This window comes from Equus asinus, chromosome 18, assembly GCF_041296235.1.
Source record: "Equus asinus isolate D_3611 breed Donkey chromosome 18, EquAss-T2T_v2, whole genome shotgun sequence".
NCBI classification, from domain to species: domain Eukaryota; kingdom Metazoa; phylum Chordata; class Mammalia; order Perissodactyla; family Equidae; genus Equus; species Equus asinus.
Window position 1 is genome coordinate 15,836,542 of NC_091807.1, and position 144,179 is coordinate 15,980,720.

The 144,179-nt window shown below is 39.9% G+C and overlaps 2 protein-coding genes across 7 annotated transcripts; one reads left to right on the plus strand and one right to left on the minus strand.

The window, feature by feature from the left end:
• Nucleotides 1-5,044: 5,044 nt before the first annotated feature.
• CXADR (CXADR Ig-like cell adhesion molecule) lies at nt 5,045-100,777 on the plus strand. Of its 6 annotated transcripts, XM_070488724.1 has the most exons (9): nt 5,045-5,191; nt 16,541-16,643; nt 66,969-67,135; nt 68,899-69,103; nt 75,737-75,892; nt 76,840-76,962; nt 77,771-77,909; nt 79,013-79,196; nt 100,410-100,777. In XM_070488724.1, the coding sequence occupies exons 1-9, from the start codon at nt 5,150-5,152 to the stop codon at nt 100,449-100,451; spliced, it is 1,161 nt and encodes a 386-aa protein (XP_070344825.1). In that variant the 5' UTR covers nt 5,045-5,149; the 3' UTR covers nt 100,452-100,777. The 6 variants fall into 6 exon arrangements, with proteins under 6 accessions (XP_070344825.1, XP_070344824.1, XP_070344827.1 ...); XM_070488723.1 differs by lacking the exon at nt 100,410-100,777 and having other exon boundaries at nt 5,046-5,191; nt 79,013-83,300; XM_070488726.1 differs by lacking the exons at nt 16,541-16,643; nt 100,410-100,777 and adding an exon at nt 11,204-11,292 and having other exon boundaries at nt 5,047-5,191; nt 79,013-83,300.
• Nucleotides 100,778-100,913: 136 nt separating this feature from the next.
• Nucleotides 100,914-119,916, minus strand: BTG3 (BTG anti-proliferation factor 3). Its single transcript, XM_044750746.2, has 5 exons — nt 119,745-119,916; nt 115,562-115,740; nt 111,236-111,373; nt 106,606-106,813; nt 100,914-101,603 (listed from the first exon to the last, which is right to left on the minus strand). The coding sequence occupies exons 2-5, from the start codon at nt 115,732-115,734 to the stop codon at nt 101,364-101,366; spliced, it is 759 nt and encodes a 252-aa protein (XP_044606681.1). The 5' UTR covers nt 115,735-115,740; nt 119,745-119,916; the 3' UTR covers nt 100,914-101,363.
• Nucleotides 119,917-144,179: the final 24,263 nt, after the last annotated feature.

Consider the following 144,179-nt stretch of genomic DNA (forward strand, 5'->3'; position numbering starts at 1 on the left):
AGCCTCTGTTGACTGGGGTGGAAACACCACACCAGAGGAAAATTAGAGCCTTGTGTGACAAAGGAAGGTCAATTAGTAAGCGGGTCTCAAAGTCCATTACTCAAATCTTCATTTAATTTCAGAAACATTTGGGAGCTCCTGAGGCTTTTGAGAAGGGCAGTAACGCGATCAGAATACTACTAGAAGAGAGCAGCTTTGTTGCTTGGAAGAGAACAGATGACAGAGAAGGTAAAAGATAAAATTGTGGTCACTTGAACTACTGCTAAAGGTGCTCACTGGTAGCTATTGTTTATTTCAAATTGTTGTAGAAAGAACAGCTTCTGGTAGGAAATAGAAAACGAATTGTTACATAGGTAAGTCAACTAAAGAAATAAAAAAGAATTTGCAGAGACATAACACCAAACTCAGTACACACCAATCATTTGTTCACACAAACACACCGTCTCCTAAATGCACAATTTTTTAGAGGTAAAATACTTAAATTTCATTGTATTTTGAGCATTTCAGACCCTGCCCTGGGATTTGAGACTGTGTCACTGACTTCTTGAATGACCTTTGGCAAACCACACAACGTTTTTTATTCTAAATCTTCCAGGGTATTTCAAAAACAAGCTTTGAAATCACTGGCACACACAGTCTATCTCTCATCTTCAGGATTTCTGCTGTGCTCTAAAAAGCTTTCTCTGGATTCATTCTGATTCATAGCACAAAGAAACGTTGTCTCACCAGATCTTTGGGGGAATTGGGGTTTTTTTCCTGGAATTTAGTGCTCCAGATTCTTGTGTGAGCACCTCTTTAAGAAACATCCATTTTAGAAAGAATTTGTACCTATTTTACATAAAAATATAAATTTCATTAAATGCTTCCCTGTCCTCTTAAGCAGGGTGTGCTGAATATGACGCAATGCCTTATTGATGACTCGGCACCATGATAAATACCTCTCATTATCACGATGAGCTGTGACTCAACCACCGAGGAAGTGAAGGCAATGAAGGGCCACATGCAAATACAAAACTCAGAAAAGACACAGAGTACGAGGCTGCTTGCTTTCTGACTACTCATCTCATTCCCGAACTCTGATGTACCACTGCACGCCCCACTTTAGGAAGAATATTGGCGAAGCAGAGCATTCCAGGACAGCTAGGACGGTAAATGGTCTTGAAATAAGGTCCAGTCAGGGAAGTGACTGAGTGAATTAGAGAGGCTCTACTTACAAAGAGAAAACTTAGAGAAGATAAATAGTTAAATGTTGGTAGTGTTCTCTTGGTAAGACGCCTTAGATATAAATTATGAATACCTAGAGCAGAGAACCAGGACCAGTGGGTAAAAATTGTTATAGGGAAGCAGATTTTGGTTCAATACAAAAGGAACTCGTCTCTATAATTCACTTTGGTTCACAATTTACGTGCAAGATCCTCTTTAGTTTCACAGGTAATAGAAAGATGAGCAAACCGAGGCACAGGCCTCCCAAAAGAGATATTAACTGACTGCAGCTGGAATGTAGAGTGTGTGAGGTGGGAAGCAAAGAGAGGTGGAACAGCAAATGGAACCTGACCATGGCGGACGTGGAGAGCTATGCTCAGGATATTAGGTTGTTTTAAACAGGCAATTGGGGGGACTGGCCCAGTGGAATAGCTGTTAAGTTTGTGTACTCTGCTTTGGTGGCCTGGTTTAAATAATGCTATATAAAAAATGCATTTTCTATCGAGAATTTTTGAGCCATCCCTGCTGGCCTAGTGGTTAAAGTTCAGTGTGCTCCACTTCAGCAGACGGGGTTCAGCTCCCAGGAGCAGAACCACACGACTCCTCTGTCAGTAGCCACATTGCTGTGGAGGCTCAAATAGAAGAACTTACACCTAGAACATACAACTATGCCCTGGGCTTTGGGGAGGAAAAAGAGAGAGAGAGAAAGCAAGACTGGCAAGATGTTAGCTCAGAGCAAATTTTCCCCACCCCCCCCAAAAATAGCCTTTTTTTTCCTAAAAAAAGAAGTTTTAACAAAGTAATGACACAATCAGAGCTACGCAATGTATAGTGTCCTAATTTTAAAAGAGATTTGTCTTCAGGAGTCTCTAAATAAACAGAACCAAGAGAAGATAGATAGATAGATAGATAGATAGAAACAGATTTACTGTAACAAATTGGTTCACGTGATTATGGAGGCTGGCAACTCCAAAATCTGCAGCGGGCCAGCAGGCTAGAGACTCAGAGAAGAGCCAGTGTTGCAGTTCAAGTGTGAACGCCATTGGCTGTGGAATCCCTTTTTGCTCAAGGGAGGTGAGTCTTTTGTTCAATTCAGGCCTTCAACTGATTAGATGAGGCCCACCCACATTGTGGAGGGCAATCTGCTTTCCTCAAAGTCCACCAATTTACATGTTAATACATCCATAAAAACCCTGACAGAAACATCCAGAATAATGTTTGACCACATATCTGTGTACCATGACCCAGCCAAGCTGACACATAAAATTAATCAACAACAGATTCCTTGTTAACTGGAGTGAATCTCATCACTGGCAACACATAAGCAGAGGCCATCTGACTACGTAAGAGGAAAACGACGGGGGTGAGCCGTGTGCTGACTGGGAGGCTGGGCTGGATGACCTCTGTATTCGGTTGGTGCTCCGAGTCTGGACTATGGCAATTCCTCCTGGGAAGTGTGATGCCTGCCTTTCTCTCTCTCTCTAATCACGGCTGCAGACTAGTGTATTCTTGTGGTTTACGTGCCTGCCATTTAGAATTCCTCTGTCGGCTTGGAGCTGTCAGGCAGTCAACTGCCACTTCTTGATGTTATTGCTGTTTCTCCCTCGAGTGGCTAATAATGGATATGAAAGCCCTTTGTATACTTGTTCATGCCAAAGAAATGTGCAGCAGTGTGCCACGCTGGTCTCCTGTGGGCTAGATAAACCCATAAAGCCGAGCTTATTATAATTATGTCTAAAACTAACATAAATAAATAATGAGGGAGGGCCTGAGTGGCTTTTTGAAAGTGCTGACTTAACGCATGAATCTTGTAACATCTATTTACATGCTGAGAAACCTGGGGTTTTTTCTAGCTTCCTATCTGGGTTCTAGATGTGTGAGATGGCTGAGGGGGTGCGTTTGCATCAGGTTGGTGTTGTTCTAAGTTACCTACCATTTCTGCCTAAATTATCAGTGGAACAAGGCACCAAATATACAAATAAATTCCCAGAACTAAGCACAGAAATAATAGTTATCCAGTCTCCATAGGCACTTCTCTACTCACACACTGAAGGATTAATATAGTCTCACGGCTTTGCTTCTTAGCACAAAGTTTCATTACTTTTTTTTTCAAGTAATTTTATTGAGGTCATAGTGGTTTATAACACTGTGTAATTTCGGATGTACATTATTATTTATCAGTTTCTGAATACACTTCATTGTGCTTACCCTCAGTAGTCTAGTTTTTAATCCATCACCATACGTATGTGCCCCTTTACCCCTTTTGCCCACTACTCAACCCCTTTCCCTTCTGGTAACCGCTAATCTCTTCTCTTTATCCGTGTATTTTTTTATCTTCTGCATATGAGTGAAATTGTGCAGTATTTGTCTTTTTCTGTTTGGCTTATTTCGCTAAACATCATACCCTCAAGGTCCACCCACGTTGTTGCAAATAGGATGATTCTGTCTTTTTTTATGGCTGAGTAGTATTCCACTGTGTGTATATATATATATATATATATAATACCACATCTTCTTTATCAAATCATCTGTAGCAGGGCACTTGGGTTGCTTCCACATCTTGGTTATTGTGAATAACGCTGCAACGAACATGGGGTACATAAATCTCTTTGGATCATTGATTTCATGTTCTTTGGATAAATACTCAGTAGTGGGATAGCTGGATTGTATGGTATTTCTATTTTGAATTTTTTGAGAAATACCCATACTGTTTTCCCTGTGTTGCCCACAGCAGCAAAGGGCAAGGAATGACAGGTACCGCCAAGGCTACTTGGTTGTTTAAGCAATCAAAGTTTATTGATGAAGGGAAACACAACAAGGAGCAGGGATAAAAGGGAAACAACAAATCGGTACTTACAACATCCACCCCACAATCAGCCGGGGAAGTCCCAATAGTTTGTACAGTGGGCGGGAGGTCTGAGGCAAAGCGTCCTTTCCTTAGCGAGACTTCCAATTATTCTATGCCTGTGACTCCCTTTTATCCCAAGGTTTCTCTGGGTTCTGACTCAGGGTTTTAGACATTTGGATATTTCGAGTTATTTCTTCTTGTTCCCATGCATGGGGTGTTTTTATCTTTTTTGTTCACATGGATGGGATGTTTTTAAAGTCCTGTCAGGTGCCCGTTGGGGTGGCCAGCCCAGACAAGGAACATGACACAGGACATATTCTTTGTAACTTGTGCCTTAGAGTCAAGGCTGAAGTGGCCATCTTTGGACCCAAGTCCAGACACATTCCTTTGTGTGGGGCCCAGGCCCAGTGTCCTTGGAAGATGTGGGGGTAGTCAATGAACTCTGTACACCATAGCGGCTGCACCAGTTTGAATTCCCATTACCAGTGTATGAGGGTTCCCTTTTCTCCACATCCTCTCCAAAATAAACTTTCTTTACTTTTAAAATTAGGTTCATAAGGCTGGCCTGGTGGCCCAGCAGTTAAGTTCATGCGCTCCACTTCAGCAGCCCTGGATTCACTGGTTCCGATCCTAAGTGTGGACCTACCCACCACTTATCAAGCTGTTCTAATCTTCCTCACAAAAAAAAAAAAAGAGGCCCATGATTAATCTTTTCATTAATTCTCTATCTTTTGGATCTTCCTAAATCAACATGTACTCTAAATTACTACTCAAATTAAACCCTAGTTTTATATCTGCATTCTCTCTGTTCTAGTCTGAAAAGCCTACAAGCTTTTCTTTCTAGTCCCCATTTCTGCCTCACTCCAGAATCTGGCTCAAAGCCTGGACTTTCTTGAATCCAAAGGCTGGCAAGTAAATCTTCTATCAGATAGCTCTGTCACATGTCTGTGTATTAAAAATAGCTAATATGACTCACTAACACTCCTTACTTACTCAGACTGAAGGGCAGCTCTTGTGCCCCAAGGATGGGAGTGTGAAGGAGGGCAGTGTGTGAAGAGAGCACCGATATTCAGAAAGAATTCTCTAAACTTCGCATTGATGTCGAATTTGTCCCCGGTATTTCCAGCAGGAAGCACATCTGTAAGTGATTTTATGTGGAATTATTCTTTTTTTAACTGATTTTCCTGGAGAGGCACATTTTCTTAAGTGTCTGGTATGGCTAATATGGCACTGTCATATTTATTCAGGTGTCACTGTTTAGACTAATCTAATAACAGCCCTGGTTTCAAAAATGGCTTTTGTCAAACTGTCTTCTGCCTTAGCATTCTGAATGAAACTTTTGATTTGTTCATTCCTTCATTCAAGTGTCATTATTGACTACCTTCTATGGTGGTCAGTTCTGCCATGATGCCCAACATCAGAGGGCACTATTCTCTTTATACTCTCTGGAGTTGAGCTCTAGCAGGGCATTCCACGTGGGTGTATATTTGCCTAAGGGGATAAAAAAATATCTATGACATAGTCATCTAGCCCAGGGCCTCTGGGAATGATTAATAAACATTTTTCAAAACAAGTAGATTATTGTGCATTCATTGTATTATTCATTATAGCTGCTGGTTTTTTGTTAATGAATAGCCCGGGTTTCTGTTTTTCTTGGCCTCTGTCTGGTGGCTTTCTCAACATCCAATGATTCTCTCTATCCCTGACATGAAAGTACACTTAGTAATCAGCGTAAACACAAAACAGGCAGAGATTCAAAACCAACTATGAATGAGGCAATAAAAATGCTGGCTTTCAGATAAAGTTTCTATCTTGTAAAATGTTGATAACGCTTATCAACCAGTGGAATAAAGTCCAGCCCTGTTCCTAACACAGCTGACAGCCCAACCTTCATAAATGACAAAAAGTCAAGTTCAATTATCATGACCATATCTTTGATTTTTTTATTTTGAGGAAGAGTAGCCCTGAGCTAACATCTGCCAATCCTCCTCTTTTTTCTGAGGAAGACTGGCCCTGAGCTAACATCCGTGCCCATCTTCCTCTACTTTCTATGTGGGATGCCTACCACAGCATGGCTTTTGCCAAGCGGTGCCATGTCTGCACCCGGGATCCGAACCGGCGAACCCCGGGCCACCAAGAAGCGGAACTTGAGAACTTAACCGCTGTGCCACCAGGCCAGCCCCTCTTCTAATGTTTTTATCGAGCTATAACAACAGAAAAATTGCTTCTCTTTAATACAACCAAGTCAGGGAGATCATAAAATCCAATCATGAGAGGTTTATTTACTTAACATTTGTGAAAACGTTCTTTCAGTAAGAAAACTTTGTTCCTAATAGTAACTGACCTGTGTCTTCATTCTTTTTCACCTCTGGCAAACATTCATGAGACTTGACATAACTACTTATGTTAGTTGGTTCAAAAAGACCTTGTGATTCAGGTAGAAATAATACTTCCAGTAGAGGAATTTATATCACGGTGCCTCTTACCATCCATTAAGCAGCTTTTTATGTTGGGCTTCCTTGTAATGTGTACTAATGTCAGCTTGTAAGAGGAAACGACATTTAGAATTTTCACTAGTCAATAATAAGAGATCACTATTTCAAATAACCTTCCTTCAGTCCTAGTCTGTACTGAGTGCCAGAGGGAGGCAGATCCGAAGATGAACAATGCGTTATCTGTGCTCCTTTGTGTATGCATACAGTCGTGTTCCTGAGACCACATTGACTCAAATGGCAAACTAGCAACAGCTCTAACCATGGATTACATGGAGAGCTTTGAGACTATGGGAAGATTAATTCCAAGTGGTGGATTTGCAAGCATGTATAGTGACCACGGGAATGTCAGAGGAATGGGAAAACATGGAGAATAAGGAAGGAAGAGACACTTGAGCATTTAAGAATGGAAGAATGGAAGTCTGGTTGAGGAATTCAGACTTAACCCATGTAAGTCTTGGGACGTGGAAGTTACTCATGCTCAGATTTGTGTTCCCTTCACAAGGTCTCATGCACCCTCCCTGTTTCATACAGGGGAAAACCTAAGATGTATTATTTGAGGTCTACAAAGTCTCCCTCAACCTACCTTCTGTTGCCGATCCTCTCGCCCATTCTGTTCCAGTAAAATTGCTCCACTCCCACCAAATACTTTCTCTCTGACCTCCCAGCATGTCTTGAACTCTGTCACCTCTGCAGTTTCCCTCAAACCCTAGCACTGGCCTGGGAGCCTTCCCCATTCTTCTCCAGCTACCCAATCTATACACTCAGCACATATTTAAATTATATACATGTGTGGGTGTATCACTCTTCTTTTAACTGAGGGCCTAGTATATATTAAGCAATGTGTGAGATACGAAGTTATACCAGATCCGTCTCTACTAATCAGAGAGTTTATAGCCCTAATCCTATCCATCCTTTGAGAGACGTTCTCTAGACCAGCCAGGCCTGTTAAATTCTTTGGTACATTCAGAAATGTCAGTACCAATTACATAAATGATCTAAACTGTTTCCTACAGATCTCTATTTTTCCTTTTAAATGTTATTTGAAATATTTATGATTGTTTAGTTATTCATCAGTTAAATAATTTTAAGCTCCTCGAGAATAGGGATCCCATTTCATCTATCTTTGTTTCTCTAGGGGGTCTTCTACTCGCGGCAAGACAAGCCAACAGTCAGGAGGCAAGGTGGTAGGAGAGAAAGGGGCTTTTTATTACAGCCTGCCAGCAAGGGGGAAGATGGTGGACTGGTGTCTTAAAGAACCATCTTAAAACTACAAAATTGTGAAGCAGTTGTATAGGGCAAATGGCCTGAAAAGGGGGTCTCGGGATGTTGAGCATCTGGAGCTGCAGTCCTTGAGACTACAGAGCATCCCTTTCTCTCTTCACCGGTGACAGATGTCAGCAGAGGTTTTTCCCGAAGGTCGTTACATCCCTAGAAAGGCTGAAAGAACACAGTTATTGCCTTATGGGAATAAGGAGGTCTATGTATAAGCCAAGGCTACAAAAATAGCAGAGCAAGTAGACGTGTACTTCTCTAAGCTACATGCAAACTACAGCTTTGCTAACAAGGAAAGGGGGGTGTCTTGTTATAGTCCCAGCATAGTTCCCCTCTATAAGATGGCTTCCCTTATGCTAACCTATGTTAACCACTGGCTGTATTTATCTAAGCTATTTAAGCGGCGCTAAGAGTAACACTGATTAAAATGTTTTCTAGGGGCCGGCCCAGTGGTGCAGAGGTTAAGTGAGCACATTCCACTTCGGCAGCCTGGGGTTTGCTGGCTCAAATCCCAGGTGTGGATATGGCACTGCTCGTCAAGCCATGCTGTGGCAGGTGTCCCACATATAAAATAGAGGAAGATGAGCATGGATGTTAGCTCAGGGCCAGTCTTCCTCAGCAAAAAGAGGAGCATTGGCAGATGTTAGCTCCAGGCTAGTCTTCCTCAAAAAAAAAAAAATGTTTTCTATATTATAGGTGCCCAAGAAATAACTGATCTTTATGAAAGAAGTTAATGAAGATACATATTATATTAGCATATATATTATGCTATTATTAATAGCATATATTATTAATAACATATATATTATATATGCTAATATACATAAGAATATATATTAGCATAAGGGGCCAGTGTTAAGATGCAGTGCACATTTTTTAATTTCATGAACCGATAATTTTTAAAAAGTTAATAATATATATATGTATATATATATGACAAAAGCTTATTTTCCTAATTAAAATTACTTCAAAATCTATTTTTACATAAATTATACCACTGATGCGGGGTCGGTGAGCCGAGGAGTCGAAAGAAAGATTTCTTGGACTCTCAAGATCTGGCAGTAGTGCTCTTTTATTTAGAGAATAGTATGGAATAGCATGGGGACAGGACCCATGGGCAGGCAGAGCTGGTGCATGGGGACAAGACCCACGGGCAGTCAGAGCTCCTGCTGCTGCCTCGAGTTGACGGTTAGGGCTAATTTTATAAGGCATGGGTATGTGAGTCATCTCTTTACAAGACAAAGGAAAGAACATGAAAAAAAAGTTAAAATGGTATCAGTGCAGGTGGGGTCTGGTCATTGGGTGATCCCATGACTTTTAGACAAGAATCAAATTGGATTAAGTAAAGGTTAAAAGGTTAGAAGCCACCCCCTAAATCAGTTTCATGAGATTGCCAGACAGCAACCAACTTAAGTTCTTGCCTTCCCCATTAAGAGTTTCTAAGGACAAGGTCATCTCTCTTCTTCCTGGTACAGAGAGGGAGGCACCTTTTACAGATAGAGATTTACCTTACACATGTAAATGTGTCCCAACAAGGGCAAGTTCCATTCCCAAGAGCCTCCTTCCCTGTCCCAGTTTATCAAAAGCAATCAGCCCAAACAATCCCGATGCCAAAGAGACATATCCTGGGGTGGCCAATTTCAGGTCCCTACAAGGTCATCCCCCCTTCCTTCACAAACACAAATGTCTCTCAAAAGGGCAAGCAAAATTCCAGTCCTCAGAGCCCGCTTCTCATGTGCAGTTTTAAAAGTAACCAGCCTAAAATCCTCATCACCACCACGAATTTGTTATACAAAAAATCTGTTAATCTGTTATCAGATTTTCATAAAGCTGAAAAAAAATCAATTTTTTATAAAAGTAGAAAATATTACCTCAGAATAAAGCCTAGGATTTTTAACTGAATAAACTTATATGAAAAATCACCACAGCATCCTAATTATTTTTATTTTGCCATTTAAATCATTGAAGTAAAGTACAGAAATTTCGAGATGAGAAAGTAAAAGCTACAAAGAAAATGTCAAAATATCATTGGTTGAGTGATTATTTCAACTAATCATTATAAGAATCCTGTAGAGTAGGTCTTAATAGCTCCAGTCAGAGAGGTTAAATAATACACCCGGGCAAGGTCCCTAAAACCCAGTATTCAAACTCAGGTGTCTGTGACACCACAGGCCTTGCTCTCCCCACTGTGTCTCCTGGTGCTACTCCTAGCAGGAGAGTATAGAGAAACTTCTAGGAGCTGGTGATATTTTGTGTTGGGCCTCCAGGGAATGATATGTTTCTTTTTGTTGCTGTTTTTGTAGTAACATTGGTTTTATAGCATTATATAAATTTCAGGTGTACATCATTATATTTTGATTTTGTGTAGATTACATCATGGTCACCACCCAAAGACTAATTACCATCCATCACCTCACACACATGCCTGATGACCCCTTTCACCCTTCCCCCTCCCTCCCTTCCCCTCTGGTAACCACCAATCCAATCTCTGTCTCCATGTGTTTGCCTGCTGTTGTCTTCTACTTATGATTGAGATCATATTGATGAGGATTTTAGGCTGGTTACTTTTAAAACTGCAGATGAGAAGCAGGCTCCGACGAGCAGAATTTGCTTGCCCTTTGAGAGACATTTGCATTTGTGAAGGAAATCTCCATGCCTCCCCCTCTGCACCAGGAGGAAGGGGGGATGGCCTTATCTCTGGAAACTCTTAATGGGGAAGGCAAGGACTTAAGCTGGTTACTGTCTGGCAATCTCATGTAACTGATTTAGGGTGGTGGCTTCTGGGCTTTACTTAATCCGATTTGATTCTTATCTAAAAGTTGTGGGGCCACCCAATGGCCAGACCCCACCTGCATTGATACCATTTTAACTTTTTTACATGTTCTTTCCTTTGTCTTGTAAAGAGATGGCTCACATGCCTATGCCTTAAATTTAGCCTTACTCTCCACCTATGTTTGCAGCAGAAGCGGCAGCAGCAGCAGCTCCTCCTGCCCGTGCGTGGGTCCTGTCCCCACACACCAGCTCTGCCTGCCCATGGGTCCTGTCCCCATGCTATTCCACACTATTCCCTAAATAAAAGAGCACTACTGCCAGATCTTGAGAGTCCAAGAAATCTTTCTTTCGACTCCTTGGCTCACTGACCCCGCGTCATTTCTGTCCTTAATTTTCTGAGGAATCTCCATACTGTTTTCCATAGCGGCTGCACCAGTTTGCACTCCCACCAGCAGTGTATGAGGGTTCCCTTCTCTCCATATCCTCTCCAACATTTGTTGTTTCCTGTCTTGTTAGTCATAGCCATTCTGATGGGAGTGAGGTGATATCTCATTGTAGTTTTGATTTGCATTTCCCTGATAGCTAATGATGTTGAGCATCCTTGGAATGACAGGTTTCTGAGGGCAGAGACTGCGGTGAAATACTCCAGTGTGAGGAACAACTGTGCTAAGTCGTGATGCAGGGAATGGAGCGGATGCCGAGGTAAGCATCCCAGACCCCGTCTCGGGACTGAGGCATTCATTCCCCCAACACATGGCAGCATTACTGGTTCACTCTCTGGGATTAGCTCTCAAAATGAACCACCTTACCCAGTGGCAGCCCACACAGATAAACGCTTAATGCTGGACAGAGGATGGAAATGTGAGATGAGACCTAACCCCTTTGCCTCAAGGTGGGGCAACTCTGAAGGGTCAACCCAGTTCCAAAACTCTTTGTTGCAACTGCATCTCCTCCATCTTCTGCCCAATCCAACTTTCTTCACCCTTTGATAAACTTTCAACATGCAAGTCTCCTTCTCAGAATCTATTTCCCAGGAAAGTGGACTGAAGACAGTAGGGAATTAACAATCAATCAATCAATCAATTAACTCCTGAGAGAGTATGGTATATAACAATGATAAGAGAGATAAAACTCTGTTTGGAGAAAACCTTGAATGCCATGCTAGGGAATGTGGACTTTATCCTGTGAAACAATAGTTTCCAAAGGTGGAGTGGCTGAAAGGATGCTCAGGGGTGCGGGAAGAAAATATTGATTATTATTCATAGTTCTATAAATGTCTCCTTTTCTCCATTTCATAATATAGATAATATATTAGTAAAATAACACATACACACATACACAGATACTTTGGCATGCGCTGCAATTTTTTTTAACTAATAGACGTGCAGTCAAAAATTGAGACCACAGCTACAGACACTGGGAAAGTTAAGGAAGTCTTTTTTGCAGAGAAGAAAGACACGCTCAGGATAGAAATTAGAACAGTGGTTCTCAAACTACAACCCAGGAGAACCACCTGGGAACTAGTAAAAAATATTGATGACCCGGCCCCACCCCAAATCCATATCAACTCTCTGGGGTGGGAATCAGCAACAGTATTTTTCTTTTCCCTTGGTGATTCTAATGTGCCAGGTTAGGAACCACTGAATTAGAGTTACAATCAAGTTTGATCTGAACTGACCAATGAAACACTATAATTATTCATTCAAACTGTTAAATCCTGAAAAGTAACCATCCAGTTACAGGGAAATGAAAACTGAAGATTTAAAAAGTGCTTTTACCTTAAGTGTGACGTCTATATTGGAAATAAATACAGTCCTCTCCACAGTTCGTTGTTGCTTCCTTTTAAAGCCTGGCAGTCATGTGACCCTCCCGGCTGTCTCTGCTGGAAGAAATGAGAAACTCACCCATTAAGAGACCTTCTACAGAAGCTCCTTTCTTATCAGCTGGAATTTGAGTGAGCTCTCTCAGCCTCTCAGCTTGTTTTCCCAAGTTTACACAATAATAAAATACACACAATGACCCTCTTACTCTTCTCTTACCAGCCGATTATTTAATACTGATTAGCTTTGAAATGCAAATAGCCCTATCAAATAGCAGGGTCCTTGCCTTCGCCTGGATGGAGGCTCTATTAGCCTGAAAGTCAAAACCATTTTATGCAAGGACAACGTAGTCCCTCCAGAGGCCCCTAGGAGATCTCCAATATTTTCAGGATTATATTCAGGATATGAAATGCTTTGTACTGACTAACAGATTATCCTTTCTCTTAAATTCATTGACCCCTTGCTGACCATTGGCCTAACTTTCAAAGGAAACATAATGCTTTCAAGATTTGTGTTTATATCAAAATAAAGCAGACACCAAAAGGCGAGGGAATTTCTATGGGAGAAATTTATCTAGCCTATTAGTCAGGACTACTTTTTGTTTGTCTTAAACAGAGAGTAACAACTTTAGAGTGGCGAAATACCTTTGAGATTACCTAATTCACCCTGTTCAATTTACAGATAAGCACCCGAGGGAGGCCTAGCGTGCCTTTACTAGGTCAGGTATTGGGGCTGGAGGAAACAGGGTTGGGTTGCTGAATGGCAAATTCCTGGTGGGGTGGAAACTGAGCTGGTGTTGGCAGGCAGGTGTCAAACCAGCTGGAGTCTCTGGCCTGAAATTCAAGGCTTGGAAGGAAGAGTCAGAGGCTGAGCAGGGCCTAAGACAGGATATCGAGACTAGGACTCATCTTTCTAAAGCAGTAGGAGAGGATGGGGCTGCTGTCAGACGCCAGGACTTGGGGCTCCATAGAGCCAGGTGCTCGGGTCAAACCGGGCGTTCCTCTTCGACGTCCATGGGGAGCAGCTGGTTTCAAATCTCAGTGGGATAGTTTAGAAATGACACAAACCTGCAGCAGAAATTCAATGCCTGCCACAGGTGATGGAAGCACCACCCTGCTTCCTTTCTCCCTAAAAATATCTGCCTTCCGGGCCAGCTTGGTGGCGTAGTAATTGAGTTCACACGCTCTGCTTCGGCAACCCAGGGTTCACGGGTTCAGATCCTGGCACAGATCTAGCATCGCTTGTCAAACCATGCTGTGGCAGCATCCCACGTAAAACAGAGGAAGATTGGCACAGATGTTAGTTCAGTGACAATCTTCCTCACAAAAGGATAAAAAAAAAATCTCCCATTACAAAATAGAATGGTGGTTGCCAGGAGCTGGGGGAGGGGAGAATGGAAATTATAGTTTAACCAGTACAGTTTTAGTTGGGGAAGATGAAAAAGTTCTAGAGATGGATGATGGTGATGGTTGCATGACACTGTGAATGTACTTACTGTCCCTGCACTGTACACTTAAAAATGGTTAAAAATGGTGAACTTCATGTTATGTATATTTTACCACAATACAAAAGAAAAATCTGCCATTAGTTCTTAATTCACTAACATCTTCTCCCTTTTGAATAGATTTCTCATTCTCATTGTTAAAAAAAAATCTCCAAAAAAATTCAAGAATTCTAGTTTGAGAAAATCATTACCAGACTGAAGATCACTTGACAGACCGTGAAATCTCTGAGCAAATTTAATTGTTTTTAACTTTGTCAGAAGCAGTTGGTAAACACAGAACAAAAAGAACTTTAAATTTCAGAGAAGCTAAAGTTTTCTCACAATCCCAAATAAAAATGTTAGTTCCCAACACTACTTTCTCAAAATATAAAAGATCTTTAAGATTTATGCACTCGTTGTTCACTGCAGCATTATTCACAACAGCCAAGATGTGGAAGCAACCCAAGTGCCCATCAACAGATGAATGGATAAAAAAGATGTGGTATATATATATACATATATACATATATATATATATATATATATATATATACACACACAATGGAATACTACTCAGCCATAAAAAAGGCAAAATCATGCCATTAGCAGCAACAAAGATGGCCCTTGAGGGTATTATGCTAAGCAAAATAAGTGAGACAAAGACAGACAAATATCGAATGATTTCACTCATATGTGGATGACAAACACATGGATAAGGAGAACAGATTGGCAGTTACCAGAGGAAAAGAGAGTAGGGGGAGGGTGAAAGGTGTAAAGGGGCACATATGTATGGTGACGGATGAAAACTAGACTATTGGTGGTGAACACAATGCAGTCTATACAGAAACTGATATGTAATAATGTACACCTGAAATTTACACAATATTATAAGCCAACATGGCCCCAATAATATAATTTTTTTAAAAGATCTTTAAAAATAAATAACAGAAAGAGAACTACCTCTTTGTAAGTGTTTAAAACATGCAAAAGAAAGGGCAGGGGGAGCTTTTGAATTATTGCTAGATGTCATTTAATTGCCATTTTACAGCCAAGGAAATTGAGGATTAGAGAGGTTAAGTATCTTGCCCAAGGTCCAGTTTGGAAGAACAAAGTCCAGACCAGCCTCTAAAGCAATCAGACTCCAAACCCTCCCTGTTAACAATTTGCTCTTCCTATGCAAATGTATTTCTTGCTTCAGGCTGTGTAATAACCATAAATAAGGGGGTAGGGATGGGAGTAAGGCAATGGCATTGAGTAATGCCCCAAATAACCAAAGTAAATTGCCTGTAAATAGTGGGAGAGTCCTCATAAAGCGCTCCACCTGGAACTTCCCTCCAAAAGCAGCCCATCAATCAAACCCTCCCACCACAGCACTGGAAGCAAAAAGAAAGCCATTTTGTGGAGTGTAAAAGGAGAATCATACCACATACCCAGAGCTGACTGTAGCAAACAGAAACAGAAATATCTAGAAAAATTAGCATGATGTAGATGAAAAGTCTGAGCATTTCAGTGTGAACTTTGAACAACTGTAGACAGAGACTGAGAATTCCAGACAGCTCCACATGTAGCCCCATACCAGGAAGTTCCCAGCTGGCGTGAATCTGTATGGGACAACCTAGGATAAAGACTGGTATGAAGTTTCGAAAGGATCAGCAGGTGAATCAGAGCCAGAACAAGCAGGAGAACAAGTACAGAGCTGTTTAGCTTACTTCCAGTTACAGGTTTTTCCAACACTCTACTGAGAAAGTGTTGAGAGTCAACATCCTTGTTGTCATATCTGGTCTAAACACCTTGGTTCTCACGTGTATCAGGAACTGTGCATGTATATGTATTTACATTTAGGTAAGCTGGGCCTAGGGTAAAAGGATGCACAGAGTCAGCCACAAATTTGTGTCTCCCGAGATTTGCTCCTTCTTTCCTTTGGGAACTCCAGTTTTCTCATGTTCCTCCAGAACATGAGCAACTTGGTCTAGTGCTTGGAACCATTTTTCTTTCTCCTACTCCAACTCACTGCAGTTATTAGAGAAGACTCTGGTCGCTCCCAATCTGCTGAGTAGCAACTGGGATGCCAACGTTTGCTGAAGTTGCTGCTACCACCGTTGAACATGCAGAGGTGTGCCACTTGGGGGTCCATGTATGATGTAGAAGGCGACATCTCTTTTGTCTAATCTATGAAGTCAGATGGCCTGAGTTCAAGTTCCAACTTTACCATTAACTAGGTATGTCAACACTGACATACAGTTGTGCATTTATCAAATGGGACTTTTAATAGCCCTTCCTTGATACGATTGTGGTAATGATTCATACCACACGACATAATGCATATAAAGCACTTAGTTGGGTTAGCCTGCTGGCATAGTGGTAAAGTTTGCACACTCTGCTTTGGTGGTCCAGGATTCACTGGTTTGGACCCTGGGCATGGACCTACATACCACTCGTCAAGCCATGCTGTGGCTGTGTCCCACATACAAAATAGAGGAAGATTGGCAACGGATGTTAGCTCAGGTCCAATCTTCCCCACCAAAATGAAAAGAAAAAAAGCACTTAGTTAATATGTATCGAGGGCTTATTATGACCTGTCTTATTCAGGCTGCTATAACAGAATACCACAGACTGAGAGGCAACAACGTGAATTTATTTCTCACAGTTCTCAAGGCTGAGAAGACCAAGATCAAGATGCTGGCAGATTCAGTGTTGGGTGAGAGCCTGCTTCCTGGTTCATAGCCATCTTCTCTCTGTGTTCTCATGGGGTAAGAGAGGTGTGGGGGCTCTCTGGGGTCTCTTCTATAAGGGCATTAGTCCCATTCGTGAGGGCTCCACCCTCATGATCTAATCTCTGCTCAGAGGGCCAGCCTCCTAAAACCATCACATTGGAGGTTAAGGTTTCACCATAGGAATTTTGAGAGGACACAAGCACTCAGTCCACAGCATGAGCTAAGCAATGTCCTAACGTTACTATTATTGGTAAGAAGCAAGAGGAAGATGCCACTCTCCATATTCCACGCGATAAATAGCTCTGCCCATTTTAACCTAGTATTTCATTACAGCCCCTCACTTTAGAAACTAGGCTGGCCTGGAACACCACGAATGGCAGACACGGAGCTACACTCAGAAACAGCCTCAGCACAGGCCCAGATGTGACTCTCTCTCGGGGGACCCAAGTATCCAGGAGCTTTCATAAATTGTACCTAGTTCATTAATTTCATAATTCCAATACAATGATAATTTTTGTTTCTGTTTAAAGTATCAATTAAAAATTATCAGATAAAAAGGCGAAAAAACCCACAATTTTCAGGGAGTTTCAGACTTTGTTAAGGAGGACCTCAAATATGATAAACTCCTCTAAAATTTGAGTTGCTCAGGCTCAAAAGATACAGGTAAAGAGAAGTATCTCTTACAGAATGGGGCCTAGTAGGTCATATCTAACCTACATTAGGAATTTCATTAATTCTTCCTGGGAATTTTTGCCATGAACATACTTTCATATATACGCACATAGGTACATGAACAAAGATGCTTATTGCAGCAGTGTTTATAAATGCATAAAAGGAAATAAATATTTATCTGCAGAAAAGAGGGTAACTAAATCATGGCACTTTTCAAAAAAATTGAATTAAATCTCTATATTCTGTTATGAAAAAATTTCCAATATCAATAAGTAAAAAAAGTAGGTGCCAAAAATTTGGGGGGGGCCAGTCCTGTGGCCTAGTGGTTAAGTTTGGCATGCTTTGTTTTGGTGGCCTGGGTTCAGTTCCACACACGGACCTACACCACTTTCAGCAGCTATGCTTTTGTGGCAACCCACATACAAGATAGAGGAAGACTGGCAGAGATGTTAGCTCAGGACAAATCTTCCTCAGCAAAAAAAAAAAAAAAATTCTTTAGCATGTCTTCATTTATGTGCAAGTGAGTTTTAAAAGATATATACATATTTGGGTTATATACACAAAACAATTCTGGAAATACATATTATAAATTACTGATGGGGGGTGGATGGCAACAGCTGTTTCAAGTGTTTTGACTAAACACACTGCTAACTTCGATTTTCATAAAATTGTGAATGGACATAAAATGGACAAAGGACAAATTAATTACATCTATAATGCTTAGGAGTCAAAATGATACCCCAAACCCCTCCCTTCCGATGCTTTCCTTATTTTAAACAAGATTTACTACGGCAGAATTCCAGTGAAAGAGTTTGGACGAGCTTTAGGAGTTTGTTGTAAGAAGGATCAATGATCATATAATTTTAGGGAGAAAAAAGTGGTGTACACACCCGGCAATTTTCTTTTACTAAACCTGCACTCAGGTTGAATTTTCTGGATCCTTACTGACATCTCAGAACTGGTAGGGCCACATAGTTATTTCAGCATCTTCCATTCGCTCTTCATGTTCACCTGAGCAGAGAAAAAAATCACTCATGCGTGATGCCTCCAACCTGAGAGAACTAAAAGCTGCAATGAGGTATTTCATATTATTTCTATATTCTCTCACTTTTGTTGGTCTGACCAAATCATACTGGGAGATATTTAGGGTCACATGTTATAAAAAAATGGAACAGAATAAAATGTCTTACAATTATTTTATACCATAAAATAGCTTAATAAAAACCTGAATGGAATAAATCAAGAACTCTCAGATAAAATGATCAAATAACACAATGATATTTTGAAAAGAGAGAAATATTGCAGTCCTAAAGGAAAAAATGAGGATCAAAACAATATTAAAACACAACTAACAAATTGATAATAAGTGGTACAGGATGTGATAATGCGGGTAGAAACTACATTACTAAAAGAGATAACCACAATGAAACACAAGGAAAAAGCCAAACATTGGAGCAATTAGAGAGGAGCTAACAGATAAGGAAGATAAAGAGAATCTAAGTATAACTGATTTTCTTGAAGAAGAGAATCCAAAAATGCAAGAAAAGTTTTATTTAAAGACATAATTCAAGAAATATCCCTGAAATAAATCAAAAACTGAATCTGCAGAACAAAATATCATCTCCAAGAAAATTTGATATAGAACATTCGATTCGCAAACGAATGAGCTTCAGAAATAAAGTTTGTTTCTTTTTCAGATGCCTAGGTTTTATAGGTAAAATACTTGCAAGGGAGAGAATTGAGGCTGGCTTCTGACTTCTCCATGGCAATACTCAGCACCAGAGAGAAAAAGAGCAACAGTAGCCAGCCTCCAAGGTGATCTTCAATGATCTTGCCTCCTAGTGTGCACACACTTGTGTGGTCTCCTGCTCATTTCAACAGGGTTGGTCTGTGTGACCAATAGACTCCTGCAGAAGTGATGCTATGAAACTTCCAAGATTTGGTTCCAAAAGGCACTGCAGCGCCTGTCCTGGTTGCATTCTCTCTTGGATCATGCATTCTGGGGTAAGCCAGCGGCTGTACAAAGGCCAGCTCTATGAGGAACCAAAGTTTTTTGCCAATGACAGTGAGGAAGAGGTTCCCAGCCAGAAACACGAGTGAGCCATTGCGGAAGTAAATCCTCCAGGCTGTGTCAACCCCTGAGATGACTACAACCCTAGCCCACAGCTTGAGGCAATAGCATGAGAGAGCTTGAGCCAGAAGCACACAGCTGAGCCGCTCCCAGATTCCTGACCCTCAGAAGCTGTGTATGATAACAAAGCTTTGTTGTAAGTGGCTAAAATTTCGAGTAGTTTGTTACCCAGCAATAGATAATTAAAACAATCTTCAAAAAGGGAAATAGAATGTGACCCAAGAATAATACACAGTGTAACCCAAGAATAATAGATTCACACAAGATGTTATCCAAGAATAAAAGTAACAAGTAGCTACTTTCATAAAGGAAAAATGTTAGGCAATGCAAGATCCACTAAAAGCACTACTTGTTAAGAAAAATCAGCCAATTAAAAGATTAAAGAATTCAAAAACAGAAATTGTGGTGAAAAAACTGACAGTGAGTATTGACTCTGTTAAAATGGAGAAATGACACCAAGTTACTATGAAAATTTTGCTCTGGACTGGAAAATAAATGTTAAAAATCATACAATAATAAACTATAATAATAATGTAAATAACAAACCACAGGGGGAGGAATTGTCTTTCATCTTTTCCTAGCAAGATGTTAATTACTACCAGCTAAGATGTAAATATTTTATTAAAAAATAAACACAACTCCAACCTCTTTGTATTTTTCATAAATTCTTTGTTAAGAGGAACCTTTTAGAAAATATTATCTGTGGTGAAGAACTATCTCCTGATTTTGAATTTCAACAATTCCTTTAGTTTCTTTAGTTTCACTTGTTTCTTTTCTTTTTTTTATTTTTATTATTTATTTATTTATTTATTTTTTTAAGATTTTATTTTTTTCCTTTTTTTCTCCCCAAAGCCCCCCGGTACACAGTTGTATATTCTTCGTTGTGGGTCTTTCTAGTTGTGGCATGTGGGATGCCGCCTCAGCGTGGTTCAATGAGCAGTGCCATGTCCGCGCCCAGGATTCGAACCAACGAAACACTGGGCTGCCTGCAGCGGAGCGCGCAAACTTAACCACTCGGCCACGGGGCCAGCCCCTCACTTGTTTCTTTTCTTATATTATATATTTGAATTAAATTGTAGTTAGAAATTGGATTTGTATTATTATCCCATTTGTAGAGAAACTTATCTTTCACTCTTCCTTTCACTGAAAATGTCTCAAGTGAGATTCACTGCTGTGTTCTTTCTTTTTTTTTTTCTGCTTTTTTTCTCCCCAGATCCCCCCAGTAAATAGTTGTATAATTTAGTTGTGGGTCCTTCTGGTTGTGGCATGTGGGATGCCGCCTCACCATGGCCTGATGAGCAGTGCCATGTCTGAGCCCAGGATCCGAACCCTCAAAACCTTGGACTGTCAAAGCGGAGCGTGTGAACTTAACCACTCGGCGACGGGGCCAGCCCCTGCATTATTTCTTAATGCTAGAATTTGATGATTTTTTCATTTTTGTTTTTGTACTTTTCTGCATCGCATAAATTCTTTGTCATCTGCAAATATTGATTTTATAATAATAATTGAGTAATTTTTAATAGTAATTAAGATAAAATACTAAAAGCAAATAGGACAATATGTTTAGTGATTTATTCTAGATGGTGGGAATATGTATGGTTGTGATTTTCTTCTTTGTACCTTTCTGTATTTCAAGATGTGAATGAATAAAAAATGATTTTTTTTTAGGGGCCAGCCCATGGCCAAGTGGTTAAAATTCCACATGCTCTGTTTCAGCTGCTGAGGTTTGTGGGTTCAGATCCCAGGCGCAAACCTACTCCACTCATCAGCCACACTGTTGAGGCATCCCACATACAAAAGATAGAGGAAGATTGGCACAGATGTTAGCTCAAGGTTAATCTTCCTCACCCAAAAAAACCAAAAAAATTTTTAAAGAGCAACAAGTTTCCAAAAGATTTTCCATAAAATACATGCAATTATTGATATATTTATTTTATTACATACATTTTATTGCTTCATTGAGTATAGAAGCAACACATGCTCATTCTTAAAAAAATATAAATGATATAAAATGTAAATATGTAAAAAAATTTTTTTAATGTAAAGAAAAGATGTAAACAATCACAATGGTCTATATTTCAGTACACAGTGGTGGGTCCTGTGAATAAGCATTTTCTTCTGGTTTCTCATTGTATATGATATCGAACCTGAAGTGAGTTTGCTCACCTGTTGTGCAGCAAGCCAATCTCTGACACTGGGTGTAGTGGAAGAAAGTAGGAATTTTATTATTGCACAGCACTGAGCAAGGAGAAAGGGCAGCTAATGCTGAAATCTCAAACTCCCAAAAAACCTTAAAGTAAGGGTTTTTATTTGGGGTTTTAGGTAGAGAAGGAGGAGCATATGGCCTTGCTGGTCAGAGCTTTTCCACCAGCCTGTGTTTGGCCTTGAGACTCCTTGCAGAAAGCAGGGAGCCCTTGACCTTGCTGGTCAGCAGCTTCCCCACCAGCCTGTAGCTGCTTTCAGAGAGGAGGAAGAGATAACGAATCCAGCTGGTTGTCCTTGGCCATTTGTCTCCATGGCTCCATGGCAGGTAGTAGATTCTGGAGCCAGGAAGCCAGGGAGTAAGCTGGGAATGAGTGCTTTGGTTTTAAATCCATATATGCTGGGTTTAATGTAGGGAAACAGATATCAGGGCCAGTATCATATATATAATCCACGAGGATGAACATCCTCCTTGAAAAGCACAGTGACTATTTGTTCCCTGCTGTATCTTCCATGCCCAGAACAGCACCTGCACAGATCTTGCACTAGCTAACACTTCTTACACTGATTAACAAATGGTTTTAAGTTGAGATAATGTAGTAGTTATGGATTTGTGTTTCCCTTTATACACTTATTTCATATAATAAACTATTCCCCACCTGACTAAATATTTTTCTCAAACATTTCAGGTCTGCTAAAAGTCCATCATATGGAGGCTTTATTTAATTATTTCCCTCTTCTTGCACAGTTAATTTTCTAAAATCTCACTTTTGTGTGTGTGTGTGAGGAAGATTGTCGCTGAGCTAACATCTGTGCCAATCTTCCTCTGTTTTATGTGGGATGCCGCCACAGTGTGGCTTGACAAGTAGTGCTAGGTCCGTGCTCTGGATCTGAACCTGCAAACCCCAGGCTGCTGAAGCAGAGAGCACCAAATTAACCAATTCACCACTGTGCCAGCCCCTTAAAATCTCACTTTTATAGAAGTTCAAGGAACTTCCTTAAATATAAATTTGTCTGTATATCCATGTCTGATTATTTCCTCAGCACAGATTCTAAAATGCAGAATTACTAGATCGACAAGCATGAATATTTTTAGAGTAGTATGATTTAGCAATTTATAATAGTGACAACATACTTACAACTAACATTTATTGAGTGCTTGCTCCGTAGCACACATTTGACTAACAACTTCAGCTATCTTGTCTCTGAGCTATGCCAGTGACCCTACAAGGTGAGTACTATTGTTGTTGCCATTTTTCAGACAAGAAAACCCAGGCCGAAAGAGTAACTTTCCTACAGTCACACAATTAGTAAGTGGTGGAGGGAGGATTGGAACTACGGCAAGACCACCCCAGGGCCTAACTCCATCCTCAAAAGTAAAAGTTTGGGAATAAGTTTGTTTGGGTTTGTAACTCACTTCGACCATTTACTAGCTGTGGGATCTGTGCAATTACTTAACCTCTTTGGCTTTTGTTTTCTGTAAAATGGAGTTAATAACAGTACCTTCTATAGTGAGAATTAAATGAGATAATGTAAATAAAACTCTTACTAGTGCTGACACATAAGAATAGATCAACATAAGTTAGCTACCCAGTTGCTATCTTGATATTTATGAAGCTCTGAATATACCTTGCATATTTTCTATAAAACCCTTACACGTTACATCCCCACCAGGAATGTTGTCGACAGATTTATGTAGCTGCAGATTATGCTGGGTTCCAAGACTGCCAAGAAAAACAGTAGACCAAAAAGATGACCTACATACAGCAGAACCCGCTTCCTGTTGCTTACACATCACATACGCATCCTACAGGTGTTTTCTGGATTTTTGACACTAAGCTTCCTTTCTAGGCTTTGCCATGATTTTCATTTTGGAAAGAGGAATGTAAATAAACAAGGTGGAGAATTTGACAGAATAATTTTGGTAAATCAAATTATTAAAATTAATTTGATATGAAACCTCTGGTTAATGAGGCAAAACTGAGGTTGTTTGAAATTATAGATAATTTCATCATTAGCCTTTATTTTTTTTTCTATGCATCCAAGAAGCTAGAGGAAAAGAAAAGAGAAATAACTGGGTACTCTTGAGACTCTGCTTGATGTTTGAATCACTAATAAAGCAGAAACATTTAATTTATGTTTTTTTATCTCTTTCAATTTTTCTCATCCTTACTGCAGTAAAACCACGTATTTTGTTGTTATAAGCAAAATAATCTCATAATTTATGATCAATTAACAACAAGGATCTCAAGAATTCAAAAAACGTAATTACATTCAAAGTGTACAAAACTTTATGGCGAAAGTGTACAAGGTATAGAAAATTGGATGAATATTTTTATCAAAATATGGAAATTAAAATAAAGGTAAAAATCAATAAAAATTTCTGTTTTTCAAAAAATGTTATTTTTCTTTTAAAATAGTCAAAGATTTATTGAAATTAAAGGCAAAATACAAACCAGAAAAGAATCACAAATTTTAAATCAAAATTATTTTTAAAGTTTAATTTTTTAAAAATTTTTTTAAAACAATTACATTGCATTACTTTTTCAAATTAAGCATAATTCTAGAATTCACTGTCCATCTAGTTGTCAACATAAAAAATCATCCCACTTCAGTATGTTCAGACACATATATATGCACATTTAAGAGTGATGGATTGTTCAACCTCGTTTGCCACTGTTCTAAAACCATGTTATTCCTGAGCACCTTCAGAGGAGCTCACAATTTGGAACACGAAGAGATGCAAGAAAATGGAAGCTCCCTGCTAACTGGAGAGTGACCCTTCCATTAAGCAAGGATCTGCTGCATTCACGCTCTCTTAGGGAAGGGCTTTGCCAACCTGTCCCTCCTCTTACCTAGGCACTCCTGCCCTGCAAATCCTCCACACGCTGTAAGGCAATGTGATTTTCTGACATTGGCAGCAGCATGGCCCCAAACCTTCACATTTGGTCATAGGTGGCCTTTAGTTTCAATGAAATGAGGCAGGAGATGTGGAGAAGCACTTCCCTGGGGCCTGAATGTGAGCCACGGGAGTGAGCATCTGGGGTCACAGGTCACTCTGTGCCAGTGTGTGCATCATAACGATAAAGGTGCTGTCTCAGGCAGTCAGGCTGCTATCACAGAATACCATAAACTGGGGGGCTTCAACAAGAAACATTTCTCACAGTTCTAGAGGCTGGCGATCAGGGTTCTAGAATGGTCAGGTTCTTGGTGACGGATTCTTCCGTGTTATATCCGCGCAATGCCTTCCTTTGTGCATGCATGCAGAGACAAAGAGAGAGAGACAGAGCGAGGGAAGGAGAGAGAGCCTGTGTAATGTATAAGGACATTAATTCCATCATGAGAGTCCCACTTTCAAGACCTAATCTAACCCTAATTACCCGACCAAGGGCCTCCCCTCCCAATACCATCACACTGGGGGTTAGGGCTGCAACATAGGAATTTGGGAGGGACACAAACATTCGGTCCACAGCAGGTATCCATGTGTTCTTTAATATATTTATTTTGTGGATGTTTCTGTGATATGTGTGGCCCTCTACAGTGTGCGGCCCAGAACAGTCCTCCCTCTTGCCCAGCTTGAGGAGCAGAAATACTGTGAGGAAGTAAGTATTGCTCCCATCTTCAGAGTCGCCGTCAAGAACACCCGAGTTGAGGTTCCTACCACTAGAGTTGCTGGCACAGAGCCCTTTAAAGTTCGCAATAGGTCCTCAAGGGCAGGCGTTCCCTCAGAGGCCAGAATCCCAAGTGAGATTTCGAAGGGGCTGGCTCTTCCATTCACAATAACAGCAACTCAAGGAGCAGAGGGCCCCTTGAGGACTGGTTCAGAACAGACTACAGGGCCAACTGCTCAAAGGCCCTACTTCCCCTTTTGATTTAGGGTCAGAGCCAGCTTCTTGTTCTCACATCTTATTTCAGGGGCCCTGTTACATTACTTGCACTTGGGCCTTGATTAGGACACCCTAGTCCAAATCTATGAATCCACCTGAAACCTTAACCTCAGGTAGAAAACTTGGGAAGCAAGGATTGAAGTATTTCTGTCTCCCTTCCCAGAAGCCCCCTGGGCTCCTGATATAAATGTTTTCCCTCAACCTCTCAGCTCAGAAGCTGGCTTTAAACTAACTGCCTCTTTTTACCTCTCTCCTGGGCAACGGCCAGGCTCTCCTAGTATACAAAAGGCATAGTAATCTGCTCAAAGGTCTACTACTCGACCAGTGCAAGAAGGACGTGGCAACATCTGCAAAAGAAGAGACAGAAAATATTCATGTTATCCCTATGACAAATTTGGCAGATAATCTCATTAGGCAAGTCAATAAAAGCCTAATATTTATGTACTGGGAAGTCAGCAGAAGTCTTCAAATAGTGTTGAGATATTATCACAGTAATTTGATACACTAGTAATTTAATACGTTTTATCTAGCTGGTGTTCCAGGAGAATATGCATCTCTGTTGCTTGTCAAGAGTATTACCTCGGTAGTTTATTAGTGATTATTCTCGATTAATTCCAGTGTTGTATGTTGAATGCTTGTCAAGATTCTAGATTTTACCATAGAGAGGCAAACATAATGTGCACATCTTTAAAGATGAGTATAAAATTTCTTAACACTTTTAGACAGAGAAGATAAGTCAGTGTTTAATGTCAGTGTTTTTATTTATGTGGAGCTAGCACATGTAAAAAGGAAATTCTCACTGCTTAGGATATGGACTTTATGCAATCACACTATAGAAAACATTAAAATTCTTTTTATTACCTATAACGTTTATTTTTTCTGATTACAAAATTAATACTACCTACAGAAAACTATAGAAAAGCACAAAGAGAAAAATAAAAATCACCCATATTCCTTCACCCAGATATAAACCTGTTCACATTTTGATGTAAGATCTACCAGTATTTTTTCGGCACAGAGGTATGTGTATCATTTAATTTAAAAATGGGGTTCTTAGCATACATTCAGTTTTATAGTTTGATGTCTTCATTTGCCACATTGTAAGTTTTCTTGACATTATTCAATATTCTTCTGTGTTTTTTTTAATGGCTAGAGAAAATCATACCATATGGCTATCCTCTAACCAAACTCCTGTTTTTAGACATTTTAAGTTATTTCTTCTGTTTTACTATTACTTACTTCAAGCACACTTCTAGAACTAGAATTTTTGGGTAAAAGTGTCTACACATGTTGCAGGCTCACGACACCTACTGCAAAGTGCAGACAGCCACCACCCCCACCTCCCACCCCACAGTCACAACATTCACACACTCACCAGAAATGCACACAGCAGCCTGTTCCTTCCGTCATAGGGCCTTATAGGTTTGCCAGTATTGCCAATTTCTTTAATTACTAGAGAAGATGTTTTCTTCATAAATTTAATTGACTGTTGTGTACTCTACCCATTTTTTAATTGAGCTATTCAAATTTCTCAATGATTTTCTTACCTTTGATAAAATAACTATTAAGATAATTATCCTTGTCATATATTTGCAAACATTTTCCCAGTTTGTGATTTTCCCCTGTAATTTTGTCTGACTTTCTTTGACACTCAGATGTTTTAAATTATTTATGCTGTCCAGCTTATCAGTCATTTTCCTTATGCTTTATGTAATTACCCAGGAGTGTTCACTCAGTGAAAATTCATCCAGCACCCACATGATCTGTGCATTTTTCCATAGGTATATCATATTTCAATAAAATTTACTAAAAATAGCAAAGATCTTTTCTAGCCTATATATACATAGTCCCTAGATTGAAAATGAATTTCATTCTCTACTAAATCAAGGACTGGTAATCTACTCCAGGAGCACAGAAAATTTGTCTGTCTTGTTCTCTAATTTATTCCTAATGTCTATAATAGTACTGATCACATATTTATGGGAAAAAAAGAGTATTTTAAAATTTATGGGGCCCGCCTGGTGGCATAGTGGTTATGTTCACGTGCTCTGCTTCAGCAGCCTGGTGTTTGCAGGTTTGGATCCCGAGCACGGACCTACACGCTGCTCATCAAGCCATGCTGTGGTGGCATGCCACATATGAAATAGAGGAAGATTGGCGCAGATGTTAGCTCAGAGCAAATCTTCCTCACAAAAACAAACTAAAAACTGCCTCAATGAGAGAGATTTTGGTTTTCTCACCTGGTCATAAGAGAACTAAGTTAAAACTGTTTTTGCCTTCCAATAAGGATTTTTTAAATTATAAATATGGTTTTTAAAAAAGATTGAGTTTTTTTTAAATTGAGTTTTTTAAAAGAAGAAGGCAATAAGAATTAATCCAGAACTTCAATGTCTTCCTGGATTAAAGTGTACCCTATATTTCAAAATTCTTCCAGGAGGCCCTAGGTTTCAGATTGATTCAAGCAGAGTCCTTTCAAAGATCCAAGAGTGTGTAACAGAGAGAAGGTCTCTGAAGTTGTGAGTGATACAAATAGAAAGCCCCATGTAGAAAGCGCCTTCCTAAAATAAAGCCAAACTGAGAAAAAGCAGAGCCAAATGGGCTACTCAAGTTCTGACATGATCATGTGAACCTCTGGATTCAGCCACACCTGAAGCAGACTTGGGATTAGGGCAAGGCAAGTGAGGCACTCATCTTGGGAGAAGAATTTAAAAGTATGTAAAAAAAGCTCAGTAATCAAGAAAATAGTATTTTAAATAATACTTTTAAAACTCAACATTAATATAAAAAAACCCATGATGAAAAAAACGTCAGTTTTTATAACAAAAATATTCTATCTTACTCTGTACTTGCATGACCTTCCTCCCTCACCTCCCTCTAATCCCAGCTCTGAGACATCCTGGTTACATGAGAAGATAAATTCTATAAATTAATTTTTTCACTCAAGTTAATTTTAGTTCTGTCATTTCCAACTAAAAGAGTCCTAAGACCTCACTTCACAGTGCTACTGTAAGCCCTGCATGATAAACACATGTGCAGTGCTTAGCAAATGCTTGGTGCATATATAAGTGTTGGTTTGGGGGCTGTTGTTATTCACTGAAATGTCACCTCCCCTCCACTCCCATCCTGAAATACTCCAAACTCTAACACAAATCTATTGCAGATGTCTTCAAAATTGTAAAAACAGTCCTGTCTACATGGGTCCTGGGGGATGACCCCAGGTACTGTGCTCTGAATCCACCACAGTGTGGGTACCAAAGTGATGCTGCTCAAGAGCTGCTCCCAGCCAATGACCAAGTACGGAAGCAAAACCAAGGTGGGCTCACTCCTCACCTGGGGACATTGCCTTGAGGACTCCCCATTGGCTTGCCGAAACTTTTAGAACTGCACTGCAGTCTAGGACTCTTCCTACCCACCTCTCTTCCTTCCCTCTCCTTCACAGGGGTCAGAAATGTATTGTGGTCTGAGGTTCTCTCAGCCGCCTCTGTTCCCTCTGTCTCCATTTTCCCTCAGAGGCATTTTCCCCAAGAAATTTCTTGCATTTCTGATCCCATCTTGACATTGGCTTCTCGAAGGACCTGAACTAACACAGGTCATAATCTGTCTTTTCATTCCTGTGGGTGCATTTCTCCCTAAATGACTCAGGCCAAGCAGAACTATCAGACTTGTTAAACACACACACACACACACACACACACTCTTTCAGAACCAAAGGCCAAAACTCCTTGGCCATCAGGTTGGCCTTAGAGACTTGGCGATATGACTTAGTGGGGGTCAGTCTGTGGCTAAAACAGCATACTACTGAAACCACAAGCACAGGCAGATGATCAAGAACCTGAATCATGGACAATTGCTCCTCCTTTTTTTGGCCATAATTTATTTATTCAAATTACTTAAGAAATAGGAATGATTCCGGTAATTTCCAGCTTAATTTTCTGGAACACCTATATTCCTGGCACCCGAAAATTGGAGCTTCTGGCCCATAAGCCACAGTTCCTGTTCCCCAACACTCATCCCCAGGTACTCAGGCATCACATGAGAACCATGTAGGTCAAACATGTTGCCACCACTTACTCTCCTTTGGATCAGCAGGTCCCCTTGGAAAACAAAAACACAGAATTCTTACATCTTTAAGAGTTGTTTTACAGTATCTACACTGACCAGCTCCCATTTAAGAGAAAGGCTCCATCTTGACAGTGAACCAGACTGTTGCCTGTTGAGTCTTCCAGGGTGTATGATAACCCAGGAACTTCATGCCACTTCTCCACCAGTGGGTCACCAGGCATTCTTCAAGACATAACCCACCCACAAGAGATATCCGGCGATTCCTGACCTGCCACAATGAGAGAAAGTTTGCACGTCACAATACGCAAAGTCTGTGCCATGCCAGAAATCTTACCAGTAAACCCAAAAGCCTCCTTCATAACCTGGAGCAGGCATGGGGGACTGTATTTACTGGTTTGATGATGTTGCCTTTGTTCCAAGGTAATGATGACATCATAGCAATTGTGGATACTGTTTCAATAATAGTTCATTTTCCTAGGTACTAGGAATGTCCCTCCCATAGCCATCCATACTACTGTGCCAGAAGCTAACAATTACTGCTTCTGGAGTAATTCTAGATGACTGACAGGGCCTAAGGAAAAATATTTTATTTTTATATCCTTTTATAGCTACTGAAGTTAAAGCCATATAATTACCTTACCCATTCAATAAACAAACAAAATGTAAAATAAGACAGATTACTATGCTGTTCCTATAGAAATTTTAGATGATCTTACCAGAATCAAATCAAGGGTCACAATTCACCCAAATTGGGAAGAGACTCATGTCAGTCTGTTTGGGCTGCTACAACAAAAATAAAGTAGACTGGGTGGCTTCATCAACAGACCTTTATTTCTCACAGTTCTGGAGTTTGGGGAGTCCAAGATGAAGCACCAGCAGATTCAGCTGTCTGGGGAGGGTTAGCTTCGTAGTTCATAGATGGCCTTCTCACTGCATCTTCACATGGTGCAAGAGGCTAAAGAGCTCTCTGTGGTTCCCTTCATAGAGGCACTAATCCCATTCATGAGGGCTCAACTCCTGTGACCTAATCACCTCCCAATGCCCCACCTCCTAATGCCATCACATTGGGGGTTAGGGTTTCAACAGATGAATTTTGGGGGAACACAAACATTCAGTCTACAGCAATACTATTCTTCGTCTCTAGGTATCTCTCCAGTATAACACTTACAATGATGTCTTAGTTATACCTGCTCCCAAAACACCTGGGTCTCCCTCCCTCCTTCATATCTCTGAGTGCTGCTAATAATGCCATCCATTCCTCCATCAAGAACATGGTGTTTCAATAAAACTATGGAGTCTATCATTCATGTCTCAGAATGCTTTCTTCCACAAGGCTGTCCAAGATTGATAATTCCCTAGCTGAACCCAATCACCCTGTATTCACCTTACAGGAAGCTGAGACAATGTAAAAATTTCCTATAGATCAACAAAAATTCCTAAGGACAGAGACTCTTCGATACTTCGGGTGAACTTTTAAATCCCCATACATTGAATGCAAAATCACATGCATATATGCATTTATTATTTTTTCTAGCGAGGGTTCATAACTTGAATCAAATTCTCCAAGTGATTGATAACCACCAAAAAAACCTTAGGAACCATGTAGCAGATGCTGTAGGTGCCTGGCCTGTATTCACTCAGCATTTACTGTTCCCATACTTCCTATGGGTGAGAACCACTGCCTGCCTGCCTGCTAGAGGCCTTTCTCCAACTGCAGGAGGTGCTAGACCCCTAAAGGACAGATGGGGAATGCTGGGGAGTTAATGTCCCCAGGAGCAGCCTTTAGCCATTGACAGATGGGACTTGGTGAATAAACACCCAAGCTCCTCACCCCTCAGATGGGACAACTCCAAGACTTACTCTACATAATCTTCTGGGATCTCCCATTGGGATTGACTCATTATCCACAGTCAGTCTGCTCATCAACACGCCTTCTATTGACTTTCTTCTGTGGTTGTCTCACTTCCCCATTTCACTACTTGTGCTTACTGAGATCGCCCTCTGAATAGAAACCTGCAGTCAAATCTGTATCTCAGAGTCAGCCCAGTCAAACCATTACCCCAGTGGTTTCCGTAGAGACAATCCGTTCTGGCTATGACTCAGGTCATCTATATTCTAACCAAGCAATAAGAAAATCAGACTGCCTGCTAAATGGGCCCAGTTCTATATCCATTTGAATATAGAAAACCTATCATTGGAAACCTACCTGTGTCTCACTGATACCTCCTGTAATGGTGACACAGGCCCTACTTTGTATTCAACCTCACTACTCTCCATACCACACTAGAGGTAGCTTATGGAGAAAATATCTTACTCTTCCTAATATTTTAGGTCTCTATGCCCAGCATCACTGCTTAAAAATTCTCAGCAGCCCTTTGGGCCCCGAGGGGAAAAATAAAAGGAATGAAAAAGGAGCTGACCTAGGATGTCAGGAGGCTAAATGTTTATTTCCTCATTCTGTTGAAGATTACAACCTACTTGGTTTATTTGTTCTTTGATTTGAAGTGAGACTCGTCTTTCTTTCTGCCTTTACTTGGCTCTCATTCTTCTTAAGAGGTTAACTGGAGCCTTAGTAACATTCTCCAAAGTCGGCCCCTGGAATCTGTAGCATGTCTTTTGGCAGATGGCTTTTTGCGATTCTGCAGACCAAATCTAATTATCCACTTTGAGTTGTCATCTGAGTTTCTATTTGAGTTGCCAGTGTTTGTCCATTTGATTCTTCTCCTGTCCATTAAGCAATTTTAGTGCATGAAAGAGCATCTACACAAAAAGAAAGTCAGGAAGCCAACTGCCATTGTTGAGAGCCATACAGGATATGCTGAGACTATTCACCAGAAGTCTATTTCTTCCCTTATCAAACAAGTGGGAGACGTATAATATTGGAATAAAGAACACATCTACAGGGCTCAGTCTGGATAGTTCCTGCCATGTTAACAGGGTCCAACATATGCACTGAATGTATTTCTACTGTGTCAAGCTGGAGTGTACTTGATCTCTATTGGAATAGCACAAAAACTAAAATGCTATAAATTGGAGCTACCTAAACACTTTTTGAATAAATATATATTAAATATGCTTAAACATTCTTTCCTCAGTTTTCTTGTTTCTACAAAGGGTCATCTGCCATCCCCACCCAGCGTCTCCGCCAAATCTGAAGTTTATTTTTATACGCAATAAGGCTTACATAGAAGTAAAATCATAATGCTCAGCGGTGACAAGAACACTTTTTAATGATAAAGGAGACTTCTTAAATCTTTCCAGTGCTTTTAAATCAGAAATACTTAACTGACTTTTAAACCTATAAAAAGAGGGACAGGTAAGATCACCGTGACAACACACCCATCTACACAATAGTGGAGTTCCTCCTTTGTCAGCAATTTACACATTTTCTAGTCCTTTAGAGCTTGAGTTGTGAATTGGGATAATATGTTCTTGCTACCAGCAATCGGAAATTAGAAATATCCAATATACCTCTGAATGGCTGCCCTAGCCAAGTTGTCACCTGGTGGTCCAAAGAATAGCCTTTCTCTGCCCACTCCCACTGCCCCTGGGCACCCCCCTACACTTCACCTTCCTTCTCTTCTTCGCTACTGATTAGCAGAATGCATGGAAGATAAAGGTTCTGCTCCCAAGTTCCAATGTGTGTGTTACGGGGGAGTCCCCATACCACCAAGAAATTCTCTGACACCAGCTGGGTGTCCTAAAATTTAACTCAATTCTGAGAATATCTACCACAGGGTCACATCAGAATCCACAGGTTGAGGGTTCAGTCCTACAAGACACCTCCCCTCCCCCACCCCTACTTAAGAGGCCAGTGGGAAGCCCAGGTTATCTGACCAACCGGCTATAGACTGGAGGTTCCAATGACCCCCCTCCTTGGGTTCCTTTAATTTGCTAGAGTGGACTTCAGACACCAATCACAAGTTCAGGTTGTTACCTGTGCTTCTGACTGACTGGCTATAAATAAGAGGTTTTCACAATCCCCTCCTTGGGTTTGATTAATTTGCTAGAGCAGTTCACAGAACTCAGGAAACCCATTTACTCACTAGATTATGGGTTTACTACAAAGGATATTAAAGGATATGAATCAACAGCCAGATGAAGAGATACATAAGGCAAGGTCCCAAACAAAGGGAGCTTCTGTTCTTGTGGAGTTTGTGGCCCAGCACAGTGGGACATGGAAGAGTTCTGGTTTACCAATGTGGAAGCTCTTCAAACCCTACCCTTTGGGATTTGTATAAAGGCTTCATTACATAGGCATGATTGACTACATCACTGGTCATTGGTGATTGATTCAACCTCCCCCTGGAGGTTTTAGTCCCACCCCTCTATTTATGGTTGGTTCCCCTGGCAACCAGTCCCCATGTTTAAGGGATTTCCAAGTCATCTCATTGACATAAAACCCGTGTAGTGGAAAGGAGCTTGTTATGAATAACAAGACACCTATTTCACATTTATGGCTCTGAAATGTTTTCAGGAAGTGGGAACAAGAGACCAAACATTACAGCAAAAGATGTTTCCATTGCTCTTATCACTCAGGAAACTCCAAGGGTTTTGGGAGCAGTGAGCCAGGAACTGAGGATGAAGACCAAATATATAGGAGAAATATATTTTAGTCATCTGAATAACCAAATTTATATATTTATTATAAATCACAATATTGCAGCTCATATCGCCCCAAACTCATTAATAAGGTCGCCAAAGGTGCCTGGGATCTGTGGTCCAGGGCTTTCTTTTGTTCTGAGTCACCATTCTTGCTACTCACTCTTTCAACTCTAAACAGAGTCCTTCACTCCCACTTTCGACCACATTCGCACCAGCATTGATCTATAATAGATCACTTATCCTTTTCTGAAAGATCTGCCAATTCTCCCTCTCATTTCTTTAAATGCAAATGTAGTCCCTTCTCCCTAAAATTGCAAACAACACTAGTCCCACATCATAATATATGCAACTTGCCCTTTACCATTCTATGCTCCATTGTTACTGGAAGAGAATAAGGTTTGGCAAAGAAGTGTCAGCTCTCCATTCTGCGTCTGCATCTGCGTAAGAGAAGTTGCTTTACTGGAGTGCTGAGTTGGCCCTGTGAATGCAAGTTCCCACGGAAACTCTTGTGAATGACATTTCATTACACTGTATCAGGAACGCTAGGCTAAACGAGTTAGTGGGCTTCCTTGGGAAATTAACCACATTAGCAGCATGGCTGCTATGAGATTTACAACCAATACAAAAAACAAACTAATTCCTCAAAGGAGTGTAATCTAGGTTCCAAAATCTGCATCTCCAGCCAGGTCGTCTCTCTTTCTGGCGTCTCCACTTGGATATCCCCAGGCACCAAAAACCTGACATTTATACTCCACTAAACCTGCTTGTCCTCTAGTCCCTGTTTAGTTAATAGCACCCTTTTGAACTGATTGCCCAAACCTAGGAACCTGAGATGGCTTTGATTGTTTCCTGTTCCCACTGCCCAAATCCAACTGGCCTCAAGTCCTGCTAGTTCTTTCTCTGAAATTTCTCCCAAACCCCTCTCACTGCCCCAAGTTAAGTTCAGACCCCACCAGCTTTTACTGTAACTATGACAATTTCTTCAATGATCTCCTTCCTACTCTCTTTACATCGATCCTTTGTACTGCCTCTAGAGTTTCCTTTCCAAAACACAGGTAGGATCATGACAGCCCTGTTTAAAACAAAAAGAAACACCACTATACACACACACACACACACACACACACACACACACACGCATGCACACTTAGATTGCTCTTTCTGCTAAATCAAAAAACCTGACTTCAGAAGAAGATTCTTGCCCACTCTATGTCACATTTAAGCAACGGGTCAGAATATCTAACGCTTTTGCTGGCAGCAACTGTCCAGAAGTCTCAGATGTGAGCCCTCAAAAGGCCAGGGAATACACAGCTCAAATGCATCCAGTATTCTCTCAGTCTTCTTCAGGTGCCCTAGAAAAATCTACAGTGAGCCCCTCCTGACCGCTCAAATTAACATGTGAAGATGACTGGAAGCCAAAGAGCCAAAGGGAAATACACAGAGAAGTCCACTTCTTGGGTTCAAATGGGGACTCCTGCTACAGAAATAATCCACTGGCTTTCCTGTCTAATCTCAGATTTCTGAAGACCAGAGATAAATTTTGAATTAAATTGTGGCAGCTCCCCTTAATCACAGTTTTTCTGAGCTCTCCTCCTTTCACTATTTTCCTAATTTGTCTCTTGTCATTTTACTAGAATTTTAACAGTTGCAGTTTGAATGAAGTTGTTAAGGTATTCTACATATTTTCCTGTTCAAATATGTTAGAATAATAATTTAGAATGCCAACCATCTCCTTCCTGATTATAATTCCAAGCTGAAGTTTCAGGATTTGGCTTCAAATTCTGAAAGAACATTTTTCATAAAATCTAAATTAATTCAGTCAGCAAATATATTTTGCATCCATATTTAGCACTAAGCACTAAACTAGATGCTGGGGCTACATCAGTAAAGAAAAACAGACATGCTTCTTGCCCTCATGGAGCCTACATTTGGGTGAGTGGGACAGGTAATCAAACAACTAACACACTCAAGTATAAAAATGCAACTGTGACGAGTGCTCTGAAAGAGAAGTGTCTTTGAGAAACTATACTGCTGGAATTTGACTTAATCAGGGATTCTCTTAGGAGGGGACACTTGACCTGAAATGGGAAGGATAACTAAGAGATATCCACCTGAGAAGGCCACGTATTCTAGGCAGAGGGAACAGCATCTGCAAGTGGCTTAGCTACAGAGGGGACAGGGAATATGAGATGAGCTTCGAGAAGTAGGTGAGAGCTTAACTCTTCATAGTCAAGAAGTATTATCTTTATCATAAACACAACTGAAGCCCTGGGAGAGCTTGCCTTTATGGGGAAGGAATGTAGGCTATTGGTTAACATCTAATCAAAGAAAGGGAGACTTAATCTGAATTCCATCTCTGAGGCCTGAAATGCCTTGTTAACACGTTAACGCCTCCATAACTCTAGTTTCTTTGCCTATAGTTTACCTCAGTGTGTGTCATGTTGAGTTTTGTAGAGATATTTTAAGGAACAATGAGTCATAATTGCCGAGTTCTTTGAACTCCTTGGATGAAAGATATTATAAGGCCTATAAATGTAAAGCATTGTTATTACCTATCAGACAGAAAGCTGTCTCCAGCCAAAAAGAAACCAGCAAGATACAAAGTATATGAGGCTCCATCCACTTCTATAATATTTAAATTTATAATGTGGTTATAAATTAAATGTGTTTAATGCTGGGTAAGCACAGTATCTTTGATCTAAAATGCCCAGAGCACTGTGCAAACATTAAGCCATCCATTCTCAAACTGCCCCAGGTGTATGTCACAAACACCAGCCACTGCAATTCTTTCTTCCCAAGGACATGATAGAGTTCAGAGTTTAATTTTCGTTCCATAAGTCACCACCAAAGTTAGTGTACAATCCCAGGAAGAGGAAATAAGCTCCTGGTTTATTCTCCTAGTCTGATGTTTTTTCACCCAAACAAGCAAACAAAAATACCTCAAAGCCAAAATCCAAACTACAGAATGGTGGAGATGAAGGAAGAGCTTAAATAAAACAATCAACAGACTTCTATTCCTAGGTAAATATCTCTTTCTTATCTTTAGCACAGGGCAAAAAAATACTTTGTGGATTGTTTTGGCCTAAGAAGAAAAGTAGAGAAAGGAGACTGGAGGTGAAGACACCATAAGGACAGGGAGTTTGGGCAAAAGAGGTGAAATAGAGACAGAGATGAGAGGGAAATTTGTAAGTTCACCGCCTTCCTTCCCTTTCAAAGGAAATCTTTAATGTTATTGGTATCAGCAGAAGAGCTTATATTAGGGGTGGAGAGAGAGAGGGAGAGACAAGCAATGCCCAGAGCCAACTTATCCAGAGGCTGTGAAAATGTTTTCATTTCTTTTAAAATCAGAAGAAGTAATGATATGATCCAGCCTGGCTTAAATTTGTCTCTATACGAACACAGTCGTAAAAGACCATTTTAAATATTTTTTATGGTGGGAGGGGTCCACAAAAGCAAAATACCTAGGGCCCCTGAAAGTCAGAATGTGGCCCTGGAAATCCCTAACTTCGATATTTTGGGGAAAACTTGCTGAGAAAATCCTTGACCAGGACCTATTTATTCTACCCAGACACTAGAGAATCTCACATAAGCAACTAAACATAATGTTTTTCAAGTGATTCAGCAAACTGAATGGAGCAAACGAAGTGAAAATCCTGGAGGGTTATCGACAGAGGAAGATGTGCTTTGATTTCTCCAGGCAGCTAATCTACAGAGCACATGGGTATTACTTTATTTAAAAGGGCTATTGAAGAGATGAGAGTGATGAACCTCATCTGAGAATTTATAAGTACAAGCCCGCCTTCATGCTGCTTTCTGATCCAAATTTGCATTAACTGTGTTCCCTGAGAAACTTAATGCCAAAAATTATTAGAAGTTTTCCTGGATCGGCAGTGCCCTAGGATCCCAGCAGAAGCTAATACAAACCCTCTTCCAAGGATAGTACTTAAAAACCTCAAATAATTCATACAGATAAAGTTCTGCAAACATGAGCTTACAAGAAAAAATAACCATAACACATGAAAAAAGAAGCCTAACATAAGCAAGAATCTGCACACACAACAAAAAACAATGACACGCAAAAATTTCATATCACATAATTACTCCACACATAAGATATAGTAAGTGTGTCTAATATGTTTAAAGAAATAAAAGAGAAATTTGGAAGTATAAGTAGGGAATAAGAAACCAAACAGATATGAAAAAAGATTAAATATCTATAAATGAAAAATATAAATAAATTAAAACTCATTCGAAGAACTGAATAGTAGATTCAACACAACTGAAGAGCAAAGCTGTTAACTGGCTGATGAAACTGAAAAATTCCCAGGAATTTAGCTTGGAATATCAAATAGATGAAAAATATAAGAGAACAAGATGTGAAGGATAGAATGAGAAAGTGTAACATACATGTAATTGATGTCTCAGAGGACGACAATAGAATGTGGGAAAACCAATATTCAACAAGAATTTAAATATTGAGATTTTTCCAGAATTGAGGGATGACAGGAATTCTCGCAGGTTCAGGAAATCCATGGCTGGATAAATAAAAAGAAATCCCAAACTAGACACATTGAAAGGAAATGGAACAACAAATCAAAGAGAAGATCTTAAGAACAGCCAGATTAATGACAAGGACTATTAGATTGATTCCAATAGAATGGCAAAGATAGCCAGAATATAGTGGAATAGTATTTGAAAGCATTGACAGAAAAGACCAGTAAGCTCCAAATTACATACCCAAAACTGGAGCTTTTAAGAATGAGGGCAAACTAAAGATAGATATTTTAAGACAAACAGAAACCAAGTTTACCTTAAAGAGATACTCAGTAAAGGAATTTGAAAAAGGACATACTTCTGGAAGAAGGAAAATTACCCTAGAAGTGGTGTGAGATGCAAGAAGAAAGAGTGAACAAAGATATGTAGACAAATCTATTTAAACACTGGGTATATAATTAAATGACAATGTATAATTTGTAAGGGGGACAGAACAAAAACACTGGATTACAATGTAAATTAGGAGGGGGATTTGATAGGAGTTAAATCAGTCTAAGACCCTTGTATTATTCATGAGAAGAGTAAAGATGTTAATTCTCTTCAGACTTGATTGGATCTTTTTTAAAAGGCCTCCAGGTACAAGAAAAATGACAACAGGACAGAAGATAACAATACCAAATCTTTGGAAACTGGAAAGCAGAGGGGTCAAAGTTTTCCGCGCTCAAGAAAATTGACTTCTAAGCCAGCAGTGGTCAAAGTGAACTTTCAAAGAGGATTTGGTGGCTTCAGGCACATTTAAGAGTAGGATGAAGGTGGGGCTAAAACGGGAATTGGTTCAAAGTGAGTTTAAAAAGAAGTTAAACACTGAGATCCCACCTTTACCCCTTTGGTGAGCCGGTGTAAGACTTGGTGCATAAAAAGAAGGCATTTGGACAGAGGATATCAAGCAGGGTTACGGTGGGGAGACTGTATTGTCTATACAGGGATTTATATACTGAAGTTGATGTCCCCAGTACTCTTCCAGCCATCCTTTCAGAAAGCTGAGGCTGGATATTAGTGGTCTTTTCTAAAAGTTTTTTTTTTTTTTGAGGACGCTTAGCCCTGAGCTAACTACTGCCAGTCCTCCTTTTTTTGCTGAGGAACCCTGGCCCTGAGCTAACATCCATGCCCACCTTCCTCCACTTTATATGTGGGACGCCTACCATGGCATGGCTTGACGGTGCCATGTCTGCACCCGGGATCCGAACCGGCGAACCCTGGGCAGCGGAAAAGCAGAATGCATGAACTTTGCTGCGCCACAGGGCTGGCCCCGTAAAAGTAATTTTCCTGGGTGTCTCCTCAAATTGACCCCATAGAAAAGTATCACCTACAAGCCAAAAACTTTCAATATGCTTCTTTTTTTCTGCCCTCCTTTAACTTTTGAGCAGAAAACCATGAATCAGTGGAAATTGAAGGAAAGCAACTAGTATGGAGTGACAGAGACCAAAACAATGAGAAGAAAGCAATTGGACAAAACACATTATTCTTGGATGAGAACACTTAAAAAGGCCATCAATAAAATCCTCAGTTTTGGTCTGCATAAACTTAGCACTTTTGTGGACTCATTTTGTAATCTGCATTATTAGGAATCTTACAAAAAATTCTGGGTCACTGGCTAAGGGTTGACGTAAATATTATATAGATGTCATAAACCTTAAAATGCATGTATTTATAATTCATTTGCTTAGCAGTAAATAGTTGATTTGGATGGTATTAAACCATAAAATCAATATTTGGGTAAGCTAAGCAGAACACACTTATGAGGAAGCTTCATTTCTTATTAAGAAGAGCATTAACAGGGCGAGCCCTGGTGGTCTAGTGGTTAAGTTTGGGCGCTCTACTTCAGTGGCCTGGGCCTTGTTTCTGGGCGCCAACCTATACCACTCCGTTAGTGGCCACGCTGTGCTGGTGGCCCACATACTAAAAATTAGAGGAAGATTGGCACGGATGTTAGATCAAGGTAAATCTTCCTCAGCAAAAACAATAAAAAGAACAGCATAATCATTTTCCAGAAAATATAAAAATCAGCAGTGTTGTATATGAAAGAAAGTTTCTTGCTTCACATGCCTTCATATTCTAGGCTGGAAAGAGGTGAAAATCCTTTACTTCTTAAGTATAAGTCAATCTCTGAACGTGGTCACAGAATTTTAACAATCTGTAGGTGGGCTGACAAACCCATTACTGCCAAGAAATCTTTGTAAGGACAGATGCTATGTTAACCACAGAGTTATTTATGTCTCTATAATTACCACCTTCTCTATGGACCAGGAACCACCTTTCTGCTTGTTTAGAGGCTATACAACGGGGAGGGCTTGGTGATTTATGAAGACAGGGCAATTCATTTAATGGCTATGCACTACTTATTAGCTAGGTTTGAGGACACCAAACAATCAATAATTTGTACGTTCCAGAATTAATGAGATCATCTCAGGATAGCTTCCAGGCGACATAATTTCCAAGCTGATAATAGCCACAAAGGCTTTTTAAGGTGTCATTAAGAAGTTTCAGGTAACTGTGTAATTTTAGCTATTGCTTATATGAAATAATGTAGTCACAAAGAAAAGTCTAAAGATGACTTCATGTAACTTTTTTCCCTTTTTTCTCATCTTTAATATAATTTTTTTTTTGAGATCAGCCCTGAGCTAACATCTGTGGCCAATCCTCCTCTTTCTGCTGAGGAAGACTGGCCCTGGGCTAACATCTGTGCTCATCTTCCTCTACTTTAAATGTGGGACACCTGCCACAGCATGGCTTGACACGCGGTGCACAGGTCCGTGCCTGGGATCCGAACATCTGAACCCTGGGTTACCAAAGCAGAGCAAAGGAACTTAACCACTACACCACTGGGCCAGCCCTTTTAATATAAATTTTTAAAGAGCAATAGTTCCCTAAATAAGATAGACTGATCCTTTCAAAGTTACTTAATCTCAGTGATAATACATTTGGAAAAATTTGTGTTCAGTAATCTAAAAAAGTATATAACATTAATTCTGTAAAATTTACATTTTTAAAAGTACATTCTAAAAAGATATATTAAGATGTAATGATTTGTGAGTTACTGCATGGATATTTAAATATTTTTTATTAATACAGTCAATATATTAATTAATACATCAATTGAGTATATTCAATTCAACAAATACCAGAGAACCTACTATGGGCTGTGCTTCCAAGAAAGACATGAATAATGTGCCTTTTTGGCTTTCCAGAAATATTCCAAGTAAAAGAAGTGATTGATAGCTATGAAAATGCCTACCACAGACAGAGGCAAAAGGTAAGGATTGTAAAAAAAAAAAAAGAGGATTGAGATGAAAATCCTTTTCATCTTAAGATTTCCTCTAAGAAGTGGCTGAGATGACTCCAGAAGGGTGATTTTCGTGTCTACTGGAGGAGACAGGGTAGCAACTTTCTAACAAATGCTTCTTTGAACTGATTAATACTAGAAACATTCTCTTAAAACAGTCTGAAATCGATATGAACAACTTCAGGGCTTAATCTTTTCTAATGTCATACAGTACAATGTGATGAGTAAAAATTTAAGTTCCAAATATTTTATATCTTCAATTCCATCCAGTAGGATTCCTGTTTCCTTAACTAATAGGAAGCCCCAGCGGTTACTCGGGATTCTCTTTAGATCAGCCAGGACTCCACGGGAGGCAAGTTACATCAGGATCGCCGGAGTCGGGGCTCAGGTGTCGGTATTGCGTAAAAGTTCTCCAGATCATTCTACTATGCAGCCAGGGCTGTAAACCACAAGGCTAAACCGCGGGCGCGCAATTTTAGTCATCCTGACAACTGATTTACTTTCTCTTTGCTGGCTTAAGAAATAATAATAATTTTCCAATATTATTTTTTGTTAGCTTTCACCTCACTGAGCACTTACTTTGTGCCAGGCACGGTGCCAAGCACTTTTTTGTGCATTATCTCATTTAATTTTCATACCTACCCCTGAAGTAGGTGCTGTTTCTAAGCTACTTGCCCAGTTCCTGCCCCATCCCGGAGCCGGAGAGCTTACCCACTGCGCTACACCGCTCTCTCTCTTTTTTTTTTAGCTCTATTTTTTTTATTAATGTTATGATAGATTACAACCTTGTGAGATTTCAGTTGTACATTTTTGTTAGTCATGTTGTGGGTACACCACTTCCCCCTTTGTGCCCTCCCCCCACCCCCCCTTTTCCCTGGTAACCACCGATCAGATCTCCTTGTCAATATACTAACTTCCACCTATGAGTGGAGTCATATAGAGTTCATCTTTCTCTGACTGGCTTATTTCGCTTAACATGATACTCTCGAGGTCCATCCACGTTGCTGTGAATGGGCCAATTTTGTCTTTTTTTATGGCTGAGTAGTATTCCATTGTGTATATATACCACATCTTCTTTATCCAGTCATCAGTTTCTGGGCATGTAGGTTGGTTCCACGTCTTGGCTATTGTAAATAATGCTGCGATGAACATAGGGGTGCAAGGGACTCTTGGGATTTCTGATTTCAGGTTCTTAGGATAGATACCTAGTAATGGGATGGCTGGGTCATAGGGTATTTCAATTTTTAACTTTTTGAGAAATCTCCATACTGTTTTCCATAGTGGCTGTACCAGTTTGCATTCCCACCAACAGTGTTTGAGGGTTCCTTTTTCTCCACAACCTCTCCAACATTTGTCGCTCTTGTACACCGCTCTCTTTTAATTCACTCTGACACGGAACTGTCGGGAACACCCGTCTCTCAGCAGTTATAAATAAACGTTATCTAGAAAGAACAACGGAGAACAAGCAGCAAAATCACACAAGAACAAGTATGGAGGGCCCCAGGAGGCAGAAGCGACTCTGCAGAGTTGACCAGGCGATTCAAGATCCCTAATGCTCCGCCCCCTAAGCTCCTCCCCCGAGGCCTTTAACCACCCCTACCTAGCCCCACTTTTCAAGCTCGCTGGTCTTATTGATCAATTTCACGGCTAGAATAACCTTAAATACAAGGGGGGAAAACCCAATCCGGGTATTTCCCAAATCCGTAGCTGCACTTTAGGGTTTCAGTCATTACTGGAGATGGGGAAAAGCCTTCTCAAGCCTTCTACATGAGGCCATCCGACTCAATGAGATGGGAGCCAATCCTGGAGGCTGCCCGGTTGCCTTCCTCCAGAGCCTTAGGTGGGAGACACCGCCCCTGCAGCAGCAAATCGCCAGGGGTGGGACGCGTGGCTGGGGGCCTGCACCCCGCTGTACCTCGAGACGAAGGTGGGGTGAGTGCAGGCAGGCGCTCTGCATGAGCGCTCTCCAGGGTCCGGGGCAGGCGGGCGCGACTGCAGTTCAGTTTCAGTCTGGGGAGAGGGGTGGCCCGCGCACAAACGTGGATTTGCCTAAAGACACGGAGGCGAGGAGCCCGGGTCACGCTTTGCGCGAGCTGCTGCCGACGGCCCCCAAGCCGAGCGCTGCGGCCGGGAGTTCCCTGCTCAGAACCCGCCGGGGAGCAGCGGGCGCTCTGCGCTCGGTTGCCACGGCAACCCCACGCGCCTGGCGGAGCGGCGCGCGCGGCGGGGGCTACCACTGCCGGAAGTGACGTGTTTCACCTGCCGAGCGAGGGCGGGGTGGACGCGGGTGCCGAGGTGCCGCCGCCGCCAGCCAGTCGGGAGCGCGCGAGCCCGAGAGTGACTGAGACCGCGGGTGAGAGCCGCCTACCTGCCATCGCCGCCCACGGCCGGGCCGCCACCATGGCGCTTCTGCTGCGCTTCGTGCTCCTGTGCGGAGTCGCGGGTGAGTGGGAGGCATTGCGGTCCCTAGGGTCCCCATTGCGGGCGGAGCCCTGGGGCGCTGGCAGCCCGCGGCCACCCGGGAACAATGAGCGTGGGGGAGGGGGCGGGCGCGCCTTGGGGGCGCTGCGGCGGGGGTGGCGGTGCGGCAGGGATTGCGCCCGGCTGGTTTTGCCCGGCGGAGCGCGCCAGCCGGGAAGGTGGAGCGCCTCCGAGAGGACCCCTGCGGGGGCGTGGGATGTCCGGGGGGCGTCGACGGAGCGGGCGGGCGAGCCCCGGGCTGCGGGCTTTGGTGGAGGCGCTCCCGGGGCGCGGGTGGGTGGGCGCGGCGTGCCCGGTGCGCCTGGCGTCCCTCCCAGGCTATTCTTTGCCGCGCGTGCGGGCTCTGCTTTATTTGCCTTGCCCTTTCCCTTGTTCGCCGCGGTGTCGAGTCTGTGCAGGGTTACCCGATTTCAAAAGCCTTGGGCGGGCAAGTTTTCAGGTGTCGAGCAGTCCAGGCGGGGAGGCTGAATTACAAACGCCATGATTAAATGGACACTGAGGTTTTCGGTGCCTCGGATCGTCCAAGCTTGATCGGGTAGGGGAGGCGAGCCCAGGCACGAGCTGTTAACTGGATGGTAACTCGATCGAGCAGACCGTGGAAAATCCAAAGTAGGTTCCTGCAAAAATGCGATATTGATTTCCGCAGTCCCGGAGCAAAGTGCAAAGGAGTAATTAGTAATCTCGGTTTTGAGTTTATAATGAGTTGGTTCATTTTGAAGATAAGACAGGCTGACTTGTACAGGGTAATTCCTAAAGGAATTGCCGAGTACATTTTTCGACTGCGCCTTTCTCGGGAGGAAAAAAAAGGCATTTGAAAAATGCGTGGACCATTAGAAGGCGTAATCGTTTGACACTTAGCAAAACTGATGTGTTTTCATGTCAGTGTTTCAACCAGCTGATCTTGTTGGTCAGAGTAAGCACTTGTCGCATTTTGGAACCATATGATTCATTAAGAAAAAAAAAGTCCATAGGTGGGACCCTAGGAGGCACACTTCTTGTAGCCTCCGGAAGGATAATTTTTTTTTAAGTGCTCCAAAGCAGGATCGGGTGGTCCTTTCTGTTGGGATGGTTCTCTGCTTCCTGTGGAAATGTTAACTCCATTGTTGGATGCCACAGCTGTGAGCATTACTCATGGGATCAACATTCTATTAACAAGTCTAATTTCGATCTCAGTCTATAGCACTGTCTCCACCTTTTTGATACATATCATTTAGATTTGGCTGAAATTTCCCAAGTAGAGCTTCTGGAAAAGATGAAGGGTTGGTAACCAGTTTACGTGACAGGTTCCCACCTTTGTTTTGTCAAGGACTAAACTGAAGTTGAAGTTGAGAAGGCATTATTTGTGTTGTCTGTGGAAAAAGATGTTTTAGCTTACATCTGAAGCAGAAAAGTGGAAGAACGTAAACTATGTAGAGGAATTTTTTTTCTGGGGATATCTGGATAATTGTCTGGATTTCACTTTTTTTGGATGCCTCACTTTGGTAGGCACCATCTCAATCAAGAATATTTTGATACATCTAGAGTCATTCTGTTCATAAAGTGTACACTAGGTTACAGTGAGCATCTCATTAAAGAACAGTTGTCTCCTGGCCGGGTAAGCAAGAAAACTATTTGTAATTCCAATATTCCAGTTTAGGACACAACTCAAAAACTATGTAACTGATGTATGGCTTGGAGTATTTTTTTAGATACTTGTTGCCATTTTCGAAACTCATTGCTGTGAACTTGAGTGGTAACTCAATTCGCAAAACGGGGCAGAGGCTTACGTATTAAAAATTGCAGTGCTGTCAGTGGTAGATCTTTCTCCATCTGTCCATATGTGTTATAAAGAGTTCTGTGGTATACTCTGGGTTGCTGGGGGAACTCCTTTTGATGCGTTTTTCTTGCCAACGTAACAAGTCATGCTACTCCGAGTAGTAGTGGGAGGAGTAGTAGAGCAGTAGGAATAGTAGTAAAATTAAAGCCTTGCTTGAGTGGTTATTAAATGCCAGACACTGCTCTGCGTGCTTTGTGTGTACTGACTCAATTTACCCAGCAACCCTAGAGGGTGTGTGTTATGATAAGCCTGTTGTACAAGTGGGGAAACTGAGGCACAGAGTGGTACTATAACTTTCCGAGGTCACCGATTTGCTCCTTCATCCTTGGTCTTACCACTGTACTATTCTACCTCTTACCGCAGCCACTTTCCTCTGATTACCTCTAATCACATCCCAAATTTCTATCACTAGTTATCTGTCATTTATAAAGAACCTGCTCTTGGTTTGACTGTATGCCAAGTACTGAAGGCTTTTATTATTAGCCCTTTCATGTCTTGATCTTAGTCGAATACTTTCAGGCACTACTGTGAGAATGCGAGGATCCAGGGCATTGTCTGGTGTTGTAAACTAATGTGGCCCATGGACCAGAAGCATCAGCATCACCTGGGGATCTTGTCAGAGTTTGTGATGCTGCTGTTTTTCACGCTGTCAACATGAGCAGAACTAAAAAAGTGCTGGCCAGTGATTCTGGTCTCCTGGCCTCTTGTTAGCCGTTTGATGGCAGCAGACCTGTCTTCTCAGTGTGCATCAGGTGTTTTATGTGTTAAGAATGGGGATCCTAGTGTCTTGGAGTTGTTGAGGAACAAAGTGAAATGTTTATCATTTTGCTTTCTTGGAGTCTTTTCCTTTACATAAAAAAATGAAGATTATTTGATGTGAACTTTATCCACTCGATATACCTCTCTCTTACTATGTACAGTCCTGCCATTATACCAACCATCAGAGCAAAGCTTGCTTCTCTTCCAAGGCATGCCACCCTCCATTGACTCCCTACCCTATGTGTCAGAGGGCAGGGGCGTTACCTGCATTGTTCATTGTTCTAGTCCCAGTGTTAGCTTGTGGCACCGGGTAGATAGCAAGTGTTAGTAAATGTTGTGTAGCTGAAAGTTTTCAACTTCTTTACCACTAGGCCTGTTTATATGATACAACTTTTATCAGTTGCATCTGTCTTTCCCTTCTCGTCCAATAAAGATGTCCCTTGCAGGGATCATTCCATTAGCTTTGTCTCATTCAGTTGTTAGTCTAGAGAAGTTAAGCTTCCGCTTTATATCTGATGTCATTGTTCTGTTCCACTCCCCTGCTTCTGTTGACAAAGGTAACAATAACCATATGGCAAATCCATTTATCTTTTTGGAGCTCAGTTTTTTTGCTGAGGAAGATTAGTCCTGAACTAACATTATGTGCCAGTCTTCCTCTACTGTGTACATGGGTTGCGGCCACAGTGTGGCTGACAAGTGGGGAAGCCCAAGAGCCTGGGCTGCGAAAGTGAAACGTGCCGAACTTAACGGCTACACCACGGGCCAGCCCCACTTGGAGCAACTTGACAACTATTTTGGTTCTTTCCCACCCTATTAACCTGCTCTTCACTGTCTTCTACAATAGCTCCTTTAAGTGTCAGGCTTCCCAGTGATTTGGCTCATAGTCCTCTTCTCAGACTCCATCTTAAACCTGGGTGACTTCATTTATCCATTTCTGTAATGTCCAAATAGTTGCTAGTGACTTAAAAATATTGCCAGCTCAGCCCACCTCTCCTTTGAATTCTGGGCCAATATTTCCAGCTGCCTAACGTTCACCTTCCACCTGAATGCACTTTAGTACCTCAGATTCTGCAAGCCCCGAGCTGAGCTCATCCTTGAATTAATTGATTAAATGATCTAGTCATTCAGATATTTATGGCCTACTATGGACTATGCCTGTGTTAGGTGCCCGTACAGTACTATAGGACTTTGCAAGGTGCAGAAGGTTTGATAGGACATTCCCAGCAGATGGTACAGCTTTTGCAAAGACCTGGAGATCTGAAAGGGTGTGATGTGGCTTGGGAGTTGAGAAATTCAGTGCATATAAAGCATTTAATCAGCACTTCTCAAACTTTTGATGTGTGCCGGAGTCATTCTTATGAGAAAGTGTGAGGTGAAGCCTGAGATTTTGCATTTTAACAAATTTCCCATGATGTCACTGCTGACCACCCTTTGGGTGGGTGAAGATCTGAAGGCTATGCCAAGAGCGTAGTAGGAGACGAGCGATGATAGACGTCTGTCGAATTATCCCGCCCCCTGCAGTGGCGCTGAGAAGCACGCCAAGGCCTGGAAGAAGTGAGCATATACGCTGAGATTATTCTCTAGAATGACGCAGAGCTCTGCAGCAGTTCTGCAGGCGGGGAGAACAGATAGATCCAAGGCAGGAATCCACCTGGGGTGACCTGGACATAAGCAGTCCCTGCTGAAACACAGCAGAGTGGTGTTGGGCTTCCTCTTTGATCTGGAAAGTTGCTTTGAGGGAGCTGCAGTGGAATCTGACATCTGGTTAGTTGAATGAATGGCAAGAAGTCGGAGAGAAGCAATAAGATTTCTGGCTTGAGTGAATGGTTATGTCACTAATCTGCAGGGATAAAGAAAAGAGGAGCAAGTTTTAGAGAGGGCGACAATGAGCTTAAGTTTGGACAGGTTGTATTTGAGGTGTCTGAGGGGAATGGAGGTGAAAAATAGCCAGTAGGAGGATTTAAATAAAGGACTGCTCTCAGGAGAGAGGCGAGGATGGGTGGTGCAGAATTGAGAACCACTGCTGAAAGGTGGCATCCGTGTAAGGTTAACCAGGAAAAGCAAGTAGGACTAGAAGAGAAGGTGAAATGTGACACGGGGGACCGTCAGCATCTAATAGTAGACAGAAGGTGAGCGGTAGGGAGTGATAGGGAATGCAGGAGACCTAGAGGACAGGGGGTCCCAGAGGTGAGGCCAGTGAGTCTCACCATTAGGAGATTATTGAGAACGTTCAGGACATTATCTGTTCCACAGGAAGGACAGTTTCTGTATGGTGAGAGTAAAGCTAGATTTTAATAGATTGAGGAGTGGGCATCAGGTAAGTGGGGAATGAGAAATGTACTTGGCACTTGCAGTTGGTTTGACAGTGAAGAGTTGCCCATAGGGCCTTAACTCTAGGGGACAGTAGCAGAGCCAGGGGAGAAGGTAGAAGCCAGCAGGTGAGGACTCCCTTACCTTCCAGCCACCCAGACCTAGAAGCTTTTCCTCATTTTCTGTTATGGGCCCAGTTTCTTCCTTGTACATAAATGTTGAGATTCCTCAGTTTATGGCTTCAGTTACCATTTATGTCCTTACAGCCTCTAGTCTATTTCTAGTCTCTCTGTCTCCCAAGCTTTGCCCATAATTTCAAACCACCCACTTAACATCTCTGCTTAGACTTCCCACAGGCGCCTCCAATTGAACCTGTCTACATACCACTATTCCCTCTCATGTTAAATGGCATTTTCAGCCACCAAAATGCCAGTGCAGAAATCTGGGTATCTTACTTGACACTTCCTATTCTCTCACCTGCTTACATCTAGTCAGTTTCTTAGTCGCTTGAATCCCTCCAGCCACTACTCATAGTCCAGGTTATACCAGCAACTCTTAAGATGGTTGAAATAGCTTCATACTTGGCATCTGATTAAGTGAGCTTTCCCCTGTGCTCCCGGCACATCCCACTCCTGGAGCATGTTCTGACACTTACCAAGTGTGCCTTTATTGTAATTGTTTTCCCTCACCAGACCGTACTTTTCATGAGGTCAGGGATTGTCTGTTTATTTTTCATTTCATTCCCAGTGTATGGCACAGTGCATGTTAATTGAGTAATAGGGAAGGGTGTGCTAGACAGGAATTCATGTTTGTCTAGACCTAGAGGGGAAAGAGCATTTGCAGATCAAAAATAGATACCTCGTGGAAGAGGTGAGCAGGCCTGAGCTTGGTATGCGGCACAGCTCAGTTTTGCCATATGTTCAGGAGTGGAGTCAATTTATATTTCCACTCCAATCTCATTTTAATCTCCTGTTTGCAGCCTCTTTTCCACCTTTCCTCTATCATACACAAATCATTATCAGGTATAATTAAATAAAGGCAGGAATTGAGACTGGTGGCTTTTTATTTGGTTCGTTTGGTGGCCAGCAAGCAATGGATATGAACTTTACAATAATTATTAACGTAACCCAAAAAATAATTAAAAATGGTCTAATTGAAATGAGGTTAAGGCCTTATCTTACTGTCTTTCATCTATCTTGTGTTTTTTAAGAAATCTAATATTCTAGAGTAATTGTTAGATTGGTGTTGGAATTAGATTGGTTTCTATTAAGAGGATAGCACTAAGTAGAAGTGAAGAGCAGTAACCTTTCTAGCTCTGGTTCCTTATTTTCCACTTGATTTCTTCCGTGGGGCTGAATTTACAAATGGTGGAGGGTGAGGGGGATGGGAGACCAGCACCTTGGCATGGTGGAGTGATCTGTTCAGCAAGCTGGTGGAGTGCTGGTAGAGTGATCTCTTGGGGCTCTATTATTGGTATTTTTTTCTTTGTAAGTTGTTCACTTTGTTGAATCTGTTACTATCTCCACATAAAAGAAGAAGGGAAGGAAGCTCAAAATGTTTCTGCATTCAGTGGCAAGATGGTGACTTAGACATTTTGTCTCTTTTGTGCTTTCCCACTAGTCTTTTCTGTAGCCTTTCTTCCTTCATCTCATTGACTCACCCATTGTGGTTTCTAATAAAGAGTTAGCCAATTAGAGTTCAAGCCTTAAAGGCCATAACTTGACTCAGCAGTATTTGCAATTTGTTTTAATTGGCTGGATGCTCTTAGAAGAAATGACAGTGCCTGCTCTGTAGACAAAGGGGAGGTAGGGTAAGGGAGATGATGACAGTCTGTTTTAGGGTAGGTGTGAGATCAGTGGGGTGCTTCAGTTTGTCCTTTGACAGTTGGTGAGAAAAAGGATTAACAGTCATATTAACCAAGGTTTGTATATTCTGAGATAATGCAGATTTCTTTAGAAACTATTAAATCACTTTCTTTCTTTCGGAGATATTTTACCAGTTGGAATGAGAATGACTTTGATTTCATTTACTTCTAAGAAATACAGATGTGTTTAGCTTTCAAGAAGAAACGACATAACTAATCACGGTTACTTTTTCCCTAGTGTAGGCGTGTATTCTGTGTGAGTTTACAGGTTTCTGCAAAGGAAGGATGCTTTGGCTGCACAGGTAAAATGCTCTCAAGGAATCTCAAGGAACTGCGGATACAGTGAACCAGATGTGTTGGGCCACATCTTTGTTGGATCCTTAGAGGGACTCTAGCTGACCTTCTTCCGTCTCTCTCAGATTCTCCAGTGAAGAGTGCTTTGAACTTTTGAGTACCGGAAGATTCCCCTGGGGGTTTTCTGTAATGGGCTAGACAAAGACTTTTGAGCGTTCTGTGGCCCTGGTAATTCTATAGTAAGAACTGAGAAGCCTTTTTAACCTACTTGGTTGTGCAATGTGAAATCTGATACTTTTAGAATGAACTGGTGAATCTGGGCCAGAAAAGTGATGGTACTTTATTTTTTAAGACAATTTCACACACAGGTCATTTGAATCTACTCTCCTGACAACTTTGGGGTAGGAAGTACACATTATATTTTTATTTATAGGAATCAAGTTGTAAAACCAAGGCCCAAGTCTGATATATTGTGGCATTGGTCCATACAGTGCTGTCCTATAGAAATATGATGCAAACCACATGTGTAATTTATAATTTTCTGGTAGCCACATTTAAAAGTAAAAACAAAAAGGTGAAATGAATTTGAATATATTTTGCTTAACCCAATATATACAAAATATTCCATATGTGGTTAAATTGGACATTAGTGAGATTTAAATTTTTTTTCATACTAAGTCTTCAAAATCTAGTCAGCATTTGACCTATAGCACATCACAGTTTGCACTAGCCACATTTCAAGTGCTCCGTAGCCATATATGGCTAGCAGCTACCCTATTGGTCAGCACGGGTCAGTACTTGGAGCTTTTTTTCCAGTCACCTACCATATCTAGTTTCAGAACATCCTACTAACTAAAATAGCATGGGTGTGGTGCGCCGTCAAAACAGCTTTGTCAAATGGAACATGCCTTTGGAGTTGCTCTCTTGAGATTTTACCTCTAAAATAATTATTTGTGTCACATAGCATTCTTGTTGGCAACAAGCTAAATAAAGTCTCTTGTTTCTTATTTAGTTTCTTGTAATCATCAGAGCATTTGTTACACACACACAAAATTATATCAGCTGTCCTTATTTGATAGTTATGTGCATTTCCATTTTAGATATAAGGCAGAAAAAACAAATATATGCACCAAAATAATATTTTTAACTTGCCTATGGGGGAAATAAATGTGTTTCTGGAGAGATGGCAAATAAGGAAAGAATGGCCCCTAGTGATGGTTGCTAGGGAAATTTGAGTTCACTTTGGGATATTACAAAGGAATTTATGGGAAGACAATCACGTTAGACATGCTTACAACAGGAATGATTTTCGTATTGTAATTAATGCTTCCTTTATTAATTTTAGGATTTTCCATAAAGAAATTATTTACTCATTTTGCTGTTATGTGTATTTCTTTGCTTTCTTACTTTCTATGCTCTCATCTTTATAAGACACTTCACCTGAGTTTTTTGTTCTTTGGTGTTTTTTTTTTTTGCCAAGCACTCAGTCTCTTTCCCTGTTTTATGTTAATTAAAGGAAGAGAACCTGAGGTTTTTATGAGCAAGGGGCACAGGCAGATTTCTTAAAATGGAATGATACATAGTATTCTGTGAAGGTGATGAAAATATTCACCATGGCAACAGATCTGCTTTACCCATAATGCAAAATACCCAATTTACATTTGTTTTGCCAGAGAATTCTGAAATTAGCATCTGTGTATTAGAGAGAACCTGGGGAAGGCAATATTCTACGTAGATTGAAAAAGGCTAAGACTTAATTTCAATTGGAATTGAAATGTGAATGCTTCCCTGAGATGAGTGTGTCTGCGTACGTGAGGGGAGGGGGGAGGGGTGGATCACAGTCCGATTCAAGAAATACTTGTAGAAAATCTGCATGTTCACATTCTTAACTCCCCCTGTCTGGCTTTTCATTATAATTTACATTTTCTCTGTTCCCGATTTATAAATTATATTTTAAATATTTCTTAGGCGGATCCTCAATCCCTGTGGAAGAAGTCAGGGTGTAAATAAATAATACCATGTGTACATATGGGCAAGGTGTTTTATTAGGTGCTTCGGGAGTATGAATGAGGAAGTTACCGTGCCAGTACTTTCCTCGAGCTTCATCTGGGAGGAGGGAGTGAGGCACTTATTCCCTCAGCTGGGTTACCAAGCAGAGCACCCAGCAGAGCAGGGTGGGGGTCAGAGTAGATATGCTGTGTGATGTACAAATTCACGGTTTTCTGATTATTCTCTTGGGACCTCATTGGCTTCTCCAGACCATTTCCTCTCTACCTGTGTGCCAGCCCTTCAGGCCTTGAAACTTCTGCCCTCTGCTTTTACCAAACTTCTGGTTGCTTCTCCACGTTGACCAGGAAATGCCCCGTCTCGTCCTCCCATCCCCTCCTCTCCAACCCCCATATACCATTACCTTGGCGTTTTAGTATTTACATTTCATGGTTCACTTTTTATAACATCCCTACACCACAGTTCCTTGACTTCTTAAATACAGTGATTTTCTATCCATTTCACTTCGGCAACCCTCTTCTTATACTTAGTTCTTCAGCTCTGAAATCTTGAGCTCTGTTGTCACTGTCTCCCAGCTTTCTCGAACTTCCATCGTACCTCCTTGCTATCATTGAGATCTCCAGGCTTTACCCCTGTCCACCCCACTCTGGTCTTCTGGTTACTTTAAAACCAGAATTTCTTCTATATTCCTGAGTCGCAGGGTCAGACCCCACCTTTCCTCCCTGATATGGGTCACTCCTGCAGGCTGATTTCTTTGCTCCTGCTCATGGACTATGGTGCACAGATGGAGAGAAAGTGGGAATGCACAGCTGGGTGCACTGGGGAGACTGTTTATTGTCCAATTTGACTAGACTTTTTTTAAAGTATATTTATAAAGTATCAGAACATTATATTTTTAACAAAGACAAAATAAAAATAACTTTTCTGTCTCTAACTCCTTCTATTCTTTTTAAATAAACCTTTTATTTGAAGTATGGCATTCATACATAGAAAAGCACAGTTTAGAGCATTATTTATAAGAGGACAGTTCAGAACATTATCACAGAAGGGACACATCTATGTAATTATCACCCAGATCAAGAAATAGAATGTAACCTGCATCTCAGAAGTCCGCCTGTGGCCCCTCCAGTAACTTTCTTCATTCTCTTCTGATTTCTAACAATATACATTAGTGTTAACACTTTATATAACTGTGATTGCACAGTGTATGTTTTTTTCTAACTTTCACTTATTACCATGTTCGTAAGATTATTCAGGTTGTGTAGCTGGAGATTATTCGTTTTCATTGCTATATGCTATGCTGTCATGTGACTGTACCACAACTGGTTTGCCCATTCTGCTGTTGATTTACCTTTTTTCCTCCAGTTTTCACTATTGTGGAAGCTGCTGCTATGACATTCTCATACACGTTTTAGTGCACGTGTGTACATTTCTCTACCTATGAGTGGAATTTCTGGTGCACGTAGCTCCTGCTTATTTTTAGCTTCGTTGATACTGCCAAACAGTTTTCCGAAGTTAGTTGTACCAGTTGACACCCCCACCGATAGAGTATGAAAGTTCCAGTTGCGCCACATCCTCATTGTTTCGTTTCAGCTGTCCTGGTGGGTTTGTAGTGCCGCATCATTGTGGTTCTCTCTTTTTTTTAAACATTTTAATTATGGAAAATTTCAAATATATGTAAAACTAGAAAAAATGATAGGATAAACCTCAGTATATCGTTGCCTAGCTTCGTCACCTCTCAGCTGGTTTCAGTCGGTTCCATTCTGGAGTCCTTCACTTCTTTCCCCGTTCTCTTCACGGGCATTTCAGACGTGAACCAGTCTCCAAAACCCCTCTCCCCACACATTGTCTGCCTCTTTTATTCTAAGTCGGTGCTGTGTTCCTCCTTTGTCACAGAGGAAATGAGGCACTCAGGTACAAATTTCCTTCATTTCTTGTACCCCCGTGTGTGAACTTATCCCTAATTATAGCGGTCCTCTTCTGTCCTTCCCTCCATGCCTATTTAAAAGTGCCTTATCCCCGTTTTCTAGGCATCGTTCTTTTCTCAGGACTTGATCCTTCAGTCTCTGAGTGTTCTGCTGTATGTATTTTTAACCTCTCCCATTCTATTTGCTCCTTCTTTTTGATGTATAAACATGCTCTACGTTCCTCATTTCCAAACAACCTTTCCTTACCACACATCACACTCTACTCTTTTTCTCCTACCCCTGAGAACCAGGTTCCTCAAAATAGTGGTCACTTCTGTCTCTGCTCACATGATCTCAGCGTCTGTAGTTAGATGTATGCATCTCCCCAGAGACTTCACTAAATCCGATTTGGCCTAGGTCACCAGTGATATTCTGCTTGCCAAACCTGGTAGATAGATTTCAGTATCATTTATTTACATATCAAATTTTGAGTTCTTCCAACATGGAAGGCACTGCTAAAGTGTTAGGGATAAAAGATTAAAAGATACTTTCCCCACACTACAGGAATTTATATCCTGGTGGGAGTGACAGGCTTATAAAATGACTGAATTGTCAGACTAGCTACTGTTTATTGAAAGAATGATACCAGGTTGTGCTGGAACTGTTCAGAGCTTTACGAGCGTTATTTTATTTAATCCCTATGATGAAGTAGGCATTAGTACTTTAATGCCCACTTTAAAGAAGAAAACAATAAGACTTAAAAAGGCTAGCAACTTGCCTGCAGCCAGGCCAAGCATTTAGTAAGCTCAGTTTGAATTTGAACCCAGATCTGACTTTAGAGCCCATGCTATTAGTGGGCAGAACTTCCATAATCCAGGAGGCTGATGTTTCAGAAATGTCTGCCCTTGTGAGGGGGACTCAGAGAACCACTGCGACTGCTTTTTGAGTTGCAGGGGGAGAGGGGCGATGGGTGTCAGGGGGAGGCCTCTTGATGGTTGATTGAATGATGGTCTAGAATTAGGACATATTAGATCTGAATAGACAGTTAAGTTCGACGTCTTTAATTTGTTTGAGCCCTAGAGAGGCAACGTGTCCAAAATGATAGAGCTTTTATTGTGACAGACTTGACAACAGATTCCTAGTCTGATATTTATTTCCCTGTTAAGCAAAAAGGTTCACCCGAACTCTTGAATCACGTGCTCCCTAAAATGCCGTCTCCTTAGAAAATGAGTATGGGAGAGAAACAGTGTCAATTCCCAACTCTCCTCCACCACGCTGTTTGGATTGGGGTCTGGTAAAGTACTCACTGTATTTTATAGTGATTTTTAAAGCAAAATCTCTATGTCCAGGGGTGTTTACCACTGGACTTCTGCCCACAGGACGAGCGTGGCTGGGAGCTGGGCTGCCTGGATGTGCAGCTTGCTGCCTTAGTGGCTTAGATCCCTCTCGGTGTCTGATTCTTCACTGTAAAGTGGGCCTAATAGAACCGCCTCCCTCAGAGTTCTGAGGATTGAGAGTTAACATGTATAAAATGTGCTATTATTGTTAAGATGATGATTTCCCCATTTCCATCTCAGTTTATTTCCTGGGCGCCTGCTTTTTGATTTCTCATTGGAGGTGGGGAGCTGGGAATTTATACAAGAAAAACACAGAGAAAAACAAATAAGTATACTTTGTCACTTCTCATCGTTGGTAATTTATCTGACTGTAAGGATTACTTTCTTAGCTCTAAGTAGGTCTTAACATACTGTACTGAGTAGCACACGTGGGAGTTAAACAACTAAAACTCCGGGACAGCAAAGAGTACAATTTCTGCCTTCCTGTGAGTGTTTTCTTCTCTCCCCCAGCAATATTTAAAGGCCTGGTTGGAGTAGTTAACTAGTATTCACATATTTGAAATGTTTTTCTTTTTCCTTTCTGGAAACACTGTTTAGGTGACTTTTAAATATTGCTAATCCCTAAGCACCTTCCTGGTGAGGAAAGTTAGCATAGGTTGGAGTTAGGGTCAAGGAAATGTTGTAATAGCATGGTGGGCGCATTTTTGCACGGGGTTTGGAATAGCCTGGTGACTTGCTTGCTCACCAAGACATCTGTAGTATTTGTTAGCAAACACACAACAAAATTGTGCTTGTCCTGATCGTCCTGTAAACATACCACTTTGTGATTTGTCTGGTTTATTTCTTAACATTGCTATGGTGACTCTTTTTTCTTTTTTTTTTTTTTGAGGAAGATTGGCCCTGAGCTAACTGCTGCCAATCCTCCTCTTTTCTCTGAGGAAGACTGGCCCTGAGCTAACATCCACGCCCATCTTCCTCTACTTTATATGTGGGATGCCTACCACAGCATGGCTTGCCGAGCGGTGCCATGTCCACACCTGGGATCTGAACTGGTGAACCCTGGGCCGCCAAAGTGGAACCTGCGCACTTAACTGCTGGGCCACCAGGCTGGCCCCAGTGACTCATTTTTGACTTTTTTTTTTTTTTTTACATAAGGTTCCTGAATTCCATGATCTGAACTCAGCAGCAATATGATTGAATGTGTCCTTTCTGTTTGAAATAGTAACCCTTAGGACATTCTTTGACATTTCTCAAAAAAGTCTGTATCAGAGAAATTCTGTAGAACAGTTGACATTAAGGTCATCACAACCCTTTCCAAGAAACCAAAGAAATAGGCAAGACTTTGGGAATGTAAATTTAGATTCTTCTTATTTTTATTTCTAGTTTTTTGGTTATTGTTGTTGTTAATATCTTTGAAATGACTCCAGGTATTTTGAGAGACCACACATCACTGTGTAGTATTTTTCTCTTTTTGCTTCGTGTTGTTCTAGAGATAGTTGAAAGATTCTTCATTCGTAGTTGTGATTTTAGGATATTCACAAATAAGAGTTTTTCTTAATGTCATATTTCTCACGTTAACATAACTATATATAAAATTGCATATATGTTAATTTCTTACCAGATTTGCTGGCATTTTTTGTAGTATTGTCTTTTTTTTTTTTGGTGGAGGAAGATTTGCCCTGAGCTAACATTCACTGCCAATTTTCCTCTTTTTGTTCTTTCTTTCTTTCCTTCTTTCTTTTGAGGAAGATTAGCCCTGAGCTAACATCTGCTGCCAATTCTCCTCTTTTTGCTGAGGAAGACTGGCCCTGGGCTAACGTCCATGCCCATTTTCTTCTACTTTATATGTGGGATGCCTGCCACAGCATGACTTAACAAGCGGTGCCACGTCTGCACCCAGGATCTGAACCAGTGAACCCCGGGCCACTGAAGCAAAACATGCGAACTTAACTGCTGTGCCATCTGGCTAGCCCCAATTTTCCTCTTTTTGTATGTGAGCTGCCACCACAGCATGGCCACTGATAGGTGAGTGATGTAGGTCTGGTGCCGGGAACCAAACCCAGGCCACCGAAGCGGAGCGCACCACACTTAACCACTGTGCCATTGGGGCTGGCCCTATAGTATGGATATTAAAGTAATAAGCATCAATCTTTGCTCCTCTCAGCACATGACCAGGCTTGTTCAGCTCCCTCTGAGCTTGAGCTCCTGTCTCGGCTTTATTGTTCCATTCCTTTGCTTCCATTTCTTTGCTTCCCTGAATACATACATGGTCTTTCTATGGCCTCCCCACAAGGTCTGTCTGTCTTGTCTCCCATCACCAACCTTCTTTGGAATGGTTCCTTCACCTTCCCTCTGCTCTGAGTCCAGCCCTCCACTTGCAGTTTATTAGATAGGCTTGGGATATACCCTCCGGGGATGAAGCCCTGAGACCCTGTTAATGTGAGTGAAAGTAAGTGCTTCAGGGTAGGGACGTGTAAACAATTACCTACAATAGAGGAACACATTGTGTAATATAGAGGAGGAAACAATTAAGACTGCCTGTGGGGAACAGGAAAAACTTCAGAGAGGAGATGAGGTCAGAGGTGCTGGATAAATGGCTGGAGGTACTCTCTGTGGGAGAAGGTGGAGCAAGGGGGAAAGCGGACATTTCAGCAAGGGAAAGCATGTGCCACAAACAGGGGCTTACTCATCCTTTTCCCCTTAGTGCTTCCTTGAATTTCTTAGATTTCCTTCTATGATTGGCCACAGACTACAACACTTTTGCTGTTACAGTTTCCTCTTTTAATAGAGAAAGGTCTTAACTTATTTCACCTACTTTTAGCCACAATACAACTTGTTAATTTTTCTCCAGTATTTTGAAATGGACTATCATCTCTGGCACTTGTGCCTGTGAGTTTTTTCCCCCTGCTGAGTACTTGAAATTTTGCTATGCTGAAGGAGACCAATGACCATCCAGAAGCATGGTCTTTGGCTTCAGAATCAAATGTGAAATATCCCCTGGGGGTGCAGAGTAGGAAGGACGCGCAGTAAAGCAGCAGCTTCAGGAGAGCAGGATAAGTGCTTCTGATGGAGGCCTTATCAGCTGCGCTGGGAGCACACAGAGGGCTTCTGATTCAATCCATATTTGGGCACAGAGAAAGCTTTCTGGAAGAAGTGCCTGAACCGAGACCAAAGTAGTCGGAGTTATCTTAAGAGGTGGCATGGAGCAGGGAGGCAGTATCATACATGCAGGGGCTCAGTGGGAAGAGAGGATGAAGAACTGGCTGAAGCTTACAGTGGGAATGGAGAGTGCTAAGAAACTAGAGGTAGGGAAGTGCCTGATCAAAGGACCTTGTAGAATTGAGGTGTTTGAGTCCATGTGGAGCCACCAGAGGTTTTCAAACGTGGCAGTGACATCATTTAAAAAACAACTGTATGGAGAACACTCTGGGTGAAGTATGGAGATGGGTTAGAATGAGGAAGAGTGCATGATGCAGGCAAGCCGGTTAGCAGGCTGTGAGAGAGAATAGTGGCCTGGGTGTAGATAAAAATGGTTGGGTTTGGTTGGGATATTCCAAATCTGACACCATTTTTGATGTTTTATTTTTTCCCACACCACCAAGCAATGGTCCCACCCCAGCTGGGTGTCCTCCAATTCAACGTGATTCTGACACTGTCTACCTGGAGATAGCATCAGATCCCACAGGTTAAGAGGGAGCTCGGTCCCACAACACTGCCCCCTACAAACACACTTCAGTTGCCGATTGCAAGTCCAGGTTGTCGCCCGTGTTTCTGACCTATCAGCTTCAGATCTAAGGTTCCCACAATCCCCTCCTTGGGTTCGGTTAATTTGCTAGAGTGGCTCACAGAACTCAGAGAAAAATTTTGCTTACTAGATCACCAGTTTATTATAAAAAAGATGTAACTTCAACAGCCAGATGGAAGAGATGTGCTTCCATGCTTTTGCCAAGTGTGCCAGTTTCCCCACATCTCTACATGTTTTCCAACCCAGAAGCTCTCTGAACACTGTCCTTTTGGGTTTTTTATGGAGGCTTCGTTACAAAGGCACGATGGATTAAATCACTGGCTGTTGGTGACTGAGGCCATCTTAAGTAAGCTCATTGGAGCCCAAACTCCAGCCCCTCTCCCCTCCCAGAGTTGGGAGGTGGGATGGTACCGAAAATTCCCATCCTCTACTCACAAGGTTGGTTTCCCCTGGCAACCAGCCCATCCTTAGGTTACCTAGGGGGGTTCCCAAAAGTTACCTCATTAACATAACAAAAGACAGCTTTATCACTCTTAGTAGCTCTGTGCCAGGAACTGGGATTAAGACCAAATATATATTTCTTACTATAAATCATAATATTACAGATATAATAAGAAACATCAGTTCTAGCAGATTAAGGCTCCACCTTTATGGCCTCATTTAACGATAATCACCCCCTGAAGGCCCTGTCTCCAGTACAGTCACGTGGGATTGGGGAGGCGGGGTTAGGGCTTCAACATGCGTTTTTTTGGGGGACAATTCACTCTGTAGCATAGTCCAAAGAAAAGCAGTATTATATTATATTTGTATATTTCTTATTAAACATATATATTTAAAGTCATGGTCTTTTTGAAAGATCTGGTATGATTAGATGATTATCTTTGCTGCCAGGTAAATGGAATTAAACCTGGAGGTGACAGTAGTCAGTCAAACATCTACTAATGGGAGTGGAAGTCGATTTTACCCCCGCAGAGCCGTACTTTAGTAAGGTCTTTGCTGGAGGGACTGGGTCTGGCCTCTTGTGTTTGTCCCAGCTCTTTGTCTCAGGTTGATGAGCTTGGATTGCGGCCCCTCGTTTTCCTGCCTGTTATTAAAGCATTTAGGTTGTTCTCAGATGTTTTCCTATCGCGAAGTGCTTCAGTGAATAATATTCTTGCACATAGTGGCTCTCGTGAGTTCAGCCTCAATTCCTAAAAGTGGGTTTGCATACTTAAATTTCGCAAGTCGGCTGTTGTGGTTGCACGTTTCTGTTTCACAGGCCCGCTGTCGTGTGGACAGTAGGTTGTGCTCAGACCCTCTCCACATGTGCCATCATCAGCCGTCAGCACTTGTGCCCAGCTTGGCCTTTTCTGGTTCCGTTCTCTTGTGCGAAGGTCTGTGTTTGTGCCTGTGAGCTTTGCTTTGCCGGCTCTTCCCTCAGCGTATCCTAGAATTGTGACCTGCTTATGTCTAGGCACCCAGAGTTCTTGACTGCTCTTTTATTCTGTTGTATTAAAGCTCTTTGCTAATTGCTTAGGTCTCTAGACAGTTGATGTAATTACCTGTCTCATAATTCACAGCTCCTCTCTCTGCACCCAGATGAAAAGACCTCTCCCGTCACTGCTTGAATTCTGCGCTCAGACATGATCTTTAGCATCCCTGTGCTTATGCCATCCCTGCTCAGATTTCACATTTGCTGTCTTGCTGGTATAGGTGAATCTGTGGAAAACATGTTTCCAACCGTTCCTTTTGTTTGGTTTGCCCAGTGATAGAACAGCAGAATACCGTCCTTCATTCAGGGAGTGTTTGTTGAATGCCAGCTAGTGACTCTCTAACCTAAAATTTTCAGTGTAGTTAAATTTGTCTTTCCCTTCATAGCTGTTGTGTTTCTTCTCTGTTTTTCTCTAAGGCTTTCCTCCATCAAAACACTATTAAAAATTCTCGCATGTTTACTTCTTTTTTTTAACCCACCATAAAGTTTTATGAGCACTTTCCAACTTTCTATGACTTCAGGATTGCCAGAAGGAAAAAAAGGATAGCTGCAGACTATCCAGGTTAATATGTAGCTTAAACTTGAAAAAAAAAAAAAAAGTCAGGGCAGGTCATCAGTTCCGAACATTGCCTTCCTCCTAGTGGAACAGCCGCTTCCATTGTGTCCAGTTCTGCTCTGTTCTTAGGGTAGAAACAGACCTGAGGCCCCAGCAGGAGAGGACAGCATCAAGGGCTACCAAATGTTCTGCTGAACTCATGTCATTTTGATGCCCAGACAGAAGTCAGACTGGGCAGAAGAGAAGCTCCATAAAGATCCAAGTGATTTGGAATTTGGAGATTAAAAAAAGCAAGCATTAAACTGAGAGGTGTTATTTTTGTCACTGCTAAAATGGGATGAGATTCAAATACTTGTGGTTGATAATGTGCTACCTATTCCATCACACTCTGGATATAAGTTTGAATAAAATTGTAAGATTTGTTATCTGATTTAGTTTTGAGACCATGTTTGAACCTTCAAGTAGTTTGCAAGTTAAACTGTCACTCGATTTGCCACATGAGCAGAACTGGGCAGTAGTAGGAAAGAATCCGGAGACACTGCATGAGACCAAGTGTCTGCCTTTTGTCTTCTGCAATTTGTGACTGTTCCTCACATCAGCACTTGAAAAACTATGCCTCTGTGTCAAGAGGCCCCTTCAGTGTTGCTAGGGAACCAATAACTGTTTTATATGATCTAGATTCATTTCTAGTGCCAAACGATGAAGAGCAGTTGAATGTTTTAAACGTTTTTTGAAAGAGAAATACTGAAAGCCATTTAAAAGTCTAAGATTTCTTTAGTATACACGTTAAGAACGTCTCAATATAAAGCAGAAATGGGCAATCACCCTGTTAAACATATCAGTTCTTAAAAATAACTGCTAACAGTTTGATAAATATCTTCCTAGATTTTATACTCATTTAACTATTTTCTAAGGTACTCTTAGAGAAAATTAATCTTTATGTATCAAACAAGAAAGAATGAAGGATACTGTCATGAAGACTAAGTTGTATTTTATTCTAATGACTGTGTAGTATAAATACTGAAAGTGTGAATTAATTCTATTTGAAGCAAATGTCCATTCTCACTTATATGTTCTTGCCTCCATATTTTTGGGCTATGTCTTGATTCATTTTGAAGTGAAATTTTCATTCTGGAGCGTACTTGGATTTTTCTTATCTTACTTCATGCATAAAATATTAATGCGTGGACAAAATAAATGCAGGCAACCAACTGTGGTAGCTGTAGAAAGGCGATCTTTACATTTCAGGAACAACTTCTGGCAGCTGAATGCTCGTTTTCAACATTTCTAAAATTGATCAAACTTAGAATCCAGTCACCAGTTCTTTTCTAGTAACGTGCAAGCAGCCACAACAGGAGATAGAGGGACTCACAGTTTCTTCCAACCCTAGTGGAGCTGACAATTTATTGGTAAGTTGGGACATGCATTTTAAAAATTCATTTGAAACTATGAAGGAGTGGGGAAGACAAGTTCATCAGCACTGAGAAGACATGACAGAACTGTGGAGCATGCCTGAGTAACTTCACAGTAAAGTTTAAGAGGGAGAAAACACCCACGCTAGTGTTTGTGAAGTGCCGAAAGCTGATGTGGATCGCAGAAAGAGAAGTCCTGTGAGCATTCGTGGAAGGCAGAGAGCAAAGTCCTTGTAGGCAGGAGAGGTAGAAGAATGCGTTAGGGAATGAGGTAGGAATGGGATTGAGGGTATTAGAAATGATAGAAAGTATTTATTTGGAAGGTTGACTATTAATTCAGGAGAAGCACTTGAGATTATACACATAAATGTCAAATATAATTTTAAATAGAAGTGTGAACATGAAATAGAGATTGGAGTGGTGTGGACTTTGGGGGGGTTTTAAGTAGTCCATTTGGGCTGAATCAGTGGTTTTGGATGGTGGATCATCAATCTTTGTTGTGTAACAAACCACACCAAACTTTAGAGGTGTTAAAATGAAAATCATGTATTAGTTCTTGCTCCTGTGGGTGGCCACTTTGGGCTAGGCTGAGGTGGGGAGTTCTGGGCTCACACGTGGGGCTGCAGACCTCTGGCTGGGCTGGGGCGGGTGTTCTTGGGTGGCTGTGTGTTGGGCAGTTGGCAGCTGTGGGTCAGACACCTCAGTTCTCTCTTACGTGGTTTGTTCACATGGTGGCAGGTGGCAGGTATCGGGTCGGAGAGGTTGAGAGAGGAAGCAGCAAGGCCCCTTGAGACCTAACCTGGGAACTCGCACAGCAGCACTCATGCTGCATTCTGTTGCTAATAACAAGCAGGGCCAGCCTCAGATTTGAGGGAGGCAGTGCAGCTTCTGTGTCCAGCTTTAATCTGCTGTTTGAGAAGTGCACTTAAATGTGATACAAGCTCAGGATGGTGCCTGAATATCAGTGGTCTTGAATGTAAACTGGCTTTTGTTTCATTCTTGGTCTCTTGGCTTCAGCTTTATTAACATTGTATTACAACTAATAGTCCATGTGTATTAAACTGCTTTTAGGGTTATTGGAAAGAATCATGGGATGGCTAATAATTTCATTCTTTGTTTTGTTCTTTTGGAATTTATTATTTGAAAAACATCAAAGTAGTCATTATGGAGAATTAGGGCTTGGATTTTCTTACTCTTAATTTTGCTCTAATGTGTTTGGTTTTATGGTGGGAGTAGGGGGAGGCAAAGGGAGAGGAGCAAGCCCCATGTTCCATAATCTAAGTGCCCAGAGCCTCTGCCCGCTCATCCTCCAGCCCTGAAAGTCAGCGTTGGGTGAGGTAGAGGTCCAAATGGTAGAGCTGCTGAAATTTGCTGTTTATTTGAAACTTCGGTTCTGCGTACGTCAGATGTTTGAATTTATTTCTAAGAAAATATTGAGTTATCATGAGGAAAACATAGATGTGGCAGACTAATGCTGTGCAAACTTTTACAGCGTAAATAGTAAAAAAAATTAAGTTTTGTGTGATAGTTGATTTACAGAGTAAATTTACATTTTATATCAAGCTGTTGGCTTCTTCAAGCTTTGATCTTATTATTATAAGACATAAGTAGTGAACAGACCTATTTTATGTGTGAATTGATAAGAACAAAATTGCTTTTTTTAAAAAAACAAGATATGAATTGATTGTGATATATTTTCCTTTTATATAGATCAAGAAATCATGCCGTTTTGCTCATAGCTTATTTCCACCTTTTATGCATATTGAAACATATTATGTTTATATAATATGTACACATATAATAAAATTTATATATTATATAGAATATATAAAATATATTATTAACATATTAATGGCTTTGTGTAAACCTTTAGGAGCAAAGAGGAAACTTTTTTCAGTTCTTATAAAGTTGTAGTGGGTTTAAGCCTCTTGTTAACAAACTCAGAAGAGTCTCTGATGGAATTTTGTTTGCTTGTGGCTCAGGACATCTTATTTTGGCTTTTACGTACTTTTCAAGTATTGCCGTTCTGCATTAATTCTCTCTTTAAGTGTAATATAAATGGAAGTTTTTTGGATATGAATTTCAGAATAAGTTGTGGAATTTTAAGATGCCTTTTAAAAAATAATATAGTAAATATGACTGATTATTTTTCAGAAGGATGAATGAACAGTAAGAAATGTCTTAAAGATAATATTGAGGTCAACTATTTGGTAAATTTAAAAGTATGTAAATCTCTCTTTTTGAATTGTCATCAAAATTTATTGCTTTGAAATATTTTTTTAAACAATTTCTTCTCCTTTTTCCCAGTTTTACTGTGATATAATTGACAGCACTGTGTAAGTTTGTGTACAGTGTAATGATTTGACTTACGTATATTTTGAAATAATCACCACAGTAAGTTAGTTAGCATCCATTATCTCATATGGACACGCCAAAAAAAATTTTTTTTCCTTGTGGTGAGAACTCTTGGGGTCTATTCTCTTAGCTTAGAAATATTTTTAAGCATTCAGTGAAAGTTCTGGAATCAAATTTAATAAAAAGTTAGAATTGAAGTTTTGGCAGGAAATGTGTCAAAATTCATCAGCACGTGCCCTAGCAACAAAGAATTCCCAGTGTGTTTGTGGCACCGTGGCAGACGTGAATTAATACAGCCTTATGTATGACACAACTGACCTTTCAGAGACTCTGGCTAAGTTCAGTTCTAAACATCTGCTTCGATATAAAACACCCTCTGCTAATAGAAATTTGTATTTCATAAAATGTTGGGAGGTTCACAGGGCTCTTGAAGGAATGTATTGAATAAGATAGATACTAATGCTGTTATTCCAGTTATACAGAGGCACAAGCTAAAAACCAGACACCGTTGAGTTTGAGCTCCATGACCCTGGTCCCAAATCACATTGTGTTTCCACCGCATCCTGTGCGCCTTCTCTGAACGGCGCTGTGCTGAGCATGCTGCCAGCCTAATAGCAGATGCTTAGTCCACGTACATGTTTCTTTCTCCAGATTTCACCAGAAGTTTGAGTATTACTACTCCTGACCAGATGATTGAAAAGGCCAAAGGAGAAACTGCCTATTTGCCCTGCAAGTTTACCCTTAGTCCGGATGACCAGGGACCGCTGGACATCGAGTGGCTACTGTCACCACCTGATAATCAGAAGGTGGATCAAGTGGTAAGTTAGATAAGTACCTGCTCACTCAGCAGATGTCCTTGGACTTGTCTTAGGTGTCCATCACTGTGCTGATCACATTGGTGGGGGAGCACGGGGAGCTGTGAAGGAAGCCCCAGGCTTCTCCAGCCTGTGGTCTGGGTGAGGAAAGGCAGTTGCCCTGGTGGAAAGTGAGGACACATATGTAATGGAGTGAAACGGATCATAAAGTGACCTAAGATTTCAGAGGAAGAAAGGGTCACTAAACTTCCTAGAGAAGGCCGCAAGGAGGAAGAAGAACTTGTGGACGTTCAGAAAATCCAGATTTGGCAGTATATTTGAAACAGGGAGTAGTGGAGGGCTATGTGGAGCAGGCACGAGAGCATGGCAGGAACATGCATAATGCGTTAGGGGACGGCGAGTAAGCTAGGCTTCGTGAAAAGTTAGATAGAATTGAATTTTTAAGTTTTACTCAAAGATTCTGTTTCCAGTATAAGGATCATCAAGTGTGACCTAGTGTAACCAGGTACATATTGTTAGTCTATTTTTCCTATTTCTTCAAGTTAAATATCTTGTACAATGATTTTCTTAAAAAGCTAAACAAAGTCTTTATAGCAAAAAAGCAGTTTATAAAACGTTTAATCTTAAATTTTAAAAAATTATCAAAATATTGTTATAGAATTTTTTCTAATTACAAAGTAATGAGAGCCTAATGTAGAAAACTAGAAAGCCAAGAGATGCACAAAGGAGGACACTTGCCCAGTAGTCACATCTCCAAATACATGTCTCACACTTTGCCTTTTAGTGGTGCCAGTTTATTTCACTTAATTTAGAATGTTGCATATTGGCTTTGTCTGACACATTTAGTTAAAAAAAATCGATATTAATGAATTATGTTAGACTAGGGAGAGAGAAACAAGGCCAGATATTTAGAGGAATGTGGTAATATATATATTTGGAAGAGAAATTTTATTTTTACTTATGGTCCATATAAAAGAAGGGGTTAATGGCTGAATCAGTGCAGTTAGGTAATTACTATTTTTGGTAAATCCAGGCAGTTTTCCCTTGATGTGTTTGTGAAGGAAATGACTAAGGTGCTTACCCAAGTCTTGAATGACTAAGGCCACCCCCTCTCATGGTCCCATAAGATTAGTACCACATAGCCTAGGTGTGCAGTAGACTGTACGATCTAGGTTTGTGCCACTGCACTCTATGATGTTTGCACAATGGAACTGCCAGTGTCGCGTTCCTCAGAACTTGTCTCCGTTGCTGATGGACACATGACTGTGTTAGAGTTTAGAACTCAGGTGCCTCCAAGTTAGTACTAAGTCAAAAGGTCTTTTTCGTCAGATTCCACAGGTAAATTATTTTAAGACTTTTTGGGGGAATGGTGGTGGTATGTACAAATGCGTAAACTGATTTTGTACCTTCGATTGGCATACTGTAGCTCTGGGGCAGCTGAGAAAGAGTGTATAGGAATTCACAAGTTTGTGTTCTTGTCCAGCCTCACTAACGCACTCTCTCATATAGGGCTATGTTACTGTATCACGTTGGGGCTTGGCTTCTCTGTTTAAAATGGGAGTGTGTGACCATACTTGAGGACCATGTTGATCTCTTTCCAGTTTCTTAATCTGTGATTTGAATAATGGTAGGTTTCCTTGTAATACTGTGTTCTTACTCTCTTTTTGGATCCCACATGACCATGGTATATCCACAGCTCCTCGAATGAGACCGAGGGTTTGCTTGTTTGTCTGTTTTTTCCCTGTCTTATTTTGATTTTCTTTTAGATTATTTTATATTCTGGAGACAAAATTTATGATGACTACTATCAGGATCTGAAAGGACGAGTACATTTTACAAGTAGTGATCTCAAAGCTGGTGATGCATCAATAAATGTCACGAATTTACAGTTGTCAGATATTGGCACGTATCAGTGCAAAGTGAAAAAAGCTCCTGGTGTTGCAAACAAGAAGATCCAGCTGACGGTTCTTGGTAAGTTATTTGTACTAATGTCACTTATTAGCGGGGTGATCATTCACAGTACTACAGCACAGCATTTATGAGATGGAGCTTTGTGTGTAGAGTAATAATTTTAAACATCTGAAGTAATTCTAACATCCTCAAATAACAAAGTTGGCACACTTTTTTAGATAGAAAAAATAAGTGACCAGCTGCTTTGTGAAATTCATAAAAGAGTTTGAAGATAAAAGGAGTTTTGTGGTGTGGGACAAGAACCCTAAGTCAGGAGTTAGATCGAGGTTTTTTGCGTTGTCCTCACATTTGCCCTGAGAATTAAATAGAACCCCTTCACTTCCTGGGCCTCAGCCTACCTTTTTGAAACGTAAAAAGATTTAATTATTGTTAAATCTCTGTCTGATCTCATTCACTTCAAAACTGTTTGTTGTGGGCGCTTTAAGCTTTTTCAAACTTCCTTACTCAAAGAATAAATGAGATTTCTATGATGAACAATTGGAATATTTAGAGCAGAGAAGATGGAATATGGTAGAAGGAATATTGAATTGGGATAAGGCCATTAAATGTCAGGTAATCATTTAACCTCCCTGAGCTTCACTGTTTTTCATCCTTAAAGTGAGAGGATTAGACAGATGGTCACTGGGGTGTCATCTTGCTCTCTGTATGGTAGTTAAGAAGCAGATAAGTGTAAAGTGCTTTGTAAGCTTTGTAAGACCTCAAAGTTCATTATCCTCTAGATTCTGTGGTCGCACACAAGCACTCTTAACCGCTTCAGATTGAGAAACTCTGAAAGGTCATTGTTCGTAAATATACTTTTAAATCTTATTGTGGTAGACTTTACACAAAAGTACAATGGCTACCATGTAGAAAAACATAACTGTCTGGCTCTCTTCTATGATAAGAAATTGCCCTGGTTTGTGACTCGCCTGTTTTGGGGGATGCCTGGGGGCCCACTTTGTGTAGGAAATGCAGATTGCTAGAATTGCCTAGCGTACCCCTGGAAGTAACTAATGAAGGCAGATCTCCCCCACGTCAACTTCTACCTCATTCCTTTCGTTTTAGAAGGGGAGAATGGGGAAGTAATTAAGTACATTGGTTTCCAGACTCATTTTGAACATCACTCTTTTCTAAAAAATATCAGAGTAAGTATAGACTAGGAACAAGAATGTGGATTTTTGTGCACCCCAATGGCAACTTCAGGGGTTGTCGTGGTTGGTAAGGCAGTCTTGCATTGGCATCATTGTTGAGTGGGCACACGGGAGAGTCCTGGTAAAAGCCAGTCCATTCTTAATGGCACTAGTTCTAAATGTTTCCAGTGGTATGAACACAAGTGAACCTGAGCAAGGAACCAGGAAAAGGAATACGGTCATGTTGGGAATTCTAGCTTTCTGTGTCTACATTCAGTAAGCGTGGAGTTACCTTTCTTTTTTATAAATGTGAAAGCAGGCAAAGTTTAATAACTTGTCTAAACTCCTATCCCAGACTCAGGCGTACCTGGGATTATAACTGACTCTGTATCTTCTTTTAACTCTGCTTTACAGAAAGCATTGAATTAAGATATATATGGAATTTAAACTGGTTCATGATGTACCAACCAGACTATACCTGGTTATCGGAATTATTTGTTGTGAAATCCCTGATGGGGGCAGGTACACCGGGAAGAATGCACTTGGTGTGTATTCCTGAAAGAGGCATGGACAAGCACAGTTTGTATGTGTGTGTGTGAGAGTGAGTAATCCCCTTGGAACAGATTCTGGATTGAATTTGCAGGTCCCGACTGAAGGGATCATTACAGCACAAGGCAGCACATGTCCCTGAAGGAATCCAGGTTGGACAATAGTGTTTGCACATAATGTGGCTAAGCACACTGGTGACAGCAGCCTTGATTGCTAGGCAGGAGGAATGTTCCTTTGATGTTAAACCTCACAACCTCAACTTCTAATTCCTCAGGATGGCGAAGTGAGAAGCATTGAACAGTAGCTCCTTTTGTTAGCTCTTCGGGGGATCACCATGGCCAAGGAAGCTGTGAATTCAAACCAGGGAGGGAGCAAGGGGCAAAGAGGGAGCAGGAGGAGAAAGGGGAAGTGATTGCTGAAGGGCAGCGGGGATGACTAATACTCTAGTCTGACGAGGCTTTCTCAAAGCCAGGGGAGAATTTCTTGTAGTTCTCTTTTCCATGTTTTCAGATGAGTCATGGCCCGCTCCTGGGAGAAAGCACTAGAATTTTCTCTTGAAAGTGACAGTTGGATGGAAACTTATCTGTTAGCTTTAGCTGAAAATTCTGCTTAGATAATCAGAAGGAAAGATACAATGACCTGCCCTCTAGGGGCACTGAGTGGTGGTCCAATGGAACTCTCCCTTGCTTTACTCTTGGAGGCTCTGCTATCCCTAATACCTTGATTTGTTAGTGGGAAATCTGGAGGAGATGCCACCATGGTGTTCACAGAGTAATGAGAGTTCACTTGAGCCCCGCGCGCTGTGTGGACATGAACTGGGATGACTCTTAGGTGCCTGTGTGTGAGGGTTGACTTAGCTTGCCCTATTGCCAGAGTCTGCCCTGCTCCTTCAGATACGCCCAAAGTGCGTATGGATGCAGCTCAATGAAGAAGCTGAAAGCAGATGATGATAACAAAGGGAATTAATAGAGGGTTAATATGGGCCACCTATCACCAGCGCCTTCCTCCAGAACTCCGAAAGGGCCTACTGTTGAAACCTTTTGGTATAAACAGACTGGGTGGTGGTCTTGAAGAGTTGTGCAAGCACAATTAATGGTTTCCTGGACGATGTGATGCACTCACAACGTGCCCATACCGCCAGAACTTGGTGGCAACAGTATGTGTGGTGGCTCAGTCAACACTGGCCCTAAGGGGCCTGAGGGATTTGCAAGTCATTGGTACAGGGCAGGGCTTCCCCCCCCCCCCCACTTTTTATTTTGAAATCTAGTTTTATAGAAAAGTTGCAAAAATACTAGAGTTCCTGAGAGTATATCCATCATCTAATTTCTAATAATATTAACATTTTACAAAAATGTAGTACACTTATCAAAAGCGAGAAATTAATGTTGGGACAATACTATTAATTAAACTATAGACCTATTTTGAATGTCGGTTTTCCACTAATGTCCTTTTTGTGCTGTGATTGCATTTACATCTTCTTAGTTTCCTCCAATTGTGCCAGTGATGTCATGTCTCATTGTGAATCATGATCATTTGGTTTATTTGATGGGTTTGTCCCCTATAAAATTATAATTTTTCTTTCTGTAATTAAAAAATATCTTGGGGGAGCCACTTTTGAGACTTTGCAAATATCTCGTTTCTCCTCGAACTTTTCCCCATTGATTTTTAGCATTCATGGATGGATTTTGCCTAGACTTGGGGTATTTTGAACCAAGCAGAAATAGCCTTCCTTGATGGATGACGTGATGATAAAAGTATATCCTGTCACAAATACGGATTTAGAGTGTGTTTCCTGTAGACTGAGGCAGGCCACTAGCATGGAGGGATTATGGTGCAATACATGTGTGGAGCACAGTCTTACTAAATGTTGAGACGTTGGCCAAGTACAAGTTGATGGTCATGTACCTTATCTAGGAAGGAGTATTGACTTGTTAATAATCATGAAGGCAGATGTTCTGAGGACAGTGGCCAAGTATCCTGAAGCCCAGACCAAAGAAACATTAGAGGACAAGGCTATCTGTGTTCCCTTTGTGGTTTATCTTTCTTTTGATCCAGCAAGAGTGCCATGGATTAAGAGTTAATTTTTTAGTGGTATAATGGTTGGGGGTTGGCATGTAAAATACGCTTTTTCTTCTCCCAGTGGAAGGCCTCTCCAAAGTGACATTCGGAAACCAGTGTTGGTAAAATCTTGTTCAATTGTGGATGGATGGAGTATGTTGAGATCTCAAACTCAGTGGGGCCCTGAATTTTCTGAACAGTCACTTAAGTAACTGCCCATTATTAGATACGTTCGCAATATGGTAAAGGGACATTTTCAGTAGAAAAGATGAACATTAGAATACTGTGTTACTAATAGATGTTTGATGTACAAATCATTGCTTTAATATCTCACTGCTGATTTGTTTAATAAAGGACTTATTGGTTGTTTGAAGAAATGAAGAACAGGCTCATTTTGTTAAAGACTCACAGGATGAAATAATTTGCAAAACTGATTTAAAAGTCCAATTGGTGTAGTCTCCAGGGCAATTAATCAATCTGAAAAAGAAACAGGTTCACTTAGGAAAATCAATAATGTGCTTTAATGCGTCTGTGGTTCTTATTAAAAAGTACAAGTAGTAACAGATGAAGGGGAGATATACAATCAAATTTAAGTATTATCAAGAAATATGTGAAGAAGTGTGATATGATAATTGACCACCTTAGTTAAAGATGGCCTCCTGGACATCACAGATCCTGTTGGCCAACTTTGGAAAACAGTGTGACAGTTTCTTGTTGAGGTAAATGTACCCTTACCGTATGTGACCCAGCAATTACCAAGAAAAAAGAAAAACATATACGAGTATTTACATGTGTTCAAGCAGAGTTGTTAATAACGCAAAACTGTAAAACCCGTTCACATTTATTTATAGTAGTGAAATAATGAAAGCCCATCCAGGACTGGAAGAATGAAGATCAGCTTAGACTAAAAAAGGAAAAAGCAGTCCTGCTGTTTATCAGGCTGGGAGGACAGATGTCCATGAGGCCAGCTGCAGGGTTTGGAGTGAACGTCGTTTCTCCCCAGCTCTTGGAGCAGCAGTGACTAGAGACTACTGCTGTCTCCCCAGTGTTGCCCCAACTCTGCACTGCTTATCCTTTCCTGGGGAGACTCGGCTGCTAAACGGCCCACGTCTCCAGTTTAACCCCTGCTTCTCCTAATCCCACCTCAGAAGCAGCAGCCAATTCAGGACTGATCTCCATTTCTCTTAGACTCTCCTCAGAATCCTTCAACATGAAATCAACGATTCAGAGATTTATGCACCCCTATCTTCATCGCATTATTCACAATAGCCAAGACAAGGAAGCAACCCAAGTGCCCATCAGTGGATGAATGGATAAAGATGATGTGGTATACATATATAATGGAATACTGGTCAGCCATAAAAAAAGACAAAATCGTGCCATTTGTGACATGGATGGGGCTTGAGGGTATTGTGTTAAGTGAAATAAGCCAGACAGAGAAAGACAAACAAAATATAATTTCACTCATATGTGGAAGATAATCAAACACATGGATGAGGAGAACAGATTAGTGGTTACCAGGGAGGAAGGGGGTGGGGGAGGGTGAAAGGGACACATTTGTCTGGTGACGGATAAAAACCAGACTTGGTGATGAGCATGATACAGTCTATGCAGAAACTGATATATAATAATGTACACCTGAATTACACATTATAAATCCATATGGCCTCAATAAAATAATTTTTAAAAAATCCTTCAAAATCCCTCCTCTCTTGTCCAGTGCCATTCCACAGCTCCTCATAGAGCCTTCCTCACTGCTTAATCTGGTTGTGACCGACTACACACCTATTCCTGTCCAGTTTAGCTAATTAGGCTTTAACAGGAACTCAAAAACTGGAGATAGTGTTCATCAATAGATGAATGAATAAGCAAATTTACGTTACAGTCAGTCAATGGAATACAACCCAGCAATAAAAAAGAATGAACTACCGATCAATCACATGGACTGATCTGAAAAGCCTTACAGTGAATAAAAGAAGCAAGACAAAAAAGTACACACTATATTAATTGATTTGTATGACTCTAGAAGAAGCAGACTATTCTGTAGCAATAGAAATCTGATCAGTGGCTGCCTGGGGCCAGGTTGTGGCGTGAGATGACTGCATCCCCATGAGGGAACTTGCTTGGGAGAGGATTAGATTGGTGCTTGCTGGGTATATGCAAATAGACATTTGTTAAAGTGGTCAACCCACACGATTAAAATGTATTAATTTTATTGTGTGTATATTATGCCTCACTGCAGTTCAGCAGAAGAGTATAAAACGCCACAGTGTTAATCCAATCTTGGGGTGAGTTGCAGATAACGGGAGTAGCAGCTGCTCTAAACAGGTTCCTAGACAGACCTAGAATATAACCTCAGGTTTACCTTTTTATAATGCTGCCCTGTATGGTCTTGGGTTACTGTACATGCAGAATGTTCATTGGTCTCTGCTGCAGGAAGCACATTGTCCCGGTTGTCAGTATTATTTATTATAAACCCCTGATTGGTGGGGTCACAGCACCCTGAGGGGTGTGACATGGCACTTACTCCCAGAGGGCTTCATGTCAAACACTGAGAAGAAAAATAGGAAGGAATGGAAGGAGAGAAGCTTCTTTGAGTCTGACGTGGCCCAGCCTGCATCGTCCTTCCTTTTTTGAGGTATGCCTCTTGGAATCGGGGGCACAGAGCTGCGCCTGAGATGCTGCCAGACCTGCTTATGAATGGCTGCTTGCCTGAACTTATTCTTGCCTGTTTTGTGTTGGATAAAGCTGAGTCAACTGGTGTTGACAACCTTTTGTAGTCTTGCAGTCTTGTTGACCCTGAACCCAGGACCACCTGATGATGAGCCAGTGGTTTGCAACATGCTTATGTTTCAGTAATCATCATAAACAAATTCCATTCTCTTGTATAAAGTTATAATTTATTTTCTTTTCTCAGTTAAGCCTTCAGGTACAAGATGTTACATTGATGGATCAGAAGAAATTGGAAGTGACTTTAAACTAAAATGTGAACCAAAAGAAGGTTCGCTTCCATTGCAATATGAATGGCAAAAAATGTCTGACCCGCAGAAGCTGCCCACCTCGTGGTTAGCAGGTACTGCTGATGATACACTTTGCAACATGTGTCCTTGATTTGGACTTAAATCTAGTAGTGTTGTGTATGTGTATGTATTTCTTAATTCCCAAATGCCTTCCCTTTTTTTATACAGAACAATTGGGATTCCATGGGAATTATTCAGCCTTTTATATAATGACAACTTAGTGTCATGTAGTATAGATGAAGAGATATTTGTATAATGATTTCACCATTTATAATTGGTTTCTTTGGTATATACTTTTTACTTGATGATAATACTGATGGAAAATGTTCACGATCATAAATTAGTAGTGGCTAAGTTATAAAAAGAGCTGGAACTTGAGTGCTTTGCCGAGATTCATGTTGAAGATTTGGTGCTTTACCCATGGTGTATCTGTAAAACGGAAAAAAACTCTTGTGTGACACTAACTACGAAGTTACAAATTGGTTAAATCTGACCACTCACCTTTTGTTATGATTGACCAGTTAGTCAAAGTGATTACCAAGCTCTACCCTCCCCACCCTGGTCTTAAGTAGGATTTCTCTCCACTTCTCTTTGTTTTTTTTAAATGAAGAGGTGAAACTATATGATCCCCTCTGACTTTCTTTTGTATGCTTCTTCCATCTACGGGGATGAAATAGGTTTTACAAATCCTCCTGCTGCACCCAAGGGCCTTTGTGGCATGGGGTATTTTCTGTGATCCATGTGGCTCTGCTTCGGCTGAGACTGTGCCTGGCTAAGCCCTCATGATTACTTTCGCCTTGCTACAGATGACCTGGAGGCACAATTGTTTGCCTTCTGGAGACATGCATATGTCTCACCGGCAGTTCGTTCTGCACCCAACTTCAGTCTGTCTCGCTTTTACCTGGATTGCCAAACTTAGTAGGATTTGCCTTTACTAAAAGCCAGCAAAACAATACTTTAAAAATGAGCTTTGCTCTTTTCCTCCGTTTTCTTCCCATAGAAATGACTTCATCTGTTATAAATGTAAAAAATGCCAGTACTGAGTATTCTGGGACATACAGCTGTACAGTCAGAAACAGAGTGGGCTCTGATCAGTGCCTGCTGTCCCTGGATGTCATCCCTCGTAAGTGTCTTCTTTCTGTCTGTTGTGATTATGTCGTTTTCGTTGCTTTTATATGGCCTCCTTTGGTTCAGGCAGCAACAGGGTATTGAGGAAAGGGGGTGCTAACTTTGAGCAGAGCACCCTGTGGTTTGATTATTAGCTTTCCTAAGTCATGGAAAGGAAAAAAAATACTACATTTTATTAATAAAACCTTCTTCATTATTGTAGTAACATTAAGAAGGGAAAAGTTATCAAATCAACTCTTTTGTTTTTTTTGAGGAAGATTAGCCCTGAACTAACATCTACTGCCAATCCTCTTCTTTTTGCTGAGGAAGACTGGCCCTAAGCTAACATCTGTGCCCATCTTCCCCTACTTTATATGTAGGATGCCTGCCACAGCATGGCTTGACAGGTGGTACATAGATCCGCACCCGGAATCCAAACCGGGGAACCGTGGGCTGCTGAAGCGGAGCGTTTGAACTTAACTGCTGCGCCACCAGGCCGGCCCCTCAAATCAACTCTTGCACCTTATTTAGCCGTTATGAGTACAAGCCATGTAGAACATTCTTACATGCCAACCAAGATGGCTGTGAATGTTAAAATCTTTTAGTCTGGTTTTATCATTTTTATGCTTGAAATAGATCACAAAGTTCAGAAGAAAGTTCTTGTAGTAGATTTCCCCCGGACCAAAAAAAGCTAATTAATTTTTCTTTGAAAGTTAATATATGCAATGAAATCAGTCTTGTCAGTGTGTATCTTTACCTTTAATATGAGTAAATACAGAATTATTTTTACTATTAATTATTTTCTTATTAACATCTTATTCTAGCTTCAAATAGAGCTGGAACAATTGCTGGGGCTATTATAGGAACTTTGTGTGCTCTGTTGGTCATTGGTTTTATCATCTTTTGCTGTCTCAAAAAGCGCAGAGAAGAAAAATATGAAAAGGAAGTTCATCATGATATCAGGTAAGTAAGTGACGCAAGAGTTGACTGATGTATACTAAATTTATTACGTCTCTCAAGCATTAGTCTCTTAATCATCTGAAGCATTTGTCCCTGTGAGGACTGCATAAAAGCTATAGCTCTTCCCCTCAACACATTTGAAAACTTTTACTTTCAATTTCAACTGTGCAGATCCAACCAACCTCCATTTTGCTCTGTGGCCCCCCACCCCTTTGGGACCCTCTTTTAAGAACCAGTGCAAAATGCTTATCTCAGGATTGTCTGCCTTCTCCCAGTAAAGTGCAGGCATGCAGTTTTCAAAAAATGGAGCAGATGTTAAGGTTTTAGGAAAAAAAAAAAAGACCTGCTTGTATCAAGTGACATAGGTAGTTTATAGAACTATTGGTAATGTGATTTTCGTTTTTCAAATATTCTAAGCCAGTAGATCTTAACTAGAAGCGCATATTGGATTATGGAGCTTGTGAACATAATAACATGACTTAAATAACACAGAGGAAATTGACATTTGGTAGGTGTCGGATGGGGTCTGGGCACTTGTATTTTTAAAACATACCAGAGGTAACTCAGATATTCTTTGTCACTGCTTGGTGTGAAAATTCTTATGCCTAAATTCCCAGTTTTTGCAAACTTAAATCTGCTAAGTTTTCAGCTAAGGTCTTATAGATAATTAACTTTCATAACAAAAAGGGCTTTTTTTCTTTTTCTTTCTTCCTTTTTTTTTGGTAGAAATATATCTGTAGGTGTTAACGCGTTATCATCTATAAGGTGTTACATGACTATAACTAGATTATCTTGATCACTGATACTAGAATATGAAGATATTTGAGGTTTATTCATTGTAAGACATTATAGAATCACAAATTTTTGTGAAAACCACATTCATTCTGTGTGAAGATACACTGTGTAGGTGATGCATTTGGGCCACATGCATGGTTCATGACATAGCACTTTATTGTGCTTGCTTTTTTTGTGCAACACACACTTTTATATACCTTATCCTTACGTAGAGGATCTTCCCTCACCCCTACTGGTGATTCACAGCTTACATACTTGTAGGTTTTTAGAAACTTGTTCTTTGAACTTGTGTTGGGATCTTTGCTTTCTAGGGAAGATGTGCCGCCTCCTAAGAGCCGTACGTCCACTGCCAGGAGCTACATCGGCAGCAATCACTCATCTCTGGGATCCATGTCCCCTTCCAACATGGAAGGGTATTCCAAGGCTCAGTACAACCAAGTACCAAGCGAAGACTTTGAACGTGCTCCTCAGAGTCCGACTCTCCCGCCTGCTAAGGTAGCTGCCCCTAATCTCAGTAGGATGGGAGCGGTGCCCGTGATGATTCCGGCACAGAGCAAGGACGGGTCTATAGTATAGAACCTCCGCGCCTTTCGTCTCTGCTCTCCACGTTTCTTCTCTTCTCTTGAAATATGAAAACCTATCCTGTTCTAAATTTTGCTACCAGCCTCATAATATATCAAAAAGAAGTTGACTGTAAGAGCTATACTTCCGAAGTTTTGTTTGGCTATATTGAAACAGTAAAGGCATTAAAGTCACTAAAGAGAAATCGACCACCTGAAAAAGATTTCCTTTAAGAGGTTGATTTTATAGGTTTCTAAATATCAATACTGAAGTAAGATGTAGCACTTTGAATATGAAATCATAGGCGAAGAGATTGGTGAACTCACATGCACCAAGTTGATACTTGAATCATCTGCAAGTGGTACTTTATAATTTCTGCCGTTATTTTTAGGATGCCTTTCTCAATTAATTTATGACCCAGTAGTCCCCCCGAAACTGGTAAAGGAACATTCATGGCAAAAATACTTATCTACGTTTTTGTTTGTTCTTGTTTTTGTAGCTTCTTTGAAAACTCTAAATGTGTTTAGAATATCTCGAATAACGTAGAAAACGCTGCAGTGTTCTAGAAATTACTAGTTTTGCTTCCAAGTCATTGATAAACCTTGGCCGTGAAATGATTTCTTAAGTATTTAATTGACAGACTGCTCCAGGCAGCAGGGACGTAGTCAGCTGTTTTGTTTGCTAAAATAAAGGAGCATCTATCAAATTTAGAAAATTTGCTCTCAGCCACACACAGTGATGACACTCGTGGTGAGTCGTGAGGGTGGATTTTGTGGATAAGTGGTCTGCTGCCTGGAGGCCTGCGGTGGTCTTCAGAACCGTGACCAGCCTGGTCAAGTGTGGAGTATTTCACAGTTCCCAACTAAATACTGGCTCTCCACCTTAGATGATATTTTTCTAATAAGAAAAAATTATAACTCATTTATTGTTTGACAGTTACAGATTGAAATTCGCTAATTATTGGTTCCAAGTTTTAAATGTTTTTTTTTTTTTTCCTGGTTCAATGTTTTGGTTTTCTTTTGCATTAGTGTTACATATTATATGTTCTCGAAACGTAATTCCTGAATTTACCCTCTTGAATGCGGTTCCTGGAGGATGTTTTCTTCATAGACTCAGAATGATAAAATACATTTTAAGCTAGTAAGTGTCCTCCATCACGTCTGTATTTCAGACTTGGGAGGATGTGCATTTGCTATTGTATGGCCAACATGTCTTTGTGTAGTTGCAGAAAATCAAGTTGAGCTTTGAGAAGTTTGAGTCTTAGTTTTGTGAAAGTGGTTTATTCTTAAGAAAGAAAGAAATGAAAGCAAACCGGAGTTCAAGCAATACTCCTAACTGCCAAATGTATTACATACTGTTTTAGTAGAAGAAAGTGAATTTATTGTATTTCCCTTAAGACTGTGAGGGAGTGTGGATATAGTAGAATGAGCCAACAGTTTCTTTATAGTAAATAAGGTCTGCAATAAATATTTCAGTAGCTCTAAAACCTTTTCCCTAGATTTTAGTAGGGAGTTGGTTTCTGTTGATCTCTTCGGGTGCTGTGGTGGTAAATGCTACATTATAAAGTAATGTTGGCATGAATTTATGACTAGGCAGAGTATTGTGTACACTTTTAATGGTAAATTTAAGCTGAATGTCTGTGTAAAGAGTTAGTGTATAGTTTTACATATTTGGAAGCATTTTTAAGTTTTAACCTTATGTAATATTGCTTTTATACTGGTGTTAACATTTTCATCTGTGCCTTTTGGGTATTTTATTATGAATTTCTGGTGCCTATGAGCTAGCTATCACCTGAAAGGTGCTTAGAGGTGAAGGTACTGTTCCTAAAAACGCATCACTGTGACTCCTTTCTATCCTCACGCTTTCAGTCTTGCCTCCTCTTTGTTCTTTTTGGGTGCAACTTAACTGATTGTGTTATCCATAAAGTTTGTAAAATTTCAACATCCCCAACACTCTGACTTTATAACAGTAGCAATCTTTGAATGCCAGATGTCTGGCCTGTTTTATATGAGTAACATTTATAAGATATTATAATAAGAATAAATAACAGATCACAAACTTTAATAATAAAAAATTTTTGGTCTTCCCTCTTCCTGATTTTCATATAATGATGCAGTCAATCTAAGTAGAAATTACTGTCAAAGGTGGGCATATGTAAGACTTTCGAGTCTAGGTTTGGCTGGAAGTGAATCAGAGTCTCTTCCAGAAGCGCTTTGAGTTCAGGTCAGTACCAACCACAGCCTGAGATATGCGTTTGCAAAAACTCAGTTGTGTGACCTGCAGAGACCTGTGGGACGTGACTGAGGTGAGAGGACAGAATTCAGTTTTAGGCCTCTGTCTTTAGCTACTCCACTGTAAACTTCAGTTAAACCAAAGGTCACACAGGGCTGATACTTGTCCAGTAATCCTCACTCATAGTTTCAATTGAGCCAGAGATCAAATATTTGTACCAGAATTGCTATTGGTAATGATGAAGCTATTCAACAAAAAATTGTTATTCAGGCATTTCCCTTAGCAAGCCAGACAACATCAGTCAAGGATGGCGCTGCATCCTCGAAGCAAAACCATTTGATTCCACTTTACACCTGCGAGACTTGACACCATCTTTTTGAGTTATGAGTTACTCAGAATAACTTGAAAAGAAATGATACTTGTAGAGGATGTAGTTCTGTGCTTTGAATATGTAGTTTACAGGTGTTCTTTTTCTTATTAGCAATCTCACTAATATTCCCCTGTTAGAAGGCCAGAAAAACCAGTCTCTTATTGATTATACTGACCAGTTATTCCAGGCAAACAACTTCCTTTACATTTGGGCTATCTGCTGTGGAGTTGGTACAATGGAAACAAAGCCTGAGGGTGTCTTAGGGGGAGGTTAATTCAAGAGACACAATTAGATTATGGATATGAAGAAATATCTGATTTTTATTACAAAGATAATTTTTTAAGATTGAGTTCTGGAAATTCAGAGCAAGTGAAGGGGCAGTAAACATTTTGATTAAATATAAAAATAACTCATTGCATGAAGTTGGACATCAAATTCTGTAATATATGGCTTCTTGAAATAACTGTTCTCTGTCTTTTCATGTGTGTGCAGCATGTGAATTTGAAATTATGTGAATGTGTAAAATTTTTTTCTAATCTCTGTTCATCTCCACAGTGTTTAGAGCTTTTCAGATGCCTTACTCCAGTGTGAACAGAAAAAGTCCGTATTTTATGTGGTTAATGCTTTGATGTGTCATGTAAGGAGTAGTTTGTAGAAAATGTTGGCACAATTTTAACTTTTTAGTGGCTTGTGACGTTATATATTATATATATGTACATATATCTTTATAATATTCCTGTGTTTAGTAGTATAAATGTTCTGGGCAAGTTTTCATATTTCAGATGCCTTTGGATCTTCTTGCAATAAAGGCAACATGTTCTGCAGTTGGATTTTTTACTTGTTTGCCTATTTTGACACTAAAATGGTTCATAACTGAGCACAAATTTTACTCATAAATGTTACAGAAGCAGGGAAGAATAATAAATAAATTTATGAATTGTGGTTCAGTTTATCTTATGGATGGTAACACCAGCAAATAATTTGCCTCATCTGGCCTCTTACTATTAATTAAAGTAAAGTTTTATAAAATACTCCATTTTGTAAGTTAGGAGTGTCGTGAATATCAGCTGGGTTTGGTTTTGGTCGTGATGACTAAAGGGTCCGATCCAGGAAGCTCGCTCTGTTTTCTGCTAACTTATTTAATGACACAAGTGTTAAGAGAACCACAATTCATTGATTCACTTATTCTCGTCCCTAACTGTGAATTTTTGTGATAAATACACTTGTACTACTGAGAAAAAATATTTTGACACCTCACATATACAGGTAGAGAACTGATAGTGTCAGTTTCAAAAATGATTTTGTATTTGAAGTTTCTGCTTAGGTATCCAATGGTGCAGATTTTGAAGTTTGTAAGAACAAAATTTGTTTAAAAAAACAAAAACTTGCTCTAGTTTTGTGACCTTGTGTACTTTTAAAATAAAATCAAGAAAGCAGTTTCCTGCCTCGTGGTGTGGCTTCATTGTGCCTTTAAAAAAATGTCTACTTTATAAGGCTTCAGTATGCTGTTCCTCCCTCCTTTCCGGAGTCAGGGTTTCCTTTACCCCTCTTTTTCATCCTTTGTTAAACAGAATAAAGATCAATCACACACCAATGAAAATATGCCAAACATCTTACATATATATGTTCCCCACTCCTGTGTATTTATATGGCAGATAGTATATAACATAATATAGTATTTGAGGTTGAAACCCTCAAAGTTCTCTGATCATTTCACAATTTACAGTATAAACTCAAAGAGTTTTTCAGATGCATTAAAAATGTGCATGTGGGGGCCAGCGCTGTGGCCACGCTGTTAAGTTCATGCGTTCTGCTTGTGCAGCCTGGGGTTCACCAGTTTGGATCCTGGGCATGGACCTAGCACTGCTCATTAAGCCGTGCTATGGTGGCATCCCACATAGAACTAGAATGACTTACAACTGGGATATGCAATTATGTACTACTGGGGCTTTGAGGAGAAAAAAAGTAAAAAGAGCGAGATTGGCAACAGATGTTGCTCAGGGCCAATCTTCCTCACCAAAAAGCATACCTTAAAAAAAAAAATGTGCCTGTGTATATGTATTAAATACATACACATCTAGTTATGGTTTAAAGCTGTTTTCATCGACTGTAAACTGATTTCAGATAAAAACAGGATGGGGTAATAATGCTTCTGTAAGTAGACATTTTGAGGAATATTTGTTTATACTATAATTTCTCAACCTTGGCACTTTTGGGCTACGAATCCTTTGTTGTGGGGGACTGTTCTGTGCATTATAGATGTTTAGTAGCTTCCCTGGCCTCGACTGACTAGATGCCAGTAGCACTCTCCCTCCCTCCCCCAGATATGACAACCCAAAATGTCTCCAAACATTGGGGTGGGGAGCAAAATCGCCGCCAGTTGACAATCATTCGTTTATACTTATGTGAAATTTCCTACTCAGGGGTTAAAAGGAGAAGAGCATAGGCCTTGGAGTCAGACATATTTGAATACCACTTATTACTAGATGCTTTCCTTAGCTTTAGTGTCCTCGTGCTTAAAATGGGGATGAAAATGCCTACATCACAGGGGATGCTGAAGGTTTTAAAGAAACAATTGATATAATAATGAAAATTCCTTGCATTTCTCCCTGGAAGCTGGGATGCTGAGAGTGATACATGGATTTTCAAAGAATCTAGATTACAATAAAATATGCTGAATGAAACTGCTGAGTATAATCTAATGCCTTTAATTCAGACCATATTTTAATCTTGCAGTTTTAAAGGCTAGATCATATTTCTGGTTAATTAAATACCAAATGATGATGAACACCGATGAAATTGAGATAAATTGAAAAGAATTGGTTATTAAATAAAATGGTCTCGTTTTAAGTCTAAGGCATAATCAAATGTAATTTCTAAATGCGAAAAAGGCAACAGGGCAAAGATCAGGATGCCAGTCCTAGGAACTCAGTTTTTCTTGCCTATATTTCTAAAGTATAAATCAAATATGATTGGTTGTCACTTAACTGATTTTTTAAAATTTGATAACTGTAGAAAAAAAAAGTCATAAGGTAACTGCAGAAAAAGAAGAATTTCTGGAGTTAATGAAGGACCAAGAAATCCATTTCTGTCTAGTTAACCAAGGGCTCGGTCCATGGTCAGTTTGCTTCTCGTTTCACTGCTGAGCTGTGAAAATTCTAACTCTAATGGAGAATGAGGGAGGTGGGAGAAGATACGGGAAATTACCGAGGTAAAGCCTGATATTAGTCCCCAAGGAAGTGCTGGAAGCTGTGGTCATCTTGACTTGTCTTTTCCTAAGTCACTGTCCCCAGTTCTAGGGGATTGGTTGTCTTAAAATGTAAATATGATCTTATTAAAAACCAGATGATCTTAACCTGTAAAAGGACTCTCACAGTCCATTCCATTTCTCTAGGGTTTACTTTCGCCACACCTCCAGGTGCGCCTTTATGCGATAGCAGGGGCCGTGGCTTCATGCTTTGTAAACATGCAGTTTCCTCAGGCAGAGAGCCCCTCCTTGTTTACCTGCCCAGTGCATATTTGCACTGCCAGTTGTAACCTCAAACGCTGTCTCCCTCGAGTCATTTTTCGTGATTCACACCCCTGCCTTTTATTCACAAGCTAAAGTGAAGGTGTGTCTGGGCCCTCAACATTGCCTGTACAGGTCTTTTATGGCCCCAAACCTTTCCATTCTATTTAACATGCTTAGTATGCCCCCATTACAAGTTTGAAGCTGGCTTATTCACCCTTAGCCTCAGTGCCTAACTCTGACTTTTATATTGCTGAGTAAGTGCTAAACAAATTTTTAGAATAGAAACCATGGGCACTGAGGGCAAGTATGCATTTGTTAAGTATGTGTCAGATGTTCTGCAAGACAACTGGCCTGGTCTTTTCCAAAAAGGCAGTGTCAAGAGAAAAAGGGTGAGTGCGTGTGTGTGGTGAGGGCAGAGTCTGCACATGGCTTAAAAAGTTACCTTGCACAAATACAGAATGAGGAGACCTGACTCAGTAGGAGCCACCACAAAGCAAACCTAATTATTATAAAAACCTGGAGAAGTGGAGAAGACTTGTAGAATAAGTTTCTAAAACCCTGCTCAGAGATGCTAACTGAGCAGGTGGGGGTGAAGTCAGTGACTGTCTTCTCTCCCAGGTTATTTCAATGATCAACCAATGGTGGGGACCTCTGAATTGTTTAGGAAACCCCTTGCAGATGACTGGTTTCCATGCTAAGTCACTAATGGTACAATATTTTTTCTTGGGCTTCACAAACTTGCAGAAGTATTTGAGTACACCTTTAGTGAGGCCAAAAAACTTACATGCTTAAATATCGTTGCCTAATGTTGGTATGCTAATAATATTTCTTGGTATCAGAGTTTAGGGAGACTGACTTAGATAACTAAAACATTTCTTAGAAGATTGTAATGAAAAAAAGGAACAGTATTATGTCAGTTATTTTCATCTTTTTAAATGGTTAGTCGTCTGAAATGATGAGTCGTTTACAGTTAATTGTGTGTGCAGTTGTATTCGTTTGCTAGCACTGCCGTCACAAAGTGCCGCAGACTGGGCAGCTTAAGGAATAGGAATTTACTGTCTCTCAGTTCTGGAGGCTGGAAGTCTGAGATTGAGATGTTGGCACCGTGGGTGGGTTCCTTCTGAGGGCTGTGAGGGAAGGATCTGCTCCAGGTCTTATTCCTTGGTTTGTGGATGACCATCTTCTCCGTCTCTTCACATCACCTTCCCTCTGTGTGTCTGGCCCTGTGTGCTAATTTTCCTTTCTTATAAGGACACCAGTCAGATTAGGGCCCACCCTAATGATCTCATTTTAACTAACTGTGTGTTCAAGGACCCTGTTTCCCTCTAACATCACATTCTGAGGTACTGGGGATGAGGACTGCGACATAGCAATTTTGGGGCACAGAATTCAACCCATGAGAGTAATGATGATCGGAAATTATGAAAAAAGACTAATAGTGAAAGTTGATGTGGAACACGTGATGCCCAGAAAGTTTAATTTTTAGTGGTTTAATAAAGATATGAGCATCTAAATAACTGTGCCAACATCGTTATTTCATAGTTCCTAGTCTTTCCCATCCTCCTCCCCAGGAGTGTACCATCTTTATGTCAAATACGGAGTCACCATAACACACTGTTAACCTCACATCTGCTTGTCAAGTGAAAAAAGTAGTTGACGGAATGGTTATGCATTTGTATTTTCTTATGAATCTTGCGGACAAGATGAAACTATTTTTCCACAGAGTTTTAAAAGTAGTTCTGTATTTTAAATCCTAAATTTTTATGGATCTGAAATTTTTTAATGTTTCAGATATAACGCATGTGACATAGAATGAAATGTAAATCACCCTCTCATGCATGTTTCTCAGTTTGTCCCCAGTTCTCTTCAAGAGGCATAGCTGTTTTTTTAAATTTTGCTAGTCTTTGAATAGGTAATCTAAATATACAGGGCACAAAATTCATAAGGTGTAAGAGTAAATAGTGAGACGTTTGGTCATTTTCTTTTTTTTTTTTTTGAGGAATGTTAGCCCTGAGCTACCTGCTGCCAGTCCTCCTCTTTTTGCTGAGGAAGACTGGCCCTGAACGAACATCCGTGCCCATCTTCCTGCATTCTATATGTGGGATGCCTGCCACTGCATGGCTTGCCAAGCGGTGCCGTGTCCGCACCCAGGATCCGAACCGGCAAACCTTGGGCTGCCAAAGTGGAACGTGCGCACTTAACCGCTGTGCCACCTGGCCAGCCCTGATCAGTTTCTTATTTATCCTTCCAGAAACGCTCCATACATATACAAGCACTTTGTGTGTGTTTGTGAGTTTATCCTGAATATTTATCTTGAGAAGTAAATAGTGAATAGATTGGTCATGGGGGGTGAGGGGATATTAAGTGTTTGATTGGAGCAACTGAAAAATTATGACGTTGGGCTGGGAAAGATGGAGAAGCAAACTTGAAAGTGGAAATAGAGTCCTGTCTCTATTAGAATCTAGGCAAGAGGATATTAGGCAGGTGGATCACAAACCCAGACCTAAGTAGAAAACTCTGGGCTGGAGACAAAAATGTGCCATCATAAGCACAGAGACAGATTTTCAAGGTAAGAACAGATGAAATCATCATGGCAGAGAATGCAGAGAGAAAGGTGGAGCTGGAGCCCTGATTCTTTGAATGCTTGGAAGTTAAGCTAAGGAGTTCCGTTTTGAACATGTTGAGTTTGGAAAGTTGATTAGATATGTAAATGGAGGTGTTGATGGATATGTGTGTCTAGAGTGTGAGAGGGGCTGGACTGGAGATGGGAGGTTGGGGGTCAGCAGCATGTGAATGTTCAAGATTATTAAGGAAGTGATGTAGATAAAGACAAGTCACTAAACTCTGGGCACCTCACTTAAATAGGAAGTAGGAAAATGAAGGGGAGAAAATACGTTTATATAAATGGTTGATCTTGTGGGGGCCCAAGGCTGCCAGCCAGTGGAGAGAGTATTCCCAGCAACTCCATCTGCTGGGGCACCTCTTGGGAAGGCTTGTCTAGTATTCTGAAGAGTTCTATTTCTCAAATTTGGATTTTTATTGTGTGGGGCACTGCTGCTTTGAGAGGGGAGAAAAATGCCCATTGGAATCGTTGATTGAGCAAATTCTATTTGGGTATTAAGTGCAATAAGTGTGTGTGGGTCACCCCTTCATCAGTACTTCCGACAGGGCAACACCATGAGATGAGTTCGGGAGACTGTCTGCTGGGTTCTATCTGGATGGACTTAGACACACCTCTCAACCTCTATGCTCCTTTTTCTTGCCAATAAAATGGGGATAATAGTACGAACCTCACAGAACTGTTCTGGGATTGATAAATTAATACATGTCAAGCAGTTAGGTTGGCACCTGGTCAGTGCTCTGTAAGTAAGCATCTTGCCATCATCATCGTTACTGTATTCTAATAGTGATACTTAGCTCATCTCTTATTAATATAGGTAAGGTAACTATATGCGGTTTTCCCAAGACAGAGCTTTCTTATGCCTGCTATCTTACTGTAATTACGAACAGCAATAAACCTTTAGCTTTCAAGTGTCTCAGATTAGCCAATAAGATCTAGTTACCCTACCTTTGGGGTTTACAGAGAAGTCTGGAAGTAGAGTCTTGGTGATATGTATGAATGAAGAAAGGAAATGGCTGTACTCACCTCTGTCACGGTTCAATCAAAAGCAGTACCAATACAGTTACATATAATTAAATTTCCATTATGTTTAGATTATCCCCAAAAGTCTAGGACACGCACCACCAGTACCACGGTAATGTGTGGGATCGTTCCATGAGTTATATAGAAATAACTTACCAGTAATGGGAAACAGTGAAGAAATTTCCGTCTCTACAAGCCAGAATGTGTTTAACTCATTGCATAATCCAAATTTGATTTTCATCTGACTTGATGGTGGAATATTTTGAAAAAAACTGTTTCCTTGTTAAGACAGCATTGTAACAATAAGTGAATTTAAAAATATTTCACCCAAATGACACTGCTACCAAAACCTTTCTGTTCTATTTCTCTTCTAGTATATTTACGTATATACGTTATTTTTTCCTACTTGATATTCTATCAAGGTACACATCTTACCTGTTGTTAGAAGTATTTATATATATCCATTTTAATAGTTACATGGTTTCATTAAGTTGATGTTCCACGATTCATTATTTTCTTAGTTTTGGACCTAGAGATTATTTCCAATATTCTGTCATAAGTAATACTGCATTCCTAGAGGTTTTTTCCCCAATCTTTTGAAGAACTTCACAGCACAGATATTACAACGATGGGTTGTTAGGACACTAAGTTGTGGGATTTAAGTGAAACCACTGTTGAGTTGTTTCTTACACCTCAGATCATTTCACAAGCTACTTTTTGAGGATGCAGTGATTTCTAGACAACAATTTGAGGAACCTGGTAAGGGCAAAAAGTGAACTTCTGGTCTTTTTAAGCCAAAGGCATATGTAGGTTAATTGTACAAAAGAGGGTGAGATCACTTAGGAAGTGTGTAGAATGAGAAAAGGACCCGAGTCAGCGCCCTGGGGCACAAAAGACCAAAAAAGAAAACACTTTTGGGAATGAAGTCTTTCACGATGACAGACCAGTGCTGGTGGAATGGCGGGGCTAACCCTTAGTTCAGTGTTTGAAGCATGAATGAGGTCTAAGGAAGTAGAAATACAGTTAGCATTTAAAACAGCAACTGGCTCAGACAGTCTTATACAGAGTCCAAATAATATAAAAGATGAAATGGTTATTGCTTGTCTCTCCGTTGTCTCTCCACCTCCGGCCTCCACTAGATCCCACTGGCTGCTGAGACGTCTGATTTGTAAGACCCAATCTGAAAACCATAATAGACCATCCTTTCAATGTTCTTGGCCATGAAGGAAGGAGAAAGCCAGAGAACACAGTTACTACAGTCGGGCAAAGTTTAGCTTGTGAGGATGGGAGAGACTTGAGAATAATAAATGTAGGCTGTGCAGAAGGGGCCTGGAAAGAGGAAGGAGCCAGAAAGGAATGTGATGGGATAAACTTGAGGGCAAGGAGAACATTTTCTCCAGAGATTGAGGTGGGAAAGTGTTGAGGCTGGGAGCAGATTTAATAAGTTTGTGGCTGTACAGATGGGATGTAATTAGCTGATCTCACTTTTCTCCATGAAGTAGAGGTGAGGTCACATCTTGGGAGGGTTGGAGATGGGTAGCTAGGAGGTAAGGGGACTAAGGGAAGAGGTGACATTTAGGAAATTTTGGGTGAAGAATGGGAGAGAGAAGAGGTTAAGCACACAGAAAAGGAACCCCTAATGGTCCTGAGTGCACAGATGAGCTTTGGACCATGAATGCGTTATGCGTAGCCCCATTTAGGGTCTGGTACTGTAGCTAAAAGTGCTCAATAAAAGCATGTTTGTATGAATTTATGATTTGTCTCATTTCTGTTGCTTTTATAAAAAGAAACCATCTTTCCCATTCATTTACTGCTGCTTATAGAGGTCTTGGAAGCATCTAACCTCAGGATGACATGAAGAGGTGACAGACCACTTCAGAAGGAAATAAGAATCTACCTGATTACGGAAGCAAATAGATGGCCGTTTCTCTACAATTACCTATGTTCTAGACAAGAGTTCATTAAAACTCCCACTTCCAGATTAATTTTCTTAGAACATTTACGTCCACTCTCTTGCTCAAGAGTTTTCCTGGACAACCTCTAACTTAAAGTTCAAACTCTAGCCTGGCTTTACACTTTCACAACTGGCCCTCCACTACCATGCTTACTCTGTGCTTACTTACACTTGCATATACATGTATGATTTTCCAAAAAAAAGTTTTATGCACACTTTTTAAAAAAATTAAACAAATCCTCTCAGATCATTCTGTATCTATCATCTATGTATCGGTCTACCTATCTAAAACAACCTTGTTTTCAAAACTGTATATTATTATATGAAAGGGATACACTAATTTATTTAACCAGTTTCCAACTGATGGCCATTTAACTTGACCTCATCTTTTTGATATGAGTAAAATTACAAGCAGTTTGTCTATACATCATTTTGCATAAATGTGTCTATCTCTTGAAGGTAGGAGAGGTGCTGAGTAAAGGATATTTTTAAAGCTATTATTAAAATCCCTTCTTAAGAAGGTGTAGCAGCTTCTGCTTGCAGTGGATGAGAGTGCTTATTTCCCCCCCCAAATCCCACCAATACTTGGATCCAACTTTTTGATCTTTCCCGATCTCTGAGAAAATTATCTCATGGTTTAAAATTCTATTTGTTCAATTGAGCATCTTTGCCTATGTTTAAAAGCCATTTTTTTTTTGAGAACTGTGTTCATATGCTTTGCCCATTTTCCCTTTGTTAATACCATTCTAATTTGGAGGAGCTTTTAAGTATTGATAAAATTAGCCCTTTGTGATATGAAATGCAACTGTTTTTTGCCAGGTTATGCTTTTTCTTTGACTGTTTATGATCTTTTCTCTGACCCTGTAATCCCAATCCTTCTGAAACCATCCTGGTTCAGCCTGACTTCTCCCTCCTTGAAATTGTACCCTTAGGGGAAGTTGAGGGTCACCTGTCTTCACATGTTTGTCTCCTCTCCCTAAGCAGATGTTGGACTTCTCAAAGGCGGAGCATCTTTCCATCTAAATGCACAACACACACAGATTCTCAGTCCTCTTTGTTGGTGATAATTGCAGCAGCTCTGGCCTATGTTCATATCAGGGCATTGCCACATGTATCCCCATCAGTGTGTTTTGTCTTAATTTATTTTGGTTTCTTCAAGTTTCTGGAGTTTTTGCCCAGAGCAGTTTTATGGAATCAGCACAATCTAATGAAGAAAATGAGTTATCTCTCACTTGCAAAGATGTGTCTAGGTCACATGTTAGGACAGCTGTCACACACTATTCCAAGTTGAATGTTGGCTGCTGGCGCTGGGCTCTTTTAATGTTGCTAAGTAGGACGTTTTTCCTCTCACGTAGTCCCAGAACTGTCAACAGTGAGAACACTTCTGGGGAACAGTAAAATGACCTTGCAGTTCTGAGAGGAGACTGATAGAGAAGATACTAATGACTGTGACTTGCAACCTGTTGGAAAACCACAGTCCTCCAACATTCAGCCTCCACCAGTCTTTTGACCTACTGACAAGGAGGGGACATTTTATATATTTATACAAACAGAACACAAAGTAAAATTAAATAATTACATGGAAGGAAATGTACTCTCTGCCCTGCCAACTAAAAGATGCTATCTGCTATGCCTAGGACAAGCTACAGATGCACTATATAGCAGCCAACAGGGCTTTATGAACACGTTTATGTAGGTTTGAACTTTTTGTGATACTATAGGCAAAAGATTTGTGATATAGTTAAGTGAAGAAAATTTATGTAGCAGTTCAAATTTTGTAAAAACAAAACAAAAAAACCCCACAAAATATGTACAGGCTATGTTATCTAGTTCAATATCATTTTAGGAAAAAATCAAGATCCAGAAAGATTTTGATTTAACGGCCACATACTTAGGAACAAAATCCAGGTCGTCTGATTCCCACTCTAGTATTTTCTAGGAACATTGTGTCCCTGGCAGTCCCAGCCCTGAGAGAACTACGTAGACAAAAGGAAAGAAGGGAAGAGTCAGTGTGTGGTTCCCTCCCCTCTCTCTCCCCTCCCAGCGACACCAGCCAGGGAGGCCAGTGAAAGGAGGGACGACTCTGGCCCGACCAGTGCCCTCTCTTCGTCTCCTAAATGTGGTCTCCGATGCCCAGGGCACGCTTAACATCCACAGCTGCACTCTCCCGATGCCCATGGTGGCCTGGCAGGTGTATGGTTGACAAGAGTCCACTTTGGTCCTAAGCCTGTGTATGCTTCTTATCTCACAATTACATAATTTAAATTACGATTGATATATAATGCATGTAGCTTATGGAGAAAAGAAACAGGTAACTTCTAGCAATAGACCTATATTTTAAGAAAAATTCTTAACTCTACACCAAGAATTTGGTGACAAGTATACTGATATGTTAAACATTTAAAATGTTTAAAGGATATATTATTTTTAATGGTTTCTTGCTTAAACTTTTGATTGGCACTCCTAATTGTTCAGGGAAGAGGGATTTTACTGTACCCTGCATGCCAAAGCCCTACGTCAGATCCTTTAACTTTTGTGTATTTCTTTCCAGATTTCACAGTATCAAGCATCACAAATGGTATTTTCAAAGTTATTTACCAAAGGATCGTGTTAGCTATCAACATCAGGTTTTAAATATGGCCTCTTATCACGGGGCAACATTAGGAAACATGAAATTGTCAGATTTCACTTAGCAATAACTCAGATGACAAAAGTGAATTTTACATTTTTCATGTTCCAGCCACTGTACACAAAGTTCAAAAATTTTAAATACATTTTCATTTTATTTTACGTAAATTTTATTTCACTTCTTTAGAAATGTTTGATGGATATCTATCTATAAGATGCAAAAACAATGTTTTTTCCATTTAGTAAAACAAATAACGACACTGGCTGTTTTTCTGTTGAGTTTTACAGCTTTACCTATTAATTTAATTCTAAAACGTTTACTGTCTATATATATACTTCCCATGTGCGAATTCAAAAAGTTGGCAGTTCTGTTACAAGATCAACTTGTCCGTTTCTGGACTTGAAAGGAATACTCTCATCCCCCGACCCCAACAAAGGTGGTATATATTTAGATACACGATTTAAAAGACATTTCCAAAAGAGACCTGTAGCTTAATATCTAATGATAAAGATCGGTTAATTCAATTAAGGCACATACATATGAATACCATGAAACTATTAAAAAGTTTGTTTTAGAACACAAATCAGTGACATAAGAAAATGTTTGTTTTCCAATTGTATGACTATAAAGTGAATATATTTCATATCATAACACAACAGTATAGGAGTAGATAAAGTAAAAGCTCCCTCTTTTAAATATTGTCCATCCACTAAAATATTAACAATGGTTATCTCTGCTGGAGGGATTACAGGTGATTTTAATCTTCTCTCTCTATGCTTTTAGGTATTTTTTCTCCTAAATGGATATTACTTTTATTAACAGAAAAATAATTCTAATAAGGAACCATTTTGTTGTATCTAACCACTATGGCATGTGTAATTAACATTCCCCATCCCCAATGGCAGTTTCTACATGTAGCTCCACAGAAGAAGCAGCGGTTTAAACTATAACCACTAACGCTTTTCATGGAGAAGGGAGATGAGTATTTGCAAATACAACCTTTAGCTTGGAAGCTGGAAAAAGAGTATCTGATGCCCTCTTGTGGCCAGTAATTTTTGCAAGGTGATTTATTCCTTTTCACTGAAATCCAGTCTAAGCCAAGAAAATTGTACCAAAATACCTATTCAATTGCTTTCTAACTGACAAAAGATACTACTCACACACTATTATTAACAGTTTAGTCTATCTTTCCAACCCTCTATCTAGCCCCTAAAATCTTGTGTCTTGGAGTCACACTGCCTGGGTTTGAAGTTTTAGGTCACCTGGGGCGACTTATGGGAAGACTCTGAGAATCAGCTTCCTCATTTGTAAGGTGAGGATAAACAAAACACACACAAGTTTATCATCGAAAGAAAAGAACTTCTAGTACCTGTCAAATGGAATTCCATTTTGCTAAATAAAATGCTTTATACATGTACGCATATATATGAACTATAATGGTTAACATTATCCTGTGATAAATCTGGGTAGGTTCTATTATTCTCATTTTTTGTTCCTATTTTCACCCTTCACACACCTTACGTAAACATAAAATTTAGTGAGCATTTGATATTTGCCAGGTACTAGAGTGTTTTTCATGAATCATCTACTTCATTCTATGATAAACCTATTAAGGTGTATTGTTGTCCTCACTTTTTGCACCCATCTTCACCCCCCACGATATGGTGGGCATCTTTCCACGTCAGGAGACACAGATCATGCTTTTATTGGCCTCATGCTCTTACATAGTATGAATGAATTATAATCTTTTATTATGGCAAATAATGCACCAACTGTACATTAGTTTTTATGGATCTGCAAAAGTATTTTTATAATAAAGTTATCTTCTACATACATATCTCCTAGATATATATAGATATACAGAATTTGAGTTGCTAGGTAAGAGAATACACACTAAAAAGTTTTTTGACATTGTCAAATTGCCTTCTAACAAAGAATGCAAGCCACAATCTTTTCAATGTCTGTCAATTTGTTAGGTGAAAAACGGTATTTCATCGTTTTAATTTATATATTTCCCTTATCATTAGCATGCCATTAGCAAATCTTTTAATTTGTTTTTAGCCATTTGTATTTCTTTATGTTTATTTGGCTCTGCTAAATAATTTAGTTATACGTAGAAGCTTTTTGTATGTTGAGAATATTCATTTTCCTTTAAACATTTTGTGGAAATTTTCTCCCTCCTTGGAGTTTGTTTTTTAACTTGATGCCTTTTGATATACAGTTCAGACTTTTTTTCCATTTCAAACTGCCAATCTTTCTGTCATCGTGGGGAAAATTTTCCTAAGCTAAAGTTTCTAATTGCCTCTTTCGCTTTTATCCACTCAGTACTGTATATTTTCATAATTTACATTTTATCTTTAATCTATCCGGAATTTTTTATGGTTTAATTAGGAATTAAACTTTTAAAAAATGCATAGGCAAATAGTTCACTATTAATTCCTTATTAGCGAATTATTTTCAATTTGAAAAACGACATTCACTGTACATTAAATGTCTGTATATAATAACGTTTCTGGTTCTGCACTTGTAATTGTTTCATTGGTGTATTAGTTCACTCATATATTATACTTTAGAGTACATACTGATAAATCACGTAAAAGGAAGAACATCCCCGTCCATAGTTCTTTTAAAAAAATTCTTGGTTACTGAAAATTATTCTTCCATGTAAACTTAAAATCAGGTTTTCAAGTTCTATTAAAATTTCACTGGGATTTTAATTATGATTTATATTGACTTTAATATTAATCTGAAGTGTTTATAATACTGAGTCAATTTAGAAATACGGTATTTTCTTCTACTCAGTTCTTTGTGTCTTTCGGCAAATTTTTATAAATTTTTATCCTTTACATGACTCATTTCTTTCTGTTGTTAAACTTGAATATTTCCAGGTATTTAATACTTTCTTAATAATAGGGATTTCTCTCCCACAAAGTACTATTTTAAATTTTTCTCATGAAGTTAACATTCTATTTTATATAACTGGGAACACTGGAGAAAAAGTATGTAATACTACCACTGTATTACGAGCATTTATTATTTTGGAGTATTTCCTTCTAGCACCATATGATCACCAAAAAAATTCTGTAACCACATTGCAATCATTTAATTTAGAAATGTAACAGATTGCCCACAAAACATACATGCAATTTGGTTATCAGTGATGTATAGTATCTGTATTTGATAAAAATAAATCTACTGAACTTGTCCTAAATTAAGTGCTTCTAGAAAAGTTTGTCTTTTTACCCATCCAGTTACAAAGTAATAACGCTCAGTATAAAAATCTGAAGACTGAAACGTACAATTTAGAAAAATAAATTTCTCTGTATCTGCACCACTTCCCCTGCCTCCGAGAACACTAACTACTGTTAACAGTTTGGTATTTATTTTTCCACACAATATTGGCACCATCCTAAATAACAACATCTTTCTTTCTGCACTTGCAATATTTCCCCAACTTGCAACATTTTATTCCATGTCATACTTACAAATTGATGTACTTTTTTGTGTGTGGCTACATGGTATTTTCCACAGTATTTTCTTGAATAGATGTTCAAATTTTAACTGTTTATCTATTGGTGGCTACTTGGGTTTTTGTTATTTTTGCCATTCACAAGAATTTTGCAATGATCATTTTACATAAATAATGGTCCTTTTATTTATGTAGATAAATTTCTAGAAGTACAGTTGCTTGATCAAAGGATATGCATATTTACATTTTTAATTTCCTTTCAAAAAGGCTATACTCCTTTAAACCTGTACTAACACTGTATGAAGAGTGACTGCTTCCCCACACAGTCACCAACACTGGGCATTTTAAACCTTATGATTGCCAAAATAAATCGGCTTTAATTACAAGTGAAGTTCATACATTTATCAGTTATGACACTAAAATCTGTGTACAGAAGTTATCCATTAAACCTCTAGCCTGGATAGAAATGCTTACCACCTATATTCCCTATAGATTTAATATATATATATATATATATTATACATACTAAAATATATTTTAAAAATGGTACTGTTTTTAAGCCAAGCTATGGATGTCTATATCATAGTACTTGGTATTTTCAAGTCATATAAAATTTAGGCAAGGCTCCCACAATTGTTAACTTATGGAAGTCATTTCTGTAGCAAGCTATTCCTTTTTTGAGGGTACAAACAATAACATTCAATACTTTTATTTGTGCTGATCATGTGTTTTAAGAAATAAACATCAAACCACCCTAATTGCAGTGGTGTATCTGCTACAAGTCCTAAGGGTGAATTTGCTTTTCATAAGGTTAGATGTGTTTCTATTCTGTTCCTTATGTTATCCTTTATATTATATGTGAAAGAACAAAGGAACCTGGATGGTACCTAATGCTATTCAATTGGGAGGCAGGGGATGCGTTCTGCAGTGAATCAAGTGTGCACATTTAAAATGGGAATTGCATGAGCCTTCTCTATAACTAGTGTGTGTGTGACAACTTCTCAGGATGAGCTGATGCCATAAAGCTCCATCTGTAATGCAGGGATACTATCGTGTTTCCCTTAGACCCTGAGCATTACTGCCTACCAACTGGAATACAAACTCCAGACAATAGATAAAAACAATGTATGCCATGTTAAATGACCAAATATTTGGTGACTAAGAAAAAAAAAGTTAAAGGCTGTGATAAACTTGGACTTTACTTATACCACTAATTTTCTGTATGCTCTCTCCCCTTGACCTATCATTGGTACAGTTTGCCTTGTCATCTCAATCCTCAGTTGACGGGGCTGTATTTTCTATTGCAATTTGACTTACAGTTCAAGCAAATGGCTATCTAGTTATTAGCCAGCCCCTTTTCAGAAAGATCTGAATAGTTTGTAAAAAAGAACTGTCAAGGCTTTATTAGTTGTTAGTCAATAGATACTTTAACGTCTTGTATTCTTCTTAACTTAATCTAATCTTTGCATCTGTTCCTTTTGTTCAAATCTTGGCTTGATACTGAATCTTCTCCCAAGTTTCAAGATTTGGTAGATTTTATAGGTAATGAACTGAACCAACACACATGGAGCATGAGCTTTACAAAGCCCAGCTTGGTTTTAAGTCAGGGTTTCTAGAATGTTGAACACTGTTAACTTCTCTGAGAGTCCTTGTCTAAACTGGGATAACAACAGTACCTACTGCAGGGGGTTATTATGAGGATTAAAGTTGTTGGCACATAGTAACAAAAATTTAAAAAACTTGTTAACTATTATCTGTAAAATGGACAGAATGGCTACCCTGGCAAGCTCAGTGCACATGATAGTGTTTGTAGACTTTTTTTCCTCTTCCCAATAATCAAATAAGAAATCACTTTAACAGTGATAGACAAGTAGAAGTCAACATAAATGTTTTATTATCTTAGCTTGAAATCATAGAAGTTTGCTGAAGTTAAATACTCTGAGATAAATATTACAATAAAAAAACAGAAATAAGCACTTTAGTATTGATGTAATAGAACTTACCAAAATAATTCTTTTTTAAAAAAAGTTCCATGTCCAAGTTTAACCTCTAAATTTAGAGCTTTGCAGTTATGCCTACAAATATAAAATAAAATGGAGAATTAAGACAAATTATCATCATTCGGTCTCAAACCACACCTGCTAGGAAGAGACTGATAAGGCTTTCAAGCTGAAATTACATGGCTACGTTCGTCTTCATTAGAGCAGGCCTGGAGTCATCTAAGGGAGACAGACTTAGAGATGTTACAACTTCTGGAGTCCTAATTACCATTAAAAAAGTTTGACTAACTCTTCTACCCTATGCTTACCAGACTGAATTTAAGACCAGCTGCTGAGAGATAGATGGTTTTATTTTATTAGGAATGGATTGGAAAAGCTATTTTGACAAGAGCTTTCTTTTGCTTTAAATAAATTTTGGAACAAGGTTGGGGGGTGGATAGTCAATAAAGGGCAAAATCTTCTACAGGTAGTACATCAAATATGCAGTCAACTTCAAAATTAGCGTCTTCTCCAAGGCACTCTGCCATTTAGTTGTCAGCACTAATGAATAAGAGATTTAGGAGATTTTATAGTAATCTAATGTGGAAAGAAAGGTCTGGTTACTAGGTCTGCGCCAAAAACACTTCCCTTCTTGACAGTGTGGCTCTCATGCTTCTGATTTTCCCAGCAAGCTTATAACTACAACATGAGCAGATTAATAGAACAAATGCTATCTGCTAACTTCATGATACAAATCCTTGAAACCTGCCACCTTTACAATTGCCCACAAATCTGCCATTATCACACAAAACTCTCTAGGACCCATGAGGGTAACAGCTAAAAAAATGTTCAAACTTAAATAAATAAAAGTAATCTCCCTTGTGATGCCAGTTACCCCTAGGAAAATATGCTCAAGTTTGAATAGGCACTCACTATATATTCCAGGAAAAGTAGGTATTATGCTTTAGAAATATGCTAAAAGTTGTATATGGCTTATCAAAGAATACGGTAACATTAAAATTAGGAAACTGTCTAGTTTAGAAATAAGTTTTATGTTGAGGTTGCAAATACTTTAAATTCCACATACTTTCAAACCTTTGAGCTATGTATCCTTATGAATGTACACTTTTCTGGTATTCTACACTTCAGTAGAATTTATCAGAAAAAACGACAGCAGGATTATTTAGGATAGCCAAGGCCATCCAATAATTTATTAGCAAATTGTGATTTTTCTGATAAGCCAAATAATTTAAGACTAGAAAACTAAAGATGTGGGTGATGAGAAGTACTGATCTTACTTTTTAAAAAATTTACTTTGAAAACAATCCAAATTCTTACATCTCTTTTTCTCTTTTTGTAGTTGAAGTACGCTTACAAGACTGACAGCGCTACAGTGGTATAAATACGAAGGACTTCTGAAGAATCTGAAGTACTGTACTATTTGGATTTATTTTACACCTTTAGGAAAGACGTGCTGAAAAACAGCACAAGGCAAGACATTAGAGCGGCTATAAGAACATTTCTGCTTTATGCAATAGCATTAGGCATATAAGTCAGACGTCATATCAAAATTAGTACAGGCCAGATTCTTAGTTAAGAAAATCCTATGTATAGTGACTTTGATGGTTGAAAGATGTTTTATTATATTTATATTTCCAATTAGCTACTACTAATAAATTTTAGACTTTTTATATGCATATTTTGGTACTTAGCCATTGGGGAAAGCATAGTTAATAAAAAGTTGATTTTTTAACAGAAAATTTAAATTCTTACATTGTTTTCTTCTTTGCTAAGTATTTCACATTGACGTGAGATACCTTTGCTCTTTCTCCCTTCTTTTTTATGCAGAGAACAGAAGCACACATTGTCATGCCTCAAACTACTTTTTATTTGCAACTACATGATTTCACGCAATTCTTCTAAACAACAATGACATAAAATAGATTTCCATGTGTATAAATAACTTACATACTCTCCATAAAGTAAATGCTTAAAGGTGCTAGAACAGATCGTCCACTCCTACAGTGTTCTTGTATCCAACAGAGTTGATGCACAATATATAAATACTCAAGTCCAGTATTAAAAACTCAGGCACTTGACTAACTTTAATAAAGTTTCTCAAACTATATCAATATATCTAAAGTGCATATATATTTTTTTAAGAAACATTATTCTCAATAACTTCTCTATAAAAATAAGTTTGATGGTTTGCCCCATCTAACTTTACTACAATGAGTATGAACTTGTAACTTTTAATATGCAGTCAGGCTTAGTCTACCTTCTCTCAACATGACACCAATAGAATCAAAAGCAGCTAGTGAGGTGCTAACATGTGAGGATTAATCCAGTGATTCCGGTCACAATGCATTCCAGGAGGAGGCACCCATGTTACTGGAATTGGGCGATACGGTTTATTCTTCCTTCCCTGATTTGGATAACCAAATGGAACAGGAGGAGGGTAGTGACTCTGATGGCCATTCCCTCGGTACATTCCTGGTTTTTTTCTGGGCAAAGGATGCCACATCGGAAGAGGCGGGAATATCAGTTCTGAAATCTGCATGGAAGAGAAAATAGTAAATTAATTCAAAAGGAAAAATTAGTCACTTGTTATGTAAAAACTAGGTGACCTTCCAGATTCCTCACTGAATAAAAACAAAACCACTCACCCAAAACCCTAAGAGCAGTTCTAAAAGGACATTCCTATGCTCAAGTCTAAATACATCTAACAGGTGATCAGTCCGTGTTTTCTGAATGAATGAAAATGAATAAACTTAACCACAGCACTCGAAAACAAGCAGAATTTTCTGGTTATTTCAACCAGAAAAGATCAAAACATAGAATGAATGGAAGCTTATAAGGACACATGTTTTAGACCAGTGGTTTCCACAGCTGTCTGATTAAATAAGGAGTCACCTAAGAAGCTCTTAAACAAAATGTTCATGCCCCAGCCTTGGTCTACTGAACAGCAACAAAACCTTAGGAATAGAGTTCAAGGTATGTTGACCACATTCTGCAGGTGATTCCCACAGAGCCGGTGGAGTGTTCTGGAACAACAGTCTTAGACCGCCCAATTAGTCAAGCGGGACATCAAATTTCCATTATCCAAAATATTCTCAGCAGTTTTGGACCTCTCTATTCAGAATGCCATACCCTGTGACTATGAGTTTCAGAATTCTCTGATTTCTGATCTGCTCTTCTTAGTACAGGTATTTTAAAATTTACATTCTGTCTAGCATTACATTCATATGATAGTAAATTCAAAAGGTACAAAACTGTATACAGTGAGAAGTCCCTCTTCTTTCTTTGATTACCACCAACTCAATTACCTTCTCAGAAGCAAATGACACTAATCATTTTTTTGTGTATACCTTTAGAGATATTCTATGCACATACTTATGTGTACATCTATATATGTACCTAAAAAAACACTCACGTACAATTTTGTATAGTGCTTTTTGAGCTAACATCTGTGCCAATCTTCCCACATTTTGTATGTGGGATGCTGCCACAGCATGGCTTGCCAAGTGGTGTGTAGTCACCACTGCACCCAGGATCCAAACCCACGAACCCCGGGCCACCAAAGTGGTGCGTGCAAACTTAACCACTATGCCACCGGGCTGGCCCCTGTATTTTTTGCACTTAATAAATACATTTCAGAGACATTCATATCAATACATAAAGAACTTTTTTGTTATTTTACAGCTAGACAGTAATGCAATAACTATGCCATAACTCAATTAACTGGTGTCGTACTGGCGAGACATCTGGACTGCTTTCAGTCTTTTACTATTAGAAAACAGCGCACGACAAACAAAACAAAACAATGCTGCAGTGAATGACCTCAGCATGGTTAATTCTTGATTATCTACAATAAGGGGAAAATAAGGAAAAATTTAGAGTTCAAATAATCAACCTATACTACAAATGAGCAGCAAAATGGCATAAAGTTTTCATTTCTTTCTACACTGAGGTGCACAATGATATGCTTTTAAAATTGTCCAGAAAACAGACAAAATTCTGGAGCTTACATTATCCTTTTCCAGTTAATTCTCACACCCCCCAGCAACCATTCTTCTGATTTCTACCACCAGACAGTTTTGTTTGTGAACTTCATATAAATAGAATCATCCAGCATGTATTCTTTCGTGCCTGGCAAAATTCTTTTACTCAATCAAATGTTTCTGAGGTCCCTCCATATTGTGTCTATCATTAGTTCTGTTTTTATTGCTGACTATTATTCTACTGTATGAGTACATAATCCCCACCCCCATTCACTGGTTAATGGACATCTGGGTTGTTTTCAGTTTTTTTTTTTTTAACTATCATGAAAAAAGCTGCTATAAACATTCTAATACAAGGCTTTGTAGATATTTGTTTTCTCTTGTTAAATACTTAGGAGTGGAACCATTGAGTAACAGAATAGATGCATATTTAACTTTCTAAGTGCCAAATAGTTTTCCAAAGTAGTTGTGTACCCTTTTACACTCCCACCTACTGTTTATGAATCCAGCTGCTTCACATCCAACATTTAGTGTTCTCAGACTTTTTAATTTTAGCCATTCTGGAAGAAGCAGTGTTTCACTGTGGTTTTAATTTGCACTTCCCTGATAACAAATGAGGTAGAACACCTTTTTTCATGTGCTTACTGGCCATTTATACAACTTCTTTTGTACAGTGTGTATTTACATCTTTTGCCCATTATTTTTTTTGAGGAAGGTTAGCCCTGAGCTAGCATTAACTACCAATCCTCCTCTTTTTGCTGAGGAAGATTGGCCCTGAGCTAACATTTGTGCCCACCTTTTTCTATTTTATATGTGGGATGCCTGCCACAGCACGGCTTGATAAGCAATGCATAGGCCAGCACCCAGGATCTGAACCTGTGAACTCTGGGCTGCTGAAGGAGTACACGAACTTAACCACTATGCTGGTCCCTTTTGCCCATTATTTTTAACTGGGTCATTTGTCCTTTATTATTATTTATAGGAGAGATTTTGAAAGTATATTCTGGAAACAAATTCTTTGATAGATATATGTATTCAGAATGTTTTGCCCCAATCTATGCTTTGCCCATTCATTTTCTTAATGGTTTCTTTTGATGAGAAAAGATTTTCGGTTTTGATGAAGTCAAATTTATCAAAGTTTTTTTTTTGGTCCTTGGAAAAAATCTTTGCCTATCCCTGAAAATAAAGATATTTACGTTTTCTTACAAAAGTGTCCAATCTTGAGTCTGTTCAACTTCAAACCCCACACTCTTTCCCATGTACCCAGGTGCCAACTGGGAAAAGGACTGAAGCCAAAACCTGAAACCCTCTTCCTTCTCTCTGGGCCTCCTGTGGTCTTATTCCTTTTGGACCTGACTTTCCTTGGGATCCATGTGAGGGGGTCAGGCAGAGCTGGCAGCAGGACCCATCCCAAATTAATTTTTTGTGTGTGGTGCCAGGTAGCAGTTAGGTTCTTTTCTTTTTTCTATATAGATTGTCTAATTGTTTCAGTACCAGTTCTTGAAGACTTTCCCTAGTGAGTTGCTTTGGCACTTCTATTAAAAAAAAAAAAAAGACTGTTATGTGTGCAGGTCTATTTGTAGACAGTTTTCCATTCCATTAATACATTTGTGTATGTTTAAACCGTTACCACATTGTCTTGATACAACATAATGGCTTTATATTAGTATGAAGCCTCCAACTTGATTCTCCTTTTTTAAACTTTTAGAATCAACTTTTAGAAAAAGGCTTTTGGAATTGTGATTGATATTGAATTGAAACTATAGGTCAATTTGGGAAGAAACGACATAATCTTTTCTTCTTAATTAGTGGAGAGTTATCTCTGGGTGTACATTTACAGAAAACACTCAGACCTCTCAGAGAACAAAGACCCTAAACTAGGAATTTTTTGTCCTTACTTAGATAATCCCTTTATTAAAGCTGTTGGCAATGCCAGGTTCAAATGAAAAAGTGAATCGGAAGAAAAGATTCAAGTGGGCCACCTGCACCAGCTTTCTGCAGAATGGCTTGTAATGGCCATGCTTCTCTGTCATGAAATGTTTTGTTAGTGAATATAATGTCAAGGAAAAATGTTTTATTTAAAAAGCACATAAAAGACACTTCAATGTCCATGCCTTTCTGTTATAATTTTATCCTAACAGTCTTTCAACATGGGAGAAAATAAATACAATTTAATTTAAAAAGAAAAACTAAAAATTAAAGGTCAATTTAATTGTAAAAAATCAGCAGGATTCAGTTCATTTGGGGACTTATAGTCTTGCTTTGTTGAGTAACAACAAATACAATTCTGAAATAAAATTGTCACATCTGAATAAATTCCAGGCAATTTAACAACAGGAATTTGCAGTAATATAATACATCATGCAGAGGAAAAAATGCCCAAAATATTTATGGCAAAGATCTTAAAAATGATCCCTGAAACACAAATATTATGTTTACTTACCTATACAGGGAATCTCTCGGGAAGAACACAAAAATAACTTGTAATGAAAACTTCCATGGAAGGACACAGGACTGGCAGTTGGGGGAAAGGGAAGGCTTGACACTTTATACTCTTTTACACTGTTTGAAGTTGTTTTTTAAAGCAAGTGTATATGTTATCTTATAATAATGCACATATACATATATCCCTAAAAATATGGTAGACTTCCTCCCAAGCCTAGGAAGGATAACTCAAAAACTAAAAAAAAAAAAAATGAGAAATGAAAAATTAGGTTATAGTGAAAGGATGTTCATTATATAAATATATGCTGAACTTAAAGGTTTAGTTTCTCATACTCAAAACTCTGATTTCTTACTCATTAAGATCTAAATTCTCATTTTAGTCAAAATCCAACCCTACCATAAATCTAGTATCTTTTGTTATGTCTAATTAAGGCCAAATTAATAAAAACAGGTATATTTTTAAATATACTCAAATTAAGAAAAAGTACATATGCAGAATAAGGCTCAACTCTAAAAGATTTCTTTAAAATTTTTAACTTTAAAATATATATATATATAGTATATTAAGTGTTCTTTGGTATGTGGAATATAAATAAATACGTGAATGAATCTGTAAGTGCATGCATGGTACCAATATGACTCTTCAACTATGAAAGCAAAGGAGATATTGTTTTGGCTTGAATAAAAAATTAACTGAAATAGAATTTAGCGAGCTTTCCCTTTAATTATGGAAAGGGAGAAGAACAAGACAGTTAAACTGAAAGGTACGAATTGCAAGTGTTAAAGACTACAAAAAAATGAGTGGCTATTTTTGAATACAACAAGAATTTTTAAAACATCAGGTAAGTTTTATTACCATAATTTTTTTTCTATTCTTTGCCACACTTTTTGAAATTATGTTTACCCTACTTATTAAGTAGTAAAGCAGATCTTGATAAAGTGACTCAGGGTGCGTATTTCCATCTGAGAGGAGCAGCTTCCTGTTAGTGAAAGGCAAGAACTGTGATCCAGAATCTCAAATCAGAAACCTCGGGCAATGTGAGCAGGACTACCTGGAATGACCGGGCAATGCTGCTCGTGACCTTCAATACAGAGCTATTTCACAGTTACCTGGTAAACGGGGCTTGGGGTTGCAGTCACTGAGCTGGGTTTCACTTCTACTTCCTTACTTGTTTCTTCATCTGAAGAGGAGGATCCTGAATGATAATCAGAGGTAACCTTATCAAGGGCTCTGGTAACCTTCTTAGAGATCTCATCCTTGTTCTCATCCTCATTTTCAAAGCTGGCAACAATGAATGCATTGTTTTTCTCTCCATACCTAAAAAAACAAGAACAAAAACTTAGAAACTCTGAAGTCACATCAACAAACAAAAAATGTCCATAAAAACAATTAAACAGGTCTAGACATGCCATCAGGCCAAGACAAAGAAGGAACTCTCCCAGAACTTGACCCTACATATACAGTATTCTAAGCCAGCTCCATGCTAACAGGCAGGCCACAGTTTTCTACTTCTGGTCTACTTAAGTACAAATAAAACTGACCCTATTCTTTTTCTCAATTTTCTTTTCTACTGCCTCCTAACAAAAATAGTTGTTTAAAACATCAAAGAGAAATTCACTGCTTTAATTACATTTTTTTATGTACCAATGAAACTGGCCATGCAGTAAAATTTTCTAAGGTATTTTTAACTGAACCTTGTAATACAGATTCTGGTATTCAAGTCACAAATCAACTAGATCTTTCCTATGAGATTTACTTTTACCACGATTAAATTTAAAAGGGGGCTGTGTTTCCTATAACTACCCTGACAAAAAGGAGAATTGAGGCAACTGTTGAAGTTAAAGGAAAAAAAAACTACTGTTGAGGAAAATAAGGATTTTCTTGAATTATACTGCTTACCTCACAGAGATTCCTAGGATAACTGATCACCTCTCATGTTAATTTCTTTAAAAAAGCAAAATGAACAAGCCTTTTTATCCTTTCAAGACATTTTTAAAGCCAAGAACTAAGTGTCAGAATATGTAACTTTGGCTGTTGGTTACTACAAAAAAGGCAAATAAATTTTGCAATGAGGGAAAATAGCTTAATGAAAAGGAGAAACCCACAAATCTACTTAAATAGATTGCACAACATACAACACTATGAAACAATTTCTAGCAAGCGTTAGGAGAAAGGAAATGAGTCGTTAAGCAGTTCTTACACAACATGTAATTAAAGTTAGAAAGACAAAGATTTTAAGCTTAAAAAACATAAAAACAACTTCAATAGAAAAGTAGGGTTAACTATAATTGACAATGATGTCAGTTAACTTCATTTCAAGATAACTTGTCTCAGATTACTTCTGAATCAGGAAGATATCTACAATAAAGTAAAAGGCCTAAATGCAATAAAGCCTTTGACAGTTTATATGGAGATCAAGTAGTCTCACAGATGAGCTCTATTTCTTTATATAGCTGTGCTGTCTTCCATTCTCATAGGCTGAATGGGGCCATAAATGCTACCTAAATACAGTGCCTAACTCCCTTTCCTATTCTTTTTCAGTTTACTCATAAAAGGAGTTGCTACCTGATGGCAGAAAGACCACTCGTCACTAGCTCTGACCAGGGGCCAGTCACTTAATTTCTTCAGGCCTCGGTTTTCCATCTGCTGGGTGGGGAAGATGGAACCAGCTGGATACTGGTTGGTCTTCAGCCGGTGATTCTTCTTAGTATAAGATGTCTGAACAGTTGGGTGAGTTCCTCACAGCACAGAATTCACGTACTATAATTTAAAGTTTACTTTGCATAGGGTTTTAGCAATGGAAATTTACCCCTCTGTCCTCTCCAGGGTTTAAAGACTCAACAATTTTGATACAAACAAAGGTTAACTCATATGTTAATGCAAACAATATTAATAATGGGCTTAGGCCTCCCTTCAGTTTTGCACATTCTTGGAGTCAAAAGCCAAGCAAAACAGAAAGGCAGGAAATTTGAGAAAAATCCCTGCCTTTGTAGAAACAGAAACCTAATCAAGGGCAGACATCTAATGATTGAAGGATCAGCTTTATTAACTCAGGTATCTTTCTTTGACACGAAAGTTCAACATCATTCCCTTTGTAGTATTTTGATATGAGGGTTCTGTTCATGATAAGTGAAATTGTTTACTCTATTACTGTAACATCAGAATGTAATTAATTCCTCAGAATTAGTAATGGTCAACTTTTAAACTTTCCATATTTTCAATGACACACAGCTAAAACGTTAAGGCCAATTTAGTTAATTCAAAACAAATCAATAATATTTACATCTACTCTTTAATCAGGAAAAGAATTATAGATAGAAATTACAAGAAGAAAAAAAAGGTGTTGAATATGTTGAGTAGAAAATAAAGCGCTGCCAGCTTTCTCAGGCTTTTTCCTTATAGGAAAGATCTGTTATCTGTTCTGTATCCTCTTAAATATTTCACTAAGAGATAACCTTTCTAACTATATAACATTCTGCATCCTTCCAATATTTTATCCTGATGAAATAACTCAGACTATGAAGAATGTTCTTTGAGTGCATTTCAGTTTTTTTTCCATAACCTTAGTCTCTAGTATACCAATGAGTTATTATTTTTAATGACTCATTTATTCAATTATGTAACTACTAGATCAGCTTTGTTTTAATTTTCAGAATATTTATCTTTCCAGTTTTGGTCCAAAAGTACTAATCAGTATCTCAATCTCCTATATTAACTTATAGCAATCACCTTCATTCGATTGCTTAACATGTCTTTCTTTGTGGGGTTATCACTGAATGAACACCCCACATTCTGAAGATTTCTATTAGCTGTGAAAAAATATCACATCAAAGCCAAATTTTGCCAAAATTTTAATCATATATAAAACAATTAGAAGGCTACTGAATGCAAACATTTTCGTATATTAACAAGGTAAAAGCACAATAATTTTTCATTATCTGGCATTATCAAGTAATGCAGCATCCACTTAAGTAGAATGTCCACATAACTAATGCTTTATTTTCAGGTGCCCAGATTTAGTTTAAGCATTTCAAATAAATATGTCCAAAATGTTTATACAATTACCTGACTTCTTAAACATCCTTGGACATAGAAATTTTTTCCTAATGATTTAAGATCACTGTATTGAATATTCATTATTTGACTGTGTGATAATACATTTGTGCCAACCCTTTTTTGCTCCTGCCTTTATGTCAGGCTATATGATATTTTTTTTGGTAGCATCACGACTATTATGAACAACTCCCTTTCAACTGCTGCTTAGAATTTTTTATGGGTAGAAAAACTACACAACTTCAAGAACTGTGTGTTAAATAAGATCTAAGTATAGGCCTAATAAAAAAAATAAGCAATTCAATATGGTAACTTTGTGATAGCTATTTCTTGCATACTGAGGTCTTCTGCAGGGGTTCACTGGCTGACATCTACAAAGTCTAACCCCGGCCTAAGGTGAGTCCTCAGTTAGTCTCAGAATCTAAAAGTGTTTGACCTTCTTTGATCAAAATCTGGATGTCTTGCTCTTCCTTTTTCTAACTGAGAAAGAAGTGCTGGAGAATCTACTGCCTACACCCGGTTTCCCAAAGCAATAAGCTTACACCAGCAGCTTATACCAAGCAGCTCCAGGGTGGTCCAGAAAAATTCAGTGGGTGAATAACAACGTATTTTGGGCATGACATGTCTTCACCTCCATTTTCATTGTTGGAGATCAGGTCAAAGGCTATGACCACCTTTGGACGTACTAGGGTTGCATCAAAAAGCACTCATGCTACAGTCAACAGGGGAATTGTACCTCAATACCACACAGAAAGATCTTAAAGGAAGAGCTGTAGGAAATCACCCACAAGGGGTTTCATGCATCTGTTCATCCTGTTCCTCCTGCCTGAAGATGTCCTTCCCGCCTTGTCGTCTAGTTAAGTGCAACTCATCCTTCCCCATCAGCTCAAGTATCACCTAGTAAGTCTTTCCTGACTCCTGGCAGAGGCAGTAACTCTCTCCTTTGTGCCACCAGCCACTGCATTTTGTACATAGTTCTATTATAGCACAAATCACACTCTGTTGTAATCTGCTTATTCCTTCTTCTCCCTTATTACACTTTGAACTATCCAAAAGCAGAATGTTGCTTTCATTTTTTAAAACCTCACACCTAAGAGGCCTGGTCCACAATGAATGTTTTTCAGAATGAATGGAGTTCAATGGGCACCATATGCAACCCTCGCTTTTTACAAAGCTGCTCATTAGGAGACGAGAAATAATTTCCACTATGAAAACAAAACCATGAAAATATCACTCAGTCTCTTAAAAACCAAAAAGGGGGATGGAGGCAAGAGCAGAAACAAACAGCAATAGAAACCAAACAAAAGTTATTATCCAGAATTGTTTGGGATTAGTTTATTTCCTCATTTGCAAAGGGGAATGACAAGTGCACCGCCAATGAAAGAAGACAATAATTGACCTACAGGAATCTATGCGTCTACACTCTACTTCTTGGTCTACAATAAACTTCTTGGCAAAACTCTGGAAAAACCCTGCCCAATCAGTTTTTGAGTTTCTTTAGAAGGAAAAGAGGAATGTAACTAGTCCTTCACTATCACCTCCAGAAGAGCATTTTACAAAATTCACATCTGAGAAAGTCAACCAGCTCCTGGCCATAAGGATACACAGGCAGGAAGTACCTGAGAGAATCTCCTAAGATCAGTTCCAGCATGGTAATCAGTTCAGCCGCTAAACTCAAGAACTCACCGACAGCACACCTCACACGGATCCACCCACAGAGTGAGCTCCTTTGGCAAGCCCAGGTCGCTGTACAAGATGCAGCTGTTCTCACAAGCCTTCAGGACATCAGGATCGACTCTTTGAAATTTATTAACACGAATGCATCTATAACAAAGTGGAGTAATGTTAATAGTTTTAATTGACTCAGTCAAAAACTTCATTACATGTATTTGCCAATGTTAATTAAAAAAATAACCTGGCCGAGAACCCAGAAGCACATCTATCCTGAACAGATAATAAATGTATCCTAAATAGGTAAGAAATGATAATTAATGTAAACTAAAGGCAAAGAGGCAGCATCAACAAGACTACTCAGTCTGGTGGAAAGACGAGGGCATCTGTGTGAGCAGAAGGAAATCATGAGAACTGCCTCTACCTCATTTTACCCAGAAACTACTCACCCTCACATGTACATAAAACGAGCAAGGAGTATGAAAGTTGCGTGAAATTACTAAAGGCTCTGAAGGTAAAAGTTCTAATAGGCCAAGTTCCTATATGATAAAATCTTCAACTAACAAAAGGCCTCAACTAAAGTTTCAAATAATACTAGAAAATTCTTGTGACAAGTTTTGATCTGTCATTACCTTTCTTATACATCCCAGATAATAAAATAAACCTTAAGCAGGGTGTCTTTTGCCTTACTTATAATTGTTCTATAAATACAGAAATTAGTCAAGGTCATAAAACCATTCATATCACATACTTAAGATTAAAATATAATCCAGAAGTGTTACTACCTTATTGAACTTGTTACCCAATGGTTTTCTTTTTAAATAGTTGTGAAAATAAGTGAAAACAATCTGTGAACCAATAGATCCTCTCCTCCATTTTTTTAACCTAAGAAAGACATCTATGTAACAGAATGCTCAAAAATGTCTCCTAGTATGAATATAAAAATACACGTTAAAATAAGCATTCTGCTCACTCAGAGAAATGGTAGCTACAATTAAAGAATTTACCGCCTACAACTAAGAAATCAATCAAGAGAACTCAGGTTTGAGTACCAGTCCTAGTGCTTATTTATTGGATGAATTTAAATTAAGTCATTTCACTTCTTCCTTAGAGCCAAAGCTCTAAAGTATGGAAAATACAAGTTAACTGACAAATAGTAATTATACCATTAAATACAATGACATCAATAGAATAATGTGTTAAAGTTTTTTAAACTTAAATTATTTTATTAGTTGATTTCAATTTTCATTCAAAACAGGGAAAAAGTTCTATTTAGGTGACACCTAATACATGTTTTTAAATAACTCTTTTTCAATTTTTACTCTGCAACGGACAGTTACCTAAATGCTTTGCATGTATTAACTCTTTTAATTTTCACAATTATCTTGTAAGTTAAATACTACTTTCCCCACTTTAAGAAAGAAAGGAGGCAGAGAAAATCTGAGTAACTTGCCCAACATCATAGAGCTAGAAAGTGGTAAATCCAGGGTTCAAATCCAGACCAGACTCCAAATTTCATTTATTTTTTTGAGGCAGATTAGCCCTGAGCTAACGTCCCCACCTACCTTCCTCTATTTTATATGTGGGACACCTGCCACAGCATGGCTTGCTAAGCATTGCATAGGTCCATGCCCGGGATGCCAACCGGCAACTCCAGGCCTCCAAAGTGGAGCGCACTAACTTAACGGCTACACCACAGGGCCGGCCCCCAAAGTACATTTTATTAAACAATACCCGATTCTGTCTGTACCTATCTTAACATCATCATTAACAATTCAGCAAATTCAGAGTGAAAAAGTTATTTTATAGCATGTAAGATGCTGTTTGTTCCTTTCAATAAGATAGTCCTAGGGGCCGGCCCAGTGGCGCAGTGGTTAACTGCGTACCTTCCACTTCGGTGGCCCGGGGTTCACCGCTTCGGATCCCTGGTGTGGACATGGCACCGCTTGGCACGCCATACTCTGGTAGGCGTCCCACTTATAAGCAGAGGAACATGGGCATGGATGTTAGCTCAGGGCCAGTATTCCTCAGAAAAAAGAGGAGGATTGGCAGCAGTTAGCTCAGGGCTAACCTTCCTCAAAATAAAAAAAAAAACTCCTGTATTACAGATTCTAATGTTGTGTAGGTTGACTGAAAAGTCCCACGTGCCCCAGGATCAAAAGCAGTTAAGGGTAAGGAGATAGATCTTACATGTATGTTTTGATTATCTACAATGAGTGGGATATAGGCTCTAAGCTTAAAAAATGTATATGTAGATACAGATGCTTAAATAGAGACTGATTCAACAAAATTTGTGTATTTTTATGCCGCTTTTTCACTCTACATATTGTGACTACTTATCCATTAACAACCCTTCAAAAACAACATTTTAAGAGTTGCATAAAAATAATCTATCATTTACTTAATGTTGACAATTTGGTTCTTTCCAATGTTTTACAATTATACAGTGTAAGAAACATCCATATGCATACATATTTGTCTGTATTTGATTATGTTTCTAGAATAGATTTTTAGAAGACTTACTATTCAAAGTATGAATATTTTTACAGATTCCCATAATAGTGCCAAATTGCCCTCCATAGGCATCTTATTTGTATATACTGCAGAGAAATAATTTTAATTTATAAACACTTCAGAAGAAAAAGAACACTTCCAACCTAACCTTTGGAATTAATATTCTACTAACTCTGATTAATCCTATATTCTCTTCATTTTTACAATAGTAACAACCCACCATTAAGTCTAATAGTTTTCTACTTCAAAGACAGCTTCAAAATGACTCAATAATGATACTTCTGATCACATGCCAATTTAATCCTGTTTGGCTAACTTTTGTTCCTCAAGTTTTTAGAATTAATGGAAATGAAATTGTACACTGTCTGACCTTTAAGTATTTACTTGACAGTGTCTCCTTTTTCAGTAATAGTACAGTAGCTTGGCACTTCCAAAAGCCTTTGTCCAATGTCAATTACATCAGTGTAAAAGGCCTCAAGAGCGCTAACTCACAAAAGCTGTTCACTCCATCAGAAATGAAGACATACAAGAAAAAATTTAAAAAGTCAAGTAAGAAGATAAAAAATAGTAACTTGAGTCCGCTTTGTACAGAACATCTACATTTCTACTTTAATTCACCACATTTTCCAATTAACTAGGGAACCTCTTTGGATAAAAATGAAGGAGAAAATACATCAATCACTTTGATTCTTTTCTTTTTAATACCCACACATGCTCACCTGGCTTTTAGCAAATGAGAAATAAACAAATCATATTTTCACCTCCCTTGTAGACTCCTTGAATAGTCTTGCCCTTGCCAGAGCTCAGTGCCGGAAAGGAAGTCCTTTTACATCAAAGTACATAAGTGCTGTTTTGTGGAGGACACATTGCGGGCAGCAATATGCATAAATAAAAGAATTTCTGTAGTCTGATAGCCACAACTATTCCACTTTTATTTTTTGTGGCTAAATCCACAAATGGGCAGGGTTTGACAGATGAGTTTAGCAGAACATTCTCAACCCAGGATCCCAAGTGGTCATATAAATACTAGGGAGCGAGCATGCCAGGACATGTTCTACAGGAGCCTGTTCTTCTTTAAGCTGTAAATGTAACTTATAAACCAGAGTGCAGAAAACAGCTGCAATGGAGAATTACTTTCCCTCTCAGAGCCAAGGCAGTTGTTGCACTGTGGTATACAGAAAGCCCCTAAGAATTTAAGGTCAGTTAGACCTGACTTCAAATTCCAGAGCTAATATTTACCAATTGTGGATCACAGGTAACTTATCTTCACTGATAGAATAATTATACTGGCTTTTACCATAAAGAATTATACACAGTACAAATGAAATTATTCCTGTGTCAAGAACATACTGGGTGTCTAATAATCTTAGTTCCTGTTTGCTATAAAACTTTTATTTTTTCAAAAAATATGTAACATGTAATTTACTTTTAGATACAAGGAGACTCATTTTAGTCAACTCCTACCATGCCCACTTACGGGCAATAGTTTTAGAGGTCCTCAAGAATTGTGAAAACCCCCAAGTACCTGTGATACATGGAGAAATGCACTCAAGTCAGAAGCCAAACTATCATTACAAGACAACTAACTCCTAGAAGCCTACAGTATTGGCCTCCCAAGTCCACACAGTGGGACTCCAACAACAAATACTTGTAGTCTAAAGTGACTAAGGAAAAAATACTGGGACACTCCAGAGAGTTCTGTATTGTGCAGATAAACGGTGATAGGCAGGGACTGGGCACACTTCAGTCCTCTGGCCTTGCACTCATTTCAGGAGTTGACCAGCCTTTTCACTTAGTCCACTCCAGCTGTCCAATCTAATCCTTTACCTGTAGGCCTGTCCTTTTGATGGCTTTTCTGGATACCAGTGATTTTTGTATTTTTCTTGAAGTATTAGAGTCAATTTCTCAGCAAACCTCTCAACTGCCTCTTTTTTCAACTTATCATGTTTTCGAACTAGCCTTGTGAAAAAGAAGACAACAGCAGCAATTTCGTTCTTCATCGTTCCCTGCAAAAACAAGAGAGTCTTTCTCAAAAAAACAAAATATAAAAACTGGACAATAAAGCTCTGCAAAACATCTCTCCTTTAGAGTTCTCCTTCCTCCTTCCAATTTTATCTTGTGTTTCACTGGCTCATATCTGGAGTAGGGAACAAACAAGCATTAATTTATGCCATAAAGACCTTATTATAAAGTACATTTAGGAATCTTAACACTCAGCTTTGTGAAGAAGTTCAGTCAAGAGAGCACACCAAATTGTTGCTGCTGGCTAAAATAAAATTAGAGATATTACTCAAAGAGAAGCACTACAATGACACTAGTATAAAGGTTTTACTAAATGTGTCAATATTTAACTACAATAATTTAAGTTTAAAATTCTGTAAAATAATTTGAACTTTAAAACATAAAAAGTCCACCTTAAAACCCAGTATTGTAGAGCCATTATAGAAAATAGTTTGGCAGTTCCTAAAAAAGTGAGACATAGTTATCATACGACCCAGCATTTCTACTCCTATTTACCCGAGAGAATGAAAATATATGTCCACACAAACACTTGTACACAAAGGTCCATAGCAGCATTATTCATAATAGCCCCAAACTGGAAAGAACCCAAACATCTATCAACTGATGAGTGGACCATAAAGTGTAGTAATATACAGGTTTCCCCCACTATCCGAAGGTTGGCTTTATGCCACTTCACTTTTACAGAAAACCTAAAATAGTACCTGGCTTTGCTAACCAAAAGAAATCTAAGGTGTATTTTCACTTTTAGGAAAAAAAGGCAAAAACCAAAAATGGTGTTCAGCGTTTGTTTTACTGCAAGTCACTACAGAGGCTAAGTGGTCATGCACACAGTCGTATTTCAAGCCTTTCACATCAGCCACAGCAAACAACAAACTTCGACCTTCTCAACCTTCGACATCGAGACAGGCAGACACAGAAGGTGGTAGATGTTAGTGGCCTGCCTGCCCTGATAGATTCAGTTGACCAAGAGAGGTTAATACACAACCCTCTTTTTCTCTCTCCTACACCCATCTCCTCTACTTCCCACCACCACAACCAAATGACTCAGCCTAACACACCACCACCACCCCCCTCAGCCCTCCAATGTACTTACATTATTTCTACTTTATGAAGGCTGTGTATTTATCATATAATTCCTCCTTTTACTATGTTAGTGCTCTCTTAGATTTTATGTGTTATTTGGTATGATTTGGTAGGTTATTTTTAGGTCTGAGATGCTCGAAAATTATTCCCACATAAATTAATGGTAATTGCTTTTTCACTTTATGCCATTTTGGCTTCCAAAAGGTTTCACAAGAACACTACTTTTGGATAGCAGGGGAAACTTGTACGTGCAGTGGAATATTATTCAGCAACAAAAAGGAATGAAGTATTGATAAACACTACAACATGGGTGACCCTTCAATATATTATGCCAGGGAAAAGAATTAGTCACAAAAGACCAAATACCGTATGATTCCATTTATATGACACGTCCAAAGAGGCAAATCTATATAGACAAAAAGTAGATTAGTGGTCTAGGAGGAACGGGGAGAAAGGAGGAGTGATGTCAATGAGTATAGGGTTTCCTTTTTGTGTGATGAAAACATCCCCAAATTGACTATGGTGATGCTTATACAACTCTATGAATACACTTAAACCAGTGAACTGTACATTTTAAATGTGTGAATTGCAGAGTATGTGAATTATATTTTAACAAAGCTGCTATACATGAAGAAAAAATACAGCATTAAGTGTCTGTAAGCATTCTTTCAGGAACAGAGATACATTTACCTAAAAGATATGGCAAAAAACAGTGGCTCTATCAAACAATATTTAAAAGAGTGGAAATTCAGGGTCATCCACAGAAAATCAAACTAAAAGAAATAATCAGAGATTTAGCTGCATTCTGGAATTGCCTCAAGAAGAACTCTTTTTAAATGGCAGATCTCATTTATCATTGATTAATCCATAAAGGCAAAATCTTGTCCTGGGATTGTTTCAATGTATATTCCGTCTTTACTGGATGAGCTCATTCACTTGGCTGCTGTAAGTAACTTGGAGTTATTCACATGCTGCATTTACTAAGCAACATCACCTTTTTTGGAGCCAATTAAAGACACACAGCCTCTGCTATGTTCAGTATAAAAATGGACTAACCTATCTGATAGTTTGTTTTCTCACACATTCAAAAAATAAAGCTGATTTGGTTAGCTTCATTTTTCTTTCCTCAAACCTGCTCTGAAAGTCTCTCTTCATAATACGATTCTTTTACTCCCGGTGCAAATTCAAACAAGGCATCTCACTGTGAAACAAATTCCACTTAGTTATCTGAGAGGTGTGCTGGCAGCCACAGCTACCCTGAGCCTGGATGGGAAGACACCCAAAGCTTCATCCTGGAACCCTAGAATGCCAAATCCACCTTCTACAGCCAGCTCCCAGGCACCACGGACTGGGCAGCCCCAGATCTCCACAACCGCTCTGCAGCTTCCTCCTGAAAAACCGTGAGTCCTTTCCACTTTATGAAGCTACATTCATATTCCACTACGTTCTAAGTTATGACGCAAAAGAAAACCCACTGCAATTTAATATATGGTTTGGGATGAAAGTTGCTGATGAAACTACATCAACCTCCACCCCACCAAAGAAAAGAAGGAACCACACTAAAGAAACGTCCTGAATCCTTAACTAGATCATTCTCATTCATTAAATTTGCCAACTAGGATCTACAGATCTGAGTTTTGGGTTTGGTTTGCCTTTTTCCCCCCCCTCTGTTTCTTATCAAAAAACAAAAGGAAGAAAGGAAGGAAAGAACCACTTAGTGGTTGCTTTTGGTTGTAACACAGATGAGTCATACGCAATTACTTTTCGTTTGTTTGTATGCAGGAATGACGCCTGAATAGCTGAAAAACGAACCCGCCCCCACCAGTCAGTATTCTAGGAGTACCAAAAGGTGGAAGAGGGAGAGCTCTAAAGTCAGGAAGGGAGAAACAGAAACAAGCAGGGCCACTAGGACCTTCGGCGCCTAGAGTGAGTGGCCGCGATCCCTCCACCCACGCTTGGAGCGAAAAGCTCCCATTTTAAACATCGCACGGTGACGTCATCGTGGGACGTCGTCACCGCGGCAGCAGCTCCTTAAGTTCTACTTTGTTCCACCGGCTCCTCGCTCCCGGCGGCGGCGGGCATAAACCCAGAGAACCAAGCCCTGCCTTCCAGGAGTTGCTCACTTTGTACTTTTCCCTGCCTTGTCACGAAAAACTGATCGCGATCGTTTCTAGAAACAAGTATTTCTCTTGCTGGACGGTCCCAAGGTTGAGGGCGCGGGGATCCCGGCGGCGGGACAAAGCGGGACGAGGCGGTGGGAGGGGGCGCTACCCGGGCGCCCCGGGAGCCGGACTTCTGAAGCCACCAAACCCGCTGCTAAGCACTCCCGCTGGGGTTCGGAGGGCGCTCGATGGGCACCAAACATCTCCCCCCTCTGGAAGGAACCGCCTGGAAGCGCGTCCAACTTCGGCAACCGCGGGCTTCCCCGCGGCAGGGGAGGGCCGAGCCCAGCCCCTCCTCCCCGCCGCCGCGCTGGGGGCGCCTTCCCGGCCGCCCCGCGGCCGCCGCCCCCGCGCAGGCGCCGGGGGCCCGGGTTCGAGGCTGCGGGCTCCCCTCGGGCAGCGAGCCGCTCCCGGCTCCACAAACCGCTCGGCCGCCGCCGGGCCGGCGACCACCCCGGGACTGAAGGTAACGCGCCGCGGAAACGTGGCAGGAGCCTCGAGGCGGCGGCGCTCCGTCCCGCTCCCGCCGGGGGTCCCGCGGCAGCCCTCGCCGGCCGCCCCCGACCCCCTGCCTCCCTGCGCGCCGAGCCGGAGCCCAGGCAGCCGGCTCGATCCGCACTGCTCCCCGGGCCCCGCGCGCCGCCCGCCCGCGAGCCCTCGACGTGGTCGCAGGGCCGCCGAACCCCCTCCCGCCGCTGCCCTCAGCCCCGCCATGTCCGCCTACCCCCGCCCGCTCTCCTCACCACAGCCGCCGCCGCCGCTCGGGGGCTGCAGATCGGGCGGCCCCGACCGTCTCCGAGGCGGGAACCGAGGGCGCCGCCTCAGCGGGCCGGCACTGGGCAGCAGGGAGCGCGGCGAGTCTCGTCCGACGCGTGCGGCTCCCGCGTCGTCGGACGGCTGAGCGCGCGCTGAGAGGGCGGGCGGGCGGGCGGGCGCGCGCGAGCGAAGGCGGCCTTGAGGCGGCGCGCGGGGGGCTCGCGGCCCGGAAGAGGGGAGGGGCGATGACCCGGGAAAGCGTTGGCGCCGCGCGGGACCGGCTCGCGCGCCTGGGGGGAGGAGCCGTGGGCGGGGCTTCGCCGAGAGCCCGCCCCCGAGACCCGCGCCGCGCCGGGCGAGCAACATCCTCCGCCCCGCCCCGCGCCGGGCGCAGACCCCCTAGTCCGACAGTGACGCCCGCGGCGCCGCGGGCCGCCCTCCCCCGGAAAGACCCGCGCGGAGGGCTGAGCTGACTCCTGGTGCGCGCTCCAGCTGCTGCGGCGCATTCGGGGGTCGCGCTGGCCGCGTCCCCTCGGCTGCCTGGGCCTCTGCTTTTCCTTCTGATCTCTCCCGGCTGCTCTGTTCCGTGACACCCTCGGGCCCGGAGGGCGAGTTCTAGACCCAGCTGTGTGGAGCTCTGGTTCTCTAGACCCGGGGCTTCGGGGCGACACGGACCGGACGGAAGGGAGACTTGGCGTGTATGGACTGATCCACGTCCTTCTTGCTGTAGTAACTGCAGCCGCGTCAACTGTGCAGCCGCCCTGTTAAATTTTAGGTTGTTTTGAACTCCTCCTTGGTCCCTTCCCTGGCGGGGCTGGTGGCTCCCTCAGAGCGGGGATTGCCTCCTGTTGACCGAGGTGTCCCAGCCTGGCCCTGAGCACAGTGGCTTGCACAAAGGGGCGGCTCCAGGGATGTTGGCCGAATGAATGAAACCTTGCGAGTCCGGGCTTTCTATTTCGGAGACGCTTCTAGTGAAGATGCAAAGCTTAATCTTTGAGCAAATACCAATGTGGAAAAGGTGCATTAACTTTCTGAAGGAAAGGAGCAACATCTTTTCCAGCCTTTTGTGTTGCATTGGTACCATGGTATTAGTTTTGTGAAAGCAGTTTAATACATCAAACAGGCCAGAAAAATGCAAGATATTTCTACTTTTTAAAAATTATTAGAAGAGAGAGTTTTCATTCTTTCTGACTAAAACACGTTGTAAATTACTCAAGAACTGATTGTTCAAGTTCCAGAAGTTACAGATTGACCAGATTCCTCACGGCCCACTAGGCCTGGGTGCAGGTTTTCAGCCCAGTTTTATGAATATTTTGAATTTTTATTACTGATGTTAGTGATTATAGCCTATTAGCAATTCAAAAGGATCATTTTTTTTAGCAGTAATTAGTATGCAATCCCAAAACCAGTACAATAAACTTTATTTGTAAAAAAAATTCCACTCTTCTATCTAGGGTTATGTACTGGTCAATTTAAAGAGGATATGGATATTCATACCCTGGACTGTTCTAGGAGATGTGAGGATGTTTTCATTCTAAACTCAACAATCTGATTGAGGTTGTTTTACTGGTGAAGGTTTTTATCTCTGCAATTTCGTAAGATAGCTATGTAGCCACAAATGTTACTCGAATTGTGTTCAGAAACTTCTATAGCTCAAGATTGGTATTTTGTGTAATGTTTATGAATCTGTGATCCACGTGGTCCAGTCTTAAAGTAGTACTGTATTGAACACACACAGGCATGTACCTGAAACCTAATTTCAAAATAACTTTAAAAAATTCTCATAGCCTGAACCCTGTGAAGCAGATAAATAACAACATATCTTAAGCACTTCTCTTTTCTTTCTCATCCACTGTTCTCACACAAGATAGCTGCTTGTGTGCCTCTATCATTTTAAAACTTGCCCTAGTCTTCTCCAGCCCTGGCTGTGTGTTTCCAATTTTTCCCCCAGCTCTCTTTCCTCCTGAGTCAGAATCACAAAAGCCCACAAGAACTGGTTTAGCAAGGTAGGACCCTCTTCTTTAGGAGGCTGGAAGAGTGAAGCAGAGTTGATAGAGACAATTACACATTAATATGTATTTTTCCTTTCACAGCTGATTTCTTTTCACAGTGAACTCTGAATGTTCACTAAGATTGTGTGTTAATAGGTGTCGTTTGCTTTTAGCACAGTGGTTTCTTTTGAAAATGAGTCACCTTAACCGGGCAGGGGCTTTATAATCACACACATCTTGTGCTTGTATCCAGAAATCACAGAGAACACGACTCACAGGCAATCACCAAAATCTGTGAATAGCTTTCAAAAGCGGGACTTATTTTGCACTAAATAACTGTGTAACTCTTTAAAATCTGTTATTGCTTTAAGCTTAGGGAAGTTCAGCATTGAAAACGGAATGTCTCAGGTACCATCTTCTCAGCCCACATGTCAAGTTTGAATCTGAATACAAAGCCATCACTTTTATGGTGGATGTACAGAGTTCTGTTATGTAACATCAGGGAAAAGTGTGCAGCCTTTAGGGCCCATGGGAGGTCTAGCAAGTGGGATCTAAGACTTTTTATTTTTATTTTATTATTTTATTTTATTTTTTAAGACTTTTTAATTCTAAAAACACTTCAGTATATTTCTTCAAAATTTTCCAGGACTTAACCATTTGGCCAAATTAAAATAAACTAAATATAGTTTCTTTGCTTCAACTTCTTAAATATCCATAAACGAGCAGTCGTTAAAAAAACATGGGCATAAAGAAAATTTATAATCTTCATTATTTTCTCCATTACATCATGCAGTAAAACTGACTTCCCAAAGTCACAACACAAACTCTCTTGATGAATGAGGCAATGGAAACTGGACACACCAACCTCCTATTTTGAGTTGCATTAGCTGGTAAAACCCTCCTCCTTGCCCCAAACATGCTCCATCTTTTTCAAAAGGAAATTTTTTTATCTAGCTTCTCAGATTCTTTGGGGTAATTGGTTGGGACTTGTTAGTTTGTGTGAAGTATGTTAGGAAAATGTGTAGGCTGTAATCCTTAGGTGAGCTGCCCGCTCCGGGCTCAAGTAAAGCTTCATATTGGAAACCCTTGGTATTAAATTGCCCTGCTTGGCAGGACAGGTGCCATTGTTGTCGAGTTTCTTTGACAATATTCTTTTCTCCATACCGGCAGAGAAACTGACTTCTATTAGTAAGCAGGATACAAACTCCTACCCCTATTTCGTGTAACAAAATTAAGAGTACAGGTATATTCAATTAGCAAAAGTTTCAGGAATATTATAAGGAAGGAGCTGCTTTGAAATACAACTGTTAGTCAGGGTTCCACAGAGAAACAGAACCAATAGGATGCGTCTATGGAGAGAAAGATTTATTTTAAGGAAGTGGCTCATCCAATTGTGGGAGCTGGCATGTCCGAAATCTCTAGGGCGGGCTGGAAATTCAGGCGAGAGTTGAAGTTGCAGTCTTGTTCTGTTACAGTCTTGAGGAGGTGGTATTCATTCTACTGTGGGAAACCTCAGTTTTTGCTATTAAGGCCTTCATCTGATGGAGGCTCATCCATATTAGTGAGGGTACTCTCATTACTTAAAGTGCACTGATTATACATATTAATCACATCTACAGGATGTGCGTCACAGCAACATCTGGTGTTTGGCCACACAGCTGGGCACCACGGCCTAGCCAAGTTGACACATAAAATTAACCATCACAACAACCTTCATCAATAGTATTTTCTCAAATACACGGTAATCAATAGGTTTACAAATCTAAATCCCTTGAGCCAGCCCTGATGGCCTAGCGGTTAATTTTGGCCTGCTCTGCTTTGGCAGCCTGGGTTTGGTTCCCAAGTGTGGAACCACACCATTCGTCTGTTAGTAGCCATGCTGCGGCGGCAGCTCACATAGAAAATCAGAAGAACTTACAACTATACACAGCTATGTACTGGGGCTTCGCAGGGGGATAAAAAAGGAGGAAGATTGGCAACAGATGTTAGCTTTGGGCAAATCTTCCCCTGCAAATAAATAAATAAATAAATCCCTTAGTGAACAACATGCAGCATGCTGTCCCCTTGTTTTTACTTTTCTTTGCTCTTTTCAGTCAGTTGTATGGTTGCGGGATGGGTGAGGGATGGATTGAATGTTGGTTTTCAGGGGCCGCCTTTGCGTAATCATGTCAAATATTTGTGCTAGAGTACGAGGGACAGTGTGTCCCTTAGAGAGGACCAAAGATGAACAAATAAATTGCTAACAATCTAGTAGAAGACAGAGATATGTGCACAGTCTACTTTACATATTACAGGTTGTATTATCAATTAAGAGCCACAAAAAGGTATAAAGGCAACAGTATTGTAAGTCTATAAAAAGGTTTGGATGTGATTGAGCTTCCAGACTTGTGAGGGTAGTGTTGCAAACCTTCCTTACTACTTATTCAATATAGGCCGGTGACAGGGGAGAGGCCATAAGCATAAGAAAATTGCTTCCAAGGCGGTCACTCTTTTGATGTGGACAATGTCAGTTGCACCACAGAGATGGCTAGAATTATCAAATTCACACAGCAAGTCTTGACATTTGATGGCCTAATTAGGATGATTATGGATAAGCTTTAAAATCTGCTTTGTCAGCAGATGGTCCAATGAGATGTTACCATAAAGTGCACATTCCCACCCCACACCCAGCCCAGGAGAAGCTCCAAACGTGGAACTAAAGTTAATACATTAATAATTGTTTGTGATGTGGTTGGCAAAAGTATTTTGTAATTGTGCCTATAAAAGTGCTTTAGAGAGGTGATTGCAGCAGCTCAGGTTTTTCTCTATGTTGCAGGAAGATTTCAACAACTCTTTTACTCTTTTCGTGGTATAAAAAGTGTTTTATGTATATATATGGTTTATTTCTCTTCTGGACAGGGAGTGAGAAAGAGAGAGGGAGAGATTTATGACACAGAGAGAAAGATTTATGACAGATCGTGTGTGTGTGTGTTTATACTAGCCTAAAGTGCTCACAAATACATTTTTTTTTCAAAAGTTGGTGAGAGTAATAAACTAGCTATGACATATCATTAGCAACAACTGAAACACAATGAGTGCAGTGTATGTGGAAGCAAACAGAGAACAGAACAAAGTTGTCGGGTTGGTAATTTTCTGTTTTGTTTTGCTTTTATTTTTAATTGCAGACATGTAAATGCTGAATTTTCATAGTGTTGAGGCACCAAAAGAAATAAAAGAACAATACTCCTGACCAGATGATCAGCATAAATGTTATATAAAAATGTGCACCATTCTAGGACGTTAAAATGTCTCACAGCAATAGCTGTTGGAGGAATATAATTCACTAGTGTTTTGGTATGAGTGTAGCTTATGCAGCTTTCACTGGGCTTTTTCAACTATAGGGTCTGTGTTTAATTTGGAAGACAAAATTAAGGGATGGCTCTTTATTTTGGATTTTCTCTGATAGTATGGATTTTATTCAGTTTTGTTATTTTTAAGGCAGGTAATTCATTAAATACATAACTAAATATTTAAGAGATATTTTGGTTTGTGGTATTTTTCATATATTTGTGTTTACAAATCAAAAATACAATCGAGGAGAGACTTTCAAAAGGGGTAATCCAGGAGGCACCACTCTTCCCTCTTTACACTCATTTCCTCGGTGTTTGAACTCATCATCTCATGGCTTTGAACACCATTGAGGACTCCCTAATTTATAGTTCCAGCTCCAGACAATCCTCTGAACTCCAGACTTGTGTATTTAACAGCTTAATGAGCATCTGCACTTGGATGTCTGATAGGCGTTTCATATATAATGTGTCCCAAGGTGAACCCTTGTTTGCTCCTGTCCTTTGACCCTGCTAAACTTGCTCCTCCTGCATCATTTGTTATCCCAGTACAACTATTCGACCCTTGGCTCAGGCCAATGATACTGGAGTCAGCAATGATTCCTCTCTCCCCAATACACCATAGACCATCTATACGCAAATCCTCTTGATTCAGCCTTTGATTTTTGACTCTTTTTGACCCACTTAAATTGCAATTTTATATGGTTCAATCTAATGTATCCAGGATCTGACCTTCTTATCTCCCTTGTGATTTCTCTAGTTTACGTTGTTGTGTGAGCTATTTGCAACATCTGTCTAAGTGGATTCTATACAGGTAGTTCAGAGTGGTCCTTTTATAATGTAAGTCTGATTATGTTATGCCTGCCCCTAAATCCCATTGGCCCCTCATTTCACCCACAGTAAAAGACAAAGGCCTTATAATGGTCTACAAGGCCCCACAGGAGTTGCCCTCTCATTTACCTTCTTCCTCCAGTCCATCCTCCCTACCTCTCTTGTTTCATCTCCTATTACACTCACCTCATCATTTCAATCTGGTGTCATGATTTGTATTAGTTTTCTATTGCTGCCATAAAAAAGGACCACAAATTGCTATACATTTGGCAGCTTAAAACAATACAAATTTATTATCTTGCAGTTCTGTAGGTCAGAAGCTGGGTTGGCTCAGCTGTTTTCTCTGGTGGTTTGCAGAATCCTGTGCCTTATGTTTGTAGGACTGAGGTCCCTGTTTCCTGGTTGACTGTTGGCTATGGCCTGCCCTTAGATCCCAGAAGCCTTTCTCAGGTCCTTGCCTTGGAGACCCTACATCTCAGAGCCAGCAAGTGTCTGAAGTATTCTTCTCACACTAGCATCTCTCTGCTTCCCTCTTCTGCCGAATCTCTCTTGATGCAGCCAGAGAAAATTCTCGCCTTTAAGGATTTGTGTGATTAGAGGGGACCCACCTGGATAATCCAGTATTATGTCTTTATCTTAAGGGCTGAAACTTTAATTCTGTCTGCAAAGTTCCTTGGCCATGTAATAAAGAAAATTCATAGGTTCTGGGAAATAGGACATGGACATCTTTGGGAGACCTTTATTCTCCCTGTCATGCTCTTGGCCAAGCATGCTTCCATCTCAGGGCCCACAGGCTTGCTGTCCTGCTACCTGGAATATTCTTGCCTGGATAATTACACAGTCCATTCCGTCATTGCCTTCAGGTCTCTTCTGTTATCATCAGATCCTATCAGCCTCTCAGACCAGCCTTTAAAAGACACACCGCCCCCCCCCCGCCCCCCGCCAGTTACTCTATTTTTCCCTTTAATCTGCTTAAGCAACCTTAAACAAGAAAGAATGGTAACTTTGAGGGGATTAATGTCTCTGATTTGAGTCATTTATACATTTGGGGTGCACTGTCAATAATCTTTGAGTAAATATTTAAATAAGAGACATATCAAGAATTTTCAAATTAGATATATGCTGATTTTTCTTCTTTCTCCCTTACCTGATGTAACTCATATTTGTTTGCATGTCTATTATCTATCTCCCTTGACTAAGTCCCTTGAGATCAAAGGCTTTGATTTATTCATTGTTGGATCCCCACTACCTACAGCAGTTCCTGGCACATGGTAAAACGTTCAATAAACATTCGTTGAATGAATGCAAATCACCAAAAAAGCCCCAGAGGCCTCACTCTATTAATCATATCTGAGAAAAATGAGTCAGCTAACTCCGAATTGACCTAATAGAACAAATTTTAAAAAATTCTTGTTCATAAGAATGTCACTAGTTTGTCAAATGCTTTGCTGAAGTCATTAGTTGCAACTTCTATAGCCTATCCCAGTATCATAAAAGAAAACAAGGAGTTTGCATTCCTGTCCTTGGCATACCTAAACTAGCTCAAAGTTCTCATTTCTTCCATCTCTAAGTGCTGACAAGTTTTTTGATAATCTGTTCTGAAATCTTGCAAGAGCTCAAGTCTGCAGCTTAGAACCCACTTTTTTCCCTCTTTCAAAATCAGAATATATCTAATTTGAAAATTCTTGGTATGTCTCTTCTTTTTTTCTTTTTGAGGAAGATTAGCCCTGAGCTAACTGCTGCCAATCCTCCTCTTTTTTTCTGAAGAAGACTGACCCTGAGCTAACATCCATGCCCATCTTTCTCTACTTTCTATATGGGACGCCTACCACAGCAGGGCTTGCCACACAGTGCCATGTCCACACCTGGGATCCGAACCCGTGAACCCTGGGCCACCAAAGCAGAACGTGCACACTTAAGCGCTATACCACTGTGCTGGCCCCTAGTCAGAGGTTCTTATGGGAGCAAAATAATTGGGGAAATGCCTTCCACAGGAGGATGGTGGGTTGTGGAAAAGGGAATGCCAAGTGCAGAATGTGAAATGCATGGCATAGATCAAAAAAGCAAAGGAAGCAGAAGTGGAGAGAGAGAGAGAGATGATTAGAGAAATGTAAAGCCTCTCCCCAGCTAGCTCACACCTACCAAAGGAAGCAAACCCAATTTGAGAAAATGGAGACATCAAGTGTAGACTTTAAGATAATTGCAGCAAAATCAGTATTATATTAAGAAGATGATGGAAATCTGGATAGTGAAATGTATTACATCCACTAAATAGATTACTGTTACATTGGCATTGTAGGTTCTTCAGGTGAAATATAGAACTGACATGTTTTTCTTGAGGAAAGGGTAAATTATGACACTTGTAGAATCATGTAGAATTCAGTGGTAAACGGTTTAGTATAGTTTTACAGTTTGTTGCTTTTATAGTATAGACTATAAAATAAAAACAGCTGACCTGAATATGTCTTGCTCTTACCCAATTTCATCTCCCCACCACTTTCCATGCCATTTTGCTTTTTGTTGGCCAGCACACTAGTTCATTTTAAGCCCAAGTATTTGAAAGTGTCAAATCAAAGTATTACTCCAGCCAGGCAGAGCTGACTTTGTTTTTACTTAAGTGTGAGGTAGTGCTCACAGTTGTCAGCTTGCATTATGCTTTAATGAAAGAATTTTTATCAATTTCAAATACACTAAAACACTGCCAGAATTAACTTTGAAAATTTAGTGTACAGTAATCAATGCAGACTCCGCCTCAACACCTCAAATATATAAAATATTCCTTTTCATAGAGAGCTTATTAGATCAACACAACAGTATTAATGATTTTAGCTTTTTAAAAAAATTCACTCTTGATATCCTTTTCACTTTACGCATTTCTCTACAGATTGTCATTTTACACATTTCTCCTCATCACTGCCATCTAAAACAGACTGTAAGCTAAAGATCTTTGTTTGTGCTGCCTAACCACCCCAAAGTGCGATAGACTAGACACTACTTGATTATGGTGACAATGAAGGAAAGATGAGATTTATTTTGCACTGTTTCAAAAATGTCTGAATTTGGGAAATTTCAACAGGAAGCAGCAAATATGATTGAGAATTTGGATAGAAATAATGTATTTATTTACTTATTTATTTCCAGTTTCAGCACCGCATAGTGAAAGATTCAGAGTGGACCATTTGAAGTTGACAAAATTCACACATCTTTCCAAGAGCAAAGGATTTTACAGTCTGTAGTTTAAGATTGGGGCTTGAGTTAAAAAGTCTGTGAAATACAAAGTTTAACGGTTCAGAGGGAAACTTAAGAAAATACAATGTAAGTTAATAGACTTAGGAAAGATCAAGGATGGAGAAAACTATAAAAAGAACAGATAAGAAAAGCACACACAGAATAACAGAGTTGTGTATTGATGCGAAGGCTCAGCTAAAAGGGGATTAGGACAAACTGGTCAAGGTTTCCAAAGGGTGACATTTAGGAGACATAAGCCAAGTTGGCCGTTCGGGTGGTCATTAGTGGTACAACTTCTGCTTAAAACTGAAGGAAATAGACTTGGGTCAAAGCCTGTGTCTTTATGTATGAAGGGTTGGAAAGAGGGAGCTTAAATTCTGGCTAGAGCTATGGTCTAGATGGTCCCAAGGTTTAAGTGTAATTCTTTAAACCTGTGCTAAGGTAATTGCATAACATGAGATAACACCTGGAATTTTCTTTAACTATATGAAGCTTGTATCTCAGAATGGCCTCTCACACACTAGTAAAGATTAGTAGGTCTTTTGGACCAATGGTATGTTCTGGAATAAAGTGAACAGAAGAGGAAAGAAAATTTCAAAGGTCATGAACCCTGGAGTATGATCTTCAGAGGAGAGATTTGATATCTCTTAAACTCTGTGTGATAGTGGAGCCCTATATGGGGAAGATCTGCCGTCTGGGACCTGCCGGGGGCAGAATGAGGTAGGAGTACCTCATTCTATCATAGCTAAAAGACAAAGTACTTTTGAAGACTGCAAGATTTCATTCATATTGCTTATCTTTTTGAATTCTGGCTTTATGCCCTAAAAAGAGAGCCTAAACAAGGCTCTTTTTAGACTAAGATCCTTATAAGCACAATAGCTCTTCCAGTAAGTCAGTAATCAGACTTACAAAAATATTGGAGGGGGTTTTCAGATGTAGCTAGAGAAAGGTCACTTGGTGACCTTGAACTAGTTATTTCCATTTAGAATGCTGGACCTTTTTTAGTTTACTTATGTATCCTCCAGTACTCTAGCTTGCTCTGGAAATCAGAAGAAAGAAATAACGGTGGGATTTCATGCATGCAGTGTGTCAAAGACTACATTTTGGAGGACTGCAGAAAGAAGAAAAATTAGAAATATCCATAATCAGTGGTAGAGACATGATAAATGCCTTCTTTACTGGTCCTGGATGGTGAAAGAGAAAACCATTTTATAGCCCTTGATTCCTTGAACGCAACCACAGCAATTCCATAGTAATGTTCTCTAATGAAGATATGTAAATTGTGAGGAGTTGCATTCTATAGAGAAAAAACAATAGAAATTATCTGAAAATGTATTAACACTTGAAAAAAACCACACAGGAAGGCCTAATAGAATTTTTAGTGTTGATCTGGAAGGGGCCCTTAGAAATTACTTCCTTCGATAATCTCCTTTTGAAAGTGTCAAGGCTAAGACCTAGAGAGGCAAAGTTACCTGCCCAAAGGCTGGTTAGTGACAGACCCAGTACTAAAAGTTTTAGGTTAGCAGATTCTCAGTTCAGTGCATTTTCTGGGGCTTCTAAAAGTGGATGTTATTACTCTTTGCTCTGTTATAATTCTATATAAATATCTCTATATAAATATCTCTATTATAGATATTTATAAAATATCTTCCATATAATAGGATATTTTTTCTTTTTATTTATTACTAAATTTACCACTATATTAATTTATTTAGTAAATTAAGATTTTTTCTTTCTGTTCATCACATACTTCACTAGCAGGTAATCCCATGCCACACCCTCACCCCATCCCATTTCATTCTCACCTGGTGTCTGAAGGATGGAGTCACTCAGGCATTTCTCAAGCTCATGACAACTCTTAATTTACTTTTATAATATTTCAAATCTAAAATGGTTTTGAGCTGTAGAATTTACCTGAATAGGATTGTTTTATTTTTTTTTTGAGGAAGATTAGCCCCGAGATAACTACTGCCAATCCTCTTTTTTCTGAGGAAGCCTGGCCCTGAGCTAACATCTGTGCCCATCTTCTTCTACTTTATATGTGGGATGCCTACCACAGCATGGCTTTTGCCAAGCAGTGCCACATCCACACCCGGGACCTGAACCAGCGAACCCCAGGCTGCCAAGAAGCGGAATGTGTGAACTTAACCGCTGCACCACGGGGCCGGCCCCAAAGGATTGTTTTTTTTCTTAAAGATGTTTCTAGCCTTTTATCCAGAAATTATACTCCTAGAAATGACTTTCTAAAAAAATACTTTTAAAGGCTCAAGATATCCTTGACTTTGTTCTTTTTTCCTTAAGTTGTTTTGGCTATTCTGGATCTTTTGCATTTTTCTATAAATTTTAAAATCAGCTTGCTGCTTCTGCAAAGTAGCCTGCTAAGACTTTGACTAGGACACCTTGAATCTATAGATCGTTTTGGAGAGAATTGACATCTTAACTATAGTGAGTCTTCTATGAACATGGTATATCTCTCCATTTATTTAGATCTTCTTTAATTTTTCTCAGCAATGTTTGTAGTTTTTAGTGTATGAGTTATAAATGTCTTTTGTCAAGTTTATATTTAAGTATTTCATATTTTTGATGCTATTGTAAATGGTAAATTTTAATTTCAATTTCTGATTGTTCATTGCTAGTATATAGAAATACAATTGATTTTTGTATATAGACTTTGAACTTTGCCATCTTTCTAAACTCAGTTTTAGTTCTAGTAGCTTATTTGCAGATTCTTTAGGATTTTTACATAGATGATCATGTCATTTTTTAATAAACAGAGATTTGTGTCTTCCTTTCCCATTTGCTTGCTTTTCTTTCTTTCTCTCACTTTATTATAGTGGTAGAACCTCCAGTAGATGTTGAATAGAAATAGTGGAAGTGGACATCCTTGCCTTGTTCTCCATTTTAGGAGGGATGTGTTCAGTCTTTCATCATTAATATGACACTAGCTATAGGATTTTCATATATGCCTCTTATCAGTTTGAGGAAGCACTCTTCTATTCCTATTTTTCTAAGGTAATATGCAAACTGCAAAAGTTGTGTCAACTTGGCATAATTGTGAGTAATTAAACTATTATATCTCAATTATGTTTTTCAATCTTGATGTATATTATCTTTTCAATAAAATTTTCATCAATAATAATAGCTGAGTCAGTTAGAACTCTTATCTTGCTTTGGACAGAAGAAACCACATTGGCTGAAGTAAAAAGGGGAGATTATTTGATCATGTAACTGAGAGTCATACTTTGATCCCGTCAGGGGCTTGTGACGCCGTCAGGGCCTGTTTCTCTCTCCCAGGATCTCTGCTCTTCTTTCTGGCACCATTCTTAGACATTCTCTCTTCTTGTGATGGTAAAAACGGCTACAGCAGTTCCAGACCTTATGTTTTCTCAGCCTTAAGGCCACCAGAAAAGAGTGTCTGCCTTTGTCCTGGAAGTCTCAGCAAAAGTCTTGCTGCATCCTTGGCCTGGGTTGAATGTACTTACCCATCCCTAAATGAATTAATGGGACCTGGGGAGTGTGATGAGTTGATTGACTGAGGCCTGTGTCCAGTGTACCACCTGGAATTGGAGTGAGGCCAGAGCCAACAAAACCACACAGTCTGAGAGTGGCAGAGGTATTGCCCTGGAGGGAAATAGGGATATGGTTACCAAACTTAGAGGGAATGGATTTTGACTAGCCAGAATCAATAACAGTCCACCGTACTAATGTTTATTCAGTACATGATATGTACAAGATGCCTTAAATCTCATTTATTCCTCCTCAAAATGGCCCTATAACACAGGGATTGTTATTATTCCAGTTTTCAAATGAGGATTCAGAGGTGTCACACAGACCCAAACTCATATGGCCAGGTTGTCTGACTTCAAAGGCCAAGCAATTAAACCCTCTTGATTAACTCACTACCAAATAATATGTTATCTGTTCATACTCAAGAAATAAAAGAACACAAGAGTCAAATCTAGCAAGAGAACCCCCAAAGGGAGAGAAATATATTTGTAAGATATATTTAAAGGTGATATATTATGATTACAGAAAATATCTTTTAATAATTTTTTTTAATATTTGTTGTTTTATTAATAGACTTTAGTTTTTAGAGAAGTTTTAGGTTCATAGCAAAATTGAGTGGAAAGTACAGAGATTTCCTATATGCCTCTTGCCCCCACATAGACATAGCCTCCCCTACTATCAACATCTCCCACCAGAGTGGTACATTTGGGACAATCAATGAACCTACAGTGACACATCATTATCACTCAAAGTCCATGATTTACATTAGGGTTCACTCTTGGTGTTTTACATTCTATGGGTTTTGACAAGTGTATAATGACATGCATCTATCATTATAGTATCATATAGCATAGTTTCACTGCTCTGAAAATCCTCTGTGCTCTGCCCATCCATCCTTCCTTACCCTCTAGCCTCTGGTAATCACTGATCCTTTTACTGTCTCCATAGTTCTAGTTGTTTTTTTAAAATTATGAATTCAAAAGAAAACAAAAAATTAATGAGGCAAGTGCAAATACTGTTCCTAAATGTGGAAAAAGAATAAGCATGGGTACATCTGGTTTCCTAATCAAGCTATGGAGAGACATAATAAAACTGTTGGACAAAACCATATATCAAGGTGCCACTCTTGGGCTGATGGCAAACCTGAGGGGACAGTGAGCAATCAATCGTTCAACAGTTACATTTATCAAACATTTATTGACTCACTTCCTTAATCCAATCTTCCTAAAGGCTGTGTTAGCTCTATCGTTTTAATTAATGAATTGTGTCGAGTGATCTCTTTATGTGTCCGAGGCAGAGTCCTGTCTTTAACATGGTGCTTGGACTTAATAGACTCATGAATGTGAGCTAGGTTCTGGAGTCCAGGGAAAACACACAGATCAGTGAGAAATGTCTTAGCTCTTATGTAGATTACTGCAGTCTAACAAGGGAAATGTCAATATGCAGTTATGTCTATTCTAAGAAAGCAGGAGTGAGTGCTAAAGAAAGGGTGTCATCAACATTGAGTTCTGCTGCATTGACTTAAACAAGAAAAGGGGTTATTTTTCACATAGCAGGAAGCAACAAGGGCAGTAATCTGGGGCCTTTGCAGCTTCTCTTTCAGTAAGTCTTCAAGGACACTGGCTCATTCTAACTTCCAGCTCTTCTTAGTGAATGGTTATGTAATTTGTTGGGCCTGGTGCAAAATGACACTGGGGGGCCCCTTGTTCAAACCTTAAGAATTTCAAGATGGCGATGGCGGAGCATTAAATCACAGCATGGGGCCCTGTGTGACTACATGGGTTGCACACCCATGAAGCTGGACCTTTTTTTTCATTGTTGCAAGATGGCTCCAGATATTGTATTCAAGTTCTGGGCAATAAGATGGGAAAGGCGGATAAGATACCTACTGACCGAGTCTGTCCCTTTTTGTTAGGACTACAATTGCTTTCCTGGAAGCTCTAATAGTAAATGTCCACTTCCATTTTATTAGCCAGAAATGAATCATATGTCAACCCCTAGCTGCAGGTGTCTAGGGAAATAAGTTTTTATAACTGGTTATTTTGCTGCTCCAAAGACAATTGGGGTTCCGCTTTTAAGAAGGAAAGGGAGAGAGGCTATTGGATAGGCAATTAGCAGACATGATATTAATACTAACACTTACTGCTCCATTTATCCAATGCTATGCAACCAATGACTCCAAAACCCAGTGACTTAAAACAACAACAACATTTAATTTGCTTATAAATCTGCATTTTGGCAGAGTTAGGTAAGGACAGGTTCTCTCTGCTCTACTCTGTATCAGTTGGAGTGTCTCAAGGCTGAAGGCTAGAATCATCTGAAGGCTCGCTCATTTACTCATGTGTCTAGAGATTTATTCTGACTCTTACCTGGTACCTCCGCTGGGCAGTGGCTAGAACACCTTCATGTAGCTCTTCCATGTAGTTGCTTGGCTTCCTCACAGCATGATGGCTGAGTTCTAATGACAAAGCTGTATGGCCTTTTATGACTTAGCTTAGGAAGTCACATAGTATCACTACTGCTGTCGTCATAGGCTCACCTCAATTTAAAGGAAAAGGATTAGTATCTTCACATTGTAAGAAGAGCATGTGGGATGGGATATATTGGTGCTGGTGCCTTTGGAAGATATAATCGGCCAGTAAGTGCTTACCTGACCCTGTGCTGAAGTCTGAATGATTACTACTTCATTTCTGCAAACATCAGCCAAAGCATTCTTTTTCCTTCCTTCCTTCCTTTCCTTTTTTTTCCCCCAGAGCATTCTTTTAAAAACAATGACTGGACCATGTTTTTTGTCCACTTAAAATGTTTCACTTCTTCCCATTATAACTCAAATACAATACAATCTTTTTTATCATGGTTTATAAGCCTGATTTCTCCAATTTCATCTTATTTTCTTCTCCCCTTTGCTCACTGTGCTTCTGCTACAGGGCATGTCAATTCTGCAAACATTTCACCTTCTTTTATTCTTCTAGTCCTTTGGACATGCTGTTTGCTCCACCTAGGCCTCTCTTCCTCCAGCGCGTTGAACCGACCAGCCCCTGCTCATTGTTCACCTCTGAGGGCCTTGAAATAAGTGACCAGCTAAGACATTATATATCAACATTTATTTTTATTTATTTATTGTTTATTTCTCTCACTGAAATGAAGCTTCACAGCTGCAGAAACCCCATCAATTTGGTCCCTGTTTGTATACCTATGTCTGGTACTATGCTTGGCATATCCTCATAATCCAATAAGCTAGGTATTATTATTCCCATTTTACTGAAAGGAACTGGAGCCCAAGGCCCATAGGTAGTAAATGACACAGCCAGCCCTGGAACCCAGGCACTTGGACTCCAGAAGCGATGCTCTGATTCACCATGTTCTAAATGATGTAGTGAAAGAGAGAAAGCGTGTGTTAATTCTGCCTGTCATAGCTGATAGGGAAAGGGCTTCATGGAGATAAGGCCATCTGAGCAGGGCCTTGAGTGATGCATACAGCTTTGTTGGACGGTGATGGGAAGAAGGGCATTGCAGGTGGTGGGAACAGAGTGAACAGAAGCAGAATCGGGAAAGCACTGGTACATTCTGAGAATAGTGAGTAATTGCAAAATAGGGTACAGACATGCTAAAACTGGAAAGGTAGGTTGCATCATTCTCTAGGTGATTAGAAGACATTAGTAGTTTTGTTTTGTTAAGACGAGGTTCTAAGTGTTCTTTAGGAAGATAAAGCTGCACAGGATAAGTCTAAGAAGTCAGCTGTTGGTCTTGAACAAATCATATAAATACTTTGAGTCCCACTTTACTTATTTATAAAATGGGAGTATAAATAACACCACGCACATAGTTTTTTTGTGTGTGAGTGTTAGACAAGATGATCCTTGTGAAAGTACTTTGTAAACTATGAAGAACTACACAAAGGTTAGTATTTTCATCACGTGGTCCCTGATTGAGGAGAGTGTAGAAGCAAGCAGGCAACCAGCACAGCTGGGCAGTAGAGAGATCCAGGTAAAAGGTGAGCAGAGTCTAAAAGAGGGCAAGATAACGAGATGCTTGTGTCTAACAAGGGCCAGGTTGAATGAGTTCCTATTTGTAAAGTTCTTAGAAGAATAGCTGGCTCATAACTAATAATAAGTGATTATCTTTCTGTCTATCTATCTATCTACCTACCTATCAATCATATTGTTTATATATCTAATCTGTTATCTATCTATGCTACCTATTGTCTATCTGTCTGTCCATGTTATATATTATGTTACCTATCTCTCTATGTTTTTTATCTAGTTATTTATCTTATATATTTATCATCTATCTTTCTATGTTTGTTAAGTAATAGGAATGCAAAAGACAGTGAAGGGGGAGAACTAATTAAGATTATACACTTTGTTGTGTGAAGGTCAGTTGCAGACATGAAGGAATCAAGATTAAGAAAAAAATTATAACCATGGATGCCTGGGAGACTGTTCATTAGTTGAGATAGGGAAGAAACAACAGTTTTTAGAAAGAAGAAATTAAGACTTCCGTTGAGCATGATATGTTGTCCATTAAAAACACTTAGCAGGGGGGGCTGGCCCCGTGGCCGAGTGGTTAAGTTCGCGCGCTCCGCTGCAGGCGGCCCAGTGTTTCGTTGGTTCGAATCCTGGGCACGGACATGGTACTGCTCATCAAACCACGCTGAGGCAGCGTCCCACATGCCACAACTAGAAGGACCCACAACGAAGAATATACAACTATGTACCGGGGGGCTTTGGAGAGAAAGAGGAAAAAAATAAAATCTTTAAAAAAAAAAAAAAAAAAACACTTAGCAGGGGCTGGCCTGGTGGCACAGCGGTTAATTGCACATGTTCCGCTTTGGTGGCCTGGGGTTGGCCGGCCCGGATCCTGGGTGCGGACATGGCACCACTTGGCAAGCCATGCTGTGGTAAGCATCCCACAAATAAAGTAGAGGAAGATGGGCACAGATGTTAGTTCAGGGCCAGTCTTCCTCAGCAAAAAGAGAATTGGCAGCAGATGTTAGCTAAGGGCTAATCTTCCTCAACAAAAAAAACCCCAACACATAGCAGATGTTTGAAAGCTTGTTGAAAATAGGGACACGGTATAAAGGATGGAAGGAGCTCGTGTTCAGAAGACTAGATTTGGGGGATTTTTGCTTAGAATGATTAGTTGGAATTTTGGATCAGATCAAGAATAGAGTGAACAGGGGCCTACATGGTGGTGAAGTGGTTAAGTTCGAGGGCTCTGCTTTGGTGGCCAGGGGTTCATGGATTTGATCCTGAGTGGGACCTACACACCACTCATCAAGCCATGCTGTGGCAGTGTCCCACATATGAAAAATAGAGGAAGATTGGCACAGATGTTAGCTCAGGGACAATCTTCTTCAAGCAAAAAGAGGAAGATTGGCAACAGATGTTAGCTCAAAGCCAATCTTCCTCACCAAAAAAAAGAAAGAAAGAAGAATAGAGTGAACAAAGCTTAGAGAAAATGGCCAAGGGCAGAACTTTAGAGCAATGCTTCTCAAGCTTTACCACATATATGAATCACCTGGGCATGTTATTAAAATGCAGATTCCAATTCACTAGGTGTGAGGTGGGGCCAGAGATGCTGTATTTCTGATGAGCTCCCATGTCACAGCAGTACTGAGCATATTGAGTAGAAAGGCCCTCCAACCTGAGGCACTGAGATATGCCTAGAAAATTCAGAGCCAGAAGAAACTGAGGCAGAGACAGAGAGAGAGAGAGAGAGAGAGGAAGGGACTTAAAATTGAGAATGCAATGATGCAATGTAATGAAAAAAATTAGAAGAAAGTTTAAAAAAAGGAGGGCTCCTTAGTGCAGGGACAATGAATACTGTTGATTTTTGGCAGTTAAGCCAAAATATATAAATAATCCAGTCAATGGATGGTGGAGGTTGGATTACATATAGAAGGTAGGAAAACTGAGGTAGTGATTGTAAACCATCTAACGGAAAAATTCAACAAAGAAAGAAAGACGAGTGGTGGTTAGTAGCTTAATAGGGTGGTAACTGTAAAGGAAGGATGGCTTTTAGGATGGGAAAATCTCCTCAGTTTGTAAGGTGGGAGAGAGAAGGCGGTAGAGAAGAAATGACTGACTGGAGAGGAAAGAGTGTGCGAACAGCTAGAACATGTACTAGAGAAAAAAAGAGGAGTTAAATCCAATCACAGGCAGAAGTTAGACCTGAAAAGAGGATGGGTGAACATACAGAGATGATTTCAGGCAGAGAAGAGGCTGGGGCAATAGACAGCATTCATTTCAGGTGGTTTAATCTGCTGAGTGGGTACAGAGCTAAGGGAGGTGATTCAAGGAGCACAGAAAAGATTTGGAACAACCTCTCTGGGTGACATGACAAGGAACGAAGCAGGGTGAAACGAAGACGGCCAAGCAGAATGAGTTCATGCTGTGGTTAGAGAGGGTGGATATGTAGTGATGCTAATAGGCACCATTAAGCAACTTTCTCAAGCTATGTACAGCAGCCTCAAATGGAACACAAGTAAATGTTTGGGCTTAAATAGGTGTTGGGGGCTGGACGTGTGGGTCCATGTGAAGGTCGTGCTGGTCACATTTTGGTGTTTTTGATTATTGCCTTAAGGTTGGGTAAAGAGCCAACTGAAGCCAGGAGAGGACAGAATCATGGGTCAAAGCAATGTGATGCGGCAGAACGAGTACTAGTCTGAGAGCAAGGAGACCTGGTTTCAACACTACCTCCACTTCCTAGGTGATTGACCTTGGATAAGCTCCCTTAGTTCCTTCATCTTTATTACAAAGGTGTTGAAATGTCAGCTCTCAAACTTGGCTACACGTAGAGTTGCCTGGGAAAGTTTAAAAAAATGTTATTCCTGGTCCCTATGTAGAACAATTAAATCAGATTGGGAGGTATCTGTTTTTCGGTTTTTGTTTTCTTAAATAATGCAAAATCATTTCTGTTTTCCCCCCCAGCTTTATTGAGATATAATTGACATATAGTAACATTATGTAAGTTTAAGGTATACAATGGGATGGCTTGACATATGTAAATATTGTGAAATGATTACCACAATAGAGTTAGTTAACACACCCATCATCTCACATAGTTACCTTTTTGTTGTGTGTGCTGAGAACTTTTAGCATCTACTCTTTTAACAACTTTCAAGTGTACAATACAGTGTTGTTAACTATAGTCACCATGCTGCACTTTAGATCCCCAGAACTTATTCATCTTATAAGTGGAAGTTTGTACCCTTTGACTACCTTCACCCATTCCTCTGGCATCAGTTTACTCTCTGTATCTATGAGTTTGATTTGTTTTTTTAGATTCTACATATAAGTGAGATCATACAATATTTGTCTTTCTCTGTCTGACTTATTTTACTTAGCATAATGCCTTCAAGGTGTATCCATGTTACTCCAATACCACGTGATTTCTACTGAGCAGCCCGAGTTGAGAACCACTAGGGTAAATGATCTCTAAAGTTTCTTTTCTTTTCTACTCATTTAAGATTCTCAAATAAAGATAATGGTAAAATACTAGAGGTTTCCACGAAGGCAAAGGCAAGGGGAATGTTGGAAAAATAGGACAGAAAGTCAAATTTCAGGTTGTTGATGAGGTTGGGGGAAAGCCCACCATGTGGGTGGCCAATACTACCTACAGTTGACTTTTGTGGTGGCACAGAAATCATTTTTTACTGAATTTCTATTAGAGACATTGTGCTGAGAGTCTGTAGAATAAATGCCATAGTCAAACTTGACAACACATGCATTCTAGCCAGTGCCAATGTCAGCTCTTACAACTGGGCCACCAACTAACACAGTGGGGTAAGTTGGGGCCCGAGCCCAAGCTGATGTTGATGAAACCACAGAACTTTGTTAGCTGTTAATTCCCTTCACGCCTCTCATGGCTGTCACCTTCAGGTCTGGAATGCAGGCTCCTCAGGCATCTCTTTCTTATTTTCTTCTACGTCCTGCTCTGTGCTTTTTTCCCTCTGAGTCATTGCTTCCCACTGCTGACCTCTCTCACAACCCTTTCTCCTGCTTTCTGGCAATCTTATTCTATTCTCTACAACATCCTCAATCTCTTCTCGGAACTCAGTACGTTCTTGTCCTAATGTAAACTTGGCTTTTCCTGGATGTCATCACTTCTCAAGCAGCTTTCTTTAAAGATGCTTGCCATTCTCTCTTCGTCTGTATCTCTGGACCAGGAGGCGATACTCACTTAGACCTTCATGGTCACTTCCAAACCTGGACTCTCCAATCATATCAAAAAAGCCCTTTCTTTGAGTTGTATGACACCCAATTCTAACGCCCACTACTTTGCCTCAACTAATCTGGTCACTTCCATGATCACTGAGGACTACGACAAGTGGTTCCTCACCAAAAAGAATGTGAAACGAAAATTATCTTCCCCCATGCCTGCCAATCCACCAGAACCTCTTTCTGGAAGCAACTATTATCATCAATTTTTGGATATCCTTCCAGAGATATTTTATGCAAATATAATCATATGCATGTGTATGTAGATACATAAATTGTTTCTTAGGAATACACAAATGGTAGGATATTATGTACACTGCTCTGAAACCTTTCTTCTTTTTGCTTAACAAAATATTTTAAGTAACTTTTCTTATCAGTACATACAAATTTTCCTTTTTAAAAAAAGTCTTCTGCCACTGCAAATGAGGCTGCTATAAATAACATTTTACCTATGCGGTCTTTTATATTTGTGGCGTCAGTTCCTAGAAGTGAGATTGCTGGGTCAAAAGTTATTTGCTTTTTTAAAGCTGTGGTAGTTGTTGACAAAATTGCTCCCCATAGGCTGTATGCTGGTTTATACACCCGTCAGCAATATTTGAAAGAGTCAGTTTCCAATTACCTTTGCCAACACAATATTTTATTCATTTTTTTACCTTTGCCAATTTGATTATTGAAAAATACTTCATTGAAGTTTTAATTTGCAATTCTTCTACTTTGAGTGAGGATGCATTTCTTTTCAAATGTTTAACACTGTATTTCCTTTCCTGTGAATTGTTGACCATCTCTTTTGCCTATTGTGATATCATGATTATAATAAGAAATGAGAATTTTGGTCTTCAACATTTCTGGCACAGAGCTCCTAAAACTCTTGGAATTTCCTAAATGATGAGAGCCATAAAAGTGTCTTTGTTGGGGCCAGCCCTGTGGCGGAGTGGTTAAGTTTGCTTGTACCACTTCGGCAGCCCAGGGTTTTGCTAGTTTGGATCCTGGGCGTGGACATGGCACTGCTCATCAGGGCATGTTGAGGCGGCATCCCACATCCTACAACTAGAAGGACCCACAACTGAAAAAAAAAAAAAACAACTATGTACTGGGGGGTTTGGGGAGAAAAAGAGGAAAAAAAAAAGGGAAGATCGGCAACAGTTGTTAGCTCAGGCGCCAATCTTTAAAAAAAAAAAGTCTTTGTTAATGAGGTGACTTTTGGTCCACGTCTGAGGATAGGGACTGGTTGCCAGGGAACCAACCGTGTGATTAGAGAGTTTGAACTTTCAGTCCTACCCCGCTGACCTCCGGGAGGGGGAGAGGGGCTGAAGGTTGAATCAGTCACCAATGATCATTGATTTAATCAATCATGCCTATGTGATCAAGCCTCCACAAAAATCCAGAAGGAGGGGATTTGGAGTTTTCAGGTTGGTGAAACTGAACTCTTCCACGTGCCACTGTACAGGGCCCCAAACTCCACGAGGACAGAAGCTCCTTTGTTTGAGAACTTGTCCTATGTATCTCTTCGTTTGGCTGTTGATTGTACCCTTTAATATCCTTTGTAATAAACCAGTTATCTAGTGAGTAAATGAGTTTCCTGACTTCTGTGTGCTACTCTAGCAAATTAATCAAACCCAAGGAGGTAGTTGTGGGAACCTCTGATTTATAGCCGCTTGGTCAGAGGCACAGATCACAACCTGGACTTGTGACTGGCATCTGAAATGGAGGCCAGTCTTGTGGGACTGAACCCTTAACCTGTGGAATCTGACGCTATCTCCAGTTAGAAAGTGTCAGAAGTGAGTTGAATTGTAGAACACCCAGCTAGTGTCAGAGAATTGCCAAGTGGTGTGGGGAAACCCTTCACGTGCTGGAATTGGGTGCAGAACACTTACTTATTTTCCTATTATTTTGTTGCAGGTCTTTATATAATAAGGAAAGTAGACCTCTACTAAAATGTGAGTTGCAAAATATTTTTTCCTGGTTTGTTGAATGGCCATTTTGGTTTTGGTGTTTGTCGTGCAGAACAATTTTATTTGCATATTGTTCAGTTTATCAATCTCTCCATTTTGCTATCTATATTTTATATCATACCCATATTTTTCCTATTTTGAGATAATTTAAAAAGTTTCTGTATAGCTTGGTAATTATAGTTAATAAAACTGTATTGCGTATTTAAAGGTTGCTAAGAGAGCAGATCTTAAAAGTTCTCATCACAAGAAAAAAAGTGTTGTAACTATGCATGGTGATGGACGTTAACTAGACTTATTGTGGGGATCATTTTGCAGTATATACAAATATCAAATCATTATGTTGTATACCTGAAACTAATGTAATGTTGTATGTCAATTATACCTCAATAAAAAAACTTACATTAGTTTTGTTAGAAAAGAAATGCTTAAAATATATTTCCTTGTTATAAAATTTGATTAAGGAGCTTTTCAAAATTCACTTAATGTGAACTTTGTCAATAAATATTAACTAAGAAAAAAATTTCCTTTGTTTCTTCTAGTGTTTCAATTTTTATGTGTTTATTTTTACACATAAATCTTTGGTCCATCTAGAATCCTAGTTTTTCTGACTCCCGCCGCCATTGTGGATCACTTTAGCATTAATGATCTTCTCAACCTCCTACCTACCGTGGTCCTTGATCTCCTTTGTTCTGACCCCCACCTCCCTTCCCAGCTCTCACCAGCACATCCTGGAGCTTCTCATCACCTGTAAGACCCTTCTTATTTCTGAAAACTTAAAATGCTCACATTCCACTCCCTCATCACAATCTCTTAGCCTTCTAGGTCTCTTGCCTTCTTAATTTGACTACAAATTCATAATAGTTTCATCAAGACCTCTGGCCCTTAACGTCTCCCTTTTTTCTCATATTGTCTGCCCCTCCTAGGCAGGACCACATAAGGACTTTCATGAGCTCTATGCATTTTTGCTTTCATAGGCCCCTTCCTCCATGAAAAAACGATCGTTATATTTTACAATTGCACTTATATAAATATATTAATATATGTTAAAATGTTTTCTTTGGCCTAAAAGTTTACTTTTTATTTTGCTTCTAAAAGAAATTAAAACATTTTTGTGGGCCCTGAGCTCTGTGCCTAAAGCATCAGTATCCTTTGTCCCTTGTTTTCTGTGTATTTGCACTGCCAAACCTCAAACCTATGTGAATGTTTTGAGCTCTACTAGAGAAAAATCATAAAGGGGATTGATGCCATCATGGATTCAGGGTCTATGACATGAATTGGATCCTCAAAACTGTTAAACAATTTTTATACATGTCCCTAATCAATTATTTGTTTCATTCCTCACATTAGCTATTTCAAGTCATTTAG

Bases quoted from the DNA above. Each gene is read 5' to 3' on its own strand.
- CXADR (XM_070488723.1), top strand. From the start codon at position 5,150: ATGTCGAATTTGTCCCCGGTATTTCCAGCAGGAAGCACATCT. The intron at 5,192-16,540 runs GTAAGTGATTTT...TATTTCTCACAG, and splicing joins TTCCAGCAGGAAGCACATCT to TTCTCAAGGCTGAGAAGACC. The intron at 16,644-66,968 runs GTAAGAGAGGTG...TTCTTTCTCCAG, and splicing joins TCTCTCTGTGTTCTCATGGG to ATTTCACCAGAAGTTTGAGT.
- BTG3 (XM_044750746.2), bottom strand. From the start codon at position 115,734: ATGAAGAACGAAATTGCTGCTGTTGTCTTCTTTTTCACAAGGCTAGTT. The intron at 111,374-115,561 runs GTAAAGGATTAG...ACTTTGTTATAG, and splicing joins TCAAAAGGACAGGCCTACAG to ATGCATTCGTGTTAATAAAT. The intron at 101,604-106,605 runs GTAACTGTGAAA...TCTTCCATGCAG, and splicing joins CCCCAAGCCCCGTTTACCAG to ATTTCAGAACTGATATTCCC.